The 134,300-nt window shown below is 39.5% G+C and overlaps 2 protein-coding genes and 2 pseudogenes across 5 annotated transcripts; 3 read left to right on the plus strand and 1 right to left on the minus strand.

The window, feature by feature from the left end:
* The first annotated feature begins 3,929 nt into the window (after positions 1-3,929).
* LOC118811079 lies at positions 3,930-5,277 on the plus strand (annotated as a pseudogene).
* A 48,969-nt stretch (positions 5,278-54,246) lies between these two features.
* Positions 54,247-93,053, plus strand: dnajb14 (DnaJ heat shock protein family (Hsp40) member B14). Its single transcript, XM_036574842.1, has 8 exons — positions 54,247-54,434; positions 65,504-65,681; positions 84,625-84,770; positions 85,014-85,202; positions 86,385-86,470; positions 88,773-88,882; positions 90,270-90,442; positions 92,167-93,053. The coding sequence occupies exons 1-8, from the start codon at positions 54,302-54,304 to the stop codon at positions 92,289-92,291; spliced, it is 1,140 nt and encodes a 379-aa protein (XP_036430735.1). The 5' UTR covers positions 54,247-54,301; the 3' UTR covers positions 92,292-93,053.
* A 10,077-nt stretch (positions 93,054-103,130) lies between these two features.
* On the minus strand, positions 103,131-112,665 carry LOC118811080 (annotated as a pseudogene).
* A 13,434-nt stretch (positions 112,666-126,099) lies between these two features.
* Positions 126,100-129,924, plus strand: pla2g12a (phospholipase A2, group XIIA). Of its 4 annotated transcripts, none has more exons than XM_036574845.1 (5): positions 126,100-126,247; positions 126,364-126,534; positions 127,666-127,742; positions 128,363-128,528; positions 129,411-129,924. In XM_036574845.1, the coding sequence occupies exons 2-5, from the start codon at positions 126,369-126,371 to the stop codon at positions 129,527-129,529; spliced, it is 528 nt and encodes a 175-aa protein (XP_036430738.1). In that variant the 5' UTR covers positions 126,100-126,247; positions 126,364-126,368; the 3' UTR covers positions 129,530-129,924. The 4 variants fall into 4 exon arrangements, with proteins under 4 accessions (XP_036430738.1, XP_036430739.1, XP_036430736.1 ...); XM_036574846.1 differs by adding an exon at positions 128,728-128,782 and having other exon boundaries at positions 126,100-126,534; positions 129,411-129,488; XM_036574843.1 differs by having other exon boundaries at positions 126,100-126,534.
* Positions 129,925-134,300: the final 4,376 nt, after the last annotated feature.

The raw sequence follows: 134,300 nt of genomic DNA on the forward strand, positions 1-134,300 counted from the left end.
AAGAGAATGCTGAATAGCGGTTCCAGTCTTTTTAAAGCGTTTGAGCGGTTGTGGAGTGCTGGAAACGACTTGACAGTGTGAGGTGAGTGTGTGTGTGTGACTGTGTATGTCTGTCTGTCTGTCTGCCCTGCGATGGACTGGCGACCTGTCCAGGGTGTATCCTGCCTTCCGCCCAATGACAGCTGGGATAGGCTCCAGCACCCCACCGCGACCCAGAAAGATAGGCGGTTTAGATGGTGTGTGTGTGTGTGAGTGTTTGTGTGAGAGAGAGAGAGAGAGAGAGAGTTCACATTGACAATACTGGATAGCGTTTCCAGCCTTTCTAAAGCGTTTGAGCGCTTGTGGAGTGCTGCAAACGCCTTTTCGGAGTGAAGAAGCGCCTAAATCCACGACTTCATGATTATACAGGTGTGGTCACCCAATTTAAAATTCATATTTTTAAAAGTCGTATTTTTTCTTAAGAAAATTTGATTTACTGTCTGTTCCCACACATATAAAAGAGATTTTATGGCAGAAATGGCTGTTTATAATCATTATAATGAGTTCACGTTAACATAATACTGCATAGAGTTTTCAGCCTTTCGAAAGCTTCTTAGCGCCTCTGGATTGCTGGAAACGCCTTTTCAGAGTGAAGAACCGCGTGACTTGTCAGTGTGAAGAAACGCCTGAAACCTCAACTTCATGATTGTACTGGTGTAGTCACCCAAGTGAAAATAGTCATATTTGTCCTTAAGAAAATGTGATGTACTCTTTGTTCTATTACATATAAAGAGTATTTTATAGCAGAAATGTCTTTTTATAATCATTATTACACTGAGTTCACGTGAAGAGAATAATTCATAGCGTTTCTAGCCTTTTTAAAGCGTTTGAGCGCTTGTGGAGTGCTGGAAACGACTTTTCAGTGTGAAGAAACACCTGAAACGTCAACTTCATGATTGTACAGGTGTAGTCACCCAAGTTAAAGTAGTCCTATTTTTCTTAAGAAAATGTGATTTACTGTCTGTTCCAAAAATATTTAAAGGATATTTTATGGCACAAATTTCTGTTTATAATCATTAAAATGAGTTCACGTTAAGAGAATGCTGCATAGCATTTCTAGCCTTTCTAAAGTGTTTGGGCGCTTGTGGATTGCAGGAAACGACTTGTCAGTGTGAACTGGAGTGTTGAAATTTCAGAGTTAAACATCCGAGTTGATTTTCACTCCCAAAGTGTAATTTTAACACATTCAGATTTAAATGGTGTTCAGTGTTGGAGTTATTTGACAGAGTTGATCGGATCGGTGTTAACCCAACTCCGCAGAGATGCAATTAAACTCCGCCCACGCATTTCACTTCTTCGGTTGGAGACATTTACGTTGGTGCCATTTTCCTGCTCTCATGCAGTTTACGCGGTAAGTGTAATTAAGTCATACTGAAACAATTACGGATTGATGCTTGAAATGCAGTATGTACAGTGAAATATCTACGGAGAATATATTCTTTTTAAAGCCTTGTCTGTTGCCAGGGCTGAACAGCAAATGTGTCGTGGTGATTAGCTAGCAAGCGGTCTATCGTAGCTAGCTAACTACTAGTTAATGTCTCCAACTATCTCAGTAACGATTTAACAGTTCACATGCAAACTCAAACCAATGAAAAACGAAAGCTTTATGATATTCTACTGTATAAAATCTTGTTTGAGGCAGGAGTTGAGTTAACAGGGATTAGTGCGTGGAAGGAAAAAAAACAGTCTCGTGGGGTTAGCCGTTAGCCATTTGCTTAACCTGGGCACTAGCTGGGTGTTCTGACGAATTGTGCTAACATTAACTACCTTGTCGAAATGTCTTACCGTAGTGCATATTTATAGGTAGCTATGTACATAAAACTCCAGGTAGAATATTTTGATAGCTTAAATCTCCTTATCTAAAAATACGTCCAGGGTTAAAAATACAAAGCTGAAGTAATTTTTTTGAATTTTGCCGTTCCACCTTAAATGCTTCTGCAGTTACTGTTATAAGGCCTGAGGCGGCAGCATCTGCTTTAAGGTGGAACGTGACAATTCGAACAAGAAGTCGGCGAATGTCCTTATCTGAAAATGTTACTAGTATTAATGGATTAATTAGGATATTATGATAGCTTAAACTACCTTATCAGGAGGTAAGTAGTAATAGTGTGTACTTGTTAAAAATTAAAAACGTAATAAAACGTTTAACCTAGCTAGCTAAGACTGAGTTGCTGCACTGTGCTAATGATATGCGCATGCTAGGAAGGACCGCTCGGCTAGGGCAAATTGTTAGAGCCAGCAAGCTGCTTCAGGCGATTCCGCGCTCCGCAGCGTCGGCACGGTCGAATGTAAGAGACACACATATGAGATAAACAATGTAAAACAACATTCAGCACCGTTTTTTTTTCCGCGCTCAGAGAAGCCGCTGTGGGCAGAGTATTGCGTTGCGGCTCTATTGAAAACATATCCGTTTTTCTTTTGTCTGTCTATGGCAAACGTGAACGCAGCAGTACATTCATCTTTATCTCGTTAGGACTAGAAAGCAATATTGACATCTATTTATATAGTGTTAATTTCTGTTTTTACTATTTTATCTAGTAAAAATATTTTAGATTTACTTAAGTGTGTTAAGTGTGACTCTTATTCTTAAGGTCCCTTCATTTTTAATAATATGCCATTATTAATCTACAGAATGATTTACTTAAGCATTCAAAATGCTTTTATTTGAAAAACACACATAAATACACTGTACTGTGGTATATACGCAAACCGTCAGTGATGTTAATTATACTGTGATATAAATTTTTGCCCATAGTAGCCACTACTCCTTAAATGTTAATTCACTTCGTCAATTTCTTGCATGTCTCAGTAAAAATGCTGGCCCAGATGAAGTACAGCCAGCAGCAGAAGTATGTGAAGTTGGATGAGGTTGATGGACAGTTTGACTTTCTGCAGTTCCATGAAAAAGGTTTTCATTTTACTTTTGCTTGGCTTAGGAAAAAGGTTTAAAAATGCACCCATATTCTTTTAAAACCTCATTCTGCAAGCTCCATAATATTGACTCTGATTTCTTTTCATGCCAACAGTCATTTTTTAAGCCAGTCATAAACTTTCAAATTGGGGCTTGGGAGGGAATGAGTTTTTTAAGGCAAAAATACTCTAGGTCTATTTAATGATTCTACAGCAGTGAATGAATAAATTTAACATGAACACTCATTTGCTGTGAGACAAGAAACAATGCTGACTAGCACATTCAGTTTTCTTACTATCTTTTCCAGTCATGGAGCGATTTTGTCTGCCACCTGATGCAAAACTTATATACAAAGATGCAACAGGAACAGAAGGTGATGCAGAAATATTCAGTGACCTTGTTGGTGCTGACAGTTTTCTCAAATTATGGTGAGAGATATAAAGGCAGGTATAATTAAGCACTCTACACCCTACACAATAAAATATATTTTTTATTCCTTTAGAATTCTGATTGCTCCTTGTCTTCCGCTTCTGAGATGTCTGACTCAAGCTTCAGCTCAACTGCATCAACTCTAGTTGTAGATGAGGTCCCTAGCAAGAGACCAAGAACTGAGGATACACCAGATGCAATGTCTGCTAAACAGGTTTGTAATAATGCTTGATTCTCATGTTTCTTAACACTAACATTTTTTTTTTCATTCTGAGTCTCTAGCAAAGCTGTTTATCACCATGTTTTTGATTATCATGTTTTTGTTTTTTTTGTCAGTTTATTGAAGCAGTGCTACATTTCTTAGCGTCTGAAAACAGTCCAAAAGAAGATTCGTAGAGGATCTGAACTTCCACCAAATATTGACCTTTCGCCAGGAGGCCCAAATGTCCAAAGAACAGTCAATGTTGAAAGGCAGCTTGAAGGGGATGCTTGCCGAGAAGCCCTGTCTTTGCTCAGCCATACCACAGACAATTCCCTGATTTTTCAGAAGATGAGAGAGACCTTTCAGCACAGTCAGAAGCTTGTTAATGACCCAGGCAGAAGTGCAGATGTCCTCTCCACCTTCACAAGATTCCTGGATACAAAAGGATTGGTAAGTTTGGAATGAGATGTTTAGAGTGGCTTGAAATTTGAAAGTATTTCTTGTAGCAATAGTAGTTTATCTTTCTTGAAGGTGGATCAAGACTTCACTCTCCTATTTGATGATGAGACATCCGTCAGGCTGCTTCAGAAATGGGATGTGTTCTTCAAGCCAAATGTCATAAAAGAGGCTAAGCGGCTCACTTCCGCACCTGAGTTGTCACTTGTTGCAGTCAGCAGAAAGTCCACTAGAAAGCGATCTTGAGGCAACAAGTGAGTGTTTGTTTTGATTGTTTTTTTTAAAGCATTTGCTATAATTGTTGTTACAGTTGCTTTATTTATTTTCATAATTCATTTCATTATGTGATTAAAATTAGGAAATTAGACTACCTGTGGCAGATTTTATTGGAATTAGTATATTTATTCTGTGTATATCTGTAAGTTGATCTGATTTTTGGGATGAATATAAACAGTCGATGGATGACTGTTTAAAACTATCTCCCTGTTCTCACTGAAATTTGAAAAATAAATTTGAAGGGTTTTTTGTTAATTAATTGTTGAGACTGTGCTCAGCCTACGACCAAGATATGGCCTCCCTGTTGTTGATGTTACAACTCCTTCCGCCACCACCAGGAGGGCCAACTTCTCCAAAAATGAGCGCGTGTGATGCAGTTGAGAGAACTGTAGCCTTTCATAAGGTAATTGTATTATTAAGGTGATAATAATTTGGCACATGTCCCCTTCTTAGCCACATGTGTAAATATGGGTTGTTAAAAAGTGGATGGCATTGAAATTAAGTCTTCTTAGGTGTTCCTGTCTTTCACTAGCCAGTGAGAGGATGTTTGAATAATAACTTATAATTTTTCTGTGGCCGCATATTATTCTTCTGTCTAAGATCCAGTGTCCTTATCTCAACCCTAGTCATGCTGCAGTTTGGAGGAGCATCTCCGCAACCAGCAGGGTCGGCAGCCATACCTTCTCACTGTTGGGTGTCAGAAGAGCAAGATTGACAGCTTTTACATCACCATGGATAAGCATCTCTTTCCATGCCAGGCACACCGCTCCCTTGGGGCATTTGATGAACTTTTCAAAGCACATTTTGTGTTTAATTTGGCTTATGATGGTGCACTTGTGAATTTTTACACATTTCTGCAGACAACAGTGTATAACATTGATGTGGGGAAAATGAGTCACCCAGAGTGAGAGACTTGAGAGCCAGACTGCTTAACCAGCCCGTAGTCTTCTCTCTATGTGAGTAAGAGGCAAAAACAATGCTGACCTGTTTTTTGTGTCAGAAACTGTATCCCAGGGGTCAGCAGTTGATTTCACATTGTTGAACACGGTTACCATCCTGAACTATTTGAAGTTCAAATTGTTTTGTTCTCATCAAAGCTGTAGGCATCAGTTCCAAACATATGCAGGTTTTCAGAAGCACCTAAAATAGTGTTCATAGCAGTGTTGAGCAGATTGCTCAAACTTCAGCTGCTGCATGTTCCTTTAGCAAGTCAGTTGCAACTTCATCTCAGACACATGCTTTGGAGGACCAATTTAATCTCCAGAATCAAAGTAGTTCTTCCAGTGTTTCTTTTGAGAGCAACAATACAGGACAAGATCCAACCAAAGAAATGTGTGCATCCATCGTGGCCAAGTTGCAGGGGAGTGGGATTTCCAGCAGTTTGGTATCCTCAATTGTCGGCGATTTGGAAAAGCTAACAAGTGAGCTTCGCTCACAAGCAAAGCATACCGTTATTTCTGCTTTACCAGCAACTGACCCCAACATATCTGTGATAAATGAATCTTTTGAAAAACTAGAAAACCCATTCACAAATCTGAATACAGAATGGAAAAGAAATAAATACTTCAACTTAAAATGGGGAGTTGTTGAGCCAGTAGAAATAACACTGGGAGTGAGATATGACAGCAGGTGAAATCAGAAATGTGGTACTTATGATCAAGTACCTGTGAAGGATACTTTTTTATATGTGCCGATTTTAGAAACACTGAAGTTCATGTGCAGAAATCCAATTTGTGTTTTCCTTAAGCAAGAGGGTACACTGACTTTTGTGATGGAAGTTATTGCAAAACTAACCCTTTGTTTACAGCAAAAAGACATGCATTACAAATTCAGCTATACTACGATGATTTTGAAACAGCCAATCCTCTTGGCTCCAAATGTGGAATTCACAAAATTGGCTGTCTTTATTTTGTTGTAAGAAACTTGCCCCCAAAATTTAATTGTTTTGATGAACATTCATTTGGTATCACTTTTTCATGCACAAGATCTGCACAAGTATGGTTTTGATGTTATACTAGAATTATTGATAAATGATTTGAAAATTCTGTAAGGCCAAGGGCTAAGTCTTCCATTTTCTGATGAGCCGGTATATGGTACAATCTCACAGATCACTGGGGATGCACACAATTCTTGGTTTTAATGAGTCATTCAGTAGCCGTCATTTCTGTCGCCTTTGTTTGTTTGAGAAGAATGATTCTCAAACGGTATACAGTGAGGATGACCCAAAGGTGATCCTTCGTGGCAAAGATATGTTTGAAATGCACCGCCAGTCTCTCCAGGAAAATCCACAATTGAAGTCTCTATATGGTTTGAAAAAAAATTCTACACTTAATTCGTTGAAGTATTTCCATGTTTGTAATAACTATTCATTTGAAATAATGCATGATCTTCTGGAGGGTGTGGCTCAGTACGAGGTCAAATTACCTTTTGAATATCTCAGACACTTCATATCAGAACAGGACTTGCTTTCCAGGATTTATAGTTTTGATTATGGATTTTTAGAACAAAAAAAACTCCCACAAAGATTATTTTGGAAAGTGCTGGCAATGCCATTGGTTTGAATTCTATTCAAACATTGTGTCTTGTGAAAAAAATACCACTGTTGTTTGGTGATATTATTCCTGAAGGAAACAAAAACTGGAATTTGTTACTGTTGTTGCTTCAATTAATGAACATAGTTTTTTCACCTTCTCTCTCTCTCACTCTAGGTATGACAATATATTTAGAGCATTTGATTGTTCACCACCACAAACTATTTAAGCAATTGTTTTCTCATATAAACTTGATACCTAAGCATCATTTTATGATTCATTACCCATTTTCTATAAGAAAAATAGGCCCTTTACAATATGTGTGGAGTGTGAGGTTTGAAGCCAAACACAAGCTGTTTAAAGATTGAAAAATTTCAAAAACATGACCAAATCACTTGCTAAAAAGCATCAGATAGCCATAGCTTATCCTTAACTTTTACACTTAAACGAAAGGAATACGGGCCAATTAAATCATTTTCCTTCAGAGATAAAAATGTGGTAGACAATGAAATGCTTCAAATTAACTAAGATGTTTTCTCAACTAGTTGGGTTAAAGTTGATTGTGTAGAGTATAAAGCTGGACTTGTTATTTGTAGTGCGATGGAAGAAGACATTCCAGTCTTTTGTCAAATAAGTGATATACTTTTGGTTGAAAATCACATTTTGTTATTGACAAACAAGCTATTCACAAAGAATTTTGATGAGCATCATCATGCATTCAGAGTATTACAAAGTGAGGAAAGGTATATAATGTCTGAGCTTAAGTTTCATAAACCATTTGATATTCAAAGCTCATACAATGTTGCAGATGACCACCAGTTTCCCCTCCAATGCTCCGATACAGAGGGCCACAGCACAATTAAGTTGCAGCAGATTTGTGCTCAGCTGATTTACACCTGAGTACTTTTGGCCTATGTCTGACATGTCATAAGTGGCCCACCCAAATAGCAGACTGTTCTGGGCCGATTCTGGCTTACATACCCAAGTGTGGGCCAGAATTGGCCAGATGCTGGACAGCTGTGCATGGTCTTAAATCGTATCTACGTTTAAGGGTCAATTCTGGCATGAATATTGTGGCCCAACAATGTGGATGAAGGAAGAGGGCCACACTTTTATGCTGCGGCAGATTGGTTGATTTACGCCTCAGTACTTTTGACCGTAGTCTGGCATGTCATAAGTGCCACCAGAGTTCACCTTTTGAAGGTTAAGACCCTCATTTAATGAATTTTCCTGCACAAGTTCACTATTTTCAAATAGACAAGCCGGCAGCTAGGTTTGAAGAGAAGGCAAATGGAAGAATAATAATTATTGAATAATAATTGAATAATTTAAAATTATAAGGTTCCAGTATGGAAAATGAAAAGTTATAACTAACTAGCTAACAGTAGCATAACACTTGAAAAGCACAAGGTAGCAAGGTTAATGTAATGGCTATCAGCTCAAGGTTTAGTTACATTACCCTTAATTGCTAATTCATCATGGCTAATGTTAACTTAATCCTTAGCTAACGTTAGCTAACTACTCTGAGCATTTAAAAGGAATAGCCTGTGCTTTTCGAGTGTTATGCCATAATGGTATAGCGCTTTAGTTTGTGGTTAGGACATTAGCTCAAAGTTAGCACGTTAGCTCGGGTCTAGAGCATTTGCTCTGGGCTAGCACGTCGTCTTGTGACAGCAGTAGCAGGTCCTCTCATCTGCACACATATCATCCTTCTGTGTAAGTCAGTAGAACTAGAAAACTGTTTAAAAATGGATGCCGTCATTGTTAAAATGAGGCGATATTTCCTGGTTCATATGAGAGTTCACTGCCAGGAGTGCTTTACATTAGTTCAACCTGTAAGTAGCTTAATTTTGATTATGGTTTCCTTAATGTTTGTTAGAACAAAAACTTTCTTGTTGATTACAGATCTTGCAGTTGTGGAGTTCTTGCCTCATTATTCAGTTATTCATTAGTCATTATTCAGTTCATTAAGTAAAACCCATCTATTCCAGACAAGCTGTTATTGGAGCTCTGTGACTGCTTACAGTGAAACAACTACCGAAGTGACTGAGCACATTTAGTCTGTAGAGGGATCTGTTGGAAATGCTGATTGTGGTGTTATTCCAGATTGCCAGGTAAAGGGATCTGTTGTACAGTTTGACACAAAACTGTGTTATCTGGAAATCAGTTAAAGAAGTAAGTAATAGCTGAATGCTTTTCGTCTTTTCTTAGGCATCAGGAAGTGGACAGGTTTTGATTTATCCAGTTTTGTATTTGTTTACTGTGGAGAAAATCCTCCAGTAATCATGTATTATTGCAGACAGAATCAGAAAATATAGCTGTTTATCAAATTAAACCGCGAAACAGTGTCTCATACACAGTTGGCTACGTTTCCGTTAGCGGCTAATGCTAGCGTCAAATTAGTTTGTCAGTGTTAGCATCCTGTATCGGAGCATTGGAGGGGAAACTGGATTTTATTGTCAGTGGAAATTAAAAAAATAGTTTCAATTTACAATTTAACAAACGTGTCATAAAATAATAAAAAAAACAGAAGAGGAATAAGGGGTCGTATTTTATGTATCTAATTTTAACATTTTCTATCACTTAAACAATAAATAAATAAAATATATCCTATCAGGAAAAAATCTTAAGTGATCTGGGGAAGAGACACTACAGAACTCCTGCCATTTAACAGTAAAATCAAAGAGAAAAAATGAGTCACGCTGACCAATAATGATGAGAAAAATTAATGCTGTGATGTCACATTGTCCTATGTAAACAGCTCCAGACTTAAGAATTAAAGCTGTGAACTGTCCTGTGTTTAGATTGTTCTTATTATACTGTGGCAGCGTGTTATGCAGAGCTGTGCAGTGGCTCCGTACCCGTAAAAAGGGACGTTGTTGTGGTTTAATGATGTTAATGTTGTTCTGATAGTCTAAAATGTATGTATGTGTTATTTGTGTTATTCTGTAGCCTCTCCTGTGTCTCCTTCTTTATCAAGACACCTTCATTACGACAGAAAGCCATTAAGTCCTCCGAGTGCATCACTGACAACCAGCGCCTTCATTACATTAAACTATACTCTGACTGAGAGAGGAGACTCTGTGTTGGGCTTTAGGTCCTGTTGTGTTGTTTGTTGTGAAGAAAACGGTGGATTAACTGTTATTTACACACAGAAACAACCAAAATCGTGAGTGTGATCTGTAGTGTCTGTAAGCCTGCGGGAGGCACATGCATGCAAAGGGGAGTCCGGATTCTGCACAACACCAACAAACAGGCCTGATTTCTGAGTTTCTCAGACCATGTGTGTTTCTCAGACCATATATATATATATATCTCGCCGGTTAAGGCGAGATATATATATATATATATATATATATATATATATATATATATATATATATATATATATATTTTGGATAAATAAAATACTACCCTTTATTCAATTGCTTGTTTTTTTTTTTTGATTTTATGATTAGTTTGTGAAACTGTAAAACAAAGCAAATTTTTGGTGTTTGCACAACAAAACCAAAAACGAGAATTGATCCATTTTCCCGTTTTTCAATGCTGGTTTTGAAATGAAATGAATTTCTCTTCTTTATTTTTTTACTATTATTTTTTATTTTTTTGGTAGTAACGGTAACGCAGCCCACTTGCGTGCATTTCTGTGATCTATCCCCCCAGAAACGCCCCTCACATGATGTCATGGGCAGGTGGGCTTGAAGTAAAAGCCACAGTAATGTCCCTGAGTGAACAGAACAGCACGAAAAAGATCAATAAGGTCAAGATTAATGAGTGCCTTCATTAGATTATGATGTCGGTAAGTTTACTGTTACAGTAACATTTTATAAGATGCTTAAAACTTGTGGAAAATAAGCACATGGTTGCTTGAAAGTCAACAATACTCAACTTTCAGTTACATTATGCAAACTGGCAGCACAACAATAATCCCTGCTGAATAAAGACCATTAGAACCATTAGGATTAAAACCTAATGGTTTTTGCCCCATAATGGGAATTAGCTGAATGGTTACCAATAGAGACCAATATTTTCCAAGTGAAGAATTAGAAATGTATCTGGAATCTGCCACTAGATCACCTGTTAAACCGTTAGGATCCTTTACATTATCAACCCACCAAGAAAAGCCAAAACGCATTACAAACCCCCAAGAACCAACAGAAACTCTTAATGGTTTGATGTTTTTTTTTTCATCAGGGACATTATAATCTATTATTGCACATTAATTTAAATAATGCTTGGTGTGGAGCAGATTGTGTAGTACTGCTGAAAACACTGCTGATAGCTACCATTAGCAATGATAGGCATTCAGATCGCAAGTTCAAGTCGGGGTTCACAAAACCGCGAGACAGTACTCTGTACAAATCATAAAAATCTGTACATTTGTGCATATTTTTAAATGCTCATTAAGTAAACATGTAAAAACAATATTAATTTGGAATGCGTAACATCTTTATAAATACTGGTGTATTTTTCACAATTGAGTCATATCCATCAATGACAGAAGCCATTCTGCAGACATCAGCCAATGAAAGTTAAGGGGGTGTTCCTGATGGAAATGCCTTTCATTGCCGTTCGACACTATTGTTTGGATTAGCTTAGAAGTGAGCCGTGGCACTGACCTCCAAAAGTTGTGATTATCAGTATCAGCTGTATTTGTTTTTATTTGTAACATTACAAATATGGTTACATGTTGCATGTTCTGAGTTCTGATGCACAGTGGGGTGGCTTATTATCATAAGGCATGAATTCTAGTTCTGTTTGATGGCTATTTAAGCAGTAGAACACTCAAGGTTGTGTGTTATTGCATAATAATGCCATGGCTATGGTTTTATATATGATTAGATTATCACAGCCGTGATGTTATTCGCGATAACACACGACCTTGAGTGTTCTATTGCTTTTATACAACAGTTTATACAAAATAAACAAACAAAAATAAATCAGAGTTTCATACTGAATATGCTTTAATGCTGACAATACCTTCTGCCAAAAAGTAGTTCTACAACAAATGAGTTGTTGCTATGCAGTAGTAATAATTCCCTAGACCAGGGGTCGGCAATGTGGCTCTTTTACTGCCCTGTTGCAGCCCCACAGCAGAATTAGATTTTAGGTAAAAACAAAATAATCGTCATTTGCAGGAAAATAAAGCTCCGCTGATCATTCAACACAGTTTAACAATAAATGGTCCTAAACACTGGAGTTAATATATAACTGCTAATTCACCCTTTAACCCTGAGGATTGGCACGCAGACTGCAGGTCACCATAGCAACACGGACAACAATCTCACCTAGCTAGTAGCTAACGAAACGGGAAAGAGAGAGATTTAAGACGAACATTAATAATTTGGCGATGAATGGACTTATTTGCAATTATAATCACTCTAGCTGGTTTCCTGATGCATTTAATCTGTAACAAGAAACTGCCAAACACTAAAGTTGCGTAGCTGAAGTCAGTTTCTCATTCGAATTTTCCCGTTCCACCTTAAATGATGCAGCAGTTACATTCTGGCACCCCAGGCACCATTTAAGGTGGAATGGGAAAATTTGAACATGAAGCTGGCGAATAAGAAGCGACTTCAGCCTCATTAAAAAATCAAATGTTTGGAGACATTTTACAAAAACTATTCCTTTTGAGGAAAACTTTCCTGCTAGAGATATGAGAAAAGCAGCTGTAACTGAGCTAAAGCTTAAAGCAGAGCAAATTAAGCCTTTTGCCTATACTAGGACATTAGCATGTACTGAGACATATTTACAGCCAAGATGGTAAAATTGACAAATTGTTGTGGCTCCCAAGGTGCTATGTTTTTTGTTGAAAGGCCAAAATGGCTTTTCTCAACATTTGGGTTGCCGACCCCTGCCCTAGCTTGTTGAGCCCTGTGCACAGCCCAAGATAACTGCTGATACTATAAAGCTCACCTTTTGTGGTACAGATAGAGCCATAGAACTGTAGAAATATCAAGGTTCAGAATTTGATGTGCGTCTGCAGTCACACTCGTCTGTCCTAATGGGTTGCAGGTCAAATGTTATTTTAAAATCATCCATCTTATCAATGTCATGCTTTGTATAAGCACAAATACAAATCAACTAAAGTTTGCATGCATAAAGCCTGTAAACTTGTTACTTGGCAACACATCAGCGGAGTGATACAGTTTTGGTGTGGAAAAAACAGTGCTGTTGTCACAAATAGCACGATTAGAACACTTCTCAACCAATCAGCTTGTAAGGTCGGAACCAAATGTTGCATGATTGAGTATATGGAACAAATGACTGTCTAATATAGTCTAATACATAACCAGTGTATACTGATAAATCAGTGTGATGAGTCAGTTATTAATCTCAGTGTTACTGAACTGCTTTGAGGGATGATTAAACTGAAGAGTCTTCTCAGTAGTTTAAATGTTCACAAGTGAACATTTAACTGTGTGTGTGTGTGTGTGTGTGTGTGTGTGTGTGTGTGTGTGTGTGTGTGTTTTAAATTTTAAAGGTGATGTTTGTTGGGTTTTGACATCAACCCGATTTCATTTTCAACTAAAATACGTCTGTCCAGCGTCAGAATTGACGTCAAGCCAACGTTGGGTTTTGGCCTTGCGGGGCTGTTTATAATCATTATAATGTGTTCACATTAAGAGAATACTGCGTACCATTTGCAGCCGTTCTAAAGCGTTTGAGCGTTTATGAAGTACATTAAACGCCTTTTCCGTGTAAACAATCGACTAAGTACTAGTTCATGATTGAACAGATTTGATCACCCAAGTTAATGCTTTAGTGTTATTTCTCATAAAAATGTGATTTACAGTTTGTTCCATTGCAAATAAGGAGTATCGAATTGCAGAAATGTCTGTTTCGGATCATTATAATGACTTGACTTCAAGAGAATATGGCATAGCGTTTCCAGCCGTTCTAAAGCGTTTGAGCGCTTGAGGAGTGCTGGAAACACCCTCCCAGTGTATCTTAGCATACATACGGACGATCTCAATATTGTACAGGTTTGCTCACCCTAGTTAGTGTTAGATTTGGTGTTCATGAAAATTTGATTATAGGTGAGTTCCTTTGGAGACAAAAGGTATGTTGTGGCAGAAATGTCTGATTCAGATCTTTATAACGAGGTCACGTTAAGAGAATACTGCATAGCGTTTCTAGCCTTTCTACAGCGTTTGAGCGCTTTTGACATGCTGTAAATGACATTTCAGTGCAACTTAGCGTCTATAACAAAGATTTCAGTATTGTACACCTTTAGTCAGCAAGGAAAAAGCTCATGAAAATGTTAATTATGGTCAGTTCCATTGCATATAAAGGGAGTTTGCGGGAGAACACTGGGCCTAGGCCTCAGAGCTTCCATTCCACATTTTACACTTTAGAGCTTTAATGGCATGGTAGCAGATCTTTGCCTGGGCTTCAGAACAGTTTGGAATTTTGGTTCAAAGACCCAACGCCTCCAAGCTCCCATTCCAACATTAGAGTCACCATTGTTAAGGGTTGGTAATAATTTAGGGGGCCCATGACCTTTGCCTAAAAGTTTAGATTAAATATTTTTTTAAGCCTGAAAGTTTGGATCATGGTTACTAGGTCTAATCTCCACAACACTAATTCCCTATTCCATTGTAATAGGATAGAAGCCTCTGGGCCTGTGTTTAAAAACTTATCTCCAATCATACTCTTTCAAAATAGAATGACTCATACTGGATATTGGCTCAGAGATTTCATGGCAATTTCTTCCCATCCTTGGCCTCAGTTCAGAAGTGCACTTATAACACCCTGAGCTTTGGTCTCCAAATTACCATTCAAATATTATAGTTCCTATTCAGAGAGGTTATAAGACCCAGACATTTCGTGCCTACAGATTAAAAATTTGAACAAGAGCCAAGGCGTAACATCATCTCCCCCTACAAAAAATCCTTAGAACAGTACCAAGAAATTTTGTTTGGTTTTCTGAAGCCCAGTCTTGTTCTCAAGCTTCTTTCGTTTAGCTAAAAAGGATTAAAGACTAGGATTTGTGTTATAAGGATCTGGTCCATAGCCCACTAATAAGGAACTAAACCTTAAGACTGAGACAATAATGTTGACGTCAACGACCTAACACCCAGGCAAAGTTCCTGTAGAATGAGCCAGCCATTTGGACTCTAAAGAATAAAATTTGGAATAGGAACTCTGAGGCCAGGTCCCAGCATCATATTACCAACAAGAAATCGCTTAGAATAAGGCAAAGGCTGGGGCATGAGCTCAATACTTTGACAACAAGACCTATTAACCATGACCCAGACTTTTAGGCTTATAAAAACATTTAATCTGAGCTTTGAGCCAAAGGTCATGGGCCAAGTAAATAATAACCAGCCCTTAACAATAATGACTATAAAATTGGAATGGTAGTTTGGAGTCGTTGGGTCTTTGAAACAAAATCCCAAACTTTTGGTTTAAAAGAAATTGGGAATGCACCCTGAATAGAGCACCTGGCTTTTCATAAGCGTACGAGCGCTTGTGGAGTGCTGGAAACGCCTTTTCAGCGTGTCTTAGCGTTCATAAGAACGATTTCAGTATTGTACAGGCTTGGTCACCCAAGTGAATGCATCTTTTCTTTCTCATGAAAATCTGATGGTAAGTCAGTTCCTTAGGAGACAAAGGGTATGTTATGGCAGAAATGTATGTTTATAGTCATTATAATGTCTTGACGATAAGAGAATACTGCCTAGCGTTTCCAGCCTTTCTAAATCGTTTGAGCGCTTGTGGAGATCTCGAAACGCCTTTCAGTGTGAAGAACCCCCTGAAACCACGACTTCATGATTGTAAAGGTGTAGTCATGTTTTATGGCAGAAATGTCTGTTTATAATCATTAAAACGAGTTCACGTTAAGAGGATACTGCATAACGTTTCTAGCCTTTCGAAAGCTTTTGAGCGCTTGCGGAATGCTGGAAACGCCTTTTCAGTGCGTCTTAGGGTACATAAAGGCGATTTCAGTATTGTACAGGCTTGGCAACCCTAGTTAACGAATTAGTGTTCTTTCTCATGAAAATTTGATTGTAAGTAAGTTCCTTTAGACACAACGCGTATGTTATTGCAACAATGTCTGTTTATAGTCATTTTAATGTCTTGACTTTAAGAGAATACTGCATGACGTTTCTAGCCTTTCTAAAGCGCTTGAGGAGTGCTGGAAACGACTTTTCAGTGTGAAGAAACGCCCAAAACCACGACTTCATGATTGAACAGGTGTAGTCACCCAAGTTAAAGTAGTCATATTTTTCTTAAGAACATGTGATTTACTGTCTGTTCCAAAACGTATAAAGAGTATTTCATGACACAAATGTCTGTTTATAATCATCAAAATGAGTTCACGTTAACAGAATACTGCATAATGTTTCTAGCCTTTCTAAAGCCTTTGAGCGCTTGTGGAGTGCTGGAAAGGACTTGTCAGTGTGAGATAACGTCGAAAACCACGACTTGATGATTAAAAGGTGTAGTCACCCAAGTTAAAGTAGTCATATTTTTTATTGAAGAAAATGTGATTTACTGTCTGTTCCAAATCATGTAAAGGGTATTTTACGGCAGAAGATAATACTGCATGACGTTTCTAGCCTTTCTAAAGCTTTTGAGCGCTTGTGGAGTGCTGGAAACGACTTGTTAGTGTGAAGAAACGCCTGAAACCTCAACTTCATGATTGTACAGGTGTAGTCACCCAAGTTAAAATAGTCATATTTTTTTCTCAGGAAAATGTGATTTACTTTCTCTTCTATTACATATAAAGAGTATTTTATGGCACAAATGTCTGTTTATAATCATTATAATGAGTTCACGATACGAGAATACTGCGTAGCGTTGCTAGCCTTTCTAAACGTTTGACCGCTTGTGGAGTGCTGGAAAGGCCTTTTTAGCGTGAAAAACAGATAAAAAAAAAACAATAATTAATGATTGAACAGGTGTAGTCATCCAAGTGAAAGTAGTCATATTTTTTCATCATAAGAGAATACTGCATAGCGTTTCTAGCCTTTCTAAAGCGATTGAGCGTTTGTGGAGGGCTGGAAACGCCTTTTTCGCCTGAAAAACCACCAAAAACCAAGACTTAATGATTGAACAGGTGTAGTCACCCAAGTTAAAGCAGTCATATTTTTTCTTAAGAAAATGTGATTTTAATGTCTGTTCCAAAACATATGAAGGGAATTTCAGTAGGAGTTAGATCTCAATGGCAGCCGTTAATAAAAGTGGCCAAGATGTGGCCGCGATGTAGATGATCAATGGCGTCCGCTAATAAAAGTGACCGCTCAGTGGCCGCCTTTTGAAGTGAATTTGTATCTTTTGAAATTAATTTGTGCTCCAGTATCTTAATTGTAAATGTTGGTAAATGGACCTTTAACTGGATAAAAGCAAGTGTTGTGGATATTGATACACTGTGAAAATGTAGTTTGACTATTTGATATCTTGTTTATTTGGCATACATTTTGTGTGAGTGTCTTAATGCAAAGTACAATGCAAAACACAGCAGTCAGTACCGTTCATGGAAATAATATAGCAGTTCAGTTTTATTGTAGAAATTACAAGATTGTATATTTAATTGTGTAATGAACATTTCACCTTCTAGATGCTTGCGGTCCCTGTCTTATAAATTAAGAATATTTTTTTCATGCCTTTAAATCTCTCACTTCATTCTCAGTCTCAGCCTTTTGAGAATGAGACTTAGCTTTCATTCGTTTTGTTCTTTCTGTTTCAGTGAGCTTGCTCAGCAGCCATAGTCTATATGGATATGCTTGCTAAAAAGATATTTTAGGGTAACTTATTCTCCCTCTATCAGTGATAACTTAGAGCTTGCCATTTATTGGTAGCTTTCTTTTTGCTAGCTTTAGAAATGAAGGTAAAGTTAGCTTGGTTTGTTGGCGTCCGTTTTATTTTGGCGGCAATAAAACTGGCACCACAGAGGGTTTACAGAAAGGGAGACTGGTGTGGAGTGTTTACCATGACTGTAAGTTATTTTTTAGACATTGGTAGTAGTTAGAAAATATTTCAGACGTAATCCCTATCCGAGCTGGAGTGGTTTTACTAGAGGAGGTCCCGTGGTGTAATGTATGAAGGATTCGACTGGCCAGTTCGTGCGGGATAAAGTTAGCTATCTGTAATTTCCCCATATCAGCTCGGATAGCCCGGATCAAAACCTCTTACCTCGGACGTTCATTTCAGCATCACACCTTTACACACCAAACGTGATTTTTAGTGAAATCAAGTGTGTGTATCAATGATGATCTCTTTTACACCAAGCGCATTTTTTCGGACGGCGAAAAATTACTATTTCAGCCTATGTTCGCTTTTGGCGAACTTTGACCCGCAGAGTGACTCCACTCTGGTCTCAGGTGTTAGCAGCGCGACGACCAGTAGACAGAACTGTCTGACCATCGTTTCCTCTCTGCTTCCTCACGGATGGTTTTAGCAAATGCAGCTGAAACTGAGTTACACATGTCCGAGCTGTATGTGAATCTCATATAAAAGTCCAGCTGCGGAATGAGGTGGTGAAGCTCTCCGTGCTCCTTTTACTTTTCCAGAATGAACAGCAGTCTACGGAGCCCCGGAGGGGACGGAGGTAAAAAAAATAATTAATTCGAGTGAACGTTTTGCAGTTCATACGCACGTTTTCTCTTATTCGTGGTCACGATTTCTTAAATCGTTCCCTTGTTTTCTTTTAATCATGCGCTCGTTTTCTTTACTTCGTGGGTATGTTTTTTTTATTTTATTTTATTCGTGATCACGATTTTCTAATTCGTTCTCTCGTTTTCTTTTAACCGTGGTCATGTTTTTTTTTTAACTGAACGCACATTGTGTTTTGATAACAGCTCTCTGAGACTGTCTGACGGGTTTTGATGTGTTAGATTGATAAGATAATGAACAGAGATGCTCATTAGGCCTGATTTTGATTTGGGGGGTTATGAGGAAACTGCAGCTCCTCTTCACAGCAAACGGCCCACTGTGTTTCTGCTCCCGGTCAAATTGCGGTGTTAGAGATCATCACACAATTACAAGAAGAAATGATCAGCGTTTCGACATCCTCACATTAATATATACATCTAATCCATAGATCTATTAAAATCTCTCACCATTTGATCTCATCCCACATGAATGTTTTTGTGTGTGTTTAATTTGAGTTTGTTGAAACGTAAACGCTGACCATTTCTTCCCGTAATTGTGTGATGATCTCTAACACCGCAGCTGGTCGCAGGAGCAGAAACAGCTCTAAGCGGCCGGGCTGCGTCTATACCTCTGTTAAATATGATCATTCGAAAGTGCAGTTTAGTGAAGATCGTGGTTGTAGTTTGTCTTCCTTCATTTCTCCACCAAACTGCAGCTGCACTAATGAATCTGTGGGCCGTTTGCTGTGAAGAGGAGCTACAGTTTCCTCATAACGCCACAAATCAAAATCAGACCTGATGAGCATCTCTGTTCATTATCTTATCATTCGAACTCATCAAAAACCCGTCAGACAGTCTCAGGGAGCTGTTAGTTACTTTTGCACAGGGCAAATAACACGACTTGCGTCTGCTGCATTGATTTTGCGCAGGAATAAAAAAAAAATAAATAAACAACGTGCGTTCAGTTAAAAATAAAATATGACAACGATTAAAAGAAAACGAGAGAACAAATCACGAATTAAAAAACGTACCCACGAATAAAAGAAAACGTGCGTACGAACTGCAAAACGTTCGCTCGAATTAATTATTATTTTTTGCCTCCGTCCCCTCTGGGGCTCCGTAGCAGTCCGCAGTGTCATGGTTTACCGGCTGTTTGAGGAGCAAAGGAGATCTGTCACTCACATTCGGCCGTTTGTTCGCCTTTGTGGCGAAATTCCAACAAATAAAGAAACGTTGCACAAATAATTGCATCGCGTACAGTGCGTTTGATACGGGAAAAATCCGTATCCGATTATTTTCCATTTTCGAACCGTTGTAACGGCCTTTAAAGTTAGAATTAAACAACAACCTACAAAAACTAACTTCCAGTTAATACCAAACAGTATAGCATTAGGTAAGTAATGTGGGCTCATTTAACTTTACAAATGTGTCCCAACAGGACAGAAATATTGCTGTCTTAGGAGAGGATCCTTCAGATATTTAATTTCATTCTGTTTCTACTTAGCCCATCACTAAAATGCTATAGATCACAGTAGTCCTGTTTGAACTTGAGGATAAAGGAACTGTGCCAAGAGCTACATTTTAGTGGTTAGCATCGTCTCCCAGTCACCTAAAAACAGAGGTACCGATGTCTATTAGCAGATTTTGTTACATTACCGTGAGGTGGAATAAAACAGGACTTTTATTACCTAAAGAGCTAGAATTATAAAATGTAATTCACTCTGGAATTATTACTTCACACTTGTAAAAACTATGGACATGGATTAATGGACATTCATACTGGGTTAAACTCACAGATCTCATCGCAATCATTCGAATTACGGCACCTCCCTAGGTAAAACAAATCCAACTAATAACACACTGTGTTCACTTAAAACAGCTAGCTAGATATAAATGACGGTAGATGAATTATGATTAAATTAAATATGTGGACATGTTTTCTACTTGTGAGCAGCCGAATGTACTGCCTTTTTGGTGTGAACGTAGTGCGTAATTCGAGTAGCGTTCTCACCTCGGTACTTTATACAGATTGATATACTGATTTTATAAGATTTCTTACCAGGTATGAATCGGTCTTAAACATTCCAAATTACATTTCCCCACATCTAGTAAAATTAATCATGTCAGAATAATCAGTGTAGTTTAATTAAAGGTTGTTTTTTGAAAGTGGGTTTATATATATATATATATATATATATATATATATATATATATATATATATATATATATATGTATATTTATTTATTTATTTATTTATTTATTTTTTCATTTCAGATATCTCTTGTGGAAGGCCACTCTCTCACTTTCAGTTTTCTGCTGCTCTAATGTACAGGGTAAGTGGACACTGTTTGCAGTATATTTTATTTAAAAAGCTATATATCTGTGGAGTGAACATTTATTTGCTCAGGAAACACTTATTTTACAATAAATACAAATATTAATGACAAGTAGTGTTTTTATATATGTCAATGTGTTCATTTAATCATTTCTAGACCTCTTCTCAAGGAAGCCCTTTTATCATTTTTACTTTTATCATCCAATACCTGGTTTATCTAATAAATACTTGATTATGTTAAACCAGGTGTATTGATGGAATTTAATAAATCCATGTAGTGTCTGAGGATAACTAGGAGAAATCTGAAAACTACTTATTCAAAGTAGGTCACAAGATATCAATGATTTTTTTTTTTCAAAATAAGTAATTCTCATTAGAAATTCTTTTTACTTTAATTGCAGGTATTACAATAACATGTGGTTTGGAATTTTCCGCTACCTAACACGTTATAGCAGCTTGTAGATGGCAGCAGTCTGTAGCTTTTTCCTCTCTTTGCTGTCTTTACTGTTATGCCATGTGGAACTTGCATATGCACAAGTGGTATGTTAACATTAGCCAAGCAGAACATTAGTGACCCTGCTCTGCTAAAAATAGCTGCATTTGCTTAAGGTTACTGCCTTCATAACAACATAGGAATAAATGTTATATTGTTAGATAATGTTATATCTCTGTAATGCTTTCGGTCAAGATGTTTTCGCTCACAACTAAGGAGTTTGCTCACTGGGAGAATCAGTCAGGCAGTGGTGAGCAAACTCTATAGTCTGAGTGAAAAACACTCAGCTAACAGCGAGTAAACTCTGTAGCAGTGAGGGAAAATTGTCCTCAGACTGAGGAATTTTCTTGTCAGTGGAGGAAGCCCTTGCCACCATGTGTGTAATCAGCCAATAGAGGGAAGGTGTGTTTCATCTACTGTGGATTTGTATTCAGTTTCTACATTTTATAAATGTTAATGTATCAGCATCAGAAGATATGTAGATGAAACATATCGAATATCATCATTGCACCAGAATTCCCAAATCATTGCAGAACTTCAGGATGTATTCATTGCAAGATCATCTGAGATTACTTTGTATTAATAGTGATATAAATACATGCACAACTACAGGGAGATTCACTCGAAAGAAGCCCCAAATATTCTGTTGTAACTCCTATTAGGATTAAGCAATCTGAACCAAAAAATTTGCTACATACCTTGATGCATGTGCAATCAATTGCATTACATGCGATGCTGGAAGTGGTTCTACCAGACACATGAAGGGGTACGGAGGTATGCACTCAGAAGTTGCAAACGGAGGTTAAATGTCACGATGGCTGTCCGGCGCCTACCTCATTGCTGCGACACAGGGGCATCCCGGCTTGTTCGAAGCTCCATATACTGAGGAGCACATTGCACATTGTTTCGTTCAGATTGTTTTGTGCTAGTGAGAGTTATTACAGAATATTCAGGGCCTCTTTCGAGTGAATCTCCCTGTAGAATCTATTGACAAAAAAAGATTGGTCAGCTGAGCCCAAAACAAGAAGTTCAGGGAAATAATTAAGTAAATTTGTTAAGATTAGATTTGGCCCATCATTTCATCAGGAGAGAAAATAAGGGGGTTGGCATCTTAACCTGGGGACTTCTTTCACCAGGCTTCCATAATAGTGTGTTATTTAAATTATTTTGCAGATTACAAACATAGGATTGGCTGAGGGGACATATGGAAATAACAGCATGAAGAGTAATGGACATGCTGCTAACAAACTGGCAATGGAGGTTAACAGGAAAGGGGTGAATGGGAAAACGTCCTTCCAGTCCTTGTTGATGAGGGTCCCTTGTCAACAGTAAGTAGTAAATTTAGGTAATCTTTAACATATTGATGGAGCATAATCACATTGTTTTGTTAAAGGAAAGTGGAAAAAAAGTTGGACTATAGGACCACCATTATATTTTATATTTGGGATGTGGATCATTAGCACAGCAGTGACATTGCCATGGTAGTGACATCTTGGTGTGTGCTACGCTGGCATAACGTATCAGATACAACAGGGTCTCTGGAGGTTTTGCACACTATACACTTACTGGTCCACTTAATACATGCATCATTGGTACAGTGTGTAGCTGTACAGTTAGAAACTATAGTTTAGCAGTTTCTGATCACAGGACCACCATTGGCTGGATATTTTAAGGTACTGGACAGGTCTCAGCCTAGACTTGGTTTCAGTGACACCTCAGCAATGCCGCTCTGCCTGATACAGTTGTATAAGCTTCACACACACTACCATCCCACTATAAAGTCTCTGTTACTGTTTGCTTAGAATGGTCCACCACCTGATGAATAGAACATTAATTATTTATTAAAATATAACATTTACAAAAAGATACCTTTTTGGACCATAGACAAAAATACAATGAGGTGAGCACATAGGTGTAGGAGCCTGGGAGAGCTCATAGAGAGGGACAGAATTAAATGTGTGAGTGGAAAGGCCTTAAGTTTTGTGTCTGTGTGAATTCATGTTGTCCGTAATAAGAATAAGTGGAAGTATTGCTGTACTGATTATAGTAAAAACAAGAAGATTTATTACTATCGCGATAATAACTAAAACGTTTAGATTAAACTATAATAACAGTAAGTTCTATAGTAATATCTATACCAGAACATTTGCTAGTTTTACTGAGCGGTGCCTGGGAATAAACTAATGTATTACATGATATAGATAATTCTAGATTCAGATACGAATTTGACCGTCACAGAATTCGTCTGCAGAAGTGGACAGATGATGAACTAGCAGCACACTGAGGACGGTTTAACATTGAAGTTGATAGCATTATCTAAATTACATTATTATACTACACGGGGTATAAGAGTAACAAAAGCAAACATCCGAGCAGCTTGGTTTGCTAATTTTTGTCACAAAGGAAGGCTGAGGAATCATTTTGATTATTCCTGGCGTAAGGTAGTTCAGTTTAACATTGGGGCTGATATAATTTGGACATCACATCCCGGCTGGGATTTAGATAAAATAGACGTAGTGAAGCCTTAGAAAACCAGATGGTAAAGCACTGGTATCCATCTGGCCGACCTAATAGATGCAGTGAGATAGAAAAACAATCATTGCTACATACAGTTCCATATAAACCAGTGTCAATACTATCATTAAAAGGTACAGAGAACAAAATAGGGAGAGCTATACTAATGCAGATAACACCTGTAAGTAATATTAAGTACAAGCAATTGATAATAACTATAGTTTCTGTTAAGTATAGAAATTACAAAATTAAATATAAAGAAAACTTAGAGTGGGAACCTATTTACTATACCAAGAATAAAGGAAGAATAGTTGAGATTTGGAATGGGGAAATTTTAATTCACACTAACAAGCCATGGTTGACCAGAAGTATTAACAAGCATATAGGTAGCTCAAGACAATGTCGATCCAACAAAAACTAAGGCTATTGAGGCTGACATTGTATAAATGGGTGATAGATTGCTGAAAGAGACTCAAGTGATTTGTACACATTTCTGGCTTGTGCGAACATATAGAGATTTAGAGGGAAAAGAGCATTGGCAATCAAGTGAGCTAATTAATAAGAAACTGTGGTCTTTAACTGAGTGGGATAATTTGGAAGACGCTGAAGTTATTTTTCCCTATCTTAGACCACGAGAGAGAATAAAACAGATTTGGACAGTCCAGTTATTACATCCAGTACTGACTGCCTTGTTGGCTGCTCAGGTGCCCTCAGAAGCCACACTAGACTTGTCAGATTTGGGGCTGAGATTGCCAGAACCAGAACCAGTAGGGCACCTAGAAATTGATGAACACGGTAGAAGGTGCAGAGAATTGAAAGTTACAATTAAAATTGTCAAACGCACAGTAGAGTGGGAAAGAGGTTTGGTCATATCCATATTGGTAGACGGAGTAAATCCACTAAACCCTGAACATAGACAAACTTCTAGTCGCATGCCATCCATACTGGTGCACAGGGCGCGAAATCCTGAGTATCAGGTTCCCAGTCTTAGAGCAGAAACGGTAGCAAAGATAGAGGCAGAACTGGACTGAAATGAGTTAATGGTTTTTCCTACAGACAGACAAAGGAAAACAACACCTGGATTGTATAGATTAAAAGCTATAATGGAAAAGTAATGTCTGTTTTGAGAAACGGATGTATGATATATGTGTTTGCAAAAGATAATACTCTGTGGTCTGAAGTTCAAGTTAGAAGGTTAGATTGGTGGATCTCCCCTCATACTGTTGAATTGACTGAACGGGATTCGCTATGTCTAAAACTTAAAGACCACCCAGAACTAGAGGTTATAGTTGTACATAGTGAAAGGGATACACATACAAGAGCAGAGGTCAGAGCTCAACATATCACCACAAATCCAATAAATTCTGAAAAGGGACTATTTTAACTTGGTCCCGTACAATTACTAGATGTGGGGGTTGTGGGTGCCATGGTCTGAATCACATTTACCAGAGAAAACTTTGACCAAAAAACAGTTAATGTGTTAGAATATTTACAGTGGCTCATAGACTTCTGTAAGGCATCATTCAACATCTCGTATCGATTAAAAAGAGAGAGAGTTTTTCCTCACGATACAGGGATCACTGTGGTCAAGCAAGTGTATAAGGTGGATCTTATAGTGGGAAACTGTGACTATAGAATACTGCATGAGGGTGTAGTAGTGACAGTGGTCTCAGTTTACTTGGCTGGATTTTGCATTTGGTCCTCCCATCCCAATGTCAAACCAGGGCTGGTAATTGAACATAGACATATAGACAGTGAATAGATCACTGTTTGATGTTAGAATTAGCAGTCATACAGTCTCAGCATAGACCCATAAGGTCAATAGGTGCTTGGAGAAGGTGGGACATGAGAAAAAGGGTTTATTATACTTTCACTTGTCTCTTGTACCTGTCTGACCAGGGCAGAGCTGAATGATGATGATATATAAGAAAATTTAATTTCATAAGTACCCAGTATTACGTGAGGAGGCAGGAGTATCCTGTCTACGAATCCATAACAATTGTTAAAGGGAAAGTGGTGAATGATACCATCTTCGATAGAGGATTTATTCAAATAGAAAGAAGGCTTGTTCATTCAGTCATTTCTGTATAGGCTCTTTTACCATTTGGTGTACAGCTCCGCCTTATAGTCCAGAAAAACTAGAATACAACGATACATTTCTAGGTTAAATCAGAATGGGGAACAATATTGAGAAACAGTCAGACAGAGAAAGGATAATGCCAGTAGACTTAATAATTGTAGAAGGGATTGTAAAAAAGAAAAACATAAGAGTGTATGAAAAGATGGAACAGACAAACAAAAAGGATGGAAAAACAGTGGCCTTTGATGGGTACATTTGACAAAAACTTGTGCCAGATGATGTGGGAAAAAGAGGCAGAGAAAATGTACCCAGTGACATCAGCAACTAGACCACCCCCATATGCACCTGAAAGAGTGAATATCCCATGTTCTGTCCCTAACCAATGTCCTGTCATTACAGAAGGCTGGACTGAAGCAGATGTCCAGATGGAGGGAAAGATTAAGATCAGAAAAGATAAGGGTGAGCATGTAGATGAAGAAACACCCGGTAGGGAGACAGAGTATCAATCTACACCTCACATTAGCTCACATGATAGGGAGAGAGCTGAGACATCAGAGCTAAGAAAGAAGTCTGTTAGAAGAAATTCTACCCCTAAGAACCGGGAAGACAGTAGTGACCGGGAAGACAGTAGTGACAGTGAAGATGACAGTGCAGTTCCATGTTCCTAAGTGGAAAAGTGACCATAGAATCTGCTAAACAAGCCAAGAGAGGAAAAGCTGGCACAAGAACTGCGAGAACTTAAAGCAAAAGTAGAAAAGTCTATTAAAGAAAATAGACAGATGGAAGCAGAGATGCTAAAAAGCTTAGAGGCATCCATCAAAGAAACAAGACAGATGAGAGAAGAGCTGCTAAGAGATCCCAGGGCTGAAGACTTGGAAATAGAATGGACAAATTACCAGATGCAGAATGAGTATAAGGAAGCATAATAAGGGCCTGTATCCTGTGATAGTGAAAGGAAATGGGATACACATCTATGTCCCATGGTCCTTTATGGATCTGAAAGGCTAAGTCGAACAGCAGGCCAAAGTCTGGCCTTGTGAGATTTAAAAATCATTTTGTCACAAACAGTGGGAAGGGTGAAGATAGAAAATATCTTTACAGAGGCACAAATGGCAAGGATAGCCATAGGTAGTAGATCACTGGGAATTCAGTGGCTACAGAAATGTCTTGTGGGATGCTGTGAGAAAGGAGTTCCCATCAAAAATGGAACTGGAAAGCATGCCATTAAAATCTGATGGCTGTATCAACGAGCACATCAGTGCCTTTCAAAGAAAGTGGCTGGAAGAAACAGGTACATCCTGGAACCAGAATGAGACCAATTGCAGACTATTCCATGTGATGCTGAAGAAAAGTCTACCTACAGAAGTACAAGAAGCACTGGATGAAGTGGTGGGCTTGAACAACGACTGGCAGTCCTTTAAGGACCATGTGGTGCATCATGTGGAGAGGCCCAGGAAGAACAAAGAGCAGGAGAAAGAAAACATGGAGAAACTGACTGCTCAACTCTGCGAAGCTCAACTGAACTCGCTCATAAAAGGCAACAAAAAGGACAAGGAAAGATGAGAAGAAGGAAGAAGCAGCAACTCAAGCTGCTGTGGTAACTCAACTTGACCCAATACCTGTGCCCACTTCAACCCAAGTAACCCCATCAGCACTAGTTGCACCAGCCCCAGTTACTCCAGCCTCAAAAACACCAGCTCCAATTACTCCAGCCATGCCTCCCATCAATGTGTTTGTGGGAGGACGAGGAAGAGGTGGATACAGAGGCAAAGGAAGGGGACGTGGATGGATGCCAAGACCTGTGAGTGCACCACTGCAAGCAGGAATGCTACAGACACACTATCAAAGTCAGCAGGCCCTACCACCCCTGATGACAGAACATAGTTTGCAGCAACTTCCACAGTCACAGAATCAACAGGATCAAGCACCACAATGGCAATGCTGGATTTGTGGACAGATGGGACACATCAGCCGCAATTGTCCATCCAAGCCAGCTTCCCAGAACACAATCAATACTTCAATGGGAGTGCCAAACCACAGATGGTTCTGAAGGGGCCCGGAGAAGCAAGAGGGGGAGTTTGTGCAATTGGTAGCCACCACTTCTCCAGTGGTGGAGCCCAATGTCCAAGTTTCAATTAATGGTCACCGAAGTATACCTTTGCTAATGGACACTGGTGCAACCCATTCAGTGATTGGCCCACAAGGAGCAAATCTCCCCCTGTCTAACAAAAGAATCTGGACACAAGGTTTCTCCGGGAAAGCACAAACATTACACTTCACTGAACCACTAGAGCTGACCAGAATAGTGGCTAATGATCTCAGTGACATTTGAGGTGGAGAGTACCTTGTTGCAATATGTTGATGATCCGTTGATTTGCAGCCCAACCAAAGAACAATGTGAGAAAGACTCTATTGCTGTCCTAAAAGCGCTGGCTGAAAAGGGTCACAAGGTCAGTAAAGACAAACTCCAATTTTGTGCAACAGAAGTTGATTATTTAGACAGATGCTTAAGAGGAAATGAAAAGTCTAATATGCCAGCACATGTCAAAGATATCCAGAATGCACCCACACCCACTGCTGTTGCTGATATGTTGACATTTTTAGGCATGGCAGGGTATAGTAGACAATGGATTTGTGATTTTGCTTTAAAAACAGCTCCCTTAAGGAGACTAATTCATAGTGCAGGACAACAAATTCTAAAAGGTCAATTAATATGGGATGATGAAGCAGAGCAGGCTTTTGTAAATATTAAAGCTGACTGCTCTGGCCAGTCCAGACTACTACAAAGCTCCTGCTCTGGCCAGTCCAGACTACTCTAAAACTTTGCTGCTCTACGTTGACTCAGCGTATGTGTATGGCGTCTGGCCAAATGTATGGGTCAATCTGGGCTCAGAGAGGTTTTGTCAGGGCGGACGGATCAAACATAGCTCATGGCAAGGCTATAGCTGACCTACTAGCAGCTATGCAATTGCCCAGTAAACTAGCAATAGTCGAATGTGCAGGACATAAAACAGATGATTCAATTGTCACTAGGGGCAACAATGCAGCAAATGAGAAAGCTAAAAATGCTGCATCTGTAGTTCATCAATGTCCACTTGGTAGAGGAACAATAATGGCTCCAGATGAGGACTCTGATCCTCAGACAGCTGATTTGACAGACTTAAAAGAATTGCAAACTTCGGCATCAATATATAAGAAGATTGTTTGGAAACAAAGGGGGGTGTTCCGTGATGAAAATACGCTAATCTGGCGTGGCCATTTTGTTGCTCCCTTGAGATTACTTAATACTTTGATTCAGGATGCACATGGTCTTGACCATGTTGCAAGGGAGGAGGTGATTAAACGAATACAGCACGCTTGGTGGTCTCCTTATCTTGCTCCCACAGTTCATAACTTCTTAAAAAAATGCATAGCCTGTGATCAATACAATGAGAGATGAATGTTGAGTGCATCCTTAGAACACATCCCAACACCTGATGGACCATTTAGACATCTAATGATGGATTATGTAGACATGGTAAAACCAGTTGGGGAAATTCAGGTATGTCCTGGTTGTAGTATGCAGATTTAGTCGTTGGGTGGAGGCACAGCCTACAGCAAAAGAGGATGCAGCATCAGCAGCCAAGTTTTTGTTGAGAGAAGTCATTCCTAGGTTTGGAATCCCAGACAAATTGAGTTCAGATAATGGACAACATTTTGTAAATAAAATCATTCAGATAATTGCACAAGCTTTGACAATAAAGCGAAGATTAGGATGTGTGTATGACCCCCAATCACAAGGGATGGTAGAGAGGCAGAATGATGCATGCGAAAATTGCAAAAATCTGTGCAGACAGTAAAATGAACCGGCTAGATGCATTACCAATTGAACTAATGAGCATGAGAATGTCTACTAACCGCAACACATGTTTTTTCCTGTCATCTAACCCCACATGAAATGCTTACTGGAAGACCAATGCCTGTGCCATTTTGAGGGGCCCTTATAAAGGATCTCCACTGGAACAGCTAGAAACTGAATTGCAAGAGTATGTGACTTGTCTAACTAAAATCCATCGAGAACTGTTTACCCAGGTGAAAGGTGCTACTGTTGGACGAGACTCCAAGATTCGTGAGGCAGGGGTAAAGGAGGTGCTTCCTGGTGACTGGGTTTACATCAAGGTCTTCAAGAGGAAGTGGAACCAGCCCAGAATGAGAGGGACCATTCAAAGTGATTCTGTCTACTCCAACAGCAGTAAAAGTGAAAGGCAGAAAGGTCTGGTACCACCTGAATCACTGTTCCAGAGCTCCAGAGCCAGGACATTCCCTGAGAAAAGTGCAGGATGACGTGAGAGCCACAGCAGCAGCAGAGGGTGAACTTTCACAGGCGCCAGACCCAGAGCAACCATCTGTAGCTTCGCAGACAGCTGAGCACCAGCCTGGAGCAGAGGGAGGTAGTACACCCATTAGCAGGCCCATCACAACAAGATGGAAAAGACATTACAGGAAAAGAGTGTGGAGATGATGGAGAAGCTGTTGCTGAGGCAGAAGAGGAAGACAGCAGGGACGGGACTGACAGTGTTCCTCCTAATAATGGTGTTGGTGCTCCTGGTGTGGGTAGTGATGGTGATAGTGAGGGAGATGAGAAGTGAGTATTGGGATCTTGACTGTTACACAACCCCTGGTACAACTAAGATGGGACCTGTTAGCAAGACCCCTATATTTCACCAAGCTCTACCAAAAACCACAATGTTAAAGGATTTGCAGCACGAAAGAAGGGGAGTTGAGGGTGAATACGAAGTCACAAGTGAACTGATCAATGAAATGTGGGGATCTTACGTTTTTCTGATTGTGCTGACAAAAGAAAGGTGGACAAGGCATGATGGAGTAAAGTGTGAGCGCTATTGTTCCTCAACAACCAAAGATAGCTGCACTGGAGCCATATACTGTTACGATCAGAAGGATTCTGAGGCTGATCATGGGTTATGTGGATTATGTGACACCTGCATCCAGTACTAAAGGGGAATTAGTGGTTACAAACTTTGATAAAGGCAACATGTTGTACCAATACATGCAGTTCACAGTTCATGTTAATTCTGAAGACTCATGCATGTGTAACCCACATATAAAGTTGCTATATATATATGTTATGCAGTTTGGCGTCAAGAGAGTAGAAAGGTCCGGTGGCTGCTGGTAAAGACTCACGTCCAGCATGACGATTATGTTCACTGTGTTCTTCAGCAAGCCTACTCATTGTGTCTGAAAATCGTATTATTGTTTATATTAGAGAGAGAGAGAGAAAGAGAGAGATAGAGAGAGAGATAGGAGCCACTTCATCGAACTGCCACCGTCCATCGCACAATGGATTTGCCTTCTGCTCCAGCGTGGTTCCTTACCTCCAAAGGGACTTCAGCTAGCATACACCTCCACAGTAAGACTGTTCTATACCGCAGACTAATTCAGGACGCAAATTCGAACTCAACAAACTTGGTCCATTTTAAACCAAGGAGACTAAGCTGCAGCAATACAGCTATTGTTTCTATTCGTGTTTTCACGCTTTGTGTGTAATAGTACTGTTTGGTACATTGATGGTAACAGGTTCAGAAGATGAGAAATGCTTATTTTGGGGAAAAAAATGGAAGTTGGACATATGACCTGTCATTATTGATCTCTTAATAATAACAACTTTACAAAATTAATTCTGTTGTCTTGTGTGCTATTGTGCAATTAGGACTTTTCCCCATCAGCTGTCAAAGAAATACCAAAGCCAAAGTTATTTATTGTGTCTTTTAATTTAATTTCTTTTGGTGAGTACGAACCCGGGACGCTGCCTAATTAACCAGTAGTTATCCTAGACCCTGAAGAATAATTTTCTAGTAGCTTGCTACCTATGGTTAATTATACTGGATTACACATGGCCTGTTACAATAACAAAGTGCTGCCAGAGATCTCTCCATTGAGTGGCCTGGACAATTGTACAGATACTGGAAGACAGTGCCCATTGTTCTGTTTGTTGCAATACATGAATCCTCATTATTACATAAAGCATGTCAGTTCCTGTGATTCACAAAGGATCCATAGACCTATAACACCCCCACCTAATGTGGTTCTGGATCCAGGAGTGCGCTTTCTTATTTGGGTATGTGAAAACAACAATGTTATGTAGCCTTTGCCAAATGAATGGGTTGGTTATTGTGCTCCTAAAACCCTGACATGTAACATAGTCTCTTACTTACATCTCACCCATTGCATGGAAGATCTGACAATAGCGGTAGTAAAAGATCCATTAGGGATGGACCAACTCTGACTTATTCATGTCCCGGATGACACACCCAATGAGTTTAAGGCCATGACTGACCAAAGTATAGATGACTGGGTAGCCTTCTTTCCATTTCAGAATTATAAAAATGCACACTGGATAAACTATCTCTGGTACAATCAACAGAGGTTTATGAACTATACTATAGGGGCCTTAGAAGCATTAGGGGAACAGCTAGATGCTACATCTAAAATGGCCATACAAAACAGATTTGCTATCAATGTGATGAGAGCTCCAGACGAGGGCGTTTGTGTTCTGTTTGGCGATCAGTGTTGTAGCTATATCGCAATGAACACAGCAGATGAGGGTAACTTTACCAAAATGATGGATAAATTGAGAGCACTAAGGGATGAACATGTCAGGAATACTAGGGGTGAGAGTACTGTAGAAAATTGGTGGTTATGGTTATTTTCTGGTGGTTGGAAAGCTATGCTTACTAAGCTGGGGATGGTTGTAGTGATTGTATTAGTGCTTTTTCTGGTACTGTCTTGTTGTGTAGTGCCTTTGATTAAGGGTCTAGTAGCTAGGACCATGAGCTCCTTGACAGGTCAGTATGCAGTGACCATAAATGCAGATCAAAGCAGAGTGCGACATACTTATTCTGCTAAGCAGCCTGTAGCAGTGATTAAATCTAATAATGTTAAGGTAAAAATTGAGATTTCTAGCATTCCTTAAGGCCTGAAGTGCTGTTGAATCCAGAAAGTGTTAACTTGTGATTCTTAAGCTAACCGTGCATTTAAGTCTAAGATAAATCCCATAAAGTGATCAGGTCGTGATTGACTTTGATATATTTGATTGATTTTTATGATTTAAGAGGATTAATTCCTAGTTTAAATTCATGCTTCAGTTTTTATTGATTATTTTGGGGTTATGATTCCATATATTTGATTTACAATAATGATGATTAGTTTGGCATCTTGGAAGACCAGGAAGAGGGACCAAGATTAATATGTTAATTGAGTGCACATGCTAGAAACCTCTCCACAATTAACCAGCAGGCCTGTTCTACGTGGCATAGAGTCACATACAGGCAGAAGATAGCAGCTGGATGATTTTGTTTGGTGATTAGAGTGTGCTTACCATGAATACAACACATGGACTTTGCTCTATAAGAACTTTACATCACATAAACTTTGCACTGTATGGACTTCCTTTTGTCTTTGATGCCATTGGAATGATTGAATTATGTTGTGTGTTTTTAGCCTCACATCTCGTGCTGAACCCAGGTGATGAATTCACTATCGTGCCTATTTATAGGCAGGTAAGGTGGGAATTTTTCCCTTAGTGGCTGGCAGGAGAAGGGTTTTTCGCCTGCCTCTGGGGATAAGGCTTGATGTGAAGGGCTCTTGTTGATTTGTTGCTGAATGCTTGGAACCTAATGAAAGTTAGACTATTACACTTACAGCAAGGGTTGATGGAGATATAAATCAGTGTGCAAAGAAGTTCTTCCCACTACACCCATCATACTATTTGTGGTAACTGTTTTTAAATTGATTCTACTGTTTGCTTTCGATATAATAGTTTATTATTAATTACAATGGTATGGTTGTTTTCCAGTCACAAAGTGGGGAGAATCATTTATTGAATCATTTATTGATTATATTGTGACTTTCAAGTCACAAAGGGGGGAATTGTGAGGGAGAATTTCAATACTGTATAAGACTGTTCATAATAATGAATTATCTTAATCAGAATTTAATACTACTACTAACTCTTTTATAATATCAATTATTTTAATCAATAGATTATTTCAATCATAATTAATCATATTATACTAATGCTGTATTGTATGTCTTTTTCTCATGTTATATTAGTACTGTTTCTCTCTCTCACTCTGTGTGTGTGTGTGTGTGTGTGTGTGTGTGTGTGTGTGTGTGTGTGTGTATATGTGTATAAGTTTTCTCCCAGTGGGAGTGCGCCAGTGTGACCATGAGAATGTTGCAGATGATGTGTGATGTGTTCCAAGAAAGATTTTCCCAGGGGAGGCACGCGCTTGGGATGACACCTGCTTGTTCTTTATCAGTATTAAAGATATCTGCTTATTGTTTATCAGTATTAAGATGTCCCTAAGGGAGACACATACATAGAGAGACTGAGTTTGTAAGGTCAAGGACAGATAGTGGCCTTGACCTGTTTGGCTTACAGCTATTTTTTTTTTTTTTTTAAATATGTTTCTTTTGGGTTGGAAATATTGGTGGGAATCTTCTCGAAGATAATGGTGACAAATCAGAAAAGAGATGACATAATTGGGAGGGACAAGGGGGTGCCAGGTGCAAGCCCCCCCTTGCCCCAAAGAAAGTATAAAAGGTGTGAGTTTTGTGAGTTGGCCAGTTGCTGCCCGGGACAACTCAGATTAACGCTTGTCTGTTGGAGAGCCTTAATCTTAATACAGGAATTGTGCCTTTCCTGCCAACCGTGGAGTTCTGATTTTTGCTTTAATTTTTAAGTTTGGGAGTAAGCTGCTTACTTTTTGCGATGACAGATGACAACTATATGATTTTAAAAAATGGTACTATCTGATATATAACAGGTCAGATTTCAATAATATAAGTTAAATTGTGAATGTGTTTTGAGATTTTGGAGAGAATTTGTCTTTTTTTTGTTTTGAGTCCCAACTTGTTTAATATTACAGATATGAGGGTTATGAACATGTTTAAGTGTTGGCTAGGCATTGGCAAAAAGCAGCCCGGCATCAAATTTGAGCTGTTTTTGACAAAAAGAAAAAAATGTGACCACTTCTCTCATAGCACTTCTTAAAATCTCTGGACATAATTTCTGTATTAACAGTTTCCACATTTTCCAATACACCAAAATGTTCCAGACCATAACTGGGATTTATCCTTTTTTTCTCCCTGAGCAGTTGCTGTAAAGAGGAACATTATGTATAGCAAAGCCTCTGATGGAAACATGGAAAAATTCATCGAGATGGTTTTAGCTTGCACAGGAATGGGATTCATTTTTTGTTTATTTTATGCAGGTCTGTATACAAGTCACCAATTTCAATAAATTGACAGTTGTTTGTGTCTATAAATGTCAATTTTAATTCAAACAAGCTACATTTTTATGAACAAAATGTATATTTGTGATCATAATTATTAAAATATATTAAACGTTCATCAGTGTTGAAATTTTTCTGTTTTAGGACATTGTTGTTGATTGTAGTGGTCAACACTCAGCTCATGTTTTGTGGCTTTAAAAGTATTTTTATATGGTAGATGGCATTCACTAATTCACTTTTGGCATGTAAATTTAAAAGACACCTCCATTTATTTGTATTTTATTTGTATTGTAACACAAGCTTCATCTACATGTTAAGCTTTACATTCATGTGGCCTAGTTCTGGTTGTTTTTTGGCTGATTTATGGCCCTGTCAGCTGTCTTCTGGGAAAGCAAAGGCACCATCATTTTGCCCATGTCAAGTTCTGGCTCAGATATGGCCTATAGTCGGCTCACATTCGGCTGCAGGCATCTGGGCCACTTCAGGCCTGGCGAGCAATGTGGATTCTGGGGCAGATCCGGCAGCCAGATCTTAGTTTCAGACATGAGACCAGACCAAGAGTTCTCATAGGTTTGTATACACTGGCTCAAGCTGGTACCCAGACAACAAATGTACACTGCGCCTGATTAGGGCCAAATGTAGCGCTGCATCTGGTCCGGATCCGCAAAGCAGAGTTGGCCCGGTGTCTTTTTGCACAACGGGCAAATACCGGAACTGATCTGTTTTATGGATCTGCGCCAAAACAGATTAAAAACTGGCCCAGATGAGCAAAGAACAGCGTTACATCTGGCCCTGAATTGGTGCAGGTCTGAATATTATCTTCATATCTGGCCCAAATGTAGCACAGACCCAGTTCAGAAGAGGTCCAAGCTCAAGTTGATATAAGCAGCTGTCTCTGGAACGGATCCAGCTCTGACTTGTTGCATCTTCACCGGATCAACAACAGCTCCATATCCCACATAATTATTCACAAATAATGAATTTTTTTCAAAAAACGGTAAATTCAAAAAGGCAAACATAAAACCAAATACCTCAAAAAAAGGTTTATTGAATGTCATTATGTTTTCAACACAGCATTTTTTTGAAAAATGAATTCAAACAAGAAAAAATACAATGCCAGTAAAGGCACCATCATTTTGCCCATGTCAAGTTCTGGCTCAGATATGGCCTATAGTCGGCTCACGTGTAGACTTATCAGCAAAAAATCCTGCCATTAAAGAAGCGATAATTAGCTGCTTTGTTTTCAATTGTAATAAACTGACATAAAAAAACAGACTTTAACACTGATAGAGACTGCTAAACTCATGTCGTCACAATAATACAGGTTAACTGGCAATTTGAACACAAAATACTACTATGCTGAGTTTTACAATGTCAAATTAAGAAGTGTAACCATTGAGAAGTGACAATCAGTGAAGCACAGTTCAACTAAAATGAATTGGAGTATAAAACAATACAATATAAAATACAATATTAAGTAATACCAGCCAATAATTGTTAAGTGTTAACATAATTTCCAGCCTCTTAACAATCATTACTGGTATCAGTCACAATTTTCATATTGGTTGGGCTCTAATCCATGTTCTAGAATTAAAATCACTTAAAATTCTTACAGTTTATCACTGCTGCGGTCGACAGCTGAACGGTGAACTGAATGGTAACGGTCTTTACAACGTTTTTTCAAGCTCTCATTGAGGAATTGTGCTGCAGCAAGAAAGCAGGAACAAAAAAAAAAAAACAATGTTCTTAACTGTTTTCGTCTATACATATTAATAACTTTATTTAAAACAGGGCTGTCACTATTGATTATTTTAGTAATTGAATAATCTAGCGATTTCTCCTAGATTTAATCTAGATTTTTTGATGTACACCGAAATTGTAATAGCCATTACAATTACAACACTGAAAATACATAAGAATGAGTCCGCTGCCAGAGGAGTACTGGCACTACTGTCCAATTAAGAGTCTGACCAAGTCATTGGTTGGCCCAAATCAGCCAATATTTGCAGCCCACAGTTTTATTGGGGTCATGACCTTTCAAAGGGTGGGTGAAACCTTAGAAGAAGAATATTCACCCTATAGCAGACATGGAGGAAGTTGGATATAAAGAAGTGGTGAAAGAGGTTGGTTACAGAGGAAAACAACAGAGGCCAGTCTAGATAAAGTGGATAAAAAAAGGGTGTGAAAGAGGCTGGCCCTGGCAGAGAGATGTAGAAGGCTGACCCTTGCAGACGGGTGTAGGAGGCTTGCCCTGGCAGAGAGGTGTAGGAGGCTGGCCCAGGTGGGGAGAGGTGTAGGAGGCTGGCCCTGGCGGGGAGAGGTGTAGGAGGCTGGCCCTGGCGGGGAGAGGTGTAGGAGGCTGGCCCTGGTGGGGAGAGGTGTAGGAGGCTGGCCCTGGTGGGGAGAGGTGTCAGAGGCTGGCCCTGGTGGGTGAGGTATAGGAAGCTGGCCCTGGCGGAGAGTTGTAGGAGGCTGGCCATGGCGGAGATGTGTAGGAGGCTGGCCCTGGTGGGGAGAGGTGTTGGAGGCTGGCCCTGGCGGGGAGAGGTGTAGGACGCAGGCTGGCCCTGGCGGGGAGAGGTGTCCCTGGTGGAGAGGCAAAATTTGTTTTTGACTTAAAGATAATCAATGAGAAGACTCTAACGGTAATTTGTTTTAACAGAACTAAAATTGTCCGTACTCCTCTACCATTAAGCTTATTTGATTGTCAAATTGAATAAAATATTTAATAATTTAAACAAATGTAATAATTTGTGATACCTGATCACATATGTGCAGATATCGAAAGTAATGATTACCTTACCTCAAAGTCAGCAGCAAACTTTATAGGTCAATATCAACGGATGACTGTAGACCGCTGAGCAGGAAAAAAAAGGGGGAATGTTTTTTTAATTAGGCGCGTCCATTTTATATATCGGGCCTTGGCCTGAGCCCGGTAAGAGTTACCGAGCTACCGCGGTAACAGCCCATAATGACGGTAAAACACGTTCTTTTATTGGTTTATTTAATGCAAACCATAGCGTTAAATAGTATTCCGACACGTCAACATGACTGAGCTGCATGTATGTTTAAAAAAACGGCTGCGTTACTGTGACCGTTTTAGGACCACCTCAGACCACCACGGCCATCTCTCAGCTTTCACACAATCAGGCTACACACACCACATCGGACGGTAAAGTTCGTGTGACATTCGCAATTACGTTCTGTGTTATTGGATTAATTACACTTTCATGGCCATATTAAAGATAACAAACCAACAAACTCAGTTTGTACTGAACGCCATTCTTTTCTTGTTCTTTTTTCTATTCTTTTATTCTTGCCAAAAGGTTCAACTCACTCTATCACTGTGCTTGCCTGTCTGCTTCAGAGTCAGAGACCGTCTCAAAATTACAAGACGAAACAAGTGAAGCTATTATTATTATTATTACTAGTAGTAGTAGCTTTAGTATCTCTGTAAATAGCTCTGCTGAGGCTTCTGAACATATCAGCAGATGTACATACAAAGACAATAATAATAATGCCAGTAATGATAGCAGTTTCTGAGGGTTATTTTACATACTTTTAACCAAATAAGAGGATTCTGTTACTGGTATATGTTATTTCAGCAGTTTAAAGAAAAAAATAATTTAAAGTAACGTTAACCTACCATTTCTTTAAGTAAAAATAGTAAAATCCGACACTACAAAAAAGCAAATGAAAAATAAGATGGTTAAACTAACGTTAGTGCTTACACTGGCTAATACAGCTTAGCTAACGTTAGCTGGCTAGCTCCACACACCACAATATAGGGTAACTTTAGATTCTAGCTAATGGATATTAAAGCTGCTCTTAGAACATTTTCACATTTTCCAGTGAACGCTAACAGTTGCCTCCCATAGTACAACCCAGCTAAGCTAGCTAGTTACACAGCCAGGCGAAGGGGTATCATGTAAGATTGAGTATGTCGTTATTAAACATAATTAAAGAGAAATCTCGAATGTTAATTTAGGTTGGAATTAGACATTTTGACTCACTACCTCAGCTAACGTAACTAGGTTAGCTAGCACTGACGTCCTCCCCTCTAGCAACTCCACCACTCAGCTTATTTGCTTGTCAAACTGAATAACATATTAAAAGCTAAAACATAAAATCCAAGATACCTGATCGTAATTCTAATAAATGTGCAAACATTTAAAATACAAAATACACCTTACCTCAAATGCAGCAGCGTGTCTAGTGCTGTTAACAGTTACTTGGCACAAATGTGGCACAAGTCCGCAATGCAGATGCGACTGCTAGGAAGACTTTGTGACAGGCCTTCTAAATTAATTCAGTAGAATATATAACCAAGCACATGCAGACTTCCCATTTGCTGTCTTAAGCCTTCTGCTTAGTCCCACAGTATGAACTTCTTTTCACTGTATCCATAGTTTAATTTCAAAGTAAAGGTTTGGTTGAAAAGCTTTGAACTCCTGGCAAGGCAACATGGTCTCCCATCCAGTCACGGACCTGGACCAGCCTTGCATAGCTTCATAGATCAGTCACACCTATGGGTTCCCAGCTCCATAGAGCCACTGGTTGTGGCTGGCTTCCAGTATTGGCTATTTTAAGTATCCCACCACTCTATTAGGACTCAACAGAGGCTGACTGTTTTAAAGTTCGTAATGCACTGGGCTCACTAAGTGTCGCTGCTACTTAGCTATCCAGCAAGTTAAACATGAGGCTATACGGTGGACAAAGAACATGGATGTAGAGCTTGATCTTCAGTTCGACAGAAACTGGGACCACGTTAAATTACGGAGACAAAGAAAAGCTATTTTTAACAGAAAACCATATATCATATTGCTTGTTCTCATAGGCACACAAATGAGAAGAAGTAAAAAGAAAACAAGTTATACTTATGGGCATTGCTCACGTGGTGAGAAGAATGCCTTTAAAAGCAAACTAATTCTAACTATGACTTGAAAATGAGGCGACATGGAGCGAACTACGAATTTCTTTTCCTCTATGAGAACCGGAAGAGAACGTGAATCCACATATTATAAAGTGAATAACCTGTAGCGGCCAGGAGGTGGCACTCTAAGACCGCAAACAACAATTGAAACCCGTGAACAGACTACATTTGTGGTCTACTAAGACCATGACAATATCGAATCAGTCATTTTTTATTTCAAATTGAAGGTTTGGTTCAAAACCTGATTGCGTCTTCTAACTTCTGTTTTCAGTACAAGCCCTGACCAAGCCCCACATTGCTTAGTTTCTGACATGAGACCAGACCAAGAGTTCTCATAGGTTTGTATACACTGGCTCAAGCTGGAAGCCAATACAGGTCTTCTAAAGTAATTCAGTAGAATGTATAACCAAGTACATGCACAATTCCTATTTGCTGTCTTAAGCCTTGTGCTTAGTCCCACAGATGAACTTCTTTTCACTGTATCCATAGTTTAATTTCAAAGTAGAGGTTTGGTTGAAAGGCTTTGAACTCCTGGCAAGGTAGCATGGTCTCCCATCCACTCACTGATCTGAACCAGCCTTGTTTAGCTTCATAAATCAGTCAAGCCTAAGGGTTCCCAGGCCCATAGAGCCACTGGTTGTGGCTGGATTCCAGTATTGGCCATTTAAATGATCCCAACACTCTGTTAGGACTTAATAGATGCTTACTTTTTTAAAATAATTCATTTTGACACAAAGTTATTTTTATTTCAAAGTAAAGGTAAGGTTCAAAACCTGATTTCAACTTCTAATGTGAGTTAGTTTTCAATACAAGCCCTGGCCAAGCCCCACATTGCTTAGTTTCAGACATGAGACCAGACCAAGAGTTCTCATAGGTTTGTATACACTGGCTCAAGCTAGCAGCCAATACAAGCCTTCTAAAGTAATTCGGCAGAATATATTACTGAGTACATGCAGACTTCCCATTTGCTGTGTAAGCCTTCTGCTTAGTCCCACAGTATGAACTTCTTTTCACTGTATCCATAGTTTAATTTCAAAGTAAAGGTTTGGTTGAAAAGCTTTGAACACCTGGCAAGGTAGCATGGTCTCCCATCCAGTCACTAACCTGGACCAACCATGCTTACCTTCGTAGATGAGTCAAGCATAAGGGTTTCCAGCCCCATAGAGCCACTGGTTGCTGCTGGTTTCCAGTATTGGCCATTTAAAGTATCCTACTACTCTAGTAGGAATGAATAGAGGCTGACTATTTAAAACTCTTCTTTTTGAACCAAACTTATTTTTATTTCAAAGTAAAGGTAAGGTTCAAAACCTGATTTCAACTTCTAATGTGAGTTAGTTTTCAATACAAGCCCTGGCCAAGCCCCACATTGCTTAGTTTCAGACATGAGACCAGACCAAGAGTTCTCATAGGTTTGTATACACTGGCTGAAGCTGGCATTTAATACAGGCCTTCTAAAGTATTTCAGTAGAATATATAACCGAGTACATGCAGACTTCTTATCTGCTGTCTTAAGCCTTCTGCTTAGTCCCACAGTATGAACTTCTTTTCACTGTATCCATAGTTTAGCCTGGTTAGCCAGTTACTTGCTTTATTGATTGTGTTCATCCTGGATAGCCAGTTAATCTAGTTCATGACTGTACTGATCCTGGATAAGCACTTAATCCAGTTCATGGCTGTATTGATCCTGGATAGGTAGGTAATCCAGTTCATGACTATGTTGATCCTGGATAACCAGTTAGTCATATTATGAACTGTTTTAATTTTGGATGGCCAGTTAATCCAGTTCATGTCTGTATCCATTCTGGATAGCCAGCTAGACCTATTATTGTGTTAATCCTTGTTAATGAGTTAATCCAGTTTCTGGCTCTATTTATCCTGGATAGCCAGTTAGTTGTATTATCGATTGTATTGATCATGGACAGCCAGTTAATCTAGTTCATAACTGTATTGATCCTGGATAGCCATTTAATCCTGTTACTAATAGTGTTGATCCTGGATAGCCAGTTATTTGCTGTATTGACTGTGTTTTTTCTGGATAGCCAGTTAATCTAGTTCATGACTGTACTGATCCTGGATAAACAGTTAATCAAGTTCATGACTGTACTAACCCTGGATAAGCAGTTAATCCAGTTCATGACTGTATTGATCCTGGATAACCAGTCAGTAATATTATTGACTGTTTTGATCTTGTTTAGCCAGTTAATCAAGTTCATGGATGTATCCATTCTGGATAGCTATTTAGTCTGTGGGTTCCAGATTCAGGCGGTCAAATGATTTGTGTCCAAGTATTAAAAATGACAAAAAAGCTCAAAATGATAAAGCTGAAAATCTGCACTTTGAGCTTATAATCAACCTTTAAACTCCAGTATATTAATATAATATATGATAAGCATAACCTTGTTGACATCTAAATATTTACAGTGGTGTGAAAAAGTGTTTGCCCCCTTCCTGATTTCTTATTCTTTTGCATGTTTGTCACACTTAAATGTTTCAGATCACCAAACAAATTTAAATATTAGACAAAGACAACAAGTAAACACAAAATGCAGTTTATAAATAAAGGTCTTTATTATTATGGGAAAAAGAAATCCAAACCTACAGGGCCCTGTGTGAAAAAGTGATTGCCCCTTAAACCTAATAACTGGTTGGGCCACCCTTAGCAGCAACAACTGCAATCAAGCATTTGCGATAACTAGCAAAGAGTCTTTTACAGCGCTGTGGAGGAATTTTGCCCCACTCATCTTTGCAGAATAGTTGTAATTCAGCCACATTGGAGGGTTTCCGAGCATGAACCGCCTTTTTAAGGTCATGCCACAGCATCTCAATTGGATTCAGGTCAGGACTTTGACTAGGCCACTCCAAAGTCTTAATTTTGTTTTTCTTAAGCCATTCAGAGGTGGACTTGCTGGTGTGTTTTGGATCATTGTCCTGCTGCAGAACCCAAATGCGCTTCAGCTTGAGGTCACGAACAGATGGCCGGACATTCTCCTTCAGGATTTTTTGGTACACAGCAGAATTCATGGTTCCATTTACCACAGCAAGTCTTCCAGGTCCTGAAGCAGCAAAACAGCCCCAGGCCATCACACTACCACCACCATATTTTACTGTTGGTATGATGTTCCTTTACTGAAATGCTGCGTTACTTCTACGCCAGATGTAATGGTACATACACCTTCCAAAAAGTTCAACTTTTGTCTCGTCAGTCCACAGAGTATTCTCCCAAAAGTCTTGGGGATCATCAAGATGTTTTCTGGCAAAACTGAGACGAGCCTTTATGTTCTTTTTGCTCAGCAGTGGTTTTCGTCTTGGAACTCTGCCATGCAGGCAATTTTTGCCCAGTCTCTTTCTTATGGTGGAGTCATGAAGACTGACCTTAACTGAGGCAAGTGAGGCCTGCAGTTCTTTGGATGTTGTTGTGGGGTCTTTTGTGACCTCTTGGATGAGTCATCGCTGCGCTCTTGGGGTAATTTTGGTCGGCCGGCCACCTTAAATAGGAAATATTGTGCATTTGCTACATTAAAATACATAAGGCTAATCAGTTCAAAAAGTGTAAGGAAAATCCATGGCTTTCATAAACTGTTGCTGTTTTAACAGTAAAAACTGTTGAGAGAAATAATTGTAGATTTTTTAGGAAGATAAACGGCAAGATAGTAATAGGCCTAGAAATTGCTTTGTAATGGACTATATGTATTCTTTTTCTATTTTTAATGTTACTTGTAAAACCTTTTAGTTACATTTTATTTTGATAGTCCACTGTAGATGCTGTGGCCCACATGTTGTCATGCACATTTTATCAGCTGTCTTTAACCCAGGTAATTATTGATCAGTTTCTGGGACTGCTGTTGACTAGACAGTGGTAGATCAGTACAGTAGAGACACTGATATGGTACACGTATGGTGGCCCTAACAGTGTTTCTGGATTTTTACACATAAAGACTGCTGCTGGGTTGAGAATAGTCCACTATCCAAAAAATGTTCTTGTTCAAAATTATTTAAAAAAAAATGAACAGTTATATAGAGCTAGAGGATGGCTAACACATGCATTCCATTTTACACTGATAGGCTGTAATCTCTGACTACATGATGGTGATTCTCAGTAATGGATGTATTCTAATCAAGCATAATGGTATCATATGTTTTCTTGGGTATTTAATTATCTCTACAGATTGGATCACATTCCTAGTGGACTGATGATTGTGAAGACATGGCTCCAGTCATTTAAAGATGGAAGATGGCTTGATGACATCATAATGGATGCTCAAATGTGGTATATAATTTTTTGTTTGTTTGTTTTTAATTTGTTATATATATATATATATATATATATATATATATTATATATATATTATATATGTATATATATTATTTAAAAATGGAGAAATGTGTAAAGTAAGCTTATGTTCTTCTGAAGAACTCTATTATTGCTTTTCTAGAGCCTGCACTGAAGGGTCCACCGACTCCTGAATTGGACTTCATCAGCCAACGTACTTGTAAAGGAGAAAACTATGTTAGCATTTCTTTTTGTAAAATACTACAATAATCAGACCTAGACATGCTGTAAAAATCTTTATGTGTGTATCTCATAAAATTAAACATACCTGAAGAACATGGTACCAGCAAAGAAGAGCATTGATTTTAAATACACCGATCAGGCATAACATTATGACCACCTCCTTGTTTCTACGCTCATTGTCCATTTTATCAGCTCCACTTACTATATAGGTGCACTTTGTAGTTCTATAATTACAGACTGTAGTCAATCTGTTTCTCTGCATACTTTGTTAGCCCCTTTTACCCTGTTCTTCAGTGGTCAGGACCCCCATGGACCCTCACAGAGCAGGTACTATTTGGGTGGTGGATCATTCTCAGCACTGCAGTAACACTGCCATGGTGGTGGTGTGTTAGTGTGTGTTGGGCTGGTCTGAGTGGATCAGACACAGCAGTGCTGCTGGAGTTTTTGAACACCTCAGTGTCACTGCTGGACTGAGAATAGTCCACCAACCAAAAATATCCAGCCAACAGCGCCCTGTGGGCAGCATCCTCTGACCACTGATGAAGGACTAGAGGATGACCAACACAAACTGTGCAGCAGCAGATGAGCTATCGTCTCTGACTTTACATCTACAAGGTGGACTGACAAGGTAGGAGCGTCTAATAGAGTGGACAGTGAGTGGACACAGTGTTTAAAAACTCCAGCAGCACTGTCCATCGGGGTCCTGACCACTGAAGAACAGGGTAAAAGACGGCTAACAAAGTATGCAGAGAAACAGATGGACTACAGTCTGTAACTATAGAACTACAAAGTGCACCTATATAGTAAGTGGAACTGATAAAATGGACAATGAGCGTAGAAACAAGGAGGTGGTCATAATGTTATGCCTGATTGGTGTATATCTCTGTCAACTATGAATTACCCGAAATGATCAAAGGAGATTCAATATATTTATTCAGCTATATACTTTAGATACTTACAGTATAGTAAGAGAACGCAGTGTAAGATATCTATGATGTATTTTTAATACTTATGCTAACTAAGAGCAATAAAACATAATCCAATGTATTTTGCATGTTCTTAAGTGCACTTTAATGGACATACTGTTATAATTAATATTTGACATTGCAATGCATATTATATACATGATAACATGATTCAGTCATGTGCAAAAGTCTGAATACTCTTGGTCAGATGAGGTTTTGTTGATTTTCTAAGTGAAAATAAGGTAACACATTTTCTACAGGGAACAAAAATACAGGGTATTTTTTTCTACAAGTTTTTGCACTTCATTTCTATTTATTTGCTGAGTTTACTGTACTGAAATGAAATGAAACAATATAGATATTTTGCACAATAAAAAGAAAAAAAACATTTTTTTGTTTTTCTTTTTTTAAGTGTTAAATTCAGCAAATAAACAGTAACTGTATATAAAAATGTACAGAAATGTGTTACTGTATATAAAAATGTGCAGAAATGTGTTATCTGTGGAGAATGTGTACTTATTTTCACTTAGAAAATCAACAAAACAAGGAGCACCCAAACCCTTTCAGTAGCTACTTTGAATTCAGAACCTGTTATGAATCATTCAGTAAATGCAATAAATTATTCAGTGACTGTTATGAATTATTTTCAGAATCAGAAAGCTTTATTGGCCAGGTGTGCTTACACATACAAGGAATTTGGTTTTGGTTACAGGAGCTCACAGTGCACAGTATCCAACAAACATTTACATGTAGTAAATAAAATAAAATAAAATTAAATAACATAAAAATAAAATAAGGGCGGCACGGTGGCACAGTGGTTAGTGCTGTCACCTCGCAGCAAGAAGGGCCTGGGTTTGATTCCCGGCTGGGTGACCAGGGTCGTTTCTGTGTGGAGTTTGCATGTTGTCTGCGTGGGTTTCCTCCGGGTACTCCGGTTTCCTCCCACAGTCCAAAAACATGCAGTCTGGCCATTTGGACATGCTAAATTGCCCCTAGGTGTGAGTGAATGTGTATATCTGCCCTCCAGCACCCCACCGTGACCCAGAAGGATAAGCGGTTTAGATGATGGATGGATGGAAAAATAAAATAAAACGAGCATTCCTACCATCACTTATTCATACACACAGAGTCATAGTCATTGTGACTACTCTGAATAATTCAGTAACTGCTAAGAATTATTGAGAATCTATTATGACTTATTTAGTAAATACTATGAATGATACAGTAACTAATATGAGTGATTCAGTAACTTATATAAATTATTCGGTAACTATGGGAAATATGTCGCAATATTAAGCTCAAAATATGGCAATAATGACCCCGTACAGTTGCACAGCTGAAGACTCATAAAACAGAAGACTGTCAAAAAACACTTTCAAAACTGGAACAATTTGTGTCTTCAGCCCCAAATGATTAAGTGTTGTTAAATGAAAGGTAATTTAACACAGTGATAAACATGCTCCTGTCACAACTTTTTTGGAGTGTATTGAAGGCATCACATTTGGAATGAACATTTATTTACAAAAAACAATGGAGTTTATCAGGGACAACATACAACACTGTTTTTTGTACCATTTTTATTTAATACAGGTGAAACATAATTTACAAATCACTGCTTTCTGTTTTTATTAGAATTTTACATATTATCACATATTATAATAAACCATAATCTCAAAGTCAGATCCTGGAGGGCCAGAGCTCTGCATAGTTTTGCATTTTTTCTGCTCTTACACAACTCATTGTTTCAACTCATTGTTTCGTTATGATACTAAATCAATGTCCTTCAACTGAATCAATAAGTCACCATTCATTCCACTCAGTAATCACTTGATCCACTGAAAAAATACTATTAAAATCAAAAATCTTTAAATTAATGATTCAATATAAGAAGTACACATGGAATTACAACTTGATAATATTGAATGATTAATGGAATTACAACTTGATAATATTGAATGATTAATAATTAAAAACAAATCACTACACAGAATAATAGTGATGAACCATGCAATGACAAATGTTTTTGTAAAATTAAAAATAATAATTAACAGACTTTAGGTTTATAACAGAGAAATCTGACTCACTTAAAATGCATAATTCAGTGGATTCAGAGTGGTTTGATGTAATATGGTTCATTGTATAAAAACTTACAGACACAGATTTCTTTACAGCTGTGGTGACAGGAACCAGGGGTCACAAAGTCTACAAGGTAGAATATAGTCATATTATTTACAATCCAAACCAGTGAACAGATCTTCTGGAATTTTATAGGTAATGCTTACATAATGGTCAAACCAAAAATGTCTCGAACATTCATGAACTGAATTAATAGACTATCCAGGATTGATACAGACATGAACTAGATTAACTGAACCATCCAGGATCAATAAAGTTATGAAATGGATTAATTGGCTAACCAATTGGCTAATCAATAGTTATGAACTACGTTTATTAGGTATCAAGAATCAGTACACTCATAAACGGGGCTAACTCTCTATCCAGGACCAATACAGTCATAAATTGGATTAACTAGTTATCCAAGATCAATACAGACAATAATATGTCTAACTATCTGACCAGGATCACTACAGTCATAAACTGGATTAACTGGCTACCCAGGATCAATTAGGTCATGAATTCCATTAACTAGTTATCCAAGATCAATACAGCCTATAATATATCTAACTATCTATCTAGGATCAATACCGTCAATAACTAGGTTAACTGACTATCCAGGATATATACCATCATGAACAGGATTAACTGACTGTCTGGGATCAATAGAGTCATGAACAGGATCACCTGACTCTCTGGGATCAATTCAGTCAATAATAGAATAATAGGCTGTGCAGGATCAATACAGTCACAAAATGTATGAACTAACTATTCAGGGATCAACACAGTCATAAACTATATTAATTGATTATCTAGACATAAACACAGTCATGAAGTAGATTAATTGATTATCCAGGATCAATACAGGCATGGACTGGATTAACTAACTATCCAGGGATGGGTGCAGTCATGAACTGGATAAACTGACTATCCAGGATTAATACAGTCTTGAAATGTATTAACTGACTATCCTGGATCAATAAAGTCAAGAACTGGATTAAGTGATCACCCAGGATCAATGCAGTCAGTAAGTGGATTAACAGGCCATCCAAGATCAATACAGTCATGAACTAGATTAATTGACTATCCATGATCAGTACAGTCAGATACTGGATTTACTGACGTTCCAGGATCAATGCAGTCTTGAACTAGATTGAACAACTATCCACGATCAAGATAGTCATGAACTGGATTAACTATGCCGGACCAATAAAGTCATGAAGTGGATTAAGTGATTATCCAGGATCAGTTCAGTCAGATACTGGATTTTATTATATCTATTTTATATATATTGATTTTATATATCTATTATGAGGCAGGAAGTAGAATATCTTTTAGAACATGGTTTTTAATGTAGGTGCGGCTCAGTTTGTCAGTAAATTAAATTTGTTGAAGAGATACTGGCAAGTTCCCCTGACCCCTGAAGCTTTGAACATTTTTGCTTTTGTGACCCCGGATAACTTTCTACTGTATATAGTAATGGCTTTTTGGTTTGAAAAATCCACCAGCTATGCTTCAGAGACTCATTAACAATGTAGTAGGTGATGTTCCTGGTTGTTCCGCATATTTAGACAACCTTGTTGTTTATTCGTCTAATTCGACCAGCCATATGAAAAATTTGTGCACACTTTTTGAAAGTTTGGCCACTGTTTCTCTTACCCTTAATCTAGCAAAGTGTGAGTTTGCAAAAGCTACTGTAACATAACTGGGAAAGCAGGTAGGCAGAGGTCACGTGCATCCATTAGACTCTAAGGTAGCTGCTACTGTGAACTTCCCTACTCCAGCCACACAATGTGAATTGCGCCAGTTTCTAGACATGCCTGGTTACTCTAGGGGGTTTTGTAGAAATTCTTTCACTGTTGTTGACCCTCTTACTAAACTGCTCAGCCCCTCCATACCATTTTGGTGGTCCTCTGACTGTGAACATGCATTTCAAAGTGTGAAAGTACTTTTAAGTGAGGCGCCTGTTCTTGCTGCTCCAGATTTTACAAAGCCATTTCAATTGGAGGTTGATGCCAGTGCAGTTGGTGAGGGAGCAGTATTATTGCGAAAGGATGGTTGCGGTATAGTTACTACACTGTCAGAAATAAAGGAATGAAACTGTCGCTGGGCCAGTACCCTTCTTGTCACTTGGGGGTAACCCTCAAGGGTACATCTCAGTACCTTTAGTCAAGGATCATAACTGTACCATAATCCATTGAAATAATATTTTCTGAGTTATGTTGACTCCACATATTCTGTCTCATCTACAGGCTTTTTATTTTAATGTTCTTTTTTAAAACATTAGGTTGTTATGAAAAGGTACAAATACATGCTTTTCACCTGGGAAAAACCTATTTAGGGTACACAATTGGACCTTAAAACAACAGTTTTATTTTTGAGAGTACATTTACATTTTTGTACCTTATGAATGAAAAATTGTACCCGCACAGTACCTTTATTTCTAACTGTGTACTCACGTAAATTTAACAAAAAACAACTCAATTATTCTACCATCGCAAAGGAAGCTTTAGCCTTACTTCTAGCACTTCAAACTTTTGATGTGTATGTTGGGTTGAGCAGTTTGCCTATCACAGTTTAGACCGTACAGGTGTGCAATGGACCAATGATGATGACTCTGATGCTTGGCTGTGCTCTTCTCTCCACCAAATCAGAATCGCTGCTGTCTGCTGAGGGTGGGTCTTGGCAGATAAAAGGACTCACCTGAGAGGAGTCATATGTGGGGAGCACTTAGTGTGCTTGTGACTTATGGTGCCGGCAGTAATGTTAAGCTGTGCTACTTTAGCTAGGAATATGTAGCCAGTAAATGGCAGTCTCCTGTGCTCCCTCTCTAGTTCTTTCTCATTTCTGCCTCATTTTTTTTTCTCTCCCCAGCGCGATGTGTGGACAGGCAAGTTGGGCGCGCCTATAGATACACAGTTGTTGTTTGATTTAGACACATCAGGTAAGGGGCCAATGCAACCTGCTGTATTTTGGTGAGGATTAGACCTGGCTAGGCAGATTACACTTTGATTAATTTATTTCATTCCTTTGGCACCGTCCTCCGTCCACCTAACTCTTATCTTTTAACTCCATACTCATTCTCAGCTCAGCTTATTGGATCATGGCTTTTGCTCTTTTGTTGTGAATGTTATTCTTGTATTGTACATTTTTTGCAAGTAGGAAGCAAAGTAAAGAAAAAAAAACATTGACTGAAATCTAAACTACTGTCTCCTTGTGTACTTCCCTTCCTTCTCCCACCACATGCCATGTCAAATCAGATATTTTAACGTATGCATTGTATATGCATTAAGATTAACCCTCCTGTTACCTTCAAATTTACTAACATCTTTTATCCTTGGGGTCAATTTAAACCTCCAGAAAATGATTATAATTAAAATTGTTACACAAGTTTACGTCATGTACTTTATGTTTGTTTGTTGACTACTTAAATAGCCTTCATACATACATCCAGAATACCTGTTACGCGACTATGGAGAAATATGCAGATCACCATAAAATCTCATTGATTGACCTAAAATTGGAAATAGAGTTTTAATGGCTTTATATTATTTCTAAGTACATATTTTTGTTATCTATAAAATTTGAAATGAAAAACAATTTATGTTATCAAGAATAGTAACATGTATTATGTTTGGGGTCAATTTCTGGGACCCCAGGAACAAACACAATTTCAACAATTTAGAAGAATTTTATTTGTACAACAAAACATAATCTTCATCAGAACATCAGTAAGGAACACATAACAGTTCTTCATTTATAATACACCTATAAAAAAGTATATCTGAGCATTGTCAGGGATTGTTCTACGTTACTGTATGCAAATATGTATGTGTGAGTAAAAAACAAAGTTTCATACTCACTGAAATGAGTTTGACAGAATAGAAACAGACAGAATATGAACAGCATCTTATTTTCCCTTCAGGCCACCAGAAGGTACATCCCAGCCTTTTGTCTGCACTACTGTACACATGATGTGCAGAGAGTGCATGCATGTTCTTTGCAGACGTATTTCTCGCATTTCACACAGGTGTTGCAGGTCTTGGAGTCATTTCTGTTGGGACAGACCTGGCACCTGCCATGTTTCCTGCCTGCAGTTTGAACCACTGGAAGAGTTGGGCTGTGTCTCCCTGTTTGAATGTCCTTCACAACAGTTGCAGCAGCTGTTGATGCTCTTGGAAGGCACTGCCTTCTCTCAATATAAGGTTTCACCATAGCGTTACCCAGCTGCTTCAGGAAAATCCTCCTTCGACTGAGTTTCCCGCTGCTCCAGTCCTTGTTTATTTCACTCCATATTACAAAGGCATTGTAGGCGCTCAAATCAATGATGTTGAAGAAAATTACAAGGGGCCAATGGGCAGTCATGCGTCTGCAGCTGTATGTGGCTATGACCTTGTCCAAGTTATCAACCCCTCCCTTTGTCTTGTTGTAGTCCAAGACCATTTGTGGTTTTCTGTCTTCTCTGGGGCTCAGGACAGCATCTTTGTGCATAGTGCTCATCAGCAGGACATTTTTCCCTTTCTTGGGGCAATAGGAGATGACAGTGGCTCTGTCAGTAAAGCCAAACAATGAAGATGTTACCTTCCTGTTCTTCATCACAAGCAGCTCAGAGGGAAGCTCTGGCTTGTTTTTTCTCACTATCTCCACATGGTAACCTTCCTTTTCAGCAGGTCTTCACCGAGGGTGTACGATGTGAAAAAATTATCACATGTAATGTTATGACCATTCGGTCCTTCAGCCATGTCAAGTACCACCCTCATGCCCTGATTTTTTTCAGGTGCTTCCCCAGGGGATTTACCAGTGTTCACCTGCATATTCCAGGCATAGCTGGACTGTGCATCACATGCTGCCCATATTTTGATACCGTATTTGGCCGGTTTGCTCAGCATGTATTGTCTGAAGGGACAGCGCCCACGAAATGCAACCAGACATTCATCCACAGTCACGTGGGCGCCTGGATTGTAAAGAAAGGGTAATCACTGAACCCACTTGTCCCATACATCCCGTATTGCTGCAAGTTTGTCACGCTCTCGTCGGCCCTGCCTTGTTTCTCTGTCATCAAAGCGTATGACACAGGAGAAAACATGGAATGTGTTTAGAGACATGGTGGCTGGAAATATTGCCATTCCAGTGTCAGCAGCCCAAAGGCTTGCTGTTGCTTAGCCTTTTGGTTTGTACACTCCTGCCAAAATGAGCAACCCAATGTTGCAAGTGGGTCAAATCCAAGTCTTTCAACTGTCCCCATACATGCGCCTCCCCTCTAAATTTGTCATCTCAAGTATATCCTTTCCAATTGACGGTGTTATGAAAAGCTCAAATGCTGGTTTTATGTCTTGGACATGGCTGACAGTGTATCTGGTGGGGCCTGGAACCATTTTGATGACATTAGCAGTACTAAGTCTACCCTGTTGTTCAAATGGGGAGACAGACCATAATAACACTGAGGGTCTCATTCTCATCAGAGGAGGATGCCTCATAATTAGGGTCTTCCTCAACATCATCCTCTGTCTCAAGACACATTCTCCTCTATGTCACTTTCATGGTCAAAGAGATGTGACAACACCTCATTGACAGAAAACCTTTCCTTAGTAGTCATTTTCAGTTGAAAGAGAGCAGAAAGAGAAAGCACACACAGCACCAAGAGAAATGGCTTAGAAGGCTGCTGCGCAAACTTTTTGTATGTTTGCTCCACCCCTATGTTGTGTGAACTATCAATATCTTCGCAGGAACCATATTTTCACAGCCCCAAATTTACCCCAAAGAACACTGAAAGGACACTGAAAACATATCATGTTAATTTTATGTTTACCCAGTTGTCCCCATTAAATTAGGAAAAGTCATTAAATATGAAGCAAAAAATGATGTCAATCATTTATTAAAAGACGTTAAACATTGAATGATAATAGGAGGGTTAAAAGTTATTCACACATTGACGGATTTGCTGCTGACGGATTTGCTGCTGTGTATGTGTGTGTGATTGTGTTTCTACCGGAGTCGCGCTAAACTCGGTTTTTAACTCGGAATATTTTCCTGCTGCTCCGGACAGCTAACAAGCACAATCACAGTTATTAAATAGAAATAAATGCTACCAAGAGCAGTCTATGTCTGTGGATTATAACAAAACAAATTTGGTGAAGTATGTATATTTATGACTGCACTCTTTCCAGCTTCTCTTTACTTTCCATCAAGCAGTTTGTTAACTTTGTTTACTTACAGACACAGTCTCACCGAGTATTAAATACTGTGTATTTAGCCATGCAATAAAACTAAATGATAACAGAACATCACTATTTAGTCTCATTCAAACGCTCTCTTCCTGAGGCATTCACAATGTGCAACAAATGTGTGACCTACCCGTTTCGTGAACCTTAGATTGGTGTAATGATTTTCAACACAAAATGATATTAAATAATGTCAAATAAAGATATGTGCCGTCTTTGCTTATATTTTTACCTTAGTATTCATTAAAGCAAGATATGCATTGTTGACGCAATTGTCAGTGTGACCTTTCAGATTTTGAAATGTTTGTTACAAAAACGAAAGTGCCAAGATTCAATGCGAACAAATGATGCTGCGCGTTTGTCAGCTGAGCCGGTGGTTAAAGAGGAAAGAACGATGGAAGGCAACAGAGATGAAGCCGAAAAATGCATAAATATCGCTACGACAGCCCTTGAAGCAGGAGACAAAGAGAAGGCCATCAAGTTCCTTAACAAAGCGGAAAAATTATATCCCACTGAGAAAGCGAGAGGTAACAGAAAACCGAGCTTTAACCAGCAAGGACCGTCTGCTTTAGCAAGATAGCTTAGCAACCAAAGCCAAACTGAACCAATATCGAGTGCAAGCTTTCGTACGTCCTCCTTTTTAGTTATTTTGATTTTTTTTCGTACATAATCGATTCGACTTTGATAGTTAATGGTCGTGCAGTGTTCACACATACGTACGACGAAAATTTTGTCAAGCACCTGATGCTATCGTGTTTATTAGCAAGTTAGCGTTAGCTAAGAGCTACGTGCCTCTGGTTATTTCTCACTTGAGGCGCATGCCAAGTTCGTTCACTAAGACGTTGCAGTATTGCAAAGGCGCAGGTGTAGATTGCTGATGTGTATTTAATGCTAAAATGTCTATTTAATCGCGATTTGATTCCAAAAAGTGAATCGGCGAACGTTTCTAAATTCGCATCGACGAGTTTGTCTGTCAGTTAGCATCAGATGTTTTTCTCATTGTTACTGCGGGGGATTAACTTATCACTACCAACATGTGTGCAGTTAAATGGTGCGATTCGCTTCTGTCTCACTGGATGAACATAGAAACCAAACCATTGTTCTCCAGTTAAAGGAGCCCCAGCAGCTCTTTCTGATGCACCATGGCTAACAGGACAGGACACTGTAGGGGCTATATTTCGACTAAAACAGACTTATTATATAAAACAAAAAAGATTTGGACTTGTAGTGGCGGTTTTGTTTTTTAGCAGCAGTAGTAATAGTATGTGAGGTTGAAATTATTATAATACAACATCGGAAATCGATGAAATTCACACTCAAAATGTGTATCAAATCAAAATGCTAAACGTCACATTTAGGTCCACTGCTGGCTGAATTGTATTTTTCAGGGTCTAAATTAATGTTTTTTTATAATTAAAAAAAAGGTGAAAATGGGCGTCTGTGTATCTACAGTTTGCTATTAGTGTTACTTACTTGGAGGAAATATTAGGGATATAATGATGGGGTAATTGTGGGCCAATGCAGAAACATTTTCATGCACATATCTGCTGATACATTAACCTATGTCAAGTAGCTTAATTGCGAAGTAAACACTCATAGAAATAAGTTTGCAAATGCAGTAAATGTGTAATATTCAAACATTTTAGCATAGCAGCCCAGCATTGCTTAAATGTTCTGCTCTGTCAGAATACAATAAATACGTCATCAATTATAGTTTTAAAATATTGGTCAAATCTAAACGTCTGTCCGGTACCCATATATATTTTTAAAGCAACTATCTACCAATACTAATGTGATTCTGATGCATCCATAATTATTATTGTTATTTACTGAGAGATGCCAGTGTTTCGGTGATTTGCCGGCCACAGCGATTTGGTGGAGAGTAGAGAACATCCAGTGTAATTTTTGCCAAGCTGTCATTTCACTGCCATGATGTCATGTAACCTCCTCCTCAGGTGCTGTTTTGAATCCTGCACAGTTCTGCAGCTTCAAGCTCTTCTGCTAAAATCAGGGAGATTGAGCTAAGGTCAAGCATGCTGCAACAGCAAAGCTGTGTAGAGGATTCTGTGGTAGATTTTAAATTGGCCGTAACATTGAAATAACATGAAATGTGACACACAACTGACATGACAGTTCATTAGTGACATGGAAAATGTTCCAAACTGAAAGCAAAACTTTCAGTATGTAGTTGTCTCTTGATCTTTTTACTGTAAGACAGTTAGCAGGGCTTTACTTTGAAAAAAGTTAAATGCTCAAGCTACATTACATTTAGTTTTGCCACATTGAAAGCAGCGCCTAGAGCCCGGAGAAATACAGTGTAGATCTGTGGATTGTTTTCAAGAGAAATTACATTTGCTTCTGACACACATTTAACATTTCATTTTTTACAAAGAAAATCCTTGCTAAGTGTTTTATGGAAGTAATGATAGGCGGCATCACAACAATTAATACATGTTTTTGCTTTTCAGTTTGGGGCCTTTTCAGCACATCACTAATGAAAATTAATGTAGTTTGTAGGGATGCATCGATGCTAGCTTTTTCAGACTGATCACGAATACATATTACCAAGTCCTATACCATACTGAGTAACCCACTTAGAATTAAGTAGTTGTTCGTGTAAATGAGTGCAGTGTACCTGACGTGCATTAGCTAGCTATGCTACATTGGTTACTTAGGATTGAGTAGTGCTGCAGTGGAAAGCAGCATGCAAAAAAGTGCTTCTGTACAGCTGTAAGTAAAGTAAAAGTCATAGTTTGGCACCTCATCTCTCTCTTTCCACAGCAGTCTCTGGCTACGTTCAGACTGCAGGCAAATTGGATTTGTTTCTCAAACTGAATTTTTTGAGATGGCTGTCTGCGCTCTTATTTGTGAGTGATCAGATCAGATTTGTGTGTCCAGACATCACCAACCTATCTGCATGGTTCCTACTACATAGCTGCACTGGTGACGCAGATTTTTAAACGCGGATGCAGGAAAGGTGGAGCTGCATTATCTTGTCCTACAAACTCTTCAAAATTATCTGGCATAAGCATGAATCATTGGCCATCTTCTTGAATCTTGGCACTTCTGTCACTCTGGATTTGACTTTATCGTGGTTTATTGCATTTCAATTTGAAAACTTTGAAATCCAATCCAGAGGCTGATGCATTTGATGACCTTACGTTTCGAGTTTTACTTCTTATTAGGAGTTTTTTTGTGTGGCTGGTTGAGCTGTAGTTGAATGTCCTCTAAAGACATACACTGTGTGATTTTAGAAATCTTGTTCTTTGGTGACTCACATTGTATGTTGGAATAGACCAATGCATACAGACAGCCTAAGATTTATATATAAAACAGTCACTACGGAAAGTTTCAAATAAGAAGGGCAAGTGATTTGTGTTTGTGTGTGTGTGTGTTTAAAAACAGGCTAAAATGGGGAAAAAACGGGAATCTGCAATGGCAGAATGTTTTTAAAATGGCTGGTGGCTTTGTATCCAGCTACCACGGAGTCAGTAACCCTTCTCTGTGTGAGCAGAGCTTCCTTCACTGCTACACAACAGCTACAGTGCTTATGTCACTGCTGGTATTGGAATGTTGGTATCTGTACATTTTTATAAGAATGAGTAAATGAGCATTGGATTGGACCGATACATGATACCAGTATCAGTGTAGATGCATCCGTAGTAATTTGTGTATTGCATTTTTTTCATTGTTATTATTGCTTTAATGTCTGGCATGCAATCCTTTCCATACAAGGCAATGTCCTTCATAGTTCTGTAAGATCATGTTGTAAGAAGTGACCATTCATGTCAGTATCAGCAGTTCTCTGTATATTCATATGAACGAGAGACCTATTTTTTGTACTGAAAGCTTTTTATCAAATTATCATTTTCATGATTTTGAATCTAATCGCTGAGTCAGAATTGCTGGAGGAAGTGAGCCTAATGCACTGATGATTAAGTATGAAAAAGAGTGTGTTCATGACTTTTAAACATTATGTTCCTGGTTTTAAATTTTTACATGCCTGCCAATGTTAATTTAACCCATTTAACAGAGCCTCAAGGTTAGCATGTACGCAATGTATAAATACCTTTCTAATAAATATCAAACAGCCCTAACTAGTATTTTATCCATATTGTGCTGCCCTTCTCTACAAATTACAGAACTTACTTTTTTTTTAGAGGAAAAGTTCTGAGATTTTCTACATGAATTATATTAAGATTTAAACAATCATTTGGAGCTATGCCACAGAAAGGTATTACATGATAAAGGTTACTAATACGCTGCCTGATGCCTTGGACATTATGATAGTAAGGTTTAGGTTCTTAACCACGTTGTATCTCTTTGCGTTTTGGCAGCATTTTGTGTACTATGCTGCAGTAAATCGACTGTTTATGCTCGCTACGTAATGAAACATGCAGTTGGTCACTGTTCTTCAGGAATAAAATAATATTCAAAATAATTAAATTGGAGTTAGAAAGGTTAGAAGTACTGCACTTCTCTGTCTGATCAAGACTAAGTAGGCATTTCAGAGAAATGGCGTAGCCAAGGCAATATAAACAACCCTCAGCAGGAAGCACTCCTTTTCTTCTTTTTAAGCTTGTGTTTTCTGGCAGAAATCTGACAGGACCTGTGTGAGACATCACTGCTGGCCGTTTTTTTAATTCGAACAAGCATATTGTGGTTGTAACACACAGCCATCACTTTTTTAGAAAAGCTCTGCTTCAGCTTCACGCTATATATTTAGCACAGTATGCATGTTCACAATGTTCTTAAGGTGTTTGAAGTCAGATTTTGTGAGGTATTAGTGGCCCCTACTGGTTAGTTGTTTTTGTATACTCATGTAATCACAAGATTTTTTTGTGGGTATGGATAAACATTTTTGATGTGTATGGATACGTGTGGACCAGGCTGGAGTTACTGGCTACAGGATTTTAAAGAAAGGGGCTACTTCAACTGATCTGAAGCTAATTGAAGAGTCGAGCTGTAGCTAATCTAGGCCTTCTGAGGCTGAAATACAGGCTAGGTAAGTAATTTTTACTTGATTTTTGCTGTTTGACACTTGTTTAAGTAAAAAACATGGAATATAGGTTGAGTTCACTTGAAAGTATGCTGACATAAGAGCTAGAATTACCCACTACCGTCTTCTTTCACAAAATAGGTAAATTACTCACACCGCTATAGAGTTTGTTTATGGTTACTGCATAACACTTTAGTTTACAGTTTTAAATGTTGTATTACCAATCTGGACCAGGTTGTAGTAGATATTCTAAATTAATTTGCCTCAATGCTAATATAAGCTTCAACTACAAGCATCTATGCCAACAGTGACATTTATAGTCAAAAACAGTGACACATATAGTCAAAAAAATCAAAATCAGATTTAATGGCCAAGTATCTTGACACACACAAGGAATTTGATTCCAGCTGTTGGTGTCATTCTAGTATTGCAATATACAAACATTGTACAAATATTTTACAGACGATACACAGTGTACAATATACACAGTATACAAGCAATACACAGACTACACATGGACAAGTAACATACATTGTACACATTATGTATAGACAACACACAAAATATAAGCAACATGCAGATTATGTAGGTGTAAGCAATATTAATAAATGTGTGTGGCAGTGCAAACATACTACAGGGTGTAATAACTGTCTGGAGGGGAAAAAAACAGGAGTTGCTCTGGCCCGGCAGATAATATTACTGGTCAGCTATTTATGAGGGTGATGGCATGACGAAAGAAACTGCTCCTGTGTCTGGCAGTCTTAATATATAGGGTTCTGTAGCACCTGCCAGAGGGGCTGAGGTAAATTGGTTGTTTTCAGGGTGTGAGGAATCTGTAATTGTTTTCCCCTTTCTTATGTCCTGGTTTTAGAAGAGTACAAGTCATGGAGGCTGGGCAGGGGAGCACCCATTATTTTTTCAGCTGACCTTATTGTTTGTTGCAGTCTGCTCGTATCATGTTTTGTGGCTGCTCCGAACCAGACCATGATGGATGTGCACAGGACAGATTCAGTGACTGTGCTTAACAGCTCCTGTGGCAGACTCAGCTTCCTCATATGCCGCAGAAGGTATATCCTCTGCTGGGCCTTTTGAAGGATCGAATCGATGGTCTCCCACTATAGGTCCTAGGAAATGGGAGGTGTGGGGTTGCCAGTGGTGTGATGGAGGCTGATGTTGTTGAATTGGAGTGACTGAGGGGTGTGAATTTGTCTCTCTCAAAGCTACAATAGAAATCACTTAGGTTGTCAGCCAGGTCTTTGTTTGCTTTGCCTGGAGGAGGTGGGCTTCTGAAGTGTGTAATGTCTGCAAGGCCTCACCACACTTATGCTGGGTCATTGGCTGTTTTAATTTTTACCCGATTTTCTCCCCAATTTAGTCGTCTCCAATTCCACCTGCTAGTTAGGACTCCCCCAATCACACGATGCCATCAGCGCTAGGAGGGTGAAGGCTAACACAGGCTTCCTCCGAGACCTGTGAAGCCAACCACCGCTTCTTTTCGAGCTGCCGCTCACGCAACGTCATTGGACAGCCGAACGCGCTCGGAGGAAAGCGCCAACCGCCAGATCTGTTACGTCAGCTAACAGACGCCTGCGCTGAGTGATGGGGGGAGAAGGAGGGTCCATCCTACCCACCCAGAGAGAGCGAGGCCAATTGTGCTCTCTCGGACTCCCGGCTACGGATGGCTGTAGCATCACCAGGGATCGAACTCGCGATCTCCTGATGATAGGGCCAACGCTTAGACGGTTGCGCCACTCGGGAGCCGGCTGTTTTTTAGCTTTCCTTGTAATTTCTTTTAGCCACTCGGATCTCAGTGACTTTGTCAGTGACTCTGTTTTTACTTCTGTAGGCATAAGCATTGGCCTGATGAAGCTGTCTTAATTTGGCTGTGAACCATGGCTTGTTATGTTGTGTTGTATGTCTTTTATGTTTGGAAGGTCTTTATTGGCACACTCATTTCTTTGCAAAAACTGATGCAAGATGTCACAGTGTCAGTCACTTCATCCAGCTCATCAGTTGCAGCTTCAAAATCGCTTCAGTTGGCGCATTTAAAACGATTTTGCTGCAGTTCTTGCTTTGCCTCTCTGGTTCATTTCTTCGTTGTTTTTACTACAGGCCTTGCAGATTTTAGTTTCTGTCTGTAGGTTGGAAAGAAATCTTTCAAGATGGCGCTGGCGGGGTAGGCTGCCTTCACGACTGCTCCGATTATACTTTGTTCTCTTTTGCCTTTTTTAAATTTTTCTTCCCACTTTAGACTCTGTCTTCTCACAATGACACGCATTAGTTATGACAGAAACATTCTTGCTTCTTTAAATCTACAAGCCACTCACATTGTCACCTTCAACTTTGGACCCAAACTGGCTGAGTGAGATCCTGCAGGGGAACAAAAGGAGACATGCAAAGTGGCGTCCCAGAGGAGAATGGGCTGGCATCAGGAACAGGCTGAGGGCTTGAGCACACCGAGCACCAGTGCCTATGATACTGCTAGCCAATGTTCTGTAATGTTCTGTGGAGAACAAGCTTGATGACCTCCGGGCCAGGATCAAGTTCCAGAGGGACATTCAGGACTGCAACCTCCTTTGCTTCTCCGAATCATGGCTGAGCCCAGCAATACCGAACCACGCCATCCAGCCTGCCGAGTTCTTCTCGATTTACCGCATGGACAGGACAGCAGAGTCAAGGAAGTCGAGGGGAGGAGGAGGGTGTGTTATGGTGACTGACAAACGGTGCGACAATGCTGGCAGTGTTACTCTCACATGCTCCTGCACACCCAACCTTCAGCTGCTCACCCTAAAACTGCACCCCTTCTACCTTCCTTGGGAGTTTACATTGATTATTATCTGCACTGTCTATATCCCACCTCAGGCGAGCACGGACATTGCACTGTGTGAACTTCATGAAGCACTCACACAGTTTCAGGCACAGCACTGAGAAGCTGTGCTCATTGTGGTTGGGGATTTCAACAACAGTACCAGACTTTAACCAGCACATCACCTGTCCCACCAGGGGCAGCAGAACTCTGGACTATTGCTACACTCTGTTCAAAGGCAGTTATAAAAGCACGGTTACATTCTGTATTTGGAAAGTCGGACCATGCCGCCATCTCATGCCAAAATCACCATAAGGTTGTTTCCCAACCAGAAGTCGTGGATGGATAAATGCAGCTCGCTTCGAGGCTGCAGCTGGCATCACTAGCGAGGCAAACAGCACTAGTGCTAGCAGGGCTAATAGTGCGGCTGGTGGAGCATGCGCAGATCCCGTTAGAGGACAGAGCCCGATCATCATCACGGCGCGAGACATGACAAAAGCTTTCAGGAAAGTGAATACCAGGAAGGCAGCGGGACCAGACGGAATTAGCGGTAAAATCCTCAAAGCCTGCCCTTTTCAGCTTGCTACAGTATTTGCTGAAATATGTAACATCTCTCTGACACTTGGAGTCGTTCCAACATGCTTTAAACAGTCAGTCATTGTCCCTGTCCCAAAGAAACCCAAGCCAGACTGCCTTAACGACTATCACCCAGTAGCCCTCACATCGGTCATGATGAAAAGCTGATCAGATACTTCATCACCTCTTCACTGCCGGTCTCCATGGATCCACTACAGTTTGCATACCACCCCAACCACTTTACAGATGATGCCATCACACATCTGCTCCACGCAACACTGTCCCACTTGGGCACTAGGAGGTATTATGTTTTAAGGGCTGTTTGTTGACTACAGCTCAGCATTTAACACTATCATTCCCTCCAAACTCCACACGAAGTTGGAAGATCTGGGATTTCATCCATCCCTGTGTCACTGGATCTCCAACTTCCTGACAGACAGACCACAAACTGTGCATAGGAAAACACGTCTCACCTACCCTCACCCTCAGCACTGGAGCCCCTCAGGACTGTGTCCTGAGCCCCCTGCTGTATTCACTGTACACATATGACTGTGTGGCCACTTCCAGCTCTACCACCATTGTCAAGTTCGCTGACCACGCTGTTGTAGTTCGTCTAAACTCTGACAATGATGAGAACTAGAAGAGATCAAGCACCTAGAGAACTAGTGTCAGGACAATAGTCTACTCCTTACATCAGCAAGACTGAAGGAGCTGATAGTGGACTACAGCAAGAAGCAGGAGAGGAGCTACCATCTTGTATGGATAAATGGAGCTGCAGTGGAAAGAGTAGACAGTTTACCTTGGAGTTCACATCTTGCAGGACCTGTCATGGTCTGGCCACATCAACTCTCTGGTGAAGAAGGCCCGCCAGCTTGGTAGAGACACCTAAGACGCCTAAGAGACTTCAGCCTGCCCTCCAAAGTGGTACAGAACTTCTACACCTGCATCATTGAAAGCATCCTCAGGGGGAACATCATAGCCTGGTTTGGAAACAGCACTGTGCAGGACAGAAGGGCTCTCGAGAGGCTGGTGCGGTTAGCTGAACGCATCATTCACACCAAGCTCCCTGAGCTACAGACTGTCTATAGCAAGCGGTGCTGGACAAAAGCCAGGAATGGACTCTTCTCTGTTGCAGTCAGGGAAGCACTTTCGCTTTCTGAAGGCAAACACAGAGAGAGTGAGGAGGAGCTTCTTCCCACAAGCCGTCCGAGGTATAAACCATGACAGCAAGTAGGACAAACAGGACCATCTCACACAAATACACACACAGCATTATGTTGCTCTTTCACTTTGCACATTTTGCACCTTGCATTTTACTTCCAACAATGCCATGTGTACATTGCACATTTCATATTTTCATGGGGTGTTTATAGTTATGTTTTATAGACGGATATTTTGTTATATATTTTCTTCAATGTTGTTGGAGTGAAGGAAGAAAACTCATGTGGTGAATAAAATGGCTTGCAGTACAAATATCATTTAAAATTGTTTAGTTGTTTAAACGCTGTTTAAATTGGTTATTTTGACAAACTTGTTGTGTGGTATATTTTTCAGTAGGTTAAACTGGATTTTTACCAGCATTCTGTAAAACTTGTCCAACCTTGCAACTGTAGCTACATGAGTGAGCAGGGCCTGGAAAGGTTTGTGCATATAGAGCCATAATCCAGCAATTCAGCTTTGAATGGTTTTGTGAAGTGCATTCAGTATTTCAGACTGTGGTTGTAGTGCTGTATGAAGTCTTGATCAATGAAAATAGCTGTGTACCACAGCCTAGGCTGCAGCCGAGGTAGGCTGCATCTCTCGGCCACTACGTCATAGCAGGCCATTCCAAAGTGAAGGACCCTTCATATACAGCCTAGAAATGCAGCCTAAGTTCATGGTGATTTCAAGGAGGCATCAGGTGTATCCTTCCAGGCCTTCGGTTACCCACAGTTCTCTGTGCATGAACGATGTGAAGGAGAAAAAACAGCACCACGAAAATGTCTGAAAACAAAGCCAATGGAGCAGAGTTGTTCATGTACTTGAATTTGTCTTTGTTACCTTATAAAAATGTAAAACCACTGATTTAATTAAAGCATTCATCCATATCGCCAGTTCCCTCACAAGTTTCGCGCCGCTCTGCCGACGTCACCATGCAGCCTCGTTAGGACTGTTCCATTTGTGTGACCAATAGGCTACTAAGGAGCAGTCTTCAAAGGACAGTGCTACTGAGGACCCGCATTACCTTGGCTGCAGCCTAGGCTTTGGAACACAGCTGTTGAATGTGTTTGAGGCTCTTTCCCCTCTCACTCTTCATAATTGAAAAGAGTGATTTTTATTCAATATTTGGCATTCTGTGTTGCACTAAATTCAGTTAAATTGCACTAATTTTCCTTACTTTTTAATGAAACATGCATTTGATCAGTGTTATACAATTGCAGAAGATATCCACAATGTGTATTAGCTTGTTGCTGGTAGGTTAGCTCTGAGCTAGTTTGTTAGATCGGGGCACAAAAAAGCACCGCTTATTTTGTGTTTTTATGCTGCTGAAAAAACAGTCCGAATTGATCATTCAAAACTTCACTGTGTTATTTTGATGTTGTACTTTCATAATGTTGAATGTGCTAATGAACTGAAAATGAAAACAGTAACATATTAACATAACACACATTTTCAGGCAACCCCCCCTTTTTTTTTTTTTTACTGTACCAAAAATATATTGAATTGAGGGACCACTGTATCATATCAAAGCAAAATTATCAATTTTGCAAATCATTATGGCCTATTTTTTTTTTTTTTAAGGCGTCTTTTATAAAATCACGAACCTGAAATGAGGAAAAAAGCTTTACAACAGAGTTAGCTACTAGCTTCCTCCCCTCTGCATTTGGTATCTCTAGAATTTTTGCATTTTAGGTGTTTTCAAGAATTTTTTAGCAAAAACCAGTCCAATACTTGACTTCTCATATTTAAAAATGTGCATACTTCACACACAGTTCAGTTTACAAAACATAGGGAGAGAACAAAAGTGTGGACTGTATAGGTGTCCCTGATGACCCATTTGAGAACCATTGCTTTGTGGAATGTTATCTATAATCGAGGCTGACCTTCCAAAAGCAGTGCTATTGAATCGCTACCATTGTAGATTGATGAATCATGATAGATCAGTACATTTTTACACACCTGCATTATATGGTATTTGGTGAAAATAAGTGTCTGTTTTTCCTGTCTTTCTACAGTATTGTTGGAGGCCTTGTTGAGGAATGGCAGTTCAGCTGGTTACGGAGGAGCGTACTGCAGAAAGCCAGCTAACGGAACCGAAGCTCCTCCGCCTCATCAGCAGAGCCAGAATCAGGAAGCAGGGGCTGGAGACTCCTCCAAGGGCTTCACCAAAGAGCAAGTGGACGGGGTGCAGAGGTAGCATATATATATATATATAATATAATATAATATAATATAATATCATATGTGTGTATATGTAGGCGTCAAGCTCAAGTGCTTTATTGAGCTGCACATTCATATAGTGAGTAAATAAGACTGAAACTATAGAGAAAAATAGAATAATAAACAAGATATAACAAGGCAGTGTGAGTAATGCTCTTGCAGCCATAGCATGCTCAATATTATACAACAGTACAGGGTGAGTATAGAATGCTACCGAATACAGTGCTATGCTGATTATGAAAACCTCCATACTGTTTGCATAACATTTTGTTGAACAAGCATTTTAGGCTATGTAAACTGCATTGACAAATTACAAATCTTAATACAACCTCATTTCCAAAAAAGTTGGGATGCTGTGTAGAATGTAAATAAAAATAGAATACAATGATATGCAAATCATGTAAACCATATCTTAAAGGAAAACACTACAAAGACAACATATCAAGTTGAAACTGAGAAATTTAATTGGTTTTTTTTTTGTTTTTTTTAAATATGACCATTTTGAATTTGATGCCAACAACACGTTCCAAAAAAAGCTGGGACGGGGACATGTTTACCACTGTGTTTCATCACCTGTTCCTTTAACAACACTCTGTAAGTGTTTGGGAACTGAGGAGACCAATTACTGTAGTTTTGAATGTGAAATGTTTTCCCGTTCTTGTTTGATATGGTATTTTAGCTGCTCAACACTTTGTTGTATTTTTCATTATGCACCAAATGTTATCATTTGTGACAGGTCTGGACTGCAGGCAGGCCAGATTAGCACCTGTATGCTTTTACAACAGAGCCATGCTGCTGTAATACATGCAGAATGTGGTTTGGCATTGTCTTGCTGAAATAAGCAAGGCCTTCCCTGAAACAGACGTCATCTGGATGGCAGCGTATGTTGCCAAAACATTTATATATCGTTCAGCATTAACAGTGCCTTCACAGATGTGTAAGTCACCCATGCCATGTGCACTAATGCACCCCTATACCATCGTGAATACTGGCTTTTGAACTGTGCACTAGTAACAATCTGAGTGGTCTTTAGCACGGAGGACACAGTGTGCATGATTTCCAAAAAGAACTTTAAATTTTGATTTGTCGGACCACAGGACACTTTACCACCTTCTCTTAGTACCTTTTAAATGAGCTCGGTCCCAAAGAAAGTGGCAGCATTTCTGGATCCTGTTTATATATGGTTTCTTCTTTGCATTTTAGAGATACAGCTTGCATTTGTGGATGCAGCACTAAACTGTGTTCACAGACAGTGTTTTTCAGAAGTGCTTCTGAGCTCATGCAGTGATTTCCTCTACAGAATCATGCCTATTTTTAATGCAGTGCCACCTGAAGGCCCAAAGATTACGGCCAGCCAGTACTGGTTTTTGGTCTTATCTCTTGCATGCAGAGATTTCTCTGGATTCTCTGAATCTTTTAATGATGTGTACTGTAGATGATGAAATCCTCAGGTTCTTTGCTATTTTATGTTGAGAAACGTTATTCTTGAATTTGCTCGTGCAGTCTTTCACAGAGTGGTGAACCCCTCTGCATCTTTACTTCTGATAGACTCAGCCTCTCTGGGGTGCTTTTTTATACCCAGTCATGTTATTAACCTGTTGCCAGTTAACCACCAGGTGTTTTTTCAGCATTACAGAACTTTACCAGCCTTTTGTTGCTCCTGTCCCAACTTTTTTGGAACGTTTTGTAAGTATCGAATTCAAAATATATTTTTCAGAAAACAATAACATTTCCCAGTTTCAACATTTGATGTGTTTTCTTTGTATTATTTTCAGTGAAATAAAGGGTTTAAATGATTTGCACCTCATTGCATTTTGTTTTTTATTTACATTTTGCACAGCGTCCCAATTTTTTTGTAAATGGGGTTGTATATAAATAGTTTTAAACTCTCTGTATGTGGTATAACATGCATAGGGATGAAGAACGGAGCCTAATCTAACAGATATATAAATGAGGCTACATAGTGCTTTTCAGCACAACTAAGATTCAAGTGCTATAGTGAACTTGAACCACATATGAGATGTTAATCTAGAGTCTGAGTGTTGTGATTGCACAGTTTGTCCATCAGAGGGCACTCTGCAACTTTCCTGTTGGTAACACACGTGTTTGGAACATCACAATTCACAGTAATCAGCTGACCGGAGCAGAGTCAAGTACTCAACGATAAAGTCTGCGTTCGTTGTAAGCTGAGTGTACAAGTGTCATGCGAAATACGTTACTTAAATAGTAATAAAAATATCCTCATCACTGGTAACATTCATGTCATCCTGCTTTTGCTGCAGTAACGTGAAAGCTGGTACTGTCAGACAAACATCACAATTAGCCTACATTTAATGTTAAGGTAGTTGAGTGGTGAAGGCTAAGCTGTTGACAAACTTTGAAGATATATTTATGCAACAGTGTGGCAGTTTTAGCGAGTAAACAAACAACAGTCCTATCTTTTCTCCCTGGTGTGTCACTTTTAAAAATTCTGTGGTGACATCACTTACGGCTTATAACACTGTTCATTGCTGAATTAGGTTACCCACAAAGCTAGGTAATTGTGTTTATCAGTGGAAAACAACTATTGATAATGAGCACTTAAACCATGGTGTTTAATTTCTTCTGCCTAAATGATGAGCTAAATGGAGCAGCAGTCACATTCTGGCACCTCATGCTGTGTTCACTTTTCCAAAATAAACAGTAGTCATGTCACTGTTTGCTCGATCTGTGAGGAGTGAAGGAGATCTTATTGCACTTGGACATCCTGCCCATTTGGTCTTGTGTGGAGCTGTATCTCCAAAATCAGCTGAGACAGAGATACAGAGATCTGAGCAGCAAGTGAAAGTTTTAGCACCTGACATTCGGTGGAGTTCTCCTTTCGCTTTTCCAAAGTGGAAAGCACCCTGCACAATATCAAGTCAAAGTTTATTAGCACTTTTTACAACAGGTGTTGTCACAAAGCAGCTTTACAGAAAAATCTGGATCCAAGCCCCCATGAGCAAGCCAATGGTGACAGTGGCAAGGAAATACTCCCTAAGAGCAAGAGGAAGAAACTTTGAGAGGAACCAAGACTGAAAAGGGGAACCCATCCTCCTCTGGTCGACACCAGATAGCAAACAGCATTAGTATAAAATATTAAAAAACGTTAGTTTCAGAAGGATTTTTTTTCTCAGTTTTCTCCGTTCTTGAGATTAACCGTTCTCTCAGGGCCTCAGCCCCGGTGTCACAGACCCACCCAAGTGGGGACAGAACATTTATTATGCCACATTTTTTATAATAATGAAATTTGATTTGTTTTTCTGTGAGCGCTGTCACTGTATTATGGCCACTCAAATCTGCCAAGCTCTGCCTAATTTTCCAAACCCTCCAATAAATGCTTAGCAACCTTATGTTGGCAGCATGTTCGTGACTAGCATATTGCATCGCTATGGTAAAAATGTAGCTAGCTAGGAGTTTATGAACGCAATTAACCCAACAATTGTAAAATGCAAACCGTATTTAAATTTTTTTGTTTGGACTGCTCGTTATTTTGCTGGCTAAATCAGCATGTTTTAGTCTAGCTCCCGTAACTTCTCAGTTTAGGCTACAGGCTCCACAGTTGGCAATAGTAGTGATTAAATGAGAAATTAAAGTTACCTACTCATGACATACTGCAACCAGCAAGTTTACTGTTGACTAACATGTTGATGGCATAGTATCATGTTGCTAACATTATTAAGACATCAGCAGGTACATTAGGCTGTATTTTGTCTCATAAACTGTGTAAGTAGCTGCCTTTTCCATTAGCTGGGGTTTGGTAGCGACAGCCTTTAATAACGTATGTTTAATGTGTGCTTTTAGAGTAATCAGTGAGGACAGAGATGCAAAAGAAACAAGCAAAGATAGGTAGATAGAGAAAGAGGGTGGGGCAAAATGGAGCTCACTAAAATTTTGATCCTAGTATGGCACTGCGCGTGAGAGCAGCAGGACGACAGCACCAACACTCACAGTTTACCATAATACTCTATGTCCATGAAACCCCAGACCTGCACCTTTTATCCAACAGGAAAAACTAAGTACCAAAGGCTTCACTAAACAAGTAGGTTTTTAGCCTAGACTTAAAGACTATTCTTCTTATTTTCAATGGTACAAGCTCACTCTCATTGTCATCTGCTGGGAAAAGGGCATTTTATTGTAAATAGATTGCTTTTAATAGCTTGCAATCTATTAGATTTATCTGACCTCACATACTAAATACACTACATGGACAAATGTATTGGGACACCCCTCCTAATTATTGAGTTCAGGTGTTTCAGCCACACCCACTGCTAACAGGTGAATCAAATTAAGCACATAACCTTGCCGTCTCGCTAGACAAACAGTGGGGTCATACTAAAGAACTCAGGGACTTAGTAACATGGCACTGTCATAGGATGCCACGTCTGCCACAAGTCAGTCTACCACAAAGCGGTAGACGACACAAACACTTGGAGTGGGGCCAATGAGTGCTGAAGCACACAGGGCCTGTCCTTTGTTGAATCACTTGCCTGACTGTGTTGTGCTAAGTGTAAAGTTTGGTCGAGGAGGGATTTATGCTATGGGGTTGTTTTTCAGGGGTTGACCTAGGCCCCTTAGTTCCATTGAAGGAAAATCTTAGTGCTTCAGCGTACCAAGACATTTTGGACAATCATGCACTTCCAATTTTGTGGGAAAAGTTTGGGAAAGGCCCTTTTCTGTTCCAGCATGACTATGCCCCAATGCACAAAGCAAGGTCCATAAATGGGATTTATCTATCATGGGATAAACTAGAACTGAGATTGTCAGGTGTTCTTGTCCAACATCAGTGTCTGACCTCACAAATGCTTTTCTGGATGAACAGGCAAAAATTCCCATGGACGCACTCCAAAATCTTGTAGAAACCCTTCCCAGAAGAGTGGACGCTGTTAGAGCTGCAAAGCGGGGACCAACTCCATATTAATGCCTATGAATCTAGAGTGGAATGTCATAAAAGCCCTTGTAGGTGTAATATGTAGATGTCCTAATACTTTTGTCCATATAGTGTATATGTAGCAGTCTGCCACCTGTTTTCATTTCAGGCATAATTGTTTAATCAAATTTTTTTATGAGTCTACATTGCTAATATTTAAAAAATTAATGGCATTGGAAAGCTGTTACAATTTCACCAGTATTCCAGTCTGATATTTGATGTGTTTGTACTCAGGAAAAGCAAAACATTAAGGCAAAGCTGGGTTTCAACACAATTTGAGCCAAGTGTGTGGTGTTTTAGGCATGCAGTTAGGCATTTAGTAATTTGTTAGCGACGTTAGACTTGTAGCTCCAGTGCAAGCTAAATCAATCCAATCAGTTGTTTTCTTACAACCACAAATAATGCAAGAATGGTTAGATATTTTTCTGATGTGTGGTGTATGTAATCTGTCAAATTTTAGCTAATGTAAAATGGTGATTATACCTCTGTAAACACTAAACCATATAAGCCTTTTTATGACTTGGATTTTGACTTCATTGGTCTTCTGACTGTTGAAATCAGCCAAGACTGAGAGCAGTATGATTCTAAAAATCATTTTGTTCAAAATGGCTTCACACAAAATGTCAAGTCACTGTTTGTCCTTTTATTCTCATTCCAGTTACGGCCTTTGGGCAAATCTGTTTGTTTATAGTAGAAACACATTTTCTTTCTTGCTGCACCTGTATGTTAATGAGAGTTAATCCAAGGGAGGTTGATTTCAGATGTTGGACAACATATGTGTCGGTGTTTTTATTCGTGGTGTTGTTTATATGTTATCGTATTATGTAGTATAGCAAACATTTTTACCTTTGATGCTAAATAGCTAACTTTTGTTAAAGGAGGTAGCTCACTGTTGGGGCAACAAATGAAGTTCTGTATAGCAACAGCAAAAGTTAAGGTTAGGGATGTGTAGATCTTGATATTGGTATCTGGTATTGGCTCGATACTGTGCATATTCACTCGTACTCATAAAAATGTACCGATACCAACATCCAATGCCACCTGATACCTAATATGTGACATAAGCCTAGTGTACACCACTGCGCTACTGCACAAAGGACTCAAGCTGACAGTGAAGGAAGGTCTGCTCGCACAGTTAAGTGTTACTAAACTATGGTAGTTGGACACCAAGTTGTTAGTCACATTAAATATTCTGCCTTGCCAGACACACGCTGTTCGATTTCAGCCAAATTTAAACACACACAGAGGCTAAGAAGAGGGAGGCAAAAAATGGATGTTTGCTACCAAAGTCTGTATGTGCCAACTTTACTTTCTTTGTCTGAATGGAATTGTGAGGTATAAACATTGATAGTGATTTTGTAACTGTCTTTGTGAAAAAGACTATGGAGAGACCATACTGTCCTAACATGTATGTTGCTACCTGCTTTTAGCATCAGTACATAGTGTGGTTAGCCAAACAGCTGTAGCTCAGTTTCTCGGCGTTTCTGCTCAGTACTTGGATGCCCAGTGTGTTGTTTTGAATGCAATAACTTTATTAAAAATTGTCTGTAGAGGCTGTGTTTCACGTGTGTTGTCAATTAGACCGAGTGTTTTTGTACAGTGTGAGGATGTAACACGTAGGCTTTGTCTATACACAACAGTCTGTTCAAATGTACAGTATGAGTCACCAACCAAAGATTTCTAAAATCACAGTGTATGCCTTGCTTTAGAGGACATTTAACTACAGCTCAACCAGCCAAACAAAACTCCAGCAAGACTCCACAAGTAAACTCTTTGGGTGCTTTAGCCTCAGATGTGATTCCAGCTGTCACTCTGTTGAAAGAGACAGATAAGGTGCAGGGATCAAACCGATGAAACGTTTTACTTATAGCTGTACAAAAGCGCTTTTTTGATGTGGACCCACTCTTCACCACCACAATGCTACTTTATTCAAGATAACTAATACAGTATAACTACCTAATATAAATAATTTGCAGTCAGCAGTTTTAATAATTTAATTATCGAGGTACATTGCCCTCATTTACACCAACAACCATCTTAATTGGTTGGCTACTCGTTGTGGTATCGGAATGGATGTGAGCGAGTACTACATGTAAAACGTACTCTATCTGAAAAAAGTTGTATCGATGCATTGCTAGTTAGGGTTAATGCCATCTAATGTTGGCTAACTGGATCACTGAATCAGCACATTTTACTATTCATCTGATAATGTGCAGCTAGAAAGTTAATGCTGATGGAACTAATTATTTTTTTCATTAGGTGACAGCTCTTTTTCTCCCCACGTTCATCTGGAATATGACAGCTGGGTAGTAAGAGTATGCCTGCACTATTTACAGATTTCCCCACAACCTCTAGAACACCTTGAGAGTTTGGGGTGGTAAAAACTAAATTTAGAAAAGTGTAAATGATGTCTATAGATTAACCAGTTATCACAGCACTACACTTTCTATTTTGACCGAGTTCAAATGTTTTCTGCTCTTTAGCATTTAAGTGTGGGCACAGTTGTCCATATGTTGGCATGATGGTGGCACACTTCGCTTAAATTGAGAAGCCTGATGTAGAGGTTTGATGTGGTTAGCTTTCTGGTGGCAGGTCATAGACTTTCACTCTTTCACCATGTTGCATCACATGCAGTCTCAGAGCACAGTGACTAGGCGCGTGTGCTGTTCAGTGTCCCTGTGGAGGTGTGCTACAGTAGCTACATCACAGGAGGCTTTGCATAAGTTTGCTTGTGGCCCCCTTTTCTGCAGTGTTTTTGCTGTAAGCATCTTGTCTGCACCACAGGTTCAAATTGTTTGGGTATGTGACAAACACTTTGAAGTGACATGGCTTGGTCTGATGTGGAAAAAGTGGAGCCTGTGGATGATGAGTAGACATGTTATTTTGTTGATGTTATATTGATAAAATGTGTTTTTGGTTCTAACCAACGGCAGCTAGAGTAGTTAGCCTAGTTACAGTTGCACTACGTTTTCCTGGTCAGTGACATCCTTACAAATGCGTTCCTGAAAACATGCTCACTGTAGTGCTTTCATGTTTTGTAGTAGCAAAGTTGCATTATAATGAAGTTAATTAATCATTGTTGGATTTTGTTGGTTTCAGTACTTAAATACTGACATCTGGAGCAGTTAACCGTGTTTTCAGGAACCCATGCACATCCCTGATCACCATAGAAAAGGGTAAAAGAGAAAGTGTATCATAGCCATGTAAATGGGTGTAGCACACTGCTTCTACATATTAGTGGTGTAGTTATTCTTGAGATGGATTTTTAGCAATGAGCCCATGTTATATTTGACCTTTTGTAGAACTCAGTAGTAATAATGTAATAACCTCGTAAATGTAATAAAAATTTGCACTTGGGCAAAAATATAGTAAAACTCAATAATGTAATAATTCACCTAATAATCTAGTACAGTGTATTATGTAGTGAATTTTTTACTGATAATAACCTTATGACATTATTAGGAATTAATTACATTTTCTGGTTGCTAATGTGTAATACATTATTACCTTATTGGAAATTGTAAAGGTTGATAATCCCCCCAATGGATGACACGATACTTTCAAAAGCGGTTACCAAAGGTCTCCTGTAAAGCTTTCATGGTGTAGACAGAAATCAGTCCAGCTTGTAATAAGGACGAGGGAGACATCACTGAGACAGTGCCCTTTGAAAGGGGCAAGGTGCTCATATCTTTCTGGAACTGTGTAAAAAGATCTGATTGGGATAGTAGTGTGAGAAATTATTCAACCAGATTCTGGTTGCTGAAGCTATAAGCTAGCTGGTTAGCTGATGGTGAAAACATGAGCACAACCACAAGGAAGCTGTTTTTACTATCGGATTTATCTGCAGGAAAAAAATTGTGTAGACTTAAATCATACGGAGCCCAAAAGGGGACAGGGGTAAAAATTAAAAATTATTTTGAAGGAAAGTTTTGCAATTTGTACGCAGGGTTCTTTTATTCGTGGCTGTGATTTCTTGAAGAGTAAATACACCCCCTATCTCCAGTCTAGCTCATGTTTGCTCAAAAATGGGAGGGGCACGCTGGGAGGGGCGCTGCAGTGATCTATGGGTTTGGAGGTGGGGCTGGGAGGGAAACCGGGCAGGCTGGGCTGCTGTGTTTTTAGAGCTAGCTTACGTTAGCTACCAGAAAATATGGAGTGACAAAATCCTCATCTTTGATTGGGGGGGGGGTGTTTCTGATCAGGCAGGGTGACTTACCGATATGAGCCACTGACTGCCGAAGAGTTAACGTCAGACAATGATTAGCAGCGAGTGAGAGAGGCTTCCGAATGGTAGGAAATTCACTAAAACCGTGACGGCTAGCTTCTAATTATCTGTTCAGTAGGATACACATTCATTAAAACATTTCTTAGATGTACTGAATTTCAAAAACATGGAGTGGATTTCTTTAAACATTGTCTAATTTTCAGTAATTTTGATATCGAGCTATGGTACACTTCTTTTGGGCACTGTACAAAGCTCTAAACTTTTATGAACATTTGCTATAGGTAACTTAGGTGGCCAAGGAAAACAAGCTAATCCAACTTTTGTAGCCTAAGCTAGTTAGCTTCCATTAGCTGTCCTCTAGCACTAACAGCATCACAGTCTAGCTTTTTAGCATGTTGCCAGTTTACTTGAGTATGGTATTGTGAAAAAATGTTTGAGAGAAGGTCATGATGTTTGAGAGAGGAGTAAGTGCCTTCGGATTTGCTCAACAAAACACTGATTTCATTCAAAACTTGAAAATCTGCACAACAATGCATTTCCCTTTCAGAACTCGTGTGTGCAAAACACTCTGGTTTTCACTCAAAACTGGAACACTTGCTCAATCGTGCTCTTCACCTTCAAAACTTGTACGTGCACGCAAATCGTTTCTGCTCTCAACTCCACAGCGCTCTCTCAAGTTTCGCATCTGCTCGCTGTAAAATGTCTGAACGTTTGTGTCAAAGCTCCAGCTAATCAGAGCTGTTGAGAGGCTGTTTTTTTTTTCAGTGCGACAATCATGGCATCTTTTCTTAAGCAGCTTTATGCCTATTGGTCAAGGTACGTGGCTGTGGTATTTGAGTCGGCTAGTGTGCTTGTAGCCTTGACATTAGCTAGATGGTTTCTCGCTTTCTAGTATCAAATTAATAGAAATGATATAGCAGTAATACTCTGTCATAAATAATAATGTATTAATCTAATACATAGATCTTCCTACCAGAGGCCTAATGTTAGCTAACTTCAAATAAATAGCTTAACATGAATCAACCAAGCTGACGTTAGCAAAGTTTCTTTGAATGTAGCTAACAATGTCTAACTGTATTCTATTGAAAAGTCTTAACTCTTCTATAGCGCTTGTCTTCATAGGCTCATCTTGTTAATCCTGTATATTTATCTTATCTAATGGCGTCATCGAAAAACAATACTGATGCTGTGCAGTTTTATATGGACAAAAAAGTCTTTTCAGTGAGTACAGGGAGTAATATAGTTCATCCTATTTTTGTTTACTAGACATAATACTGTACTTCTTTTCTAAGGCCCATACATAGTTTTTTCCTGCTGTTATTTGCACCCATCAACAGTAGGTTGGTTTGAAGCCAAACGTCAGTGTGTTTTTGATAACCTAGACTTAGTGTCCAGGATATTAACTGCATTAACACATTGAAATGCTGACAACAGATCATAAGTCAGCCAATTAAGTCTTTTAACAGTAAGTTTCAGAATCATCTGGTTTTTATGTTAGGGTTTTAGAGTATACTACTTCCTTAAATATTTCTTATATTTATAGTTTGTGTGCTTGATATTTTTAATCAGTGATTTACAGTAACCGATGTGCTAACATCAAACAGAGGAAAAACATGGGCCTTAGAAAACAGTATTATGTCTAGTATACAAAATAGGATGAACAATATTAGTCCATCTGCACACCATCAGTATTGTTTTTTGATGACCCCATTAGATAAGATAAATATACAGGATTAGCAAGATGAGCCTATGAAGACAAGCGCTATAGGAGAGTTAAGACTTTTCAGTAGAATATAGTTAGACATTGTTAGCTACATTTAAAGAAACTTTGCTAATGTCAGCTTAGTTGATTCATGTTAAGCTATTTATTTGAAGTTAGCTAACATTAGGCCTCTGGTAGGAAGCAAATGGCCCAGCTACCAATGTTAGTTAGATTAATACATTATTATTTATGACAGAGTATTACTGATAAATCATTTCTATTCATTTGATACTAGAAAGCGAGAAACCATCTAGCTAACATCAAGGCTACAAGCACACTAGCCGACTCAATACCACAGCCACGAACGTACCTTGACCAATTGGCATAAGGCTGCTGCACTGACAGGAACGGCCCCTTGACAGCTCTGATTAGCTGGAGTTTTGACACAAATGTTCAGACATTTTACAGCGAGCAGATGTGAAACTTAAGAGCACTCTGTGGAAACGATTTGCATGCACATACAAGTTTTGAAGGTGAAGAGCACAATTGAGCAAGTTTTCCAGTTTTGAGTGTTTTGCATGTATAAGTTCTGAAAGGGAAATGCATTGTTGTGCAGATGTTCAAGTTTTGAATGAAACCAGAGTGTTTTGGTGAGGAAATCCGAAGGCGTTTGCCTGCACACTTCGTGCTGACAAGTGCATTCAAGTTCACTAGCTGCACGCTCAGAGCACCGCTGTCCTCTTAAGCTGTAACGTTCCTCTCTCAAACATCATGATCTTCTCTCAAACATTTTGGCACAAAATTAACTCCATACCTGAGAGTTTAACAGGAATCATACCAAACAGATGTGACAGCTTGGAGTTGTACACGGCCTCACTTGTCATCCAGGGTTTGCTTCAGTGGCCTTAAATCCTTATATTCTGCAAGCTGCTCATGGCACTTCTCTGCAGCTATATGGAGACTTACAAGAATCCTCACTTAATCGGTCTGGGAGATTACCTACTCTTATGTTAAATGTTATCATTAAATGTGCTAATCATAACATTTTTATTTCAAACTAAGTTTAATTGGGTTCTTTACAGTTGTAACAGACATCTTACATATGCCACTTTGTGGGGCAGTGCTGGGGGTATTTAGGTCAGCACGTGCATGTGGTCGCCCCCTCCTGGGCAGTGACTCAAATTAGAGGAGTTTTATGATGATGGAGTTTACCCAGGATTTCTTCCCTGCTTAATCTTAAATAGAACTATTATATATGCAAATTATTTGTTAATAATTGCAATGATATTTACACAAGATACCACATTCCAAAATACATTCAGAGAACACATTTATAAAAAAAAAAAGAGGAAAGAGTAATCAAATAATTTTATTCAACTAAACATTAAGTATATCAATTAGTCCAACCTGTACAAAATCACAGGACAATTCATTTTGTGGATACATTAATTTTATTAGACCACTGCAGGCTCTAGTGTTTTATTTATTAGAGGAGAGGCATTTGCCCCTCTGTCTCACTAACAGACAGACATTTCTCTGCGGTAGTACTTATACATCCACTGTTTCCTCCAGCTTAGCTGAAATGTTCCATGGTGGCATGTTGCTGCTGACAGAAAGGCACCACCATGAGTGAAGTTTCCTGGGGATCTTCTGTAAGGTCATCTGGGACAGTGCAAAACCTATTAGCTTGCCAAAAAAAAGGCAATCTAAAACTGCATAACAGCTTCAAACTAGGTATGCTGCCTTGAGAGATGACTTGGCCTATAACTGTTTTGCTATCAAAGGTGTCCTCCATCTACAAGAAAATAACTGAATCTCAATCAAAATGATCTGGACTCAATTTCCTTGATATTTGACAGAGGTCATTCCACAACAACTCACCTAGAGCATGTCCTCTCACATCATGAATTTCCATGATAAAAATGAATTTAAAAGTAGTCCATGTAATCCTGTGCATTTTAAAAGCTGTGCATCAATTGATGTATTAAATTTATGAATTGTTAAAGTTTGGCCTATTAGCATCTAAATGTACTATGTTTAACTGCTTACAGAATGAACGAGCTTAAGTATTAACTGTGTATAAATAAAACTATACAAATACAGTACCTAATAAGGCAAACATTCAGTCTAATAGAGCCAAAATACTACCTAAAAACTAATTGTAACACTGTTTTGAATGTGCATTTTGCATAATTTTTTTGCTAGTTGAGAAAAAACAATGAAAATGCATAACGTCACTGGACAAAGCCTAGGTGAGTTAAATGGGACATACAGTAAAGCAGTGCTTTTTAAATCCTGCTCCTGGAGTTCCTCTGCCCCAAATAGTTTCAACAATTCCCTGTTTCAATATGTCAGTTGCACCTAATCAACTGATAATCAAGCACTTCGTGAGCTAGATCACGTTTGTTTTGGCTTTGTCTTCGACAAGGGAAGATGTTTCTGATCAGGCAGTGTGTCTTGAGCCTTAACAGTATGAGCCACTGACTCAAGCCGCCGAACAGTTAACGTAGCGCCAGAAAATGATTAGCAGTAAGCGGCAGAGGTGCCGAACGGTAGAACATTCCCTAAAACCGCAACAGCTAGCTTCTAATGATCTGTTCAGCAGGTCCATATTCTATATAACCCAAGTCCTGATTCCTTAGATGCACTGAATTCCAAATGAATAGAGTGGATTTCTTTGAACACTAAGTTTCATTCAGTTTAACATCAAGGTCACAGACTGCATCACCGATCAGGCAGGGTTTGCTGCAGTGGCCCTAAATCCTTACTTTCTGCAAGCTGTTCATGGCACTTAGCGGTGCCTTATCAGATTCAGTTCCCACTCAAATTCATGTTTCCCTTCATAAATCGAACTCTCGGGTGTGCGCACTCACTCAGCGTAAATCAACAGTAAGCAACACTGGAACTACGGAAAGCGGGAAAAAAGTTAGAGAAAGGCTGTACGGATGAAAGGTTGTCACAGCCGGCCATTTAACGTTAACCTTTCCTGAACCGTTTCGCTTTCTGTAGTTCGTGTTGCTTGCCAATGATTTCTGTTCAGTGAGTGTGTGTGCCCGAGATTTTGAATTGTGGAAGGAAAAGTGAATCGGATGCAACACCGGCAGCTTTATGGAGACTATAGATGAAACGGTAACCGGTTTCACGGTAAACTGCGGTAAAATTAATGACGGTTAATAGTACCATTTGAACTTTAAAGTATCGTTAAAACCGCGGTCGATTACAGAGTCAAACAAAGGCAGAATCATCTCTCAGACGCAGCTCTGTGTGTGTGTGCGTGTGTAGAGGGGAAGGGGGGGTGAGAGGAAAGAGAGAACATGGCGGAATGTAGTGACAGAGATTCGGAGATATTTCAGCCTTCTATGAAGACCAAGTCTGACGTTTGGTCATGTTTTGGGGTTTATAAGGATGCAGAAGGAAAGTTAATTGAAGATGACCACCCTGTCTGCAGATGACCACCCTGTCTGCAGAACAGGCCGAAAGAAAATAGCGGCCGAAAGAAAATAGGGGCAGCACATCAAACCTTACGAGTCATCTTCGCGACCACCACCTGCTACTTTTTAGAGAATGCAAGGTTAACTTTAATGGAGAAGTCTGTGGAGACTTCGAAATAGAAGAAATGTCATGGTTTGTGTGGTTTAACTTATGCTTATAGTTCGTTAATAATATAAAATGAAGCTTTTAGCGTCAAAAAAAAAACAAAAACAAGCGGTGAATCAACTGTGAATCGAAACTAAAGCTTTTAACACATTTCTGTGGAGCAGTGTCTCCAAAATGAGCTGAGTTAACAGTCATACAAGCTCTGGAACGAGACGCTGCAGAGGTTCAATCTGCACAGCTCCCCTTTCTCACTTGCAGTGTTTACTTTCTGAGAAGAGAATAACTGTCTCAAATCACTGTGTCCCCACATAGTGCGCTACTTTTCAAACAAACACGATCATCATTAACAAGCAGTTGAGTTTTAAATAGGGAATTTGTAACCTGTTGTTAATGTTGATTATAGATGACTTAGTCGAACGTTTCACGCACTCTTTGGGTGAAGGATTTGCTATTTCATGATCTACGAAGTGCACTACATAGGGAAGATAGTGTGCTTTGAGACGGGACCTTGCGCGAGTAAACGCTGTGTGCCGCTTTTGGGAAAAGCAGAGTTTCAGAGATTAAATTTCAGGAGTGTTTCTGCCACAGCTCAGATGCATGTTAATTTTAAGTTATGTTTTAGTTTTAAAATGCTTTTAGAGAAGCAGCTCAACAGGTGGAGACACACTGTGTGAGTTCTACACTGTCTGCAGCTCACAGCGCGGTCTTGCAATTCCTCTGTGATTTTGGCTGTTTTTCCTGGTGCACTGTGTTGATTAGGGGTACAGCGCCACAACGGCACAATAATGCTGCAGTTGCAGTTCGGACAGAAATCCCCCGAGTGCAATACTTCTTAGAAGTAATAATTTTCCATTAAGACCCACCTCAGAGTTGGTGGAGATTTAATTCTCTATGCAGGGAAATCCCTAATTATTGTAATTATTATTATTATATAATAATAATAATAATAATAATAATAATTACAGCAGTAATAATAATAATAATAATAATTTACAACAGTAATAATAATAATAATAATAATGGTGAAACGAATTTCAGTTTGTGTATCAGTATTTATTTATTTATTTATTTATTTGTTTTACTTTTCAACGCTTTTGAACAATAGAGCGATAATATCGATAATCGTGATAATTCTGGTCATGATAATCGTGATATGAAATTTTAATATTGTTTCATCTCTAATGGAGACTTACTTAATCAGTCGATATCTGTATTACAAACTAAGCTCAGATTAATTTTTTTATTTGCAGTTGGTACAGATAGCTGGCATGTCGTGAGGTGGTGCTGGGGGTGTTCAGGTCAGCGCGTGAGTGTGGTTATCACCTCGCTCTAGGCTCCTGTGCTTTCATGTTTATGAGTGCGGCACGAGTAGGGCATCATCAGGGGGCAGTAACGTTGTTTGATTTGCATACTGTGATGTGTCATGGTACTTTGGTACGAACACATGTCATCCTATAGCAGAGTTGAACCAGAGAGGCACTGCAGAGGCAGAACTGACCACGATAAAAGTTGTATTTACAGTTTGGAAAGATGTATTCACATTTTAAGCAAGGCTAGTATATTTTATTATTACAGAGCAGTGCGTTTCAGCTGTTAATGGGGGGGAAAAAAGGCCTTAGGGTGTAGTTACAGAAAAAAGAGTACAGTAAAACATTCTAGCATGTAGCACTGAGATTCAAGGCTGCATAAGAACGGGGGAGGCTGTGGCTGGCAAACAGGTGGAGGCTCTTACTATACAGTTGTAGGCAAAGTAATCAGGTGCTGCAAAACAGAACATGCTGGAAAATGAATGAGCAGCCTACTGTTGAGGGGTAGAGGATGATTATAGTTTTGCATTGTGTTAATGAACATTATGCTTTAAAAATAAAGTATTAAAGCCTTACCAGACTACTTTCATTTCTTACCTTGATTTATACTTTATTTGTTGCTCTTTGATGCAGGCAGGCTTGAGGGCAGGAGTAGGCTCTTGCTGATGCAGGCTGGCATAAGGACAGGTGGAGGCTGTTGCTGGTGCAGACAGGCTTGAGGACAGGTGGAGGCTCTGCTTGGAAAACAGGAGGAGGCACTTACTATACAATTTGAGAAAAGAAGCGTGTGAAAAATATTAGAACAGATGCTTCTCACCCCAGTGAACAGCCCACTACCTTGTTTGTGCTTCATTTGTCGTTCCTGAAGTGTGATTGAAGATTTGCTGCTGCCTCACTTTGTTGGGTTAAACATAACGAGTACAAAGGTCTTTTAGGAACAAGCACCTGGTTTAAGAGCTCCTCATAGGAATGAGGTCCTTTTGCCACATGGTCAAACAGCAGATCCACGAGGGTGTCAACACAGCCTGCAGCTGTTATAAAATACAACATAATTATTCATTTGACAACTGAATCTAAATGGAATAAAATGATTGTTTTTTTTATCTCAGTGGTTTAACAGTTTTATGAACAGTGTCTAATAATAAAAATCTGGGTCAGAGTCAAGCCCAGGTCTTTTCACGAAGTTCAAAGTACTAAAAGTTTACAAGCTACAAGAGAACTGACCTCACATGCCACACTATTGTTATGTACTCTTGCCTGAGTAGCCGCACATTTCATAATAGAAATAATAATAATGCAGATTTTAAGATCTACTCAGTGCAATCAGGCACAAGTGAGCTCTGTACCTACCTTTAGGCTTTCTGGATGGTTTTACATGTGCCTGGACAAAGACATCATGCAGGCCAGTTGAATCAGCCTGATATGTCACGTCTCTGTAGTTTTTTGCCTAAAAAAGAAAATGTTATTATACTATTACTATCTTGTGGTTTTGGTTTTTTTTTCTTTTTATAATTAAATAAAATAGATATAGGCATGAGTAAACATCATGTAACCTCTAAGCTGACTTGAAATTCGCAACTTTGGAAAAAAAAAAAAATCCTAATCCTTCTCACCTAAATAATTTGAGTTATAACTGATTCCATGAGGATTGAAGTGTTGATAAGCTAAGTTTTCTATCGTCAGAGAGAGTGCAAGTCCCTGCATCAATTAATAATTGTGGCCATGGCATTGCTTGCTTAAATTGCTAGAACTCATCAGTCATTGGTCTAGTCATCTCAAAATGGTAAAGATTTGTGTATATTGAGACTCCAGATTGGCATTCAGGGGTCCTTTTAGCACTCAAAAAAAATGCCTAAAATCATTAAAAGTGCTTTTACAATGTTATTACAAAGTCTGAAAATAAACAGTTGGTGCCATGTGATTTAGTTCACTGCACTGAATAACTTATTTGTCATAACTTGTTACAACTTTTAATTTTAATGGACTCTCTGCCTGGTATTTTGAATTATTCTTGAATTTAGAATTTTTTAATTCTTTTTTTAATTCATTCATTCAAAACCAAACCACTTTGCAAATGCTGCTATGACAGAAATTTTGCATATTCTACAAACCGTGGTAGGTCAGGGCATATGGACATAAACATACATGTTTAAAGACCCCTGCTTGGTTTTTATAGAAAGTGAAGGCCTTTGATAATCTCTGGCTTTCTTTCAGTTTTTTTGTCTCTGCCTATAAATAAAAACTAAGCTGCATTAAGCCTTATTAGGCCTATTTGACTCAAACTGCATAAGAGCTTTTTGTACAGACACATACTTGGACTCGCTCATTGCCGCTTGCGACTGTAATTAGCTCTTATTTTTCTTTTTGTGTTATGACATGTTAATGAAATAATCAAATAAAATTAATGTTTTTAATAAAAATTGACATGATTCGCTGCCCATCAAATGTCAAACTTTTTCATGTAAAATTAAACATACCTTGCTATCTAGTTATTCAGCAGCCTCATTCATTACTCTATGCACCATAAAGTTCCACCATACAAGTTCATCTCACTCTTTTTCTCTCTGAGACTGCCTGGCCCCATGGGTTTGTTGCCAACTCTCTGGGTCATGGTTATGATGGTGTCTGTGTGTGTGTGTGTCTGTGTAAGAGAAAAAGGGGGAGAGAGGCTGCAGTGGCTGCAGTGTGTCCTGGTTTATCGGCCAGTATAAAGCCTAGGGATTTATGCAAAAACTCACTCCACCACCAACCTAACCCCACTTAATAGCTTTCACAATTATGTTTGTCGCAATAACAGAATGTGAATGTTTTCATCTGTTGGTTTGAAGCAGTTGTAAATAAAAGAAAGCGATACATGTATTAATTGAGATATAAATGATCAACAGCTAGGAAACACAGTTTGGCAAAAAAGGCAATTCAGTTGTTAATCAGAGTTAACTACGTTAAACATGTCTTGGTTGGTCAGCTACATATGGGGTGGGGCTGGGCAGACCGGGTAAATGTAATTTTTGGCTGAACTATCAATTTGGTGCCTCTTATAGCTTTCCTGTAAGTAGAACATCCTGCCTGATGCCCCTGCAAGTTAATGAGAGTGTGTGTGTGTGTGTGTGTGTGTGTGTGTGTGTGTGTGTGGTTAGGATAAAGAGGTGTAAGGACTACTATGAGGTGCTGGGCGTCAGTAAGGAAGCGAATGAGGAGGAGCTGAAGAAAGCATATAGGAAGCTGGCACTAAAGTTCCATCCAGACAAAAATCACGCACCTGGAGCCACGGAGGCCTTCAAAAGTAACTCTTGCTTCATTATACTTGATGTCTAGTATTTATTGAGCTTTTTCATCTAAAATATCTATTGTGTTTTAGGTGCTGTGGTATGTATTAATTAATTAAATTTTCACTTTTTATATGAATACATCTGGGTGCATGTATTTAATTGTGTATACATAGTGCCTTAGAGTATAGAAGACAAACTTGAAGCTTAAACTGAATATTTAAGCGTAATCGTTTTTGCATACTCCATGTTGTCTGCAGAAATCGGCAACGCATACGCAGTGCTCAGTAATGCAGATAAGCGGAGACAGTATGACCTCACGGGAGGGGAGGAGCTGAGCAGCCAGGGACATGGCGGCCAAGGAGGCTTTGACTTCCACCGAGGCTTTGAGGCTGATATCACACCCGAAGATCTTTTCAACATGTTCTTTGGAGGTGGCTTCCCCTCTTGTAAGTCAGTATGTCAGAACGCAATCTACTCTGTCTTGTTACATTAATTTCAGTTACATTAAGAACGATTTGATTATATTAGGAAACTTGTAGGAAACTATTTGATGCGTCATGGTTGCACCTATTTTTTTAAATTATAACAGAAAAAAAATCTGAGCAGTGGAAATACCTTTATATTGATGCATGACTATACTATTCATGCATTTTAACAAACCTGGTTTTACTTTTGAAATATGTTTATCTGTACCTGTGTTGCATCACATCATATCAGTGCTATAGTGGATGTGCTGCTGTGCATGCACTCTGATGCTTTATTGCTTCATCACTCTCTGGGAACCTATGGGGTCCTGGGATCCTTCTGGCCTAATTAACATTGTGTTGCTGCATTTCACGCTTGTAAGGCCACCTTTGCGTTTGGTCAACTTTTGTCAGAAAACGCCATGTTTGCTGCTGGTTCAAACAGCATGCAGATGATTATTGTGTATTGTGTGGTATTATAGGTCAATAAAAAATCTAATCACATTTATACAACTTTTTCTGTTTATTGTTAGCTTACCAAATAAAGTTTACTTCTTTAGTTTTAGCACTGGAGTTCCAAGGCTAATGTAGCTAACAGGTGTGGAAGCTGATACCAATTAGCATCTGCATACTGCATGGTTAAATCATCACAATGTATTCATATTATAATCTATTAAAATAAACCAAGTGTTTGTAAATATTGTCCATAGTATGTCATACAGTGTAAGAAACCACATAAGCAAGTCTTTTTGATATCGTTTAACAACTCGGCATGGTTTGAGGCAAATTTGTGATGATTTATAAGTGTACAGATAAAGACACCAAACATGTCTTGGCTGATCGGCTTAAATGTGGAGTTAATTGTTGGGGGGGAGTTGTCTTAATTTTTTTTGTTGAAGTGTACTTTTAATTACTAAACCATGTTCACAGCAGAGTAGAATTCTTTCAGCACTGCACATTTGTTGTTTTTTCAGCTCCATCACACTAAGAAAGGATAACTAATTAGCTCACAAGTTAAATATGAAGTATTTGAGAAGGTAAAACTTTAAGTTATGTATTTCTGAGGCTGTGCAGAACTGTTAGAATGTTGAAGTGTTGAGTGAATGTTGAAGGTTAAGTAATTTCCTGGTATCTCTCCTCATGCCTCTCCTTCTGTCTCCTCAGCAACTACACACACATTTACTAATGGCCGTGCTCGATACGCTCAGCAGACGGAACACGGCAGAAGAGAGAGAGAAGAAAGAGGAGATGTATGTGGATCTTCCATCGTTTTGTTTCTCATTGCTTCATCTAAAATGCACTAACCATGCAATTAACACACCAATAACTGCTAGCATCATGGTGGCACTGACAATGATCGTGAACAATCTAGTAGCTTTAGAAACTACAGAACTGCTGGTTTAGTACATCCCTGAGGAAGTGTTGTCATTTTGTAGTCCGGGTAGCCTTTCTTTCATATGTGGTCAGTAGGGGTCCAACGATTATTCGACTTAGTCGACTAAAATCGACGACCAAATTAGTTGGCAACTAATTTAGTAGTCGATTAGTTGGTGACGTCATTACACGTCTTTCTCATGCTCGCTAGGAACGTTTTGACATTAACGCTCACTGGAGACTTAACAACAGCGCGATGGCAGCCTCAAGAACAAAATCCTCAAATGTGTGGAGCTAAACTCAGAAAAAGGTTGTCAGTTGAGCCATGTGCAAAGCCGACCTTAGCCGACATGAGAGCACATCCTCCATACTGGAGCATCTGAAGAGGAAACTCGTCGGCTCACTGGATGAAGAAGATTAATCTCGGTAAGATACGCCGCGTCCCAAATCGCACACTAGCACACTAGTGGGTAAAAATAGCCCATATACCATTAGAGGTGCACTCGTTAGTGTCGTATGTGAAGTACAGAAGTGTGTGGTTTGGGACGCGGCGATAGTTGTGCTAGCAAGCTAGTTAGCTAATGTTAACGCTAAAAGCCGCCCTACTTCGTTATGAACGGAACTGTAACATTTTCATTTTCGAAATGCATTTTCTCTGGAATCGTTAATGGAGTTGGAACAGAGAACCAAGTAACTATTATTATTATTCACAGCGACCCTGTTCACTTTCCAGATAACACTTACACTTTCAAACACTGCATCGTCGTCTTAACGTCGAGACCACCAGTGTGTTCCGATACGGCGAACATGGGAGAGCGTTTGCAAACAGTTTTCTGTTTTCCGCGAACGCTGGCCACCACTCGCTAACAGTTTAGGTAGCTGGACAGGGTTACCGTTGAAATGAAATGTTTTTACAAAATCGTTAATTTAACTGTTTATAGAGAAGTTCGCCACAAACATTCACCACTTTCCCATCCGCTCCAACAGAGTGCGTCTCCTCTGCAGCGGGGAGTATCTGCTCTCAGAGGAGAGCGTGACACTCACAGGAGCACTTAATTAAAGGAAAACTGATTTATTTTGTTATTTTATTGCTGCTACTTTGCACATCCTTGGTTATAAATTTTGACAGGAAAATACATTGGAGTTTTATTTTTTTACCTTTTGTATTAGCAAAGAAGTTCATTAAAACTGAATTCTTAAATGTTATTCATCTATACTGCCTTCATTGTTAGTTAGTAAATGCATAAAACAACCTCAAGCTAAATCTAAAACCTAACAGCTACATAAAAGGTATTTGGTATTGTAGCGATTCATAAACCAATTAATCGATTATTCATTTCAGTAATTGATACATTATTCAACTATCAAATTAGTTGTTTGTTGCACCCCTAGTGGTCAGTGCAGTTTCAGTTCAGTACCTTTATTGTCTCTAAAAAGAAAATGCTTTACAGCCATGTGTATTAAACATGAACAACAAACGTGAAAAGTCAACATACACAAGTACCCGCAATGCACGCTGTACATATTACAGTACCAAACATTCGATCCAATCAAATTTTAATGTACAGTAATGGAAAGATTTACATAAGTAGTACGTAAGAAAGTAATTTTGTAGCACTTCTGTTGGTCCACTCATCCTTTCTTACACAGTGTAAAGGGCAGCTGGTGTTTACAGATTATACAAAAAAGCAAACAAACAAACACCCCTCCCTTCCAAAAAGAGAAATAGACGTTTGACATCTTCATATTGATTTCTTAATGACCTAATAATTTGGAGAATCCCAGTGACATTTGGGAGAAAAATGTACACAAGACAAAACATCAGCTTTTGAACATTTTTGTTTACCACATCCCCGCGACCCTGAAGGATAAGCGGTTTGGAAAGTGCGTGTGTGTGTGTGTGTGTTTACCACATGATGTGATGGGGCAAATTTTTGAGACAGCAATTTTTCAGCTGGTGCCAAGACCTTGAGCCATGTATTTAAGCTTGTCACAAAGTATAAAATGACACATAGCAACACATACATACTATGTAATACATTATAGAGGCTGTTTAATACTTTGGTATGCATTATAAATACTACATTAACACAGTTTCTACCTTGAGAAGAGTGTTGGTGGCTAATGCATTAGCTGATGTCTGTCTGATTTTTTTCTCTGTCTCTTTCTGTCCCTCAGGGAGGCTTTTCCATGTTTATTCAGCTTATGCCGATAGTCGTGTTGATCCTGGTGTCTGTTCTCAGCCAGCTGATGGTGTCCACTCCTCCTTACAGCCTGTACTCCAGACCGTATGTGGATTTTTTCACAATATTGGGTTTTGCGATACTGATGGCATAGAAGGCTGCAGCATCTTGGGTAGTCTCAGATATTACAGATGTGTTTTGGTGGGTGTTTGAATTTTAGAGCCAGTTATTAATCATATTCATTCAAGTGTAGACATTTAATAGTGCAAAATAAAGTTTTATTTCAGGGCATTTTGCCATTGCATTATGTAGTCGTATAATCACAATGTAATATTTTATCCATATTGTGCAGTCTTATTAGCTAAACAATAGACTAATGTAACTTATGTTATGGTACTGATATTTTACCTGAAAGGTAAACAGCTCTAATACCTTAAATTTTCTATATAATCATTCTTATTTTAGGCATGGAAAGTAACTGAACATACACAAAAAGGCAATAAGGAAGTGTGGTGATTGGAATCTTTTCCTCTTCCACATGTAGGTTTTTGACAATTGAAAACCAGAGTATCTTAAAAAATAGGAATAGATTTACTGCAAGGAATCAATCCCAGCACACCATGAGCATTTGTCTCAGAGCGGAAGCTAATGTTACCTTTTTGTTTCAGGCTAACATGCTCTGAAAGCTTAGTAGAGGAGGAGCGATGAAGTGGTACTCGATTAACTGTCTCTTGCTCACTGTCTTCCCTCATTGGTTGACTTATGTCTTGTCCATTCCTGTTTTCTTTATTGCCACCAGGTGTTGTCCTGTCCCTTCATATGACTACTCAAGTCTTACATAAAACATAACCTTGAAGAATCGATAAGCCCCTCATACACGTCTCTGTTGACATGAATAGCTCAAACAATATCAGAGAGATTATTCACTGAGCAGAATTTCATTTCGGTCTCCTGATGGAGTACAGACTGTCTTCTGTGAATCTCTGGCCTTCTACTTCTTTTTCTCTAAGAGGATGAATTTATGAAATGAATTTATTTTATTATCATATTCACTCAAATACAAAAATAAATATTCATTTATTCCACTGAAGTAATGTTTAGGATGAAAATTCTGCCGTAGGCCATAAACACTTTCAACACTAATGAAATGAAAGTGCATAACAACCATATATGCATAAATGTTTCAAGAATACAGAAAACTATGAATATGGTCAGGATGATAATGACTGATCATATCATAGTATGTGCGAAAAAGAAAAAAAAATAGTTGTGGAAATGAAAGTCCAATAGCATTGTATTCATTTACTCCTAATGCATGCATTGCAGATAACAGTTCCAGTGCCACATGGCAACAATTATGTTTTATCATTTTATACAAAACCCATAGCATCTAAACTGGTTTATTGCATTGTCATTTTGCTTGCTTCTGTAAAATATTTTATCCAGCTTGCTTGAGTTTTTTCATGCAGGTTGTGGTATGTCTGTTGAGCAGGTCGACAGGTCAGACGGTGAAGAGACAGACGGAGAACCTGCATGTTGATTACTATGTCACCAGAGACTTCAAATCTGAGTATAAGGGCTCTGCACTGCAGAAGATTGAGAAGAATGTGGAGGAGGATTACGTGTCCAATGTGCGCAACAACTGCTGGAAGGAAAGACAGACAAGTATGTTTTATTTCATCAACTCAGTCTTCACTTCCATTACATGTGGCTTCAGAAGCCTGCACAAGATAGGTTTGGCTCTGAAGGTTCTATTTTGAATAAGGCTGTGGTTTGGTGGAGAGCATATTTGATCTATTTCAAAGTAAAAATAGGTTTGTGAAAGCATGCCAGAAAAATGATGGCACTGTAAATGAACAGTTGTGTCCTATTATATTAGAGAAAATGCTTGCTAGGTTATGCTTATGCTTGCTCTTTCATCTTTTGTTTTCTTAAGGTAAGTTTCTCTGACTTAAACAGAGCAAAGGAGAACACAATTTTTGCTAACGCTGTCTGGGCGAGACAACCCACCTCATCCTTGTGATTGGTAAAGATGCAGCTGATGTACACGAGTTTGTTATTTATAATTTATGTAGCATTTATAATTTATAATAATTCATAGATTAAAGATGGTTGGCAAAAGTACATCAGTCATTAATTAGGCATTGGAAAGATATTCTTAGGACTTAATGTTAGAAGCATGCCAGAGGTAATTTGAAAAGAATGTCAGTGAGAATTAAATCCTTGATTGGATTCACTTCATGTCTGTCTGGCCATTTAATGTGCAAAGTTTTATGTATAATAATAGTATAATCAGTGAAGTTCTTGTAAGAGAAAGACTGAATACCATTTGATTTGTCACTGTTTTCTTGATCCAGACTCACTGGATGTTTTGTCTTAGTTTACATAATGCTGGGTGATATATCTATACCGATATCAGTACACAGACAAGATTTATTTAGATTTATCTACTAAAAACAAAGACTTAAATAAATGCTGTATATATCTGCTGGTTGTTTCATATTATATTAAAAGAACAGGTAAAAATACATAAAGCTATATTATATATTGTAATTTCTGTCTGGCTCACTATACTGTGTAAGGTTTTGGTGCAATTCTAAGCGAAGCAGAACAGAACAAAATGACTTCGTCAAAACAAGCTATATCAGATTTGTAAGAATTATTTTAGTATAGAGTAGCAGCACCCAGGAAGCATAGGCCAGTTAACTTGCAAATGTAAAATTGAAAAGAAGCATTAGTTAGGAGTGATAATGTGGTAATATATGGTGTCTCTGCACTGCTGCTAGTCACCCATAAAGCCTAAGGATAAATTCAGAAGTTAGAGCAGTTCGCTTGGATTTGGCAGGAGTTTTTAGGTCCATGTCATACAACCTTACAAGCACAGGCTCAAAAAGAAGGTCCAGATTGATGGGCTGATTAGAAGGACTCCTGCAAAAATAACACTATACCAATAAGTATATGATGAGAACAGTAGATTATTCACTTACATGCTTGGAAGACATTTTGTTTGCCCAATTTTGATTGGAGTTTGCTTTGGATACTTATTTCAACAGTCAGGTCCAACCAAACAGTCTAGCGTGAAGACGGTCACCTGTGACATTAAGCTGACCACTAATTGCTATGCAACAGTAATGGCCACCTTACTCTAAGTTGGTGGAACTACTTTTTTGGTTGAAATAGACAATATTAGAACTATATATTGGAAACAGTTTTTGGGACTTCTTTGCTTTACTCTTTCTTTAGATTACGAAACTGTTACATAAAAGCCATGGAGCACTGAAGGTGTTCGCCATAACACACTCACTCACCTGATCTATAACTTAAATGTACTGCCTGATATGAGCTAACTGGACTTAAAAATACCTGATTTTGGTGTGTTTCTCTCTCAGAAACAGACCTGCTCTACGCCGCTAAAGTGTACAGGGATGACAGGCTGCGCAAGAAGGCCGAGCTAATGACCATGGATAACTGCAAAGAACTGGACAGACTAAACGAGCTCTTCCGTGGTGGATGAGCTTCAAGCTCTTACAGACTCTCTAACAAAATATATATGAGAGAATATGTATGTATATGAAATATGTAAATGTTTTTTAAGGAAAGAAATTGAGATAGTAGGAGTTAAAAAAAAAAAAATACTAAAAAAGCTAAATTTAACGTTTACTGTACTGTGAGCGCTCTTTTACTTTGAATCCTATCCATCCCTTCCACAAACTCCTTGGGTTACATGCCTTTCTGCATTTCAGCAAATCACTTCCCAACACTGCGTTCTGTCTCTCTGGATGAAGATGCCACTATGAAGGATAACTTGAAGGAACAATGTGTAGCTCTTATAAGAAGTCAGACTGGTTCAAGCTGTATGCTGTACAAAAACCAATCCCAAATCAGAAACCCTTGTTTCTGCTGCTTTGTCCACATGCTCAGTGTAAGACTTTCTAAAGACTTAATTTCAGGGGGACATAGCCTTTCTCCCTGAAACAAAAATTAGCAGTGCTCGTACCTTGGTGAAACCACTGTTAACTGCTTCACTATTCCACACTGAAGATCCATGATTACAAATGGTACCAGGAGGGCGTGGTTGGAGGGGCGAGACTCAATTTTCCAGAAGGCCTCAGAAGCGCATGTTAGGACCCTGCTGGACAGACCTCCAAAACCATTTTGATTCTTGTTGTTGTACATTTTAATTCTGAATGTTTCAAGTTATTTAAGTCTCTAGAGAACACAGATACTTCTTCATAGCTTGACTAATCCTTTGAATAAAGTTTTAATTAATTACTGAGTAAGGGTGTAAATCTCTGACCTCAGAAAAATTTGATTAGGATTCTTTAGATGATTATATACATCAGGAAATCCTGCATTTTAACATTTCAGCTGTTTAGGTACAGAGTTCACCAAATACTCTAACTGGAACAGTAGTGGAATATAGATGAAAAATAAAAGTAAGCCTTTTAATTGTGTCTTTACATGTGAAAATAACAAATTTAAATTAAATTACATTTACAACTAAATTTATGGCCCAAAAAGTGCATACTTTTTTCAATATAATTATAATTTATTGATTCTTGTTATAGCCTATAACCAAAATTAAATCAATCGCCACCTTCGTTGTACACCGTATTACTGAAGAGCTGTTTACTTTGGTTGTTGCTTTCTTGCTGGAAATGTAAAGTTTAACAGAGCCCAACCGATAAATCAGCATGCCGATATTATCGGCCCATTTGAGCTAATCGCAGATAAATTGGTATCTGCGTTTATAACGGACTATAAACAAATTAAAAAGAAACAGCCACTAGACAGATCCTTCAACCAACTTGTGAGCATTGTTTTTGCATAGTTTGTCCATTAGAGGGCACTTTACCTTTTTGAGATCAAAATAGGTCACCTACAAAATTTGTGCAAAAGTGTTAATGCCTGTAGAACTAGAATGAGATGTCATAAAAGCTTCTGTAGGTGTAATGTATAGGTGTCCCAATACTTTTGTCCATATTGTGTATAGCTACTGTATGCAGGATATAAGAATACAGTGAGTAAATAAGTCAGATGTTCAGCTGAGAAAGCAAAAATGTGCAGTGCATTTGTGTAGGGGTGTCATGAGTGAGCTCAAGAATCAGTCTCAAGTTTTATAAAATAACTGCAATTAAATATCTACTATTTTTGCTTTGAGGCTGGTGCTGCTCTGTATCAAGCCGTTCATGGGCTAACACAGGTGAGTTAAATCAAGAAAAATACAAAAATGTGTAGTTAATGGAATGCTCATTATTGTGTTTATTACTATGTCACCAGAGACTTTAAATCTGAGTGAAGGGATGATTTAGAAGAATGTGAGAGGATTACATATATAATGTGCCCAACAACTGCTGGAAGGAAAGACTAATTAAGTAAGTTTTGTCTCCACATCTTATATATGTGGTTTGTCACGTTCTTTGGTTAGCTTTGGTTCTGAGGGTGGTTTTTTGACTGCTGTGATTGAATAAGCAGAGTAATGAAAGGCAATTGTGACCTGAGATTTTAGAAGGAAATATCTTTTTTTCTATTGCAGTTCCTCTTTGCAAACTGACTGCAGTTATGTTCAAAGGACCTCCAACTGAAAAACGAAAACTGACATACTTTGTTTTTATTACATTTGAAGCACCACTGTGTTCTGAGTGTGGGACCATGCACAACGCATAATGATACTGACTGGGAAAACCATGAAGGATAACTAGAGATGGAAAAAGCCTCCAAAAACATAAGGGGGAGGCGTGTGTGACTTAAACAAGACACAAATTAAAAAACAGAGTACCGAGAATGGTCTAACAGCAGAGCCACAGTACTGCACTCACACTCGAGCTGTACTCGCACTCTCAGTTCCGACTATGATGTTATAGTGGTTGAGAGGCTAAGTAGCAATTGGACCTTTGTGTTTTTTTGCACGGAAGATGTGTGCACAACATTTTACGAAACCCTCACTTACTATGGCTGAATCTCAAATGGCTCCCTACTCTCCTTACATAGTGCCCTGCATAGGTCAGGAAACTATGGCTTTTGCACACTAATGCTCTAAATGTTAGATGGGGAGTTGTGCAGCTTATGGCTAAATGTAAATGGCTTTTTATTTGGCATATAATGCACTAATTGTGTGTTGAAGCCATTATTTTATGACCTACATAGGCAGAATCTCAAACTGCTTCCTACTCCCTATGTACTGCACTACGTGATAATGAAACACTGCATCTGTCATGATAAAGCATTGGATGAAAGACAGAGGTTACAGGTTGCTTGACCAATCATCGAAGGTGAAAAAGGAACAAGATGGACAAAGCAAACTACAGCACAGCATTTCCATTTTCACAGCAGCTGCCACTAATCATTTCAAATACAGGAATTTTCATTTCCTATATCTGTCACTCATCGAAAGAAGAGAAAGACTGCCCTCACTGCTCATTTCAGCGGATCAGCAAGCTAGTCCCACATCTGAATTTCTCTGAAAGGCTTCAGTCAATTTGCAGACAGCACAGGAGTCTGTCACCTGCACTGATAGTTTACCTATCAGGGTTTCAGCTATTTAAGAAGAGTCTTGCTCAGCTAGAAGTCTACACAACTTTTGCTAAGCACAGAAGTGTCCTTTAACTTGGTAATGGTATGTAAACAGTAGATCTACCTAAAGTATTGTTTACCTTGCTATCTGGTTGCAGGCTAGCTAACAGTAAAGTTAACATTTTGGGACCTAGGAATCAACAGAATATAATTATAAGTCCAGTCCTGCCTTCCGCCCAATGACCACTGGGATAGACTCCAGCACCCCACTGCGACCCAGAAGGATAAGCGGTTTAGAAAGTGTGTGTGTGTGTGTGTGTGTGTGTGCTGAGTCCAGTGCAGTCAACGAGGCCCTGAATCCAGCAGAGATGAACAGCAAACACCTCACTTGCTATTTAATGCAATCAGTTCAGTTACTGATTTAATTAATTGAAGTCGAAACTGTAATTTGTATTTCAAATTTAATTGATTTTCTTGTAGCAAAAAGAGTGGTACCACTTTAAAATAAGACTACCCATAAAGTTTTCATGAATGGTTATTAATTAGGACATAAAGACCTTAAAATTGATTTAGCCTTTTTATAAATAAAAAGGGCAATAGTGAACTGTTGATTGCCTAATAGTGAACCCACATTCAATGGACCAGCGACCTGACTTCTGCTTAATGACTGCTGGGATAGGCTCCAGCTCCCCCTGCAACCTAGAGGGATTGGTGTCATTTTGAAAGGCCAGATGTTTAATAATTTGGTAGGAAGCCAATCTGACTTCTGCTTGTGTTGTTAGATAGTTTGTCACTCTAGTGTTGAGTAAGCTGCAGAAGACTTTTCCAAGGTTACTGTTGAGAGATTCCGCTCTATATGTATCCGCTCTGTATGGGTCAAATTTATCACCAGATTTGAATATATAAATCATTTCAGACTGTCAGGAAATAGCCTAAAATTTAAAAGTTGTCTTTTTTTATTATTATTTCATTTAATACGCCACCTGTACCACAGGCTTTTCTGGGTTGGAGGCTGCTGAGTTTTCCCTCTAATTATTCCTCTGTAATCAGGAAGTCCAGGGGGTTTTAATAATCCTAGTTCTGATAATCTATTTCTGAGTTTGTTAATACAACATTGACAAATGCTACGGAGACACATTCAGACTAATAAACACCCCTCTCTTTCCCATAGCAACATTCAGAGAGTATAAACTTAAACATAAGTAAATAGAGTAATTACAATGAAATATACATACATATACATATATACATACAGTGCTCAGCATAAATGAGTTCACCCCCTTTGAAAAGTAAGATTTTAATCAATATCTCACTGAACACAAGAACAATTCCCAAAATTTTGACAAGACTGAGTTTCATAGAACATTTGTTTGACCTACAACCTTTATTAAAGTAAGGTTAATAATATAACAGATTACAAAATCTTCAGTTTCACTCAAATTAGTTGATGCAAAAATGAATACACCCCACAACAAAAACTACTACATCTAGTATTTTGTATGACCTCCATGATTTTTAAGGGCAGCACCAAGTCTTCTAAGCATGGAATGAACAAGCTGGCGACATACTGAAACATCAATCTTTTTCCATTCTTCAAGAATGACCTCTTTTAGAGCCTGGATGCTGGATGGAGAGTGATGCTCAACTTGTCTCTTCAGAATTCCCCATAGGTGTTCGATTGGGTTCAGATCAGGAGACATACTTGGCCACTGAATCACTCTGACCCTGTTCTTCTTCAGAAATGCAACAGTCGCCTTAGATGTGTGTTTTGGATCATTGTCATGCTGGAAAAGTGCATGACAACCAAGGGCACGGAGTGATTGTAGCATCTTCTCTTTCAATATAGAGCAGTACATCTGTGAATTCATGATACCATCAATGAAATGCAGCTCCCTGACACCAGCATCACTCATACAGCCCCACATAAGGACACTGCCCCCACCATGTTTCACTGTAGGCACCATGCATTTTCTTTGTACTCCTCACCTTTGCGACGCCATACAGTTTGGAAGCCATCAGTTCCAAAAACATTTATCTTGGTCTCATCACTCCAGAGTATAGAGTCCCAGTAGTCTTCATCTTTTTCAGCATGGGCCCTGGCAAAATCTAGGCGGGCTTTTTTGTGCATGGGCTTTAGGAGAGGATTCCTTCGTGGACGACACCCATGCATGCCATTCCCGCGCAGTGTACGCCGTATTGCTTCACGGGAAACAGTCACCTCAGATTGCCTTTCTACTTCTTTAGCTAATTGCAGTGAACTTGCATGGCGATTTTCATCAAGGCTTCTCATCAGAAGACACTGCTGTAGGTGATAACTTCCATGGACGGCCTGGACGTCTTTGGGAGGTGGTTGCAGTTCCATCTTTGTTAAATTTTTGTATCACTTTTGCTACAGTATTCTGACTGATAAGTAAAGCTTTGCTGATTCTTGTAGCCTTCACCTTTCTTGTGTAAAGAAATTATTTTCTTTCGCAAGTCTCATGACATTTTTCTTCCATGTGGTGCCATTGATGACAGCGTGAAATGGGAACGGGTTTTCTTTAAGTAGCGCCCTTTTATAGTCAACTGTCTGCTGGACACCTGTTTAATGAATAATTAGACTCACCTGTGGTTGAATTCTTGTTAATTAGAATTTTGTAGTCTAAACTTTAGCTGTGCTCCTAAGACTTTCATTGTGGTGTACTCATTTTTGCAACATGGTCTTGAACTAATTTGTTAGGAAAATTACTTTTTTGTTTGTGCAAATTAACACATCTTGTTTGCAATCAATGACCCACATTTGTGGGAGTATTTTGTAGTATAGTATCTCATAGAAAATGTTGATTCTGAGAGGAAACTAAAGGTTTTCTGACAAATCTGTTGGGGTGTACTCATTTATGCTGAGCACTGTATATATACACACACACACACACACACACACAAAGTTCTAGTATTACCACAAATTACAAATCAAACATCAAAGAACAATCCATTAATTCGTTAATTACACATGTCCATAGTACATACCATTACATTCAATGCAGAAGGCACATCTTTGGGGTCACCATCAACTTTCTAGCTACTGGGTATGCAGCCAATGGGTGGTAATCATTCAAAACCTCTGGGTATAGGATTTCTCTATCTTTGTAGCTGCTGTCAATAAGCTGATAAGACCTGTAATGTTCCATAAACCAAGATGAGAGCTTTGTAGTGACAAAGGACACTTTCTCAAAGTTCACCAAAATGTTCAGTATCTTGTAGTCCAGCAGTCCACTACATTGCCGAGCAGAAACTATCATGCCCTTTACGTACTGGGTCCCATACAAATTAACTTCTTTGACAAGGGACACAGTCTCTTGATTTGGATATTTCTTTTTGATTACCGTCCTCAGTTTTTCTTCGAAAGATGATATTTCAACTGTGTCAAAATCCCAATGTACAATTTTGGCCATCAAGGAAGTACGCCATCATTTGTTGATGTTTAGAAGAGAGTGTAAGAAGCACATTCCTGAAACTGAGACAATCATGCACAACTTCTTTAAAGAAGTTATGCTTGGATTCAAATCGAATAGTCCACAAGTCCACTAGAGGTCCAAAGCAGCGTATGAGATGTACATAATGTTCGATGAAGTGATGCTTTGGCCGCAACTTAAAGTCAGGAAACGTATCGATAAGCAACTTTCGATGGTCAGATATTTTACTCTCCAAGTAACACAATATTTCCTCTGATAGCATAGGAGAGACAGCAATCTCAACAATCTCTTTAAGGTCCATTAATATTTCCCATGAGGGCTCCTGTTCTGGAATACTGCTCCCAATCATAAGAGGTAGTAAACGTAACAGTGTCCAATTTTCATGTCCATTGCCACTGATTCTTCCCGTTGCAAAGCTGGCCTTTGTAATTTGTTTTGGCTTGCTGACCTTATCAGAAAATTTGTATGGGAACAGTTTTTCAGTCCATCAAATGTAATGAATCCTTTTCTAATCAATTCTTTCAGACACAAGCATAATTCTACTGAGACAATACCTTCAAACAAGTCATGCAAAATATCTGGAGGAAACCCAGTCACTGGATGGAAGTAGGACAAATGCTTACTCAGGACACAGGCCCCTTTGACACCATTCACACTTTGTTTATCACTAGACTCAAGCTCCTCCACAAAGGTGTTGTGTTGTTGTACAGCTCTTAATTGAAAATCCCTTGGCTCAACAGTTGCAATTTGGTCTCAATTAAGACAACAAAACCTGCAAAACTTTTCAACATTGAAAGACTCCTGAAAGCCTGCAAGGCTGTGGGCCCCAAGGTTATCCGCACAGACACAAAACACTGTTCCCTTTACAAACTTATCTAGAACCTCAACAAACACACTGTGCTTTTCTAGAGACTTTATATCCTTGATCAGTGGATAAAGAAATGCATCATACCCAAACAGTTTTACATCACCACTCTTTCCAAGAACAGCCAGCTGAATTAAGGGCAGGGTAGAGCGAAACTTGGCTGGTAAAATGAGCACAACCCAATAGACAGCGGTAATCTTATGAATTTTTCTAGATGTCCCCAAAGGATAACATACTTCAAATTCATCTTGTATAGTCCTATAGAAATACTCGTCTCTTGTATCCCCAAAAGTTTACTGTCTTTGAAGTACTGACCATCTCAAAATATATATATATATATATATATATATTCATTTGGCTCAATGACAGGGAAGTGCTCTTTAAAATAGAGATTCCTCCTGTGATCAGAGGACAGTGCACCTTTTGCTTTAGTAGCTACAGTTCGTGGATTTGTTTTGAATACTGCATCATTAATTTCTTGAACAACACTATCATCTATTTCAATACTATGTTCACTAAGCACCTCTTTGATTCTTTGAAGGGAATGGAATTTAGAAAAGTGCAGAATATCATTAAATTCTTCTACAATTTTCTGTAAAGCACTTTTAGGAACGTGCAATACTGTTTGCATGCACACAAAAAGAGATGCAATTTTATGTTCAAGAGTCTCAGAATCTACATATTCATCCCTTCCACTGTCACCTGAATCTCGACTTGAACCACTTTGTAATGTCTCTGCCTCAACAAAGTTATTTAATGGCTGGTCAATGGCATGAGTTTCAATGGCACAGGTTTCATTTTCAGAATGCACTCAAACAAGTTCTAATCTCCTTTGTATTCTTGTGCTTTCTGTGTGATGTGAAAGTTTTTAGACTGTCAGTTTTAAACTCACACTGCAGGAAGGGGCAACGCACAGTCTCTTGATTTTTTAAATGATGTCCAAGATGAGTGAAAAAGGTGCGTTGAATGCAAATTTCTCTAAATTCACATAACTCACAAAAGAAGGTTGATGTCTCCTGCCTTTTTACAGTCTTGCAATGCGACCTGGTGAGATGTGATTTTAATGCACCAGGTGTTTTGAAGGTGTACACAGTCACTGTAGACACAGGGCCAGTGAGCTCCTCTTCCGTGTCAAAGTCGATGGTGCCTCAATAGACCTTCTTGACTCAAGCTGACAAAACTGCACAACCTGCACTTCAAAGAATAACTGCAATGAGAATGAGAATTAAATTAAATTAAATAAAAATATGTTGCTCACTTCAGTTCTCTTCAGAACAAGGTTAGTTCTTTATCCTGTGGACATCCTCTGCTATTGTTTCAGTTCTTGTTGCTGTTGTAGCTGACATTGGGAACTGCTTTTTTTTTATACAGTTCATCTTTCATTTTTATTCATTTCCATGCCATCACCACTTTTGGCTGGTATCTTTCCTCAAAGTGCGGGTACTCACTGTTGTTTCAAATTACTGCTTTTTATAATCAATAGTTTCTCAACATGTCATGCAGATGAGCCTGGTAGGCTACTCCCTGGGGTAAGAACAAATACATATATCTGTCCACTCTACGTTCATAGTACCATCAACTTTTCTTTTATAAAACAGATGGTCCCAGTTCTAAAATATAATTGGCTGAACTGCATTCAAAGCTGTTCTAAAATGCACTAAATACACAAAGTTATGGCTGCATCCTAATGGCATGAAATATCCTTCTGCTGTTAATGAAATAATCTCTGACATTAATTCTGCTTGCATGGACCACAGAGTGTCAGGTTTAAAGATAGCTAACAGCCTAAACAACTTCATCATTAATATCACAGGCTTGAATTAAAGCACTTACAGTATGATTCACTGTAAAACTGCAATGTAAATATGAAAAAATGCCACTTGAATGGCTTACACGCGTCAAATGTCCGTTTCAGTTAGAAGTAGCATCAAACCTAGGCTGAATCCCAAACGGCTCTGTACTCCCTAAATAGTGCGAAATTGTAGTTTTAACAGTGAAAGAGTGGACCATTTGTTGAGTATGGATGAGGCTGATTCCCAGATGACTATTTATTTGCTATATTATGTGGTCTTTGGGTGCAGGAGCCAGCGTTTAAATTTCTACCTAGTGCACCATGTAGGGAGCAGGGAGCCGTTTGATGCTCAGCCCCAGCGTGAGGAGTGTCTTAAAGTTAAAAGGTTAAAAGGTTAAATAAATGACCGCAGTATACAATGGCTGAACATGGTTCTCCTCACTGAACAGTCCACGATTCCTTGGCAACGATACCGTGCGTAACAGCCCCCTTCCCCATAATAAAATCGCAGTAATACACGGCCTCGAGTGGTATATTGCTTTAATAAGCATGCTGTTGTGACGAATCATGCTACCTTGTCGAAATGAACCATAGCGCAAATTTACAGGTAGAGCTCTATATAAAACTGTACGTAGGATATTTTGATAGCCTAAATCACACGAAGCTGAAGACAGCTACTTATTCGAATTTTCCTGTTCCACCTTAAATGGTGCAGTAGATATAATTTTGCGCCTCAGGCCATTGAGAATTTACCTTTTTTAGAATTTTTAGCTGAGTCTGTGCTAAATTAACATTAAAAACACAGTAAAACATTTAAAACACTGAGTTACAACGCAAAACTAATGATATGCGTGTGCTCGGGAAGCTAGGTTCTCTGAACCTGGCCCGGGGTCCGCTAATTTAGGACCCCCGTTTCTAACGTTTGCTGAATGCTAAGTAGCAGCCATGGTGCTGGCTAGGCTTGTAAACTTAACGACATTTCAATGTCCGAAACATAGTTTATGTTAGATTTTAAACGCGGTAAAAATACTGGCGACTCAATTCACATGGCCGAGATAACATTACACATCCAGACCCTGGCGAGCGGTGCTCCGTCACCGCAGCTGCTAGCAATGTAGCTAGCTAGCGGCGGCGCATGTATTACCAGATAAAGACTTCAGTATTACTAATGACCTGAATGCGGCGCGTTGTTACCGGTATCACCGCTCACCGGGGTTCGGGGGATTTAACCAGTGTACTGTATCTGTAGTCATGAAAATGTTCAGACCCACCATTAACAGTTACGTTTGCCAATTAAGTCAACGTTAGCGCTTACGTTTGCGAAATAACTAGATAGCTAACGTTAGCTAGCTCACTGTTAGCATTACTTACTGGAAGCCACGGCGCTGCGTTGCATATCCGAAGCACGACCAGTTAAGTAACGTTAAAAAAATTGCACATGTAACTACGGCAAAGGTAGAATTTCTAGATATTATTCAATCAAAACACTCACCACTTGGACGTTGGAAGGTTCACTTCAGTAGTACCAAAGAGATCCTTGCCAGGCGGGAAATCAGTCTCGAAATGGTGGACGGAAATTCCAGCAAAAAACGAAAACCTCTGCGGAATTGCTCCATAGACCCCGTTCAGCTAAGAAGTCAAACTGAGCATGCTCACAGGAGTTGGCCTGGCCTCAACTACGGTTCAACAACAGTTTGTATATTTTGCCGACGTAGGTTACATGGTGTTACCTTATCCTGATTTCTGCCTCTCGACCGTGGTCGTGAGGCTCAGGGGAGCTGCTTCACCTGCTAGCTCCTGGGCCAGAACGGCTTCAGCTTTTCCACCCGTTCTGGGGTAATACCCAAACTTTAGTTCATTTCCACCGCAAAGACGGGTCAAAGGCAGGATTACCTCGAAGTACTGGGTGTTTATTGCAGACAGCTTGGGCATAACACAAAAATAAAACCGAGTGGCCGTGTTAAATAAAAGAAAAAGGAGCGGAGGAGCGAGAGAGGAAACTTTACGTGCTGCTCGAGGCTGCAGCACACGGCGACTACTACAACATGCCCTACAATATCCACACTGCAATGCATTTCCAAAGCATTAACCCCTTACATTCCCAACACTACCCCCACTCTGGATGGTGATTAAACCTAACACCACTCCAGCACTATTTCTCTGGTACACATGGACATCAAATTCAAGACATTGAGTTACCCCTTTTTTTTTCAGTCTCTTAAGGCAATCTTAACTCCACTGAACGGAGCAAGCAGTCCATACACTCCTTTTGCAATGGCTTGAGTATAGTTGAGGTTGATGGGTAGCACAGTGTTAGGAGCTTTTGGTCCAAAGTAGGAAGAGAAGGAAGATGAGCCAGTATTTTCCAGTGCTTAAACAGTCCAGACTGAGCAGACATACACTCCCCTGTGTGTGCGAGTCCCTGATAGCTCTTGTTTCTGAAAAAGAAGAGGTTACAAGAGTACTTACAACTTAAAACAACTCTCTCTTATTATACTTAAGATGGCTTATCTGATATAACATGGCTCTCATCTCATACTACTCAAACATATGTATATACGCTTTAAACGCCTCCTCTTACAAAAAAAAAAAAACGGACCACTCAACCAAAAGTTTGCACAAAAGTACACAATTATGCATTTTGTTTCACAGTTAACAATACTTCTCAGGGTTTTTTTTTTCTTTTTTTTTAACAGTAACATTTTCATTTTTTTTTTTCTTTTTGCAGAACAGAAATTTCTTTGAACTGTCTTTCTCTGGCTCTTCTTTTTTTTTTCAACAGTTTACAGTTCCGGTTAAAGTACTGGTTTCAGTTCAGTTCAAGAGACTAACCAGTCCCCAAATCTTTTGGGTGGTTTAATGTTTCTCTTGGGTCTTTTGGCTGTTGGACCTACAACAAGGTTACTCACAGTCCATGTTTGTCCTTGTTGCACTGTGCTACCCCCACTAGACTGAAGTTCATCTGAACCTTCAGGGCTTGGAAGGGCAGACGAAGGGAAATCAACAACATGGTCTGTGTTGTCACAGCTTGGTTTGTCTGAGAACAGGCTGGGCAGATCCAGTTCAGAGGTGAAAGTGTCATCCTCGAGAGCAGGTGGTAAAGCTTCCACTGGCCGCCATGCTTCGGCATACTGGTGCACCCAAGAGGTGTCTAGTGGAGTGCGAGAGTGGTAGGGCTTGAGCTTGTCGTGATGAACCACCTTCACTTTTGTTTTTGGATTTTTCTGAATCCGATACACCAGATTGTCCAGCTGTCCTAAGATGAAGTAAGGTCCCTCATACGATGGGAGGAACTTTCTGACTTTGTTCCGCACACGCTTGGTTCCTTTAACCAGATGCCATACTGCGTCACCAATATTGTAACAGGTCTTGTGGGCATTCTTGTCATACTGCTTCTTTGCACGCTTGACAGACTCACCCAGTGCTTCTCTTGCGATCCTGTGAGCGAGTTCCAGCCTGTCTCAAAGTTGTGCAACATACTCTGGAGGTGTCTTGGCACTTTCATGGTCAGGTGGCAATCCAGCCACAAGGTCAATTGGCTCTGTCAGTTCCCTCCCAAAAAGCATCATATTCGGGGTCAGTCCACTCGAACTGTGCTTGGTGGCTCTGTAGGCCATGACAGCTAATGGAGTCATCAGGTCCCAATCCCAATGACATCATTCTGCAGTTGTGGCTAGAATCTTTTGGAGTGTGGCATTAAATCGCTCCACTTGTCCGTCAGACTATGGTCTAAATGGGGTGGTATGAGTCTTCTCAATTCCCAGAAGCTCACACATTCTTTGGAAGACATCAGATTCAAAATTAGACCCTTGGTCACTGTGAAGGGTTTGGGGCGCTCTGTAGTGACACACCCGCTCGGCAGTAAGAACTTCAGCCACCGTGACGGCTTGGTCATTGGGCAATGGATAGGCCTCCACCCACTTGGTGAAATAATCTTGGGCCACCAAAATGTAACGATTATGGCATTCAGTTTCATTCATCGGCCCCATCAGGTCAATGGCGATCCTTTCCATTGGTGCACCCACACGTACGGTACCCATAGGTGCTTGAGGTTTCTTGGAGGGGCGGCCTTGACAGCACAGCTGGTACATGTGTGACACCAGAGAGTGACATCTTCCCTCATTTGGTACCAGTAGTAGCGTGTCTGTATCCGCGCCAAAGTCCGTTCCACACCAAAATGTCCACCCACTGGACCATCATGCATCTGCTTCAGAACAGCTTGCCGGAAAACACGAGGTAGAACAATTTGTGGACGGAACACAGCCTCATTAGTGGAATAGAAGCGTCATAGGAGAACACCATCTCGCATGTAAAGTCTCTTCCACTGGCTCCAATAAGCTTTAGTGGCTGGCCCTAAAGGTGACACATCCACCCAGGTGGGGCGCTCGCCTCCTTCCTCCAGCCATCGCCAGACTGGGGCGATATCAGGATCAGCTTTTTGAGCAGTGCGTAGATCTTCCAGAGTCCAGCCATTAAACAGCATGGTTGGCATGGTGTCAGCTACATAGACTCTCTCCACTGCTGGGGAGCTATCTACACTGGTTTGGCATTTCAGATCTGCTTTAGGGACAACTTCGAATGGTCTGGCTTGAGAGCTAGAGCATGCTCCTACCCCCACTACTCTGAGCTCCGGGGAAGTAACATCACCATGGAGTTCAAAATTGCACTGTACCCCCTGGTGGTGAATCTTGCCATTTCTCTCAGCAGGATCTGTCATGTTGCACGGGCATGTTGGTCGACATGGTCTTCACAACATAACATCCGCATTGTGGTGGTGACGTCCAGGTCGATGCACGACCTTGAAGTCATACTCTGCAAGCTTTTCAAGCCATCTTGCCAGTTGACCCTCAGGCTCCTTCATCTTGACAAGCCACCGCAGACTACAATGGTCAGAACGCACAATGAAGGGCCTTCCTAGAAGGTACTGACGGAAATGTCTGGTGAACTCCACCACTGCGAGTAATTCTCTCCGTGTGGTACAGTAATTCTGTTCAGTGGAAGACAGTCGTCGTCTCCCATAGGCTAGCACACACTCCGCGCCATCTTGCATTTGGGATAAGACTGCTCCAATGCCAAAATTACTGCTGTCTGTGTCGAGAATGAGATCGCCGCTGTCACGTGGGTAGCCCAGGACAGCTGTGGTGGTAAGCGAATTCTTTAGTGTCTCGAAAGCATCTTGGCATTCCGGTGTCCACCAGAAGCGAACATTCTTCTTGATGAGCTCGTGAAGAGGCTTGGCTATGTTTGCAAAATCCTGTACAAATCGTCGATAGTATGCAGCTAAGCCCACGAACTGACGAACTTCAGACACACAAGTAGGCTCGGGCCACTGCTGGACTTTCTGGACCTTTTCTGGGTCTGTGGCGATCCTGTGGCGTACCATTCCAAGATGGCGCCGAGTATGGCTGCCGTGTTGCGAGCTCCCGCTTACTTTTGCAGTTTTTTGTTGTTTTTGTGTTTGTTTTTAACTCTTTTTGCACTAAATGTTACTGGTTTTATCACCTACGACCGACAAACACTTCTGGAAATCAGATCGTCGATCACTCACCGGAAACCGGACTTTGAGTTCCATAACGCCGATCCTTTGTTTGCTAACACTGGAGAGGCGCCACTCATCTGGGCCGCCCGGCCACGCACCCGTCGAAGACGCCGGAAAAGAGGCAAGAGAGCCGGCGTGCTCGTCAGACTCAGACGACGTGCCCATCGGCCGCCTCTTCCCACCATATTACTGGCTAACGTGCAGTCCTTGGAAAACAAGTTGTGTGAGCTTCATGCACGGGTCGCCTTCCAGCGAGAGATCCGGGACTGCAGCGTTATCTGCCTCACAGAAACGTGGTTATCCGATGAGGTCCCTGATAATGCCATCGAACCCGCCGGGTTCTCTCTGCACTGCGCCGATAGAACCAAGCAGCTCTCCGGGAAAAGCAAAGGAGGAGGTGTATGTTTTCTGATCAATAACGCTTGGTGTGATCGGAGGAATGTACATTTCATCGAGTCTTTCTGCTCGCCGGATTTGGAATTTCTCATCGTGTTTTGCCGGCCGGCGTGGCTGCCCCGTGAGATAATGGGACTCTGTCTGGCCGCGGTGTACATCCCCCCGCAGGCGGACTCGGACCTCGCGCTCGGGAAGCTACACGAGGCTATCAGCAAGCAGATGACCGCGCGCCCGGAGGCTGCACTTATTGTTGCGGGGGACTTTAATCGGAATAACTTGCGAACCTACTGTCCGACATTATTCCAGCACGTAACATGTTTCACTCGGAAAGACAGGATTTTAGACCATGTTTACTCCAGCATCCGGAACTGTTACAAATCCCTCCCCCGACCCCCGTTCGGCAAATCAGATCACTCCTCCATCCTGCTCCTGCCCACCTATAGGCAGAAGCTGAAACGGGGGCCGGTCACTACCAGGGAGGTGCGCCGCTGGTCTGACCAATCAGATGCTATGCTGCAGGATTGTTTTGATCATGTGGACTGGGAAATGTTCCGTGATTCGTCGGGCAGCGTGGACGAGTACGCAGACACAGTCACCGCCTTCATACGCAAGTGTGTGGATGACGTAGTGCCCTGCAGACAAGTCCGCGTTTACCCCAATCAGAAGCCCTGGCTGAACTGTGAGTTTCGCTCCGCCCTCAGCGCACGCAGCGCTGCATTCAGAGCGGGAAATACGGAGGAGTACAAGCAATCCAACTACGCTCTCCGTAAATCCATCAGAGCAGCTAAACGTGCGTACAGAATGAAAGTGGAAGCACAGTTCAACACAGCCAACACACGAAGCTTATGGCAGGGGTTAAATACAATCTCTGACTATAAAACTGCCTCTCGCACTCTGCCCAGTACCAGCGCTGATCTGCCGGACGAGCTTAATAACTTCTACGCTCGCTTCGACGGAATTCCCGCAGCACCACTGGAGAGCGCCCCGCCCACCGCTGATCCCAACCCCCCCTCCGTCTCCGTAGCTGATGTGTGCAAAGCCTTCAAGAGGGTGAACCCACGCAAGTCAGCAGGACCAGATGGCATTCCCGGGAGAGTGCTTAAAGCTTGCTACAGGGAACTAGCAGGAGTTTTTGCAGACATCTATAACACCTCACTGTCTCTCTCGGTCGTGCCAGCTAGTTTCAAACTAGCCACCGTTGTGCCAGTTCCAAAGACAGCTAGTATTACCTGTCTGAACGACTGGCGACCTGTTGCCCTGACCTCCATCATAAGCAAATGCTTTGAGAGGCTGGTCAGGGATATCATCTGTTCCTCACTGCCTGCCACCCTGGACCCACTGCAATTTGCATATAGGCGGAATAGATCCACCGACGATGCAATCGCCCTGACCCTGCACACTGCCCTCTCCCACCTGGAAAAGAAGGACACGTATGTGAGAATGCTGTTTGTAGACTACAGTTCAGCATTCAACACAATCGTTCCTTCGAGGCTCGACTGCAAGCTCCGGGATCTGGGTCTGAACAGCACACTGTGCAGCTGGATCCTGAACTTCCTGACGGACCGACGGCAGGTGGTAAGGATGGGAAGTATCACATCCTCCTCTTTGACCCTCAACATCGGAGCCCCCCAGGGTTGTGTGCTCAGCCCGCTCCTGTACTCCCTGTACACCCATGACTGCACTGCTAGACACAGCTCCAACGTCATCATAAAGTTTGCTGACGACACAACAGTTGTGGGCCTGATCTCCAACAGCGATGAATCGGCCTACAGAGAGGAGGTTAAAATCCTGGAAAACTGGTGCCAGGAGAATAACCTCTCTCTAAACGTCAGTAAGACCAAGGAGCTGATCGTGGACTTCAGGAAGCAGGAGAGAGTACACCCATCGATTTCCATCAATGGGACTGCGGTAGAGAGGGTCAGCAGCTTTAAGTTTCTCGGTGTTCACATCAGCGAGGACCTGACATGGGCAGTGCACACCTCACAGGTGGTGAAGAAGGCCCACCAGCGCCTCTACTTCCTCAGAAGGCTGAGGAGGTTTGGCCTGAACCCCAGCATCCTTAAGACCTTCTACACCTGCACTGTGGAAAGCATCCTGACGGGCAGCATCACCACCTGGTACGGGAACTGTACTGTTCGTGAGAGGAAATCTCTGCAGAGGGTGGTGCGGACAGCACAGTCCATCACCGGGGTTCAGCTCCCTAACCTATTGGATTTATACACCAGTCGTTGCCTGAGGAAATCCAGAAGGATTATGAAGGACCCCTCCCATCCTAGTCACTGTCTGTTCTCTCAGCTGCCGAGTGGTAGGAGGCTCAGAAGCTTAAAAGCCAGAACCAGTCGGCTCAAAGACAGCTTCTTCCCCCATGCAACCAGGCTATTGAACAGCCAGTAATCACTGCTCTGCCCAGCCCAACCCTTCCCATTACACGTACGTGCACCCACTGTACTCCCGCACTTTACTTGCATAGCTGGACTTTGAATACCTATCCAAAGACAATACTCTCCCCCTGCGCTTCCACTTAACTTCCTGTACCTTGCACTTTACTAAATACTCTGCCACCTACTGTACCATCTTCTACCTCCACACCTAGTGTGATTATTTGCACATCCACATAGCATTGTAATATCCATTACTATATATAGTATATAGTTGATTACACCCACCCTACATTCCCAGTGCAATATTATATGTCTCGGTGCAATATTATTATTTTTAAGTTATTGTGTAAGATTATATGTATATATTTTAGTTAAATTGGTTTTATCTATTCTTCTATCCTATCTATAGTTTTGTTTATCTATGTGTAAATACTGTTCTCTGCATAATTTGTGGAACTCGCACTCAAGTTTTTCACTCACCTGTGTCCCTGTACTCTTGTGATGTGACAATAAATCTGATTTGATTTGATTTGATTTGATTTGATCCCTTGTGCTGAAACGATGTGACCCAGATAAGCTACTTGGCGACGGAAAAGGCAGCTCTTAGCTGGCTTTAACTTCAAGTTGGCTTGGCGGAGCCGGTCGAACACTTGAGAAAGGTGTTGGAGCATTTCTGAGACATCTTTTCCCAGCACTATGATGTCGTCCAGATACACGAGACATGTCTCCCACTGCAGGCCTACCAGGACGCGATCCATCAGGCAATGACGCGTTGCAAAGTCCGAAAGGCATGACATTCCATGTGAATAAGCCTTTCCTGCTACAGAAAGCGGCGGCCTTACGGGCCCTGGGCGTTAGTGCAACTTGCCAGTAACTGGACGCCAGGTCTAAAGTACTGAACCATTTGGCAGTCGAAAGGGTCTCCAGTGTGTCTTGGATGCGCGGAAGAGGATATGCGTCTTTTACAGTACGCGCATTCAGGGCCCTGTAGTCCACACAAAGGCGGTAAGTCTGGTCCTTCTTGCGTACCAATACTATTGGTGACGCCCAGCTGCTGTTGCTTGGTGAAGCCGATCCACCTTCAAGGCTCTGCTGGATCTGCTTATCAGCTTCAATCTGTTTCTCAAAGGCCATTCGTCGCAGCTGCTGTTTCACTGGTGGGCCAGGCAAGGTCTGTATGTCATGCTGGACAAGGCTGGTGCAACCGAGATCAGGCTTGAAGCTAGATCTTTGGGACTTACGAATAGGCTCTACAAATGATGCTGTCTCGTTCTCACCCTCAACTTGTTCTGCACGCTCACGAACAGTAGCCGTTCTCACTCTACGCTGTGTTGTGTGCACACCAGCTTGCATCAGACGAGTAACACTGGCAGCGGCACGTTTTATTGTTTCGTACCTGTGAGCAAGCTCATAAGCTCGTGCCAGCGTGCGTGGACGCTCCTCCAACATCCTCTGGACCATCCCAGCACTATCCATGGCGTTGGTAAACACTTCCACACCGATACTGTCTTGCTCGGCCTCAGAACGATCTGCATACACAATAGACACTTTTTCATAGATATCATCTCTCAGCACATGTAGTAGCTCACCTGGCTTTCGCACTCTTTGCCTCAGCTCAATGCCTATGGCAGCAGCATGTTCTGAAGATGGACCATATGCAGCTTCTATTTCATCCACAATGCGCATGTAGCTCCAGCATGAAGACCTTGGATTTTTGTGGACAACAGCTCCTGCAGCTCCTACCAAACAGAACCTCAACTGGACAGCCATTGTCTTTTCTGACCAATGATTAGCCTCGGCACAGCTCTCAAAGCGATGTAAAAACTCCCTCCATGACCCAGTACCATCAAACTGACCTGGTCGCAGTGTAGGAACTCTCTCTCTGAGCTGCATTTTCACCTTTGCTGTCAGATGAAATGTCGTAATGCACACGTCTGGGCTGCCTGTCACAAGAACTGGACTTTGAATGATTTAGGAGAACATGCTCACTTCCAGAATAAACTCCAGTGGACTTAACATCACAATGGACACATCTACACTGTCCCTGTGGCTGTGCATTCTGAGTTTCAATTCGTGGCATTTCTAGAGTGAACGGTGGAGAAGCTGGCTCTCTACATGACACGAGATAGTAATTAGCATTAACAGGTGTGCTCTCCGTGAAAAACCTGCGCTGAACAGAGCTGAACAGGTTAGCATGCGGTGAATGCGATATCTCCATTACAGGCTGAGAAACATTCCCACAGTTTTCATTTTGGCTCGGCTGTGACTCAATTCCACTATCACACCACTGTGCAGTGTCCTCACACATCCTAAACGGAGTGGTTTCTCTCATTACTTGGTGCGAGTGTGAACTCGTTTGTGCTGGTTCACATGCGCCGGTCTCAACCGGTTTATAGTTACACACTCGGTTGCCGTTTTCGTCATTAACCTGCCTCAACCAGCCTTCAAATGCACTCTGTGACTGTTTACTTTCATTCACGACTGCCAGTGACATGAACGGGTTTGAGCAAGTTGTTACATTCTCAAACTTCTGAGCTGTTTTATCTTTGATAGCTGCCATTTCGTCTCTCTCACTCCGAAACTCACTAAACACTCCGCTAACCACTTTATTAGCCACTCGTGGATGTAACTTTACCAACAGTCCATTTCGCTTTCACAACGTTGGTTTTACTTCGGCAATCCAGTACAGTTTCGGTTTCAATGACTGACCAATGCAGGAGGAAATCCCGGACGAGCCCCCAGTGTTACCTTTTCCTGATTTCTGCCTCTCGACCGTGGTCGTGAGGCTCAGGGGAGCTGCTTCACCTGCTAGCTCCTGGGCCAGAACGGCTTCAGCTTTTCCACCCGTTCTAGGGTAATACCCAAACTTTAGTTCATTTCCACCGCAAAGACGGGTCAAAGGCAGGATTACCTCGAAGTACTGGGTGTTTATTGCAGACAGCTTGGGCATAACACAAAAATAAAACCGAGTGGCCGTGTTAAATAAAAGAAAAAGGAGCGGAGGAGCGAGAGAGGAAACTTTACGTGCTGCTCGAGGCTGCAGCACACGGCGACTACTACAACATGCCCTACAATACCCACACTGCAATGCATTTCCAAAGCATTAACCCCTTACATTCCCAACAATAGTGAGGCCAACATTTAAGTAGAAACTTAATAACGTTAGTTGAGTCAATTACTTTGATATAGTTTATGGCACAATTACATATTTTTTGTTCAGTAGAATTAAAAGTCGTATTAAGCCGAACAATTTCTTGTTTTTACAGTGTATATTTGTCATAAATTCAACACTGTGTTGCTTTGAGATTCAGCAATAAAACACACTGTGCTTTGACAAAGATTTCTTGTCATATAAAGTTGAAATTCCCTACCTTGCTCAAGCAAATGAGCTGGTGACAGCGGACAGTCTTGCTGATCTCTTATTGCACATTTTGCAACAACGAAAATATCTATATTCCTTTGAAGTATTCACTTGCTGATATCATTAAGCTTTACAAAGCATCTAATAATTCCTAAGTGTATATATGTAAACTACAAACATGATGCAAGTATGTTTACATGTATATAAATTGCCCAGCACAATGTTAATCACTGGGCTGGTGATAGCAGACAGATTCCTGTAATTCCTATAAATGTTAGAATGAAGACTGTGAATATGTTCTTACAATATTGTTATGAAGTACTATTATGATTTGCAAGTGCTTCATTTTGTGGTACAGGGGTAGGTAAGTGGGGCCGGAGTCACAGTTTGAGGATTTTCCTGCTCTACCCTACCAAAAAATTTGGTAATTAACAGATTATTTAAATCAGGTCTGCTTGAGCAGGAAAATCACCAAACTGTACTGGAGTCTGGCCCTCCAGGACTGGAGCACCCAATTCCTGGGTTTTGATGTAAATAAATGAGATTGCCCTGTACAGTGTTAAGCACTTGGCTGATAATGGCAGATTGATTCCTGTCCTTTATACATATTTTGTACAAGACTCTGTATGTCTTCCTAAGAAGTACTTTTCTGAAGTAATGCTATAATTCCTTAGTGCATGTCTGTGTAATACATGATGCAAGCATCATGACAAATAAACAATATTCATTGTTTTTGGCCCCATCTCAAATTCTTGAAGTAAGACAATGTAGAAGCAGCCTAATTCTTGAAACAAGTGAAAATGCCCTGATTTTATATTTTAAATACGGATGCACAAATCATAATACCAGTGATTTTTTGTGCTTATTTTGAGCACTAAATAACTTAAAATAAAATAATAAAACAGTAAACTTTCTCATGCTGGCTGTAGTATGTTATGTGTAGGTAACACAGTACAACAGTACAGTAATTTCTCATCTAATCGCTAATATTGCTGACTATCTTCATTCTTTGTTAAAAGCTACTGGAAACACATTCAGAAGGCTCATGTAGACCACGAACAAATAAATAAATAAATGGGTTTTTTGAAAATTTTGGTATGATGCAAACTTTATTTTATATATATATTTTATTTAGAAAAAATAGCTGTGAAAATACATGTTGAAAACTACATCCAATAACAACATCCAAAACAAGAGAACTTGATTTTGGTCGTGTGGACTGTGAGTGAGAGGTTTGATTTGGTCAAGGATTCATTTGTTTGCTGTTTACAGAAGTGTCATTGGGAAATGCTCAGCTCTTTGGACAAAAAAACAGCCACTCATCTATAGCCTCAGAGCTAGTTGAGGAAGTGACCAAAAGAAAGCTCATTGTACCCACTGCAACAAAATGTAACTCATTCTATAATGCCCTGTTCCACATTATTGAGATCCCAGTCACAGAGCTGAACTCTATATTCTCACTAATGGGGCTAAAATGCATCACAGAAAAGGAACATCAGTTACTAAGGGAATACTGCACAGTACTGAAGCCACTCGCTGCTGCACTGGATATATTGCAAGGAGAAGATAACTGCTACTATGGCACACTTTTGCCAACACTGGAGACTCCATGTCTAAAACACTGGCATTGCAGAATGGGCTTTCTAGGATGACAGTGGAACTACCTGACGCGATTGTACAGGTAAGGACATGGTGTATGGCAAATCCACCTTTTTATTAAGAACCTTGTTAAGCATATTTTTGTATTTTGTTTTGACAGTCTATAAAAGTTTGTTTCTTCTCTGTATTGGACAGTAAAGATGCCCTTCTGGCAGCTGTCACTTTGCCCAACTTCAAGCTGCGCTGGCTTAGAGATGAGAGGAGAGACAGTATCAGGTTACTGCTGACCACGGACAAGTCTTCTCATGAGCCCATGGTGAGGCTTGCAGAGCAAACTCCTTCCATCTCAAGTCAGGATGACTTTTTTTATTTGAAGAGGAAGATACTTCTTACTGTGCAGACAATGAAGTAATGGAGTACTTGAAATCAAGTGAATCAGAGATGGATGTCCTTAACCACTAATCCATAGTACAGAAAATCTTATTGAAGAACAACAATGCAACACCATGAAGTGCACCTGTGGAAAGGCTTTTCAGTCTAGGCAGTCTTGTGCTGACCCCAAGAAGAAAGAGTCCTCCAAACGATTTGAGAAACTTTTGTTACTGAGATATAACCACTATTTTAGAGATGAGTGAGCAAAAACGTATTCCTGAGCAGTGGTTTCTGAGGAAAGATTTAGACAGTTCCATGTAATGAGGTTTAAAAAGAGCCCCTTGAAGATTTTGTAACTTTAATTCATGACGCTTGTTTCATTTTTGTTGTTAATTCAATTCTCATACTTGTCTGTCCACTTGCTTGAAATGTGGGTTTTGTTTTGTTGGACCACTGAAGAAGCTTTTACTGGACTATATTTTTGTATTGCTTAAATACATATGGACTTGTTCAGAGAGAATAGTAGTGACATATATTTTATACATGTTTAATGTTGCTATTACTGCTACATTTTGTTCCTTATTAAACTATGGAAAGTACTATTGTTTATCAAGTTTGTACTTTCCAGATATGTTTTTAGCTGATTGATTGATTCCAGTATATTTTGTATGGGTTTTACAATGTAACTTAAAACTAAAGTATTGAGGTTTGAGATTACATTTTCCAGAAAGTAATGAGTAAAGTAATCCCATTACAATTTTAGTTAAGTAATGAGTAATCGGAAATGGTTTACTTTTTTGAGTAAGCCATATTTCACTAGAAATGGTAATACTACTCTCTTTTTCCCATTTTTGTTTTATATGTTCTGTCAAACTTCCTTTCTTTACCACAGCTTTGTACATTTTAGATATGATTCCTTTGTGGGGCTGAGACTGATAAGCTCTAATAAACAAATTTAATATTTCATCATTAATTTTGTTGAGTATATCATCCTAAATTGTTTTAGTAAAATAATGTTGTAGTTGAAGATAACAGTAAACGTCCTCATTTTCAAGGTTATATATTTCTTTTAGAGACTGAAAATCCCTCAATCTGCCTCTTTCCATGATATTGCAATAAGCTGTTATACCCTTTGTCTATACCATTTTGAACCTACTATCCAGCTTATTTGGTATGAACTCAGAGTCATAGGTACACCATCTAATTACTTTTAACATTTCACTTAAATTGTATTATTTTACTACTTTAGTCCACATTTTAAATTGAGTTTTCAAAGATTCTCTATGATGTCTACTCTTTTAACTAAATCACTATTTCCTATTATTGCCAGGATGGGGGGTTCTTTATCAATGACGATTCTTTATCTGTCCATTTTGCTTCGTAAGCAGGGTTACAAGCAAGAATTAAGGGTCTTGTCTGAGCTGCAAAGTAGTACTTTTTAAAATTTGGTAAAGCCATACCTCCTCTATCCTTTGGGAGCTACAAAGTCTGAAATCTTATTCTTGGTTTCTGTTTCCGCCATATATGCCTTGAAGTGATTTTATCCCATTCTGAAAAAAATGTTTGGAGGGATTTCGATAGGGAGTGCTTCAAATAGAAAAAGGAAATGTCGGAGTACATTCATCTCTATAGATTCAACTCTTGAGTTGAGGCTAAGAAACGGAATCAAGCTCCATCTCTGACTATCAGTTTTCATTTTTAGCAATAAGGGGTCTAAAATTAATCTCTGACCATTTAAAAAGGTCTTTGAGTAGATTAACTCCTAAATATTTTAATGAATTTTAATCCCACCTAAAATGATATTTTTGTGTAAGTTATTATGGAGAATTATAATTGAATTCTATCACTTTCATTAACACAGTGAATGAACTGGAGGGCTCACTCAAAAACAGTAAGACCGTTTGCTAAAAGTTTTGCTGATTTTGATCCTGATTTATAATATTTCTGTCTAGTAAATACTACCTTTTATTCTATTTCTTGGATGTATAGTATATTTATTTAATTCCTAATTTTAAGAATTTATGACATGATATTTGGGTCTTGTTTTTCTTTATGTTTAATCTCTAAATCTTTTAACATTGAGTTCTACTAGTTTCAATCGCTGTATCTTCTTTTTAAGAGCGCAGTAACTAATAATTTTGTGTCTAATAACTGCCTTTAAAGCATCCCATAAGATCTCAGGTTCAACTTCAACATAATCATTTTCTTCTAGAAATACTTTTATTTCTTGCTTTATTTGCTCTTTGAATTGGGGACTGTTGAGAATACTTGCGTTTATTCTCCATGTTCTATTTCTAGGGCTATTATTAAGCAGTATAGACAATAAATCAGTGCATGATCAGAGGTCAATATTACCTATATCACATTACAGTATTTTGTGTCTGTCTCTTTTACAAATAACAAAAGTAATCAGTTCTTGAATACACCGGATGGGGAAAAGAATAATGAGTATAGTCATGCCCAGTTGGATAACAGTCCTTCCAAAGATCCATTGTTCCCATTTCCTCCATTAATATTTTTATTTTTTGTGTGATGTGTTTGTCAAATCTAATTTTGGATTGAGATGAATATTCCAGTCTCCTGCACATATTAAAAATCCCTGATGCATCAGCCATTAGTCCAAGCATTTTCTGGCAAAACTTAAGGTTGCTACCTGGGGGAGCATGTACATTCAATAATGTTAATTCAATGCCATCTATTCTTCCAGAACGTAAAATGAACCTCTCTTCCTTGTCTTTGATTTCCAAGTTGCTCAAGGGCGGCACGGTGGCGCAGTGGGTAGCGCTGTCGCCTCACAGCAAGAAGGGCCTGTTTCGATTCCCGGCTGGGCGACCAGGGTCCTTTCTGTGTGGAGTTTGCATATTCTCCCCATGTCTGCGTGGGTTTCCTCCGGGTGCTCCGGTTTCCTCCCAAAGACATGGGGCCAGGCGAATTGGACATGCTAAATTGCCCCTAGGTGTGAGTGTGTGTGATTGTGTCTTTCTGTCCTGTGATGGACTGGTGCCTTCTGCCCAATGACTGCTGGGTTAGGCTTCACCTCTCCCCATGACCCAGAAGGATAAGCGGCTTAGAAAATGTGTGTGTGTGTGTGTGTGTGTGTGTTCAAAGGGGACATGGTGAGATATTAATATAGCCACACCCCTCCTGTGACCAGATTTATATGAGGAAAAAGAGATTTTTGAAAATTGTTCATTTTAATTTATCGTGTTCAGAAGCACTCAAATGTGTTTCCTGCAACAATAGATGCTCCTTCTTTCTTCATTTTGGTCAAAATTTTGTTCCTCTTTTAATAGGATTGAGTACTGTGTTAACATTAAAGGAAATTACTTTCAATTCTGTGTTAGCCGTTCAGTCTCCTCTATAATATCGCAAATCCTGACTTTCAGCACTTTCTTCACCTTGGCATATTCCATGCGTTTCTTGAGGATTTCTGGGGGGTAATCATGGTCAATGTAGATTCTTCTGTCTTTGTGGAAGATTTCTTTCTTTTGCCAGGCTCTCTGAAGTATGTCTTCCTTCATTCGGTAACTCAGAAACTTTGCAATGATTGAGCGAGATTTCATTTCACCATTAGAGGGTTTTGGTGCAAGGGCTCTGTGCACCTGTTCGATACGAAGCTCTGTGTCATCTGGAAGGTCAATTTGTTTTTTCAGGAGGGTCTCTAAGAAACTCACCATGCAGCCTCCTTCCATATCTTCAGGAATGCCGTAGATTTGAATGTTGTCCCAGTGTGAGTGCCCTTCTTGGTCGATCAGTTTTGCTTTAAGAGTAGCCTGCTGTTTTAGTACCCGTTTCAACACAGTTTCTACAGTGCACATTCTTTGTTCAGTTTCCTCAATGTGTCCCTCTGCCTCATCCAATCTTCTGTTCGTCTTGGTTAACTCCAATTTAATATCAATGAGCTCTTGTTTACTGCCTAAATCAGCCTGCCCTGAAGATCTGCAAGAAAGACGTGTATTGTTTCTTCATGAAACAAAAAGTGAGGAAAGCACCAGGATCAGATGGTGTATCACCCTCCTGTCTGAGGGCCTGCGTTGACCAGCTCGCGCCTGTGTTCACAACGATCTTCAACAAATCACTGGAGCTGTGTGTCATACCTTTCTGTTTCAAACGCTCCACCATACTACCAGTTCCCAAGAAAGCAACCATCACAGGATTGATCGACTACAGAACCATTGCCCTGACCTCTGTATTCATAAAATCCTTTGAGAGACTGGTGCTCACTTATCTGAAGAACATCACAGATCCTCTGCCAGACCCCCTGCAGTTTGTATACTGAGCAAACAGATTGGTGGACAATGCAGTGAACAATGCATTGGATTCCATCTTATTCTCCAACAGCTTGAACATCCAAGAACTTATGCAAGAATTCTATTCTTGGACTTCAGTTCAGCCTTTAATATGATCATTCCAGGACAGCTACACAAAAAACTGCTCCAACTCAGCATGCTAACCCCACCTGCCAGTGGGTCACCAACTTCCTCACTGGCAGAGAGCAGCAGGTGAGGTAGGAAGTTCACCTCAAAAACCCAGATCATCAGTATGGGTGCTCCACAGGGTTGTGTTCTCTCCCCTTTGCTCTTCTCACTGTACACTAACGACTGTACCTCCACGGACCCCTCAGTCACTGGTCTCATCCGTGACGGTGACGAGTCTGCTAACAGATGGATGCTTGATCAGGTGGTCCTTTGGAGCAGCCACAACAACCTGGTGCTCAATACAGCAAAAACAGTGGAGATGATAGTAGACTTCAGGAGGAGCCCTCTAACCCTGCCAGCACTTACCATCCTGGACAGAACTGTGATGGCAGTGGAGTCCTGCAAATTCCTGGGCACAACAATCACCAGGGATCTGAAGTAGGACAGCAACATCATAAACAGAGCCTAGCAGAGGATGTACTTCCTGCGTCAGCTGAGGAAGTTCAATCTGCCCCAGGAGCTGATGGTGCGGTTCTTCACAGCCATCATAGAGTCTGTCATCACCATGTCCATCACAGCCTGGGGTAGCTCAGCCACAAAGCATGTCCCAACAAAGCATGACCTCCACAGACAGCAGCGCATCACAAGCCATCACTCCCTTGAACAGTTCATTATTATACAAGCACAATATTCCAACTTCTAAACTGCATTTCTAAATATATTGGTATATAGTATCACACTCAACATTCCATCCTCTTAAACTACCATCTCAGAACAGTGTTTCTTCTAGCATCTTACTTGCCTGCCTTACGTCGCAACCAAGAGCTGTCTCTTTTGCCCAGGGTCTGGACATTCATGAGTAACTCTAATATTATATATACTATTTGCCCTAATAACTGTCTATAATCTAATATCTTCAAAAATAATTAAAAGAATCAAAGAATATCAACAAAAATGAAAAAGGATAAAAAAATGAAAAAAACTTTGCTGAGTTCTTGTGAAAGGAAGGAAAAGGCCTTCGCTTTATCAAGCATCAAATGGCAAGATGGTTCCCGGTCAACCACAATGCAAATAACATCTCAAAACATCCCTTTTTATCCCCCTCTGGGGTGACGAGGTAATCTCCCCACCCCATTTACACAATTCCATACTGTTTTAGTCCCCATCATATTCAAACCTTACACTTTTTTGGTAATGTTTACTAAAGTTGTGTGTGTGTGTGTGTGTGTATGAGTGAGTGATGGTAGGAATGCATGTTTTATCTTGTTTTATTTTATTTTATTTTTATTTATTACATGTAAATGTTTGTCAGATACTGCACACTGTGAGCTCCTGTAACCCAAACCAAATTCCTTCAGCATACCTGGATAAAGCTTGATTCTGATTCTGATTCTGATTGTCACGTCTAAAGTTTCTAGTTTTGTCCAGTATTTTCTCAAGGCTGGTGTTTGACCCTTCGACGCCATGTTGTTCGAGTTCTGGAGAACTGCTTCGGTGACAACCCCTTTATTCATAGTTCAAAAGTCACTCTTTCCATGTCGATATTCGATGCCTTAAGGGTTGTATTTTCAAATTGTCGGGGAGCGCTTGAGTTACACGACCGTTCCCAATAGCAATAGTCCATAGCGAACCGGACCATCCCAAAGGTTTTCACTGGGGTTCAGGTCATGGCTCTGTGTAAACCCATGTCATGAAGCTCCCAGCGCACAGGTGCTGTGTGCTGATGTTAATGCCAGCTGAGTGTTGGCTACTTTTATGCACTATGCACCTCAGCACTGGCGACCCCGCTCTGTAACTTTACACAGTCTGCCAATTCATGGACGAGATGCTGTGGTTCATAAACACTTCCACTTCGCAATAATACCACTCACAGTTGATTGTGGAACATCTAGGAAGGAAGAAGTTTCGCGAACTGACTTGTTGCAATGGTGGCATTCTATTACAGTGCCATGCTCGAATATAGTGAGCTCTTTAGAATGAACCATTCTTTCACAAATGTTTGAAAAGGCAGACTGCATGGCCAGGAGCTTGATTTTATAAACCTATGGCAATGGGACCGAATGAAACACCTGAATGAAACACCTGGATTCAACAATTAAGAGGTGTGTCCCAATACTACACTAATACAGTAATTAACTAATAAACTAAAATAATAATAAACTAGTACAGTAGTCATCTTGTGACTTCTGTCACAACCACAGCCTCCCCCTCTTCCCCAGTGCAGAGTCCTCACCAGCTTGCATTAACTTTGTCTATAGTGAATATCACATGCATTGATATGTATGGATTCCATCTGACCATTGTTGCTTTATTATAGACAGACAGAATTATGTTCTTTGCCTTAGGTATTTTTAAACCACTTACTTCATTTCTTCCTATTTTTTAAGCTTGATAGACCACATTTTGGTGGGGCACAATGTGGTGAGGTTAGTGATTCAGACTTCTATCAGCTATAACTCTGTAATGGAGAAACGTGCATCTGCAAACGCTGGTGTGTTTTTTTCCATGCCAAAATCTACCAGTATTACATGTCAGAGTTTAATGTGTAAAGCTTATAACTTCAAAAGTTGAGCTCTCAGATGAATGTATAAATGACATAAAAGACTGGGTGTTGAATAACTTTCTCCTTCTAAACTCAGATAAAACAGAAGTTCTGCTTCTTGGTCCAAAAGCTGCTAGAAACAACCTGTCTAATTTAACACTTGAACTTAATAGTTTCTCAGTTGCATCAGGTTCATATGTAAAAAATCTTGGTGTCACGATAGATCCCGATCTGTCCTTCGATGCACATATAACAAATATTACTAGAATAGCCTTCCTGCATCTCTGCAATTTTGCTAAATTAAGAAATGCATTGTGTCTACAGGATGCAAAAAAGCTAGTTCATGCATTTATTACCTCAAGGCTTACTTGAGGTAATAAATTACTGTAATGCCTTGCTGTGTGGATGTTCCAGCAAAAGCCTTAACAAACTTCAGCTAGTCCAGAACGCTGCAGCCAGAGTCCTCACAAGAACCAGAAAGGTTGATCATATCAGCCCAGTTTTATCAAACCTATACTGGTTGCCAGTTAAATTTCGCATAGATTGCAAAATTCTTTTACTGCCATATAAAGCTCTAAAAAGACTTAAATGGGAGCGTTGGTGCTGTCGTCCCGCTGCTCTCACACGTTCACTCAGGTTTGCTGACAGAGCAGAGGGGCGCTGACATCTCAGGGAGCCCTCATGTCTCTGCTACCTTTCTGGTTTCTCCCCTTTAGTTAGGCTGTAATAACTAGATCTGCCGGAGTCTGTGCTGCACTCTGTTAATACTGTAATCTGTGATCAGTCACTCTTTACAGAACTAACTCTCTGTGTGTTTTCCTGTTCTTTGCCGAGTTGAATAACTCCCCATCCTGTGCGTCTGATGCTGTTGCTTCTGTTGCTTCTTCTGCCTTGATCGGGTGCCCACTGCTCGCCAGCCTTCTGGACTGGTTTGACCACCATTGAGCTTCATGCTGTACAACACTGTGCAAACCTCACCATCATGAACTGACCCTCCTGATGCCGCTGCATAAACTAAAACTAATCTAATTAACCATTGCTCTGTCGACCAGAGGAGGATGGGTTCCCCTTTTGAGTCTTGGTTCCTCTCAAGGTTTCTTCCTCTTGCTCTTAGGGAGTTTTTCCTTGCCACTGTCGCCATTGGCTTGCTTATGGGGGTTGGACCCAGATTTTTCTGTAAAGCTGCTTTGTGACAACACCTGTTGTAAAAAGCGCTATATAAGTAAACTTTGACTTGACTTTTGACTTGAATGAAAGCAGGTTCAAACTGACCAGGCTGATTTGTGAAAAATTTTACAGTTCTTATTTTGCCCGTCCACGGCCTGTGTAGACTGTGAGCACATGTTTGATTGCTCCATACAGCTGTGTCTCCTTGGGAGTAAGACTATCTGACTTTGGAGTTTAATTCCACACACAAACATTATCAGTAACCTTGCAAATTCACCTGTTGTACATATTACCTGATTTGTGAAAATATTCACAAACAGATTTTGTGATTTTTTTTTTTGTTTGTTTTATACAGATCTATTTCCATTGCCATACATACAAAATTGGACATTTCTATTATTTACCCAAACATTGACACAGTAATATACATGTAAAGAGATGAAAACAGGCTAGAATTATTTGTCAGTCATTGATTAAAAAGCTTTTGCACAAAAAAGCTGAAAAATATGTGGTTTTAACTTTGGAACACAATTTGATACATAAGCACTACCAATAACCAGGCAACATTGGTTATCACCTGATTTGTGAAAACTTTCACAAACACAGTATATTTGAGTGATTAATGTAGGTCTACCCTTATTGTCATGTGCTACACATGACAATGGGAGTAGAACTGCATTAATCCACCACCTCCTCCACACACACAACACACACAAATGAACTTTTTCTGATTTGTGAATTTTTTCACAAATGTCTTTCAGTCCTTTATTAATCAGTTTTGGCAAAAAGTTTAATATTTGGAGGGCTTGACTCTGAAATGCAATAGCAATGAAATTTCACTTATTGTAGCCATTACCTGTTTTTTGTTTTTCACTCTCATTTTCTTGTGTAATAATACAGTAGTTCAGCTTTTGGGGGCAAATATAGAGCATTAATGCATACAACTTTAATAACTGATCAAGTATAACGGTAAAAGTAGACTCATTAACTTCTCTGATTTGTGAAATATTTAACAATTATATTTATGTCTATCGGTCTTTTCTTAATCAGTTTAGGCAGTAAAAAGCTGAATATTTGGAGGACTTGACTCTGAAACGCCATGTACACTAAAAGTAGCAATTACATTTCACTTGTTTTAGCCATTATGTGATTGGTGAAAGCTTTCACAAACGTAGTTTGGTGTTTTTTTTACATGTGTAATAATACGGTAGTTCAGCTTCTGGGGCAAATACAGAACATTAATGCATATAACTTCATTAACGGATCATGTAGAGAGATGAAATTAGGTTCAAATCAGCTTACCTGACATCTGAAATGTTTCACTTTTTTCCTACCTCCTGTCATGCTTTTGTAATTCAGTGCACTATTCCAATGAAAAATCTGTATTGGAGTAATTTTTAAAATACAGCCATTTCTGTGAACAATGTTATTAACTTGTTTTACGAACTAGATGATTTATGAAAACAAATGTGTACATTTTCTCCTGTAAAATATATGACAGTTAGTTAATCAAACACTCGCACAGCAACGCATATAAAGTCAAAAATTGATTATGCCAAATGATAAAAGCAAGCTTTAATCAGTGTTCCAGCTTGTAAAAACTTTCTGTTGTTATTTTATTCCTTCTTTTTCGTTTAACAGTTTCATTTATTTCAATGACTGTCATTATTTTTTATGTAACAAAACCATAAATCCTTGTTTTCACAAATTAGACACTGGCTACAAGTGAAATTTCATTGCTACTGTTAGTGTACATGGCTTTTTAGAGTCAAGCCCTCAAAATATTCAGCTTTTTTGTGGCCTAAACTTATTAATTAAGGACTGATAGGCATTCAATACAGTTGTGAAATATTTCACTAATCAGAAAGGTTAATTTGTGTGTGGTGTTATATTTATAGTTGATCAGTTATTAAAGTTGTATGCATTCATGTTCTGTATTTGCCCCAAGAAGCTGAACTATACTGTATTATTACACATTAAAATGGGAGTCGAACTGCATAAATCACTCCAATATACTGCGTTTGTGAAAGTTTACACAAGTCAGGTGATAACCAACATTGCATGGTTATTAGTAGTGTATATGTATCAAATTGTGTTCCAAAGTTAAAACCACATATTTTTCAGCTTTTTTGTGCAAAAGCTTTTTAATCAATGACTGACAAGTAATTCTAGCCTGTTTTCATCTCCACATGTATATTACTCTGTCAAAGTTTGGGTAAATGATAGAAATATCCAATTTTGTATGCATGGTAATGGAAATAGATCTGTATAAAACAATAAAATCTGTTTGTGAATATTTTCACAAATCAAGTAACACGTACAACAAGTGAATTTGCAAGGTTACTGATAATGTTTGTGTGTGGAATTAAACTCCAAAGTCAGATAGTCTTATTCCTAAGGAGACACAGCTGTATAGAGCAATCAAACTCGAGCTCCATTAGTGAATTTTTTCACATATCGAGCTCTGCTTGAGCAAAAACATTTTCATAGATTTTGATGTCGTTTCTATAAAAAATCAGATGCCAAAGTAAAAAAAAAACGCTTATATTTCACTTTCTTTCACTTTCCGTTCTCGCTTGCGAGAGTGGACAGGCAAAATAAGAGCTGTGAAATTTTTCACAAATCAGCCTGGTCAGTTTGAACCTGGTTTCATTCATCTGAGAGCTCAACTTTTGAAGTTATAAGCTTTAGAAAATAAAACCCTGATGTGTAATAGTGGCGGATTTTGGCGTGGAAAATTACGTCATCTGAATTCACAAATCAGGACTAACAAAACGCACCAGCGTTTGCAGATGCACCTTACTCCATTACTGAGTTACAGCCAATAGAAGTCTAAATCGCTAACCGCAAGCCAACTTTACTGCGGTATTTTACCCGGCTTTGCTGACGTCACGTATGGCTTTTATTTTCTTAATAACACCCGGATGTGTGTTTCAGTGACTCACAGGGAAGGACGGCAACAAGATTGATTGCTGCTAAATATGACCTCTGTTATTAACTGTTTACGCCATTTGACTTCTCGTATTAGTTGTTAAACTGCTAAAGAAATAATAGGATGCGCCATTGACTCGCGGTGTGTGTTATTGTTTGCCGTGTAAAGCAGTAAAATAGACTGAATATACTGCGTGTTTTTCGTTGGCTGGACTATGCAGTGCGGTGTGACCTCGGCTGTCTTGCTTCTCTCCATAGGCTTTATGACTAGGGCGAGTGGGTTCGAGGAGTTTGAACCCGAGACTCCAGACTGGATAAAAACTTTAAAAACGATCCGGAATGGCATCCATAAGATAGACACGTACCTCAACTATGCTCTGGACTTGATCGGAGGCTCAGATGGACTCTGTCACTACAAATGCAGTGATGGTAGGTGAGGCGGTGAGGAGCCTGGATCTTCTTCGAGTGTATCGTTACACGTATTTTCAGGTGCGATTTTCGATTCTGAGGTCAAGATTCTATTCGATTTTCCAGTGTTTTATGTGTTTTATCTGTTTGTGTCTTGATTGTCCTCTCAAAAACTTTAAAAAGGCTCTCACGTTGTCTGCATCGTCTGTTGCAGTTATTTGCAGCAGTTATTAATTGCATTGACTCCATACACCCTGTCTAGACTCCAGTTTTTTTTTTGTTATTTTTCTATTTTCAATTCTTTTCTGTTAAGAAAATAAATGGTATAAATATGCACGTTTCCCTTGGTAAAACGAATGTGTACCTCTAAAACTCATTTAAGGTACACAATTGGACCTTAAAAGGCCCATATTTTAGAAAATGGGATTTCCCATGATGTTTTCAAAACGTTTGATGTAGTATATAAACATTGTAGACGTTTTGAATTCATTGTTTTTGTCATGAAAATTAGTGCATTACATCTGCCTGATCAGCATGTAATAGTTTAGCCTTGCCTATACACACTGAAGTTATACAGAATGTTCGAGCCTAGAACTGCTTTTTAAATGAGGCACAATACATGGCATTCAGTCAAAACAAAGCTCTTTTACATATATTATTCCTGAAGGTTCAAAAACAAAAATAGCCTGATAAAGAAAGATTTTATGGCCATGTAGAAATGAATTATGATGAATTATTATGTTTTTTGTACATAAAACCACACAAATCATAAGTGGACTATAGTGGGGGCAAAAAAAAAAGTGTAGGATATGCACTCTTTTTCCTGACAGTCTACAGAGCTCTAATTATACACCGACTGGCCACTTCAATAAGTACAACTCCTTGTGTTTACACTCATTGTCCATTCACCCTGTTCTTCAATGATCAGGACCTACACAGAACAGGTATTATTTGCATGGCCAGAGATATTACAGAAGTATCACTGTTACTGTAAAAAATCTGACTTGGTGAGTTTCTCTACAATAAACTGTTTCACATCAGACCACTGGCCTCAGATATCTGTATCTAGTTGTTTTAGATCAAGTCTGAGAAATTAAGAATCAGAAATGTGGTTGATGTCATGTGGTGGTGTTGTCTTTGTTGTTTTTCCAGGATACAAACCTGTTCCTCGACCTGGTTATAAACAATCACCACCCAATGGATGTGGCTCTCCACTGTTTGGATTTCAGGCAAGAAGAATTTGAACAGTTATTAATAAGGCTATAGTAGTTAGTAGGAATGGACTAATGAAGCATTAATACTTGCGCCTTTTGAGAATTCATTCTACCTTAGAAATACCTATACGTTTTTTATATGTAATTATTTTTAGCATGTAAATTGAATATGTTTTAATAAAATTCAGTGAGTATTTCATGCTGGAAAAAATGGGGAGAAATAATTGTAGAAAATAAATGTATAGGATGTAAACATACACACTCATGGATTATCCAGGTATAAAATGACTTAATATGAAGTTCTTCTAGTCATTTACGTTCATTGTAAGTTAATGTAAAAATATTTTATTCCAAGCCATTTTGGAGCATTTCTATTGGTCCATTTGTCATTACTTTTCACATAATGTAAAGGACATCTGCTGTGCTCAAATGATGTAGGAAAGAAAAAATTGGCTTAAAAGGAGAAAACTGTTTTCTTTGCACAGCGTCAATATGCAGTATATAATATATGCATACGTAAAGCAACTGCTACGGATAAGGAATACCACTGCTTTTCTTTTCAATCTGTATCCTGATATTTTTAAAGTCCTCTTGTGTTTGTGTGCAAAATGCTTTTTGCTCTTGTTTATTTACAGTTCGATTTTGGGATTCCATCCATGACAAAGTGCTGTAATCTGCATGACCACTGCTACGACACATGTGGACAGGAGAAGCACGACTGCGACAAGCAGTTCCAGGGGTGTTTGGAGACCATCTGCAGGAATGTCCAAATGACACTGGGACTGGACCAGAGTGTGCAAGGTAAACTGTCTGCAAAAACGTGCCTATCTTGACTTGTTCATTTGGAGAGTAGAAATGCACAGTCATACAGTTTAAGCCAAAAGGTTACATATGCTTAGACTAAAGACTTTAAATCAAAAGTACACTCTCGAAACTATAAGGATGGGGATTGCAGCATCATGCGGTGGGTTGATGGAAAAGTGACTGGTGCTCTATTTAGAAATACAGAAGCAACACTTGAAGACGTCAGCCGGAACGTTGAAACTTGGTGGCAAGTGGGTCTTCCAGCAGGACAATGATTTTAAGCATTGATTAATATTTGTGACAGAATTGCTTAAAGACAACAAAGTGAACGTATCAGAGTGGCAATCACAAAGCCCTGACATGAATCCTTTAAAAATCACTTACAGAATCCTTTAAAAATCTCTTACAGAAATTAAATACATATCCTAATAGACTTAACACAGGACATTTATAGTAAGATGAAATGTGTGGAGTTAATAATTAAATAATACACATATACATTCATTTATTGGAATGTGCACATTGGAATGGACACTGTTCACCGCATTCACACTAGGAAAATAATCTTAATAAATTATTGAAAGTAGTAAATACATTCTCATGAAGCTTATTTAGTTTACTCATATTGCAATAGCAAATGCACTGCTTTTTAAATTGAAAAAAAATCCTTGGGGTCAAATTGGAGCAAATAATACAAATATGATCAATCATTAATTATTTTAATCATTTAATAGCCTTAAATAATATTTAACAAAGTATGCACATATGTAACTCGCATCAAAAAAATTTAATCAAATGGAATCAGATGATGGTGAAAGTAGCAGTCAAGCAGTACCACATTTTCTGAAATAACGTTTTAATCCTGTTTGTTTGGTCCAGCCTGTGAGTCGGCGGTGATGCTGCTTTTTGACGCTGTAATGCACCTGGGCTGTAAACCCTACCTGGACAGCCAGAGAGCATCGTGTATTTGCCGTTATGAGAAGAAGACTGACCTGTGAAGAGCTGTCACTGGAAAAAGCGGAGGCATTTTCTGAATGTCTTGGTGCACTTCACTGAAAGGACTACACATTTTATGTTTTTCCTGCTTTAACACAATTAATCAGATATGTGGCCATGTTGGACTGGAGTGGACTGATTTCTCCACACAGGTTAAGTATCGTCTTAAGCACTATTGGGATAGGATTAGTTCTACCTGGGGAGGTGGTGTATCTTGATTATTGCCAGTGTTTCTCAGTGATTTTAGTCCCGTCCAAATATGCCATGTCAGTCATTTTTACGGGCTCCATGCTACCGCGTCAGTAAAGATTCTGGTTTATTTTACCTACTACAAATTGAACCATAGAAAGTACCTCAGGTAATAATTTAATGCAATAAAACAATCTGGTTATATTTATCCTGTGCAAATTGTCATATTGTAAATAGTCTAACATATGCTGTTGAAAAGGTGTTTTCACATTTTGGAGGCACTCAAAGAAGCATTCACTTGTATTCTGTGGACCACATTAAGCTGATATGTATTGACTTATCTCAGGTATAGGACTCTTGTCATTAAAACTTGTAAAATTGCAGAAAAAAGTGACTTTTTGTGGTGACGTTCACTGTAAATTCCTAAGCTAATGACAATGCCTTTACTTAAGCCATCCAGGTAGACAGTTAGACTAAACAAAACTATGATTATATTAAACGTTTGGACATCTTTTCTACTTGTAGGCAAGTAAAAGTATTACGCATGTAACTTTTTTGCTGTGACAGCAATGCAGAGATTGAGTAGCCACTCCCATTTCTGTAATATATACTGAAATTTTTTAAGCCGAACAGTAGTATAGATTCATTTAGACTTTCAATAATGATAGGAACTGTCCATTTAAAGTAATACTACATCATCTTTTCAACCTAATCACCTAACATCTATCAGTGTAAATTTTTATGTAAAAGATGCTTTAAACTTATTCTCCTTATCAGTCACTGGACACTATAGATGCAACAGATGGAGATTAAGTTGAAAAACATTAGACTACTCCTTAAAAAAATAATTCCTTCAGTGTTGAACTGTGTGTGATCTGTGTTGAGAAAACTATCTATAATGTCTCTCAGGGACATGCAAAGTTTACTGTACTATTTTTCATTTGTTTTCTGCACGGAGATGACAGATGTTATTGTAACTAGTGCTGTGGTTACACAGACAGCATTTCTTTTAAAGTTTTATTGCTAATTCAAACTTTTCCACCTTATCACTTTGTAAAGCCTTGCTGCTCTTTTACCCAAAACTTCAATCAATCAATCAATCAATCAACCTTTATTTAAACTCGGAATACATTGAGGGAGACCCTCATTTACAATGTAGCCGAGTAATACAGGAATCAGGGATTGAGAAGTTATACAGTTAAAAATAAATAAATAAATCAAATGCTACAATTAAATAAGAAAAATCATAAAAGTAAAATTTAATAATAAGAAGGTACCAATAAACTGTTAAATCAATAAATGATTAAAATTACAATATAACAACTTATCAAGTACCAGATAAGGATAAAATAAATAAAAACATAATTTAATGAAATAAAAGAAATAGATGTAAGACAGTAAATTGACAATAATAAAATAAATAAAAAGAATACTAATAAAAGAAATAAAAAGAATGATAAAAAGTAAAGAGATAAAAGTACAAAAGCAAAAGTGTAAAAGTAAAAACAATAGCTAAGACATAGCTAAAACATACCAAAAGTCATATTAAAAATGAAGTAAAATCAAATAAAGCAGTTGTGCGGAGGTGGTTAGAGACTGAAAGTTTAAAATGTTCATGTGACACCAGGGAACGAAGTTTTAGAGTTTCCTGTAATGAATTCCAGCTCGCTGGTGCACTGTAACGGCAACAACATGCAATAGAGGGTTAACATATTGTAAAACTGAGTTGACCAGATTGCCAATTTTATCATATCACAAAATATGAAATGTGCCAAACATTTTGCCCAGGCCACATTTGTGTTTTGTATTTTCACCAATATGTTAAAATCAACAAATGAGCAGTATTGTGCATTAAAATCTACAGAACTGTTTTCTCTGTAGAGGGTATGTTAACTTGCTTTCGATTAGAAAATCAACAAAACGTTATTTGAGCAGAGGTGCCCACACTTTTGCATAAAATTGATTGCTTGATTGATTGATAGCAGAGGTGGGAATTGCTGTAGATTCTGTGATATATCACATCACAATACTTGAGATGTAATACAATTATATTACGATATTTAAAAATTTGTGATATGCTAAGTATGATATATTGCAATTTTGTACAACAGTTAGTTCTGGCCACGCAAGCTGATTGGTTGAGAAGCGTTCTAACCGTGCTGTTATTTCGCCATAACATCACAGTTTTTTCACAAACACTGTATCACTCAGCTGAGACGCTGTTGCTAAGCAACGACTTTGACAGCTGTAGGAGACGCTCAAGCCACTTGAACGTTTTCACTTCTTACTTTGCACACAAACAGAAAATGGATCATTTTAAGATTACATTTGACCTACAGCCAATTTGGCCAGACTCTGAAGATGAGACTACACTAAATTCTCAAACTGTTATTACCATTGAGCAAGCTTTTCAGTCGGCAGCTGTGACAGAAGAACACCTAAACAACCTAGAATTAGCCAGAAATGAACCGAATACCATTCGCCACACAAAGTGGGCTCAAAGATGCTTTACAGACTGGCTGGAACAAAACAACATTAATATTGATCTAGCAAAAATTGACAAAACTGAGCTCCACTTGATATTGCGGCAGTTTTATGGCTCAGTCCGATTTGGTCAGATTCTGAATATGAGACTACACGTTTGGCGAATGGTATTCGGTTCATTTCTGGCTAATTCCAGGTTGTTTAGGTGTTCTTCTGTCACAGCTGCCGACTGATAAGCTTGCTTAGTGGAAATGACAGTTTCGGAATTTAGTGTAAGGAGCTGGAGAACGAACTGCTGGCTGTGCAGCGAGTGAGCAGAATTCGTTGCTCTGACGTAGGAACTATCATTTGGCGGAAGGAACTGCTAATATTAAAACACATTAAATGCCACGTTCACGGCCCAATTTGTTTCTTTCTTTCTTTATTTATTTAATTGTTGTATAAAAGCAATAGAACACTCGAGGTCATGTGTTATTGCGAATAACATCACGGCTGTGATGATCTACGGCGCTCACCTTCGGCTCATGCATGTGACCAAATCACAGCCGTGATGTTATTTCGCGATAATACACTCCCTCTCGTGTTCTATTGCTTAAAAAATAATACAAAATTTGCTTAAATATATACACTATTTAAACAAAAGTATTGGGACACACCTCTGAATTCAAGTTTTTCGTTCAGTCCCATTGTCACTGGTGTAAAATCAAGCACTTAGCCATGCAGGAAAAGGTCTTTTCTGTTCCAGCATGACTGTGCCCCAGTGCACAAAGCAATGTCCATAAAGGCATGGTTGAGTTTGGTGTGGAAGAATTTGACTGGCCCGCATAGAGCCCTGATCTCAACCCTATCAAACATTTTTGGGATGAATTAGAACGGAGACTGCGAGCCAGGCCCCGAGGGTCCAACATCAGTGTCTGACCTTACAAATGTTTTTCTGGATGAAAGGGCAAAAATTCCCGCAGACACACTCTAAAATCTTGTAGGAAGCCTTCCCAGAAGAGTGGAAGATGTTATAGCTGCAAAGGGGGGCCAACTCCATATTAATGCCTATTTAGAAAGGCATGTCAAAAAAGCTCCTGTAGGTGTAACGTGTAGGTGTCCCAATACATTTGTCCATATAGTGCATGTTTATCTATACTATTTTTAAACCCAAAGAATTGTGGTATTACTGTTTTACTTTATACCTTTATCACAGTTTTTTGTAAAGACATGCTCTTTTGAAATTAACCCTTGCAACCCATTCCAAAAAATTGGGGGCAAGGGCAATTTAAGAATAGGAACATGGTGAAATCATCTTAAACCAGTGATGTAATCAGGCTTGGGTATAAAATATGCAATTATTATACAATAAAAGTACTTTAAGATATGAATGTTCAAAATGTACCATTATACCTCATGGGCTTTTCTCACTTTATGAAACAGCTTATTATGCAGTACATGAGTAACACGACAAGGTGAACATATCCTTATCAACGTAATATATCCTAATATATCCTTAACTGAACTAAATATTAGCCTTTTCAGCTTTCATTAAGACTGTCGACTGTTGTGGTATTGGTGAAATGTTTTATCATAGGATAAAGGTGACCAGTCAAAATAATCTTGTATTGATTTGAAGTGACTCTTCCCCTTTTAAGGGGTAAGTGGACTCAACCTATGCCAGAGAAATGCGCCCCCCCCACAGCATAACAGAGACATTGGACCCTCATTACTGTGGGATCAAGCATTCAGGCCTGTAACAATTAACTTTGAGTATACCACACATGCGCTCACCCACGTGGAGAATGTGATGAAGGGTGACTCATCTGACTATATCATTTTTTCCACACTTCTTTTCAACATTCTTTTTTTTTAGGTAGGTTTATGCACTACCTTACTATAATATCCTTTTGTACATACACATTATGAATGAATTGCTCTTGCTATCACAGTTGGATCACATTTTGTATTGACATTCTCAGTCACTTTAGGAACTGATGTTCTTTTTCAAGCCTATTTACTGATGTACCTCCTATAGTCAATTTTGCTATTGAAACAGTAGCTAGTTCAGCAGTATTTGTGACTAATGCTCCTGCCATGCGAACCCTTTATTGAGGTCAA

The sequence above is a fragment of the Colossoma macropomum genome, unplaced genomic scaffold (genome assembly GCF_904425465.1).
Source record: "Colossoma macropomum unplaced genomic scaffold, Colossoma_macropomum, whole genome shotgun sequence".
Taxonomy (NCBI): Eukaryota; Metazoa; Chordata; class Actinopteri; order Characiformes; family Serrasalmidae; genus Colossoma; species Colossoma macropomum.

What these genes read in the sequence shown, in the direction of transcription:
- dnajb14 (XM_036574842.1), top strand. Translation starts at nt 54,302, where the DNA reads ATGGAAGGCAACAGAGATGAAGCCGAAAAATGCATAAATATCGCTACG. An exon ending in AGCCACGGAGGCCTTCAAAA is followed by an intron (nt 84,771 to 85,013) that starts GTAACTCTTGCT and finishes TGTTGTCTGCAG; the next exon opens with AAATCGGCAACGCATACGCA. An exon ending in TACAGCCTGTACTCCAGACC is followed by an intron (nt 88,883 to 90,269) that starts GTATGTGGATTT and finishes TCTGTTGAGCAG; the next exon opens with GTCGACAGGTCAGACGGTGA.
- pla2g12a (XM_036574843.1), top strand. Translation starts at nt 126,321, where the DNA reads ATGCAGTGCGGTGTGACCTCGGCTGTCTTGCTTCTCTCCATAGGCTTT. An exon ending in TCACTACAAATGCAGTGATG is followed by an intron (nt 126,535 to 127,665) that starts GTAGGTGAGGCG and finishes TTGTTTTTCCAG; the next exon opens with GATACAAACCTGTTCCTCGA. An exon ending in ACTGGACCAGAGTGTGCAAG is followed by an intron (nt 128,529 to 129,410) that starts GTAAACTGTCTG and finishes TGTTTGGTCCAG; the next exon opens with CCTGTGAGTCGGCGGTGATG.